Here is a 136164-nt window from a genome sequence, read left to right on the forward strand (position 1 = left end):
TGGCTTATGCTTCCACATCACAGTTCATCACTGAAAGAAGTCAGGACAGGAACTCAAGCAGGGAGGAAGTTGGAGGAAGGAGCTGATGCAGGGGCCATGGAGGGGTGCTGCTTATTAGCTTGCTCCTCAAAGCTTACTCAGCCTTGGTTCTTAAAGAAACCAGGGCCACCAGCCCAGAGATGGCACGACCCACAATGGACTGGGTCCTCCCCCATCAATCACTAATTAAGAAACTGCCCTACAGGCTTGCCTACAGCCTGATTTTATGGAGACATTTTCTCAGTTGAGGCTCTTTCTCTTAGATGACATTAGCTTGTGTCAAGTTGACATCAAACTAGTGAGCACAAGACCCAGATTTTTATTATGTTAGTTGTTTCCCCTGGTGATATACATAAACATTTCTATTAAAAATGATATAGAAATGAATTTTCATTTATTTTCCCCTTTGTTGAAGTTGCCTCTTCTGGTTCCTGACATGAATGTTGCCATGGAAAATGCCTTTGTCTGTATCCAAGAAATTCCTGTTGATATATTATACATGTTTCCTTAAATATTCTTCATTCTTTGGGCCTCTTACCTTTAGCTATAGGTATCAGACCACGGCCAAGTGCCAACCAACTTCTCCAAAGGGTGGGCCATCCCATGTGTTATCATAACTCTCTAGAAAAAATGAAAGAAGAGAAGGCACAGCTCTTCCACTCAGCCCTGTTTCCTCTAAGAGTCGGGGAGAGTAGTCTCCACCTGTTCACTCTAAGGATGTATGTGAGCTCATGGAGGAGGGAGGAGGAGGTGGAGGAGGAGGAGGGAGGATGGAGGAGGGAGGAGGGAGGAGGGAGGAGGAGAATTCAGGCTGTCAGCCCCTCACATACAGCTCCAGCAATTTCTCTTCCCGTTAGTCCCCGATTATCCCAGGGGAGGACTCTGTGTTGTCTTTTAAAATGAGGGGGAAAAAAGGAAAAAGAGAAAGGATGGGTGAAGAGGAGAAAGGGAAGGAGGGAGAAAGAGATCACTAGTATGATGTCTTTCTTCCAAAGTATGGAATCACATTAATGGAAAAAACAAACAAACAAACAAACAAAAACACCTGAGCCAGGGCAAGGCTGATTTCAGCACCAGGGTGCACCAAGGGCTGTTTCTTGGAGAAACCTGTTCTCTAGACCTTGAAGCAGAGATGAGCTTTAACCTGGTAGGCTGCCAGGTGTTACCTGTGGTAGGAATACTGAAGTCTCCTCACTAAAACTGAAAACAAAGGTCAGTGAGATGCTTAGCAGATGGACAGCTTGTTGCGCCAGCCTGATGACTTCAGTCCAGTCCATGGAACGTCTGTAAGGTAGAAGGAGAGAACTTACTCCACCAAGTTTTCCTCTGACTTCTATACACACGCCACAGCATGCACACATCCCCACTCACATATCTCTCTCTCTCTCTCACACACACACACACACACACACACACTATAATAATAATAATCATAACAATAATATAAAAGTACTGAGCATATTTTAGATATATTTTCAATGTTTTGTAGGTATTTTTATGTAGATCTCAGGACAACGTTTCATAATACCACAGCACTCTCCATTTACCCAAGAAACAAGCTGGCCAAAGGGAATTTCAATAACCTCTTCTAGGTTATCAGCTTTGTGAAACTGGAGTGGGATTAGGGGGTCAGACTGCAAAACACAAGTGCTCACTATCCTGCAATTCAGCACAAATGTCCTTTCTGTTCCCTTTGATACTGACCACTCGATCAGTGTGCAACACAAGCATTAAGTTCAGGTTCCCCCAGGCTCCAGCAGAATGTCTCCTGGGAAAGATCCTTCTCCTAATCTCACTGTGCAGTGGTTCTCAACCTTCTTAATGCTGGGACCCTTTAACACAGTTCTCATGTTGTGGTGACACACACACACCCCTACCAACCATATGATTATTTTTGTTGATGTCTCGTGACTGTAGCTTTGCTACTGTTACGAGTCATAATGTCCATGTTTTTTCTGAGATAGAGGGTTGGTGAAGGGGGGTCTCGACCCACAGGTTGAGAACAACTGCCCTATGTGCTCCCAGGCTTCAATCAGGAGTGCTGCTACTTCAGCCCAGGGGTAGCAAGGTTTTCCAAAAGGAATTCACTGACAGACAGGCAAAGGCATTGGCTAACTCACATGGGGGTCAGGGAGTAGAGCATGTTTTCTCCAAGTGCAGTCTAGAATGTTGCTGCTCATTATTTATCCTGGCACAAAGGATGAACATTCTGCATTCTGTTTTGCATTCAGAAGCAAAAAAAAAAAAGAAAAAAAAAATCAAATCGACTGGCAGAGGCAACAGGAGGCAATGCATGTAAGTAAGAGCCTAGAATCCACACGTAGTTCCAAGAGCTCCTACTGTGAGTTCTAGAGCTCTTCAGGCCACAAGTGTCTGTATCTAAAATGGGCATGAGGATGGAAATCAGCGAGCCGTGAGCAACCACTTGCCAGCAGTACTGTGAAGTCCTCCTTGACACGTTCCACTAAGAGAAGGGAACAGCAGAAGTGCTGTGGCCTGGGAGAGAGGCTTCTGGCAAGGAGAGGTCGAGGAGGGGTCGCACTGAAATGGAATTGGAAGATACGGGTCAGCTGGTTTACTAGGAACTGTTTGCAAATTCCCTCCCTGTGAAACTGTACATTCATTCTCATTCCTTCCCAGGGCACAATTTCCTACTCGATGCCATGAGCCTGATTCCTAAGTTCTTCCTGGATCTGGCTTTCTATAATCATAGAGCTGTGTTTTTTCTTGACTTTGAATTCCCGAAATGCTTTGCGCAGTGTGAGAAGCTGAGTCATGTTTTCGACAGGAAATGCAAAGCGCACCAAAGACCACGTGACACCACGAATGCACAAGCCTTTGCTTAGCTCCATCTATGCATCATTTTCTCACACTTACCGACATGCATCATCCCCGATTTCCTCACCATGAGTACGCCCATTCCATTCAATGTGAGGAGAGCGACTATTGCACAAGCACACTGGAGCTAATTGGAGGGCAGTCTGGAAGAAAATCATCTTTCAGTCAAGAGACAGCAGAGCTCTTTTCCTCAGGGAGGGAAAGAATGCATTACAACCATGGGAGAGACCAGGCCCTCACTCTCCTGCCACCCTCACCAAGGGAGGTCAAAGTGTTATCGAGGCTGTGATGATGAGCAAAGAGTGTGGTATTGTACTGCAGGACAAGAAGTAATGAGGCGAAGGAGATGAAAGACAGAGAAGCCAGCCAGCCAAGCTGCTCTCTGATGAATAGGATATTATACTAGGGAAGAAGCTGGCACTCTCTGAGGAGACAGAACTTCCACTGATTGCTCAATGCTGTCTGAACATTAGACAGCCTTCGGACAGCATGGTACCTTCTGGTGAGCCTTGGGCAAGACCCGGCTTAGAAACAGCTCCTTGCCTTACATGTGACTCTTGAAGGTGTCATGGACCTGAGGGTGGGTGTTCATAAAGATGACGTGGCACGCAGCTATCTTCAAGATCAGTTTTGAGCCACGGTAACATGCAAATATGCTTTTGCTCAAGCCACCAAATCCACCGAAGGGCAACACCACTAAGCTAGGAACATCAGGTTTGAGGGAGAATGGAATATACCATGGATGTCTTCTGCAGAGACAAAGAGGGGCAGCAGGAAAATGGAGTGGTGCAAAGCACATTTCTCTAAACTTTTACAGACTCTGTGCTGTTTAGAAGTAAATTAGTTGGGGTGACAATACTTTTAGGGGTTTGAGGAAGGAGAGAGAGAGAGAGAGAGAGAGAGAGAGAGAGAGAGAGAGAGAGAGAAACATAGAGATGTCCTTATCCCAAAGGTGGTGAAGAGTAAATTGGTAAATTGTACACACTTAATCTTTTCTAATTTCTCTCATAGATATTTATAAAACACCAGCCTTTACTCTCTCTCAGCTACCAAATGTATTGGTGCCAGATGCCACCGGATTCCACGATTATGAACACAAACTTTCTGATTATTTCCAAAATGTTTTTGGCCGGAAGCTGCACAAAGTAAAACAGCAGAATTTTCTATTCATTTCACTGTACAGAATCTGACAATAGGTTGGTCCTTGGTGTTCTTTTTCTTTCATTCTTTTAAAATTCCCGCATCCAGCATTCTAAGCATCAACAGTGCTCTCCAGTGCTTTCTTTAGGTTTAATTATTAATAAGACACTGTAATATTAAGAAGGCAATGACAAGTTTGGGGGACCTTTAGATCAGTTGGTGGGAACTTGGTTAAAAAACGGAAGTGCACAATGATCAACTAATAGAAGGTAGCATTACATGTTTAGAAATATTGACGTAAATCCATCCCAATTTATCTGAAAGAAAAAGCGGTGCCATTCCCAAGCCAGAGAGCAAATCTCAGGTGAGTTATGTGCTTGCTGTGTTCTTTATTTCCTGTTATTCTGATTTCCACTCTCGACTTGAAAGCATTTCCCTGTTCCTTGTCTCTCTATATCTAACCTTTATTTGAATTACAAAATGTTGGTCCTCTGAGGTCCTAGGTTGAGAATTCTGATAAAAACCATGAAAGGGAAGTTATCCTGCCAGTACTTGCCACCCACTTGGCACAAACACAGGTTTGGACTTAGTGTGGGGAGTTACAAATCTCATAAATTTCAAAGACACACCCAACAGGACTCTGAAAACACTGCTCTAAACTGATGAACTCCGCACATCTGAACTATACCAATTTAACATCTACTTTCTCTGGAGAAAGAATGAGTTTTCCAGATGCTTAAAAATCTGTACTGAATTCAGATTACATTGTGCAACTCTGATTGGTCACAATAGTATGACTTTGTTTTTGCTGATTTTTTTTTTTCTGTCATCCTTTAGTTAACTTCCAAAAAGATATTACTGAAATAATGACAAGTTATGGGTTCAAGGCTTTTCACATCTTACAGATTTTAAGCATCTCATCTGAGTCACCAGTCTTCTTTAGGCCTATGTTCCTGCCACACTGCCACCGCATTTATCTATGCAAATCCACTAATTAGCATAACTTAATAACTCTTAAAAATTGAATAGAGTCAGTCCAGTTCCGAAAAATGATAATTGTTGCTACATCTTCTTCAGGTAGAGAGCAAGTGCTGGGAACACTGTACTTAGGAAGCACATGTCCTGTGTCTTAGAACACCTACTCAGAGGACTGCAGACATGAATGAGAAAAAGCATTTAAAAGGAGACTGAGCACTATGTGTGTTGGTTTGTGGCTGTTCAGCTCGAGAGTCTTGCTATATTCTCCAGGTCTGGTGTGTACCACTATTCTTGTGCGTCCTTTCTCACATAACCTTACCTTACTATCAAGAATTAGTTACCAACTAGGATCGCTGTATTATCATACTAGCTAAATCAACCACAGCACCTAAAAGCTAAAACGTAGCCTTGCATCTCAAAAATACTATGAAAAATTTAGATAGCTCAAGCAGATTTTGTCAAAATTGGGCTTTTGGTGCTCGAAACTATTAATGTTAATTAAGTCATAACAAGAGCTATCATCACTCATTATTTTCTGGCTTTAACTATTTCTAGTTTTCACATTTTAGTACTTTTTTAAAAAGTTAAATTATAATTATATCATTTCCTTCCTTCTCTTTCCCTCCTCCATCCCCTTCCATTTCTCCTTGCTCCTTTTCAAATTCATAGCCTCTTTTTGTGCTATTGTTACATATATCATGTATTATATATATCTACACACACACACACACACACACACACACACACACACACACAAGAGCATACATACAACCAGCTGAGTCCATTTAGAGTTACTTGAAACTGTATGATTCCAGGGCTGACCACTTGGTATTGGATAACCAATTAAGGGACTCACTTCTAAAGAAAACTGATTTTCTTGCTCTCAGCATTCCTTAGTTGGCTATAGTTCTTTGTCTTGTGGGATTTTCCTGATGCGCTTCTAACTATTCTTTATCAACAAAAAATCGAGAGTTAAATATCAAGGTAAGAACCTGAATGACCAGAGAGAGGAGGCAGAGGAGCCACCAGTGACTTCCTGTCTTCCATCCAGAAAGCTGAGATCTTCTCTCAGCCTTGCTTTACCGCATCCTGTCTTTCTATTGGTCCTCAGTTCTCTGAAACCTCTATGGTTAATTTTGGTCAGCTAGTAGCTAGCTCTGCCCTCTGATTCAAAGCAAACTTTATTGTCAGAATGCAATCTAAACATCCCACCACATTCTCCCCCTTCCTGTTAGCCTGTCTGCTGTTGAGGCCCCGTCTGTGTTGAGGGCTTTGTTGCACAGCCACGCTTGCTGAGGTATCCCAGGGGTGCTTCCCCATCATTTCTACGGGAAACGGTCTCTCAGCAGATTTCCTGCGTCTGCTGGCTATCACACATTTTAGTAATCTTATGAATGAAATAGGAAGACTAAAGAAATGGTAGAAAACAAACTCAAAAGAGATTTGGTCATTTATTTTTCTATTTTCTCGATCTTAATGAAATAAATTGCTTGTGAGCTGGCATGCAATGTGGAACATATTTGCCTTATAAATAGGAATTGCATATAATTTTGTGGGCATTCTTGGGTTTTGTTGCTTTTGACTGTATCTCTTATATTTGTATCATGAAAATCCAAAATACCAAAGACATTTTGGGAACAATTTATAGATCTAATTGTTTGGAAGAGGGGGTGTTCATGTCCTTTGCTTTCAAAATATTTTAAATTTTGGATTTACAAACACTAATTAGACTTTTCGTTTGAGTTAAATTTCATATCATTTGCTTATTTCCAATGACTTTTGGCAGATTCTTTTGTTAGCATTTGTGTACTTGTGAAGTATGTCATAATATTTGGTCTCCAGGAATCATTCGAGGCGAGAAAATACTATCACATGTGCCACAAAAGTGGGATGACCAGGCTTTTGTTGTAAAGATATTACATGGTAAAATTCTTCCTCTCAAATGACCCTCTGAATGAAGTTGTCATTTTGTTTTTCGAGACAGGGTTTCACGGTGTAGCCCTAGCTGTCCTGAAACTCACTCTGTAAACCAGGCTGGCCTTGAACTCAGAATCTGCCTGCCTTTGCCTCCTGAGTGCTGGGATTAAAGGCGTGTGCTGCTAATGCTCATTGAAGTTGTCATTTTTATCCAGATATATAAACTGTTTATCCACTGAACTTTGTGCTTGAGAAACTAAATTGAGGACATCAGGGGTGAAGACTCAGTCTGTAGACTAACTTATGTGAACAATTTCACCATCATGTTCTATTTAGGATATCAGGGGTGAAGACTCAGTCTGTAGACTAACTTATGTGAACAATTTCACCATCATGTTCTATTTAGGATATCAGGGGTGAAGACTCAGTCTGTAGACTAACTTATGTGAACAATTTCACCATCATGCTACATTTTTCTTCTAGTTTAACAAGCTTGAACTACCTTTTGACTATTTTAATCTTCGTATCATTTAGAACATAAAATTCTGACTGCAGAGATATTATACATTGTATTACTCTAAGCCTTCTTTAAAGGTGATATAATATTTATGGGTACCACTGTACAAAACTATGCAAGTATGTAATAGTATATTTATGTCATCTTCCTCCTGTGTTCTTACTGTGCCATTTGGTATGCTAGTTAATACAATAGTGCTACAATAAGTGTCATATTATTTTAAATGTGTGAAGGCATCTAAAAAGGAAACTTTTAAAATTAAAGAAATCTAACTCAAGATTATCTTTTCAACATGTAATTCTAAGATACTGTCTTCTCAACATGTAATCAACACAAAATGATGGAAAATTATTTTCATTCTAAATTGCTGGAAGTGCATGTATATTTTGCACTTATGATCTCAGTTTTGATGAGCTCCATTTAAAGGCTCAGTAGTCACACATAGTTAGCAGATACCACATTAAATGGAAGGCGCAATCTAGAATGGCTTCATTATTTTATTTTAAAAGACATGTTGGTGAGACTTACTGAAAATGGAGGCCATGAGTTTAGAAGAAAGCAAGGAGGGGGGTATATGGGAGGGTTTGAAGGAAGAAAAAGAAAGGGAGAAGTGATGTGATTATATTATAGTCTCAAAATAAAAGAAAGAAAAACATTATTAGCTTTTGGAGGGGGAGGTATTGAATTTATTGATAAGGATAAGACAGTTTCTAGAATGCCAAATCATAGAAAATTTCTCAAGATATGAAGAGAGATCATTAAAGTTCCAGAATCTACTTTAGATTTGTAAAGTGTTTAAGAGATCCTCTGACAACTGGAAGAAAACAAATTTGGTTCTCTTGTACATACTTGTAACTTTTCAACAAAGAAAGAAAGGCGTCCAATATTCTGTGGTGTACATCAAGCACAAATCATTTTCACAGTTGCATTCTCTCTTTCACATATGCAGGCTACCAAACCAATTTGTTTTAGAGCAACTATCACCAGTTTTCAGTAAATAATGTAAGATTCATCTTCCTTGACTATGTTTTCGAAATTACATTCATCCACATGACAGATGTTGTCCTTCACATATACACTGAATAGTCTGCACAGTTCTTGATATATTTGGGGTATTATTCTCATGGCACTCTAGCTCAGTCTACAAGAGAATAAAGTTTTCAATTTAATAAAGTTCATTAGACCATTTTGTTGGAGAGCGGTTGTTTTAATGGATAATCTATGTACCTAATGGAAAGGTATTGTCCGGTCTGTCCTCCTCCGAGGCCACCGTCTTCACTGTGTCTCCTCACACAACCAGGGTGACCTACCCAGCATTCCTTCAGTGTTGAGGAGGCTATTTAAGCATCATGGGACAGCCATTTTGTTAAAATTAGGACATAACTCTTACTCAGCTATCATCAGAGAAGTTTCCTACAGTAGATGGGAAAAACCAGAGACAATTGGACAATGTGCAGAGAGTGAGAGACCTTGGAACACCGAGTCCTAAATGGGATGCTCCATCAAGCTTCCTCCCTTAGAGCTCAGGGAAGAGAAGGTGGAGAGACTGGAAGGGCCAGTGGGATGGAAGACACCAAAGACACAAGACCTTCCAGACATCAGGACTGATGCACATAGGAACTTGCAGAGACTGTGGAAGCAGGTGCAGCGATTGCACAAGGTCCAAGCCAGATAGAGCCCCAGCTCTCAGGGTTGTCAGTGGGCATGATCTCCATCCCTAATCAAGATGCTGTCTCCAATTGGCAACCACTTTCCAAGGAAAAATTATGTTTCTTTAATGGAGTCTCACTCGGTATACAAACCCCACTCAGTGACAGACCCCATGCCTAGCTAGCAGTAGACTGCCAACGCCATACACACTCAATAGTATGGTAGTTAGGGAGATTTTGTTGTTTGTTTCATTAATGCTTTGTCTGGGCTTTTTTCTTTTTAACTTTATAAGTCTTTTGCTTATATGTTATAGTTTCAAATGTGTTTTTAGGGTTTTTTTTTTTGTGTGTGAGTTATGTGCATTTTTCCTGCCTGTTTTCTAAAGAGAGTGAGAGAGGAAAGAAGATGTAGAGTTGGGTAGGTGGGGAGGATCTGGAACAAGATTAAGGAAAGGAAATCATGATCAGAATATATTGTATGAAAGATAAAATCTATTTTCAATTTAAAAAAAGTCAAAAAGTAAAATAAAATTAGGACATGCTACAGTCTCATCCTCTCTTGGATAGCAAACTCTTTTTGACCTCAAGTGAAGTATTTCTTCCTCTTCTACAGTAAGAGAAATAAGGTCAGAGGTTGAAAGGATGGACACACACACACATACACACACAAAGAAAAAACCCAACATTTTCTTAATGTATTTTCAGATTTTATTGCATGTCCTGGCAAACAAAAGTGGCTTATAGATTTGCCTCGGGCTCACCATAGCCCGGAACACAAAATACCAACAGACAAGCAACTGAAGGTGTAAAAAAAGTATCACATCTATAAGAAAGTACATTTTGAAAAAAAAAATTAATAAAGTATATAAAACATTTGACATTTGCTTACTTTTGTACAATTATAAAAATAAAAAACCCACATATTTTTCATATTCAACATCCCACACATATATTTGGAGGGAAATCAAGCAAACAAAAGCTAAATGGATGAAGAAAGAGCACCTCACTTTCTCTCCTCTTCCCTTCATCCCCAAGCAAAGGAATCCCATTCTCCAGTGAGTCATGGAGCAGACATCTGTTCCCCATGCCTTGGACCGTAGCCTTGGCTGCTCACACACCGTAACACTGGTGTGAGGAGAGGAACTGTGCCTACCTATGGCTAATGGCTAATGCCAAAATCATCGGATACAGTACAGAAATTTTAGAGTTCCTAGTGCCACCTAAATAGTGCTGAAATGCCTCAGAGTCCCCAGTGCCACCCCAACAGTGCTAAAACAGCCCAAATGCTCACAATACCCAGGAAGCCATTTGTCTTCCTGACCTGGCCAAGACATAACTTCATTCTCCACCTATTGAATTTGCAAAGCCGTGAGCTTGTTACAGAAATTAATAATGTTTATCATTATTTAAACACAACAAAAGGTTGAAATTAAGGACTCATTCTCTTTAGCATACAAAAATTTTAAAAAAAATTAAAAAACAACTTTCCCTTCCCCCCATCTTACAATTAAGGTATCATGTCTTATTTGACACTGTATTCTCACTAAATGGTATTCTTTTGCAAAAAAAAAAAAGAAAAAAAATAGAAAAACAGTAACAACAAAAAAGTTTCAGCTGTGGTTCTGAAAAACCCAACTATCCCAAAGAGAAAACCAAAACAAGCAAAAACAGCACAGTACGCAATTTCACACACGCACATATACAATATAAGATTTTCTCGCGAAATCCATACATTACATTTCAGAGGCATAATTGCCCATTTGCACTTTAAAATAAAAATGAGTTCTCATGCGCAATGAATGGCAGCCCTTTACCAAAATAGATGGGAGGATTGTAGAGCTCATTAGCATATACATAACACAAGTTTTAGATCGGGAAGAAACAGATTTGTCTCAAAATGTTTCCAAAGCATCCAGGAGGAAGACTGACTGTTGCATACTTTCACAAAGTGGAAAACAAGTCTTTGTTGATGTGCCTTAAACAGTTTTAGTGAAAAGCATTTTCCTTGATTTGTGGACATTTCTATGTCTACACATAACCTGGAAGGAGCTGGGTGGAAAACTGGATCTTCAAACCTGCTTTCCAAAGCAATGGAGCTTTGATAGTCCAGAAGAAAAGGATAGTAGTGCAGCTCAAGGCACATGAAAACTGCATGCCTAAGTTTGGATTTTCCAACCCACTACTCTTATTTTAGGCTTTGAAGAGAGGTAAACTAGTCTCTGCATGCAGTGTCTTATGGATAGGAAAGTCTTTAAAAGGTGTATTTCCTAAGCATCACTCCATGCTTCAAAAGGAATTTAAATTCATAGTTTGATGGGACAGCTTTCTTTTTTAGTGGAGAGTCAGTATTTTTGAGTCATGCTTGTTTAGCTTGAATATTCCTAATAGATACTACAACTTCCCATAAAAACTACTTAATTTCCACTCATTCTGACTAATTGGCCTAAATTCTTACAAAAGCAGGGAATGTGTATTTTACTTGATCAGCCTAGTAGGGAAATTTAGTTTTAAGGCTACTCTAATGGCAGCAAATATTTTCCTAATAAATACTAGAGTGTTGGGCCTTAAATTTCAAGGGGCCATTGCTATATTTGGCTAAATCCCATCTGATATTTGGAATGGCTGACTTGGACCATTTAAGAATTTCCAGAATAAACTGCATTCCTCATTCTCAAACAAAAGCAGGAGAGGTTGTCCTTTCCTATAACATGTGACAAAAGTGAATATGAAATTTTGTTTGTAATAGCCACAGAGTGAATCAGCCTAACTGGGATGGACACCAGTAACATAAAATATACTGACAGAGAAAACTGTGTACATATATACAGCTTTACCTCATAGTGAGCAATGGTAAACATGCTGGATGCATCCATAGGTTTGATGTGCTAAATGCTAAACACTAAACATCCAAAGAACCAAGAGGACCTGTACATCACTGTTACTCACATAGACCACTCAACTCTAGATATCTGTCACCATACATGATACCCCTGAGAAAGGGGGTACAGACCAGTCATCCAAAACAAATTTCAAAGAAGTTGATAAGTGCAACTCGATTTCCATTAAATTACATTTAAACAATACTCAATGCCCCCACCCAAAATATATATTGTATATTTATATATTTATATTTATATATATATAGTCTTAGACTATAAGGCTGAAAATGCTTTATAAAAGTCAATGAGAGTTCTCCACTGCTTAAAGAGACCCGCTGCTTCTTTGCTAACTTCTATCTAGCAATGACAACGCATCCTACAAGACAACGCAAGAGTTTGGAAGGCTTAAAGCCAGAATCAGAATCAAGTAACAGGTCAGACTTTAGGCAACAGGCTGCCTCTTACTTCTCCGTCCCTTTAGAAACCAGACTGAGAAGGAAAAATCAAAAGAGCTAGCAAGAATGCTTTGAAGATCAAGCAGATGTGCCCTGTTGGGGCTGGGAGGTGGAAGCAGACACGAAGAGCCCAGCAATGGCCGCTCATTCCCCTTCCTCTTTGATGCGCTGCTGTTTGTTGCGACGGGAATCCATGTCAAAGTTGAAGTCATTCCACTCGTCGCGGGGTGGGAAAGAGATGGTCTGGCGGAGGGTAAAGCGCACGGCATCAATCACGCGTTCACCACGGGTCTCACTGGATCCCACACTGACTGTAGAGGCACCGCTTGGGGTCCTCAGGAGATGCGGGGGTGAGGAGAAGTCGTGCAGCTGCCTGTGGTCCAGGATGCCCTTCCAGATGGCGTGTCGGAACTGCTCAGGGATCTTCAGACTTGCCAAATCCTGTGCAACAGGAAGGAGACCCGGCGTTAGAAGGCAGACACCTAGACTTTTATCACGTGCTGTTTTCCATTCCTTGGTATTTTGGCTTAAATGATCTGAATTTATTATCACTAATTTGGCAAATAAAATTAGCTTTCTGACAGTCTTCCATATATTATGTTACTGAGAACACAGGTAGGACCCTGCTGTGTTACATGTGGTGTGGACAATTCACTTGTTCTTCATTGACCTCAACTTCTCCATGTGTAAAATAGTGTAGACAGTAGTTAAATAAGAGAGCAAAAATCTCAAGAAGAAATGTAAGATTCTCCATGATTCCAATCTACAGGGCTTTAGCCACCAGAAGAAGGTAATAATGGAGTGTCACTAACAGTGGGGGAAGAAGGAAAAGATTTCTAATAGGGACTGAGAGTTTCCTATGTACCAAGCACCAAAGTGTTTAGTTTATATTCATAATCCTATTGAATCCTGCAATTAGTGCTGTCTATTATTTTAGCTATTTTATGGATAGATAAAATGGAAGATTAGGTTAACAAGCCTTGAAGTTATATAACAAGGTAAATAAATTGTGAAATTAGGAAGAGTTTTTGAGCCTCAAATTATCCTATGGACCGAAAAGTCTTATGGTGTGTAGATAAAATACGTCAAAATGCACAGTGGTTGTATCCATGCACTATGGGAGGGACCAGAGGTCTTTCCAATAGAGTTAATCTTAAGTAGGTGTGGTCCATGTCTTGCATTTATTGGCCCTAGTTTGTTTAATATATTTCAGTTCAACGAAGCAGCAAGGTGGGCAGGAAGCAGCTTGGCAGATGGACCCTGATCTTAGTTGTCGTACTTGGATGCATTGGGTACAATTGCTTCTTTGCATTTTAGATACTATGGGCTCATGGGCAAGTGTGGGTATGAGGTTATATAAATTCTAAAACATGCACTATAATGTCTATCATTTATACTATGAACTCAGCTTTGCCTCTGAAGATCTCACTGTATTCAAATTCTCTACCACAAAGGGACACTAAAATAACAGACTACTTCAAAGACACAAGAGGTGTCTGTTTCCAGAAATGAGCACAGAGATGCTGAGGGGAAGATGAGAAAACTGAATAGCTTTACAAAATTTTCCAACTCAGAAACTTGCCTCATTATATGGGTTTCAGACCATCACAGCTACTCTAACTTCTTCTGTAGTAGAAGAAAACATTGTAAAGAAGACAATCCACAAATAGATTAAGTTAGCATGCTCTATTACTTCTTTTACTACTTTATACCTCTGAAACTCTGAATGAGCCCAAGATCCTTTGTAATCTCAGCACCACTACAAGGCGACACCAACATAGAGAGATTTGTGGGAAGTACCTGTGAACATTAATGGCTGCAGGAGAATCCTGGAACTCCCCCCAGGGGCCAAGTCTACAACTAAATATTATGTAAAGACCCAGGGAAGCATCAGACTTCCTGTCCCACCACATAGGACTCCACTACAGGTGTTTCTCAAATACAGGCCTGCTCTGTTTTCATACATGGAGAAATGTGGTTTTAAGGCAATCCAAGTCCAGTTAGAATTTACTCAAAGTGTTCTCTATAAGTTTTTACTGGGGGTGACTTTGGAGTTGGGAGGGATGGGCATAAGGCAGCATGGTACACGCTGCTCTATAGGGCTGGGGCATTCTCATGCCACAGGGGCATCTCTAGCATCGGTGCTCAAGGAGGGAAGGAGTCCCTACCACAGAAGCAGCAGCAGAGGCAGAGACTATCTCTTCCCATCAGTCCAAAGTGCCATCTGGAAGCTAGAACAGAGGATAGCAAATGCCAAAGAGAGCAGCAGAAGGCAGCCAGCTGAGGAGGGAGGAGGAGGATCAGGTTGCTGAAAATGCAAGCAAAGTAGCTCCCACGTCAGAGAAGCCCAGGAAATGGGGTGGAAAGCATGAGAAAGTTCCATCACATACAGCTTGTTTTAAAGACTATCCAAACTGGAGGGGAGCAACTTCTAACTCAGTTGGGTTAACTGAGGCCCAAAGAGGCAAAGTGACAGCCTTGAGTGTCATTACTACTAAAATCCATGCCCAGGACTCAAACTTAATGGCCAGTAATCATTCCTGATGATAGGGGCAAGGAGTTGGGCTGACAGATTTACAAATGAATGCAGGATCATACAGTACTGAAAGGCACAGTTGACTCATCCTTAGAGCCCTACTTTAAGGAGAGGTGGGAAAGGCCAGTGAAGAGGGTGACAGGCTAGAGACTTATAGCCAGGCTTATCTTTATGACTCCACCATCAACTCACCATGGCCAATGACAATTTTGTCATTTCTCTGTATGTGTAAATGAGAATCACACAATCTCCTTGGTGATTGAAATTAACTAATGAGAACATTTTAACCAGTCTCTGATCAAGCCTCACTTGCCCAAGCAGGTTGCAAACTTCTGAGGTGAGGTAATCCTCCTGCTTCAGCCTCCCAGTTACTTGGTTTCAGCCACCTGTCTTAAGACTAAAATGTCTTGATTACATAAATTCAATATTTTCTTTCCCGTTTGTATACACTTGGGTGCAATAAGCTACAGCTTAACAATCAGGCTTAGTGATTGCTGAGCTTCTAACCTAGAGAATATTTCTAACGGGGTTATAGTTTCATCAGAATTGAGGATTAGAAGCATGACCAAAACAAAGTTTAAAACGAGCGTGGATGGAACTACAAGGCATATGTCCCGGAGGCAGAAAAAAATGAAGAAATTTTACTGTAGAGAAAAGTCTAACAGTTACTTACATCCATGGAGTAATGCTCAATCTGATAGATGGTGGTCAGCCCCTGGGTCGTGAAATAGTCCAGACATGATGAACAGCCCAACCTTGCTAAGAAACTGCAGAGGGAGGAGGGAAGAGGAAGGAGGAAACAGAAAAAGAGAGTTCACCCCAACTGCATTGGCGAGGTAAAGGAAAACCCAACATTTTGCCCTTGGATGCCCTGCATAAGAGACTGGGGGCCAAGGAAGTATGTGGGAGCCTTGGATTTGAGGTTTGAGGACTGTTAGAAACTCGAAATTTAGGTAAACTGACGACAAAAATCAAGTGTCAGCATTCTAGAAGGCGGTCATTTTTCAGTTGGTGATCTGAGGTAGCCCAAGGTTTTGTACAAATGCAGCAGGAGCCATCGCAGGGGGTACAGGTGCAGGGTCCAGTGGTCAGGTCCCCAGACCCCTTGCCTCCTGGATCATCGCATCAAATTGGGAATCTCTATATTGATATACTTGGTGTTTGGGGGCTTCTTAGAATGCTTTAAGCAGTTAAAACATGGCAGGCTAGTACTCTAGAATATCAATACTTCTTGACGTATGTCCTGGAAACATAGATATTCCTCTTTGTGGTGCTAGCCTAAGACTGGAGATGTCACTATCGTCCCAGGGTCAATGTCTGCTGAGCTAAGCCATGTAGCACACCATCTCTGTGGCTAAAATTGCACATGGACAAAACCTACTCTACCAGCAGCCAAAGGATCAATGTATGCGTCCCTGGAAGCAGAGGACATGCCCTAAGCATGGAACGTGAAGCTGCATGTGCCTCTGTGAGAAACACCTTTTACGTTTTGTTAGCGTCTGTCCACAGAAAACCCTCTTCTCTATAGTGTCCCATTTCCCAGCAGAGTGGCAGAGGTTCTTCAAATTACAGATTTTTGCTAATGTTAAAACTTTTTTTATAGACATCCAACTCCAAAATTATGGTCCCGTGGTGCATAAGAGCTACGAGGCCTAGAGAGCAGGAAAGGGAGCAGGACAGCCGTTTATGTCCCTCTGGGGAAACCCAGCCCTGAGCACCAATTTATGGGCCACAACTGACCTATAAAAACAGGAGGCAGGAGAAGGGAATAAACGAAGACCGTGAAACGGGTCTGAAACCTGTGTGCGCACATACACACGTTTTCACTTTCCCCACACCGGTTGTAGGCATTCTCGATAGAGCTATGCTCGGCACCCTGTGGCTCAAACTCCACTTCCTGAAGTCACAAGACAGCAGCATCCTTTCTTCTCAACCATTTTACCAGCTTCGCCAGTGTCTCCCCGCCACCCACAGATGCCCAGGACTGACCCCAGGAGCCCAGGCTGTGCACTCACCTGACAATGCTGCAATCGGTGGGGTACGGAGGTGGGGGGGTGCAGTGGGAGGTGGATGGCATGGAGAGTGGGGGAGGGAGGGCTTGGGTGGGGCTGAGTCCATTCATGTCTCCAGCCATTGGCATGTGAGTGCCCATCATAGGAACTGAACAGAAGCAGGAGGAATAGAAAGGGTTACTAGGTTATCATTTCCCAGCATCCCAGGGGTCTAGCTTGCCTTGTTGAGTATTACCAGAAAGCTGTCGGGTTTTTTTTCTTTTGTCTTATTTTTGTTTGTTTGTTTTTGTGGGGAGGGGTGGCCTAATTTCTCTCTATCCCGTCACACACTCTATGCCTAGTCCAGCAGAATAGAATCCGAACTCCAAACTAATGACAGCTTTCTGGACTTTTGTTCTCTTCGGACTCTCTTCTCACCTTTTTTTTTTTCTTCTAATTGTTCTTTTCTCCTAAGTTGATGCTTTTCTCCTTCTACTGGCCAGCATGGCTGTATTTCACTTTCTCTTACTGCACTCATCTCCTGTAGCACACAGATTAGCTGTTATCACTGTTTCTGACCCCGCAGACATAGCACACTCCCTGGCACAGTGAGATGCCCAAAATCTTATACTGAGAGAAATGTTACCAATGTGTGTCCATAAGGTGTGTTTGGAAACAGGAGGACTAACTATGGTATTCGTTTGGGAACTTTATGCCTAGTGAAAAAAAAAAACACAATTCTAGATTCTACCTCTGCTACATAATCCACTTGAATTCACCAACACTTTGGGCATTTTTCAAAACCATGAGCTTCAAGCATTCACTGACACCTCCCCCCCAAAAAAAAAAAGCTTAGTACTAACAAAATTTAGGAAACAAATTTTGCTTTCTGGTCAAAAACTAGGGCAACAATTTATCTAGAACATAAGGATATAATTTGTGTCTGCTTTAGTAACCAGAAGAGTGGCTCAGGGAAAGACCCCTGCTGTGATGCAGTCACCTGCAAAGCACTATCCTGAGCTTCTTCATCTGCTTCCCCTCAGACTTCTCTGAGTGCCTCAGAGAACTGTGTACTAGAAATAAAATGTAAGTGATTGAAAGTTGTGTAAATGTAAAATGCTGTTGTTGCTACCACTATCTTGTCCCTTGAACAAGCAGGGACATTTTAATTGTGTTACAAGAAAGAAAACCGCATTGGATGGCTTCTCTTTGCGCTGTCAGGTTTGGGACCTCCGGGTGGATTATCATGAGAGGGCAGTCTGTTGTAAAGTCCCTCTTGCAGCGCTATCTCATGCTGAAAAATCAACAGGCTCCCTCAGCTTCTTTCAGATAGGCTGGGCTTTCCAGAGAAAAAGAAGCCGAAAGGTTTGGTCCCAATCATTCGGGATTTGGAAGGACTAGATGGTAGGTCCTTGTTTTTTCACTGAGTGGGAATTTTAGCAACTATGCATTCTCTCTGTTCCTGATGATATTATTTATCCTTCTACATTTTTTTTTACTATTCTTTATTTCATTCAAGTGTCTGCGTCCCGTTTGCTAGACTTACTTATAACAAAGTAAATCTGGTGATAGCAAAGCTATGTGCCAATTATCATCTATTTTGCACTGCCTTTTATATCTACGCCTAGATACTCTGAGGAATTTGTGTGTGTACAGAAGTAAAGGGGAAACCGTTATGGATTGCTTGCCTGCTTACAGCATATGGAGTCAAGTAAAATGCTAAATGTGTGGGGTGATCATTTTAGAGACAGAGAGCAGCAGAGCAAAGAACTAACTTGTATGCAGTTGCACAGCTAATTCTGCACGAGTCCAGAGGAGGATCAGTTTTGTTACCCTGCTGCTTTCCGTCTAGCCCAGCACCCTCCTCCCACCACCTCAGCTGCACTTCTTTTAGACTGTGTTAGAGGTGCTCGGTGGCGAGCCTCCATCCAGGCTGGCAGGAAGTGAACTGTTCTCGCCGTAGAGATCCATATCCCTCCTGAGGGAAGATCCTCACCCCACGTCTATCTCTACTAGGGTGTTTGGTGACGAAACCCATACTCAACCCTCAAGAATGAGAAGTTAACTGTGAAAGCCGAGTCAGCCAACTGTGGTCCCCTCTGGCTCTATGGCACTTAGCTTAGGGAAGAACATTTTTGGCCACCCTAAAGCATCTTCTCCTGTACTAGCCCTGTTCATCCTCTGGCAGCTCAAGAGAGAGATGCTTACTGTTGGCTCCCATGCCCTCCGGCATGGTGGTAGGGGTGAGGGCGTTGCGCTGCTGTGGGTTGATAAGCTGGCTCACGGAAGGCAGCTTGTTCATGCTGTTCATTTTGTTCAGAGGTGGGGAGCTGTTACCATATGAAGACTGAGACTGCATCGAGGTCCTAGGAACACAAACATGGGAATGATGGTCAACGCGGGACACCGAGAAGCAGGACCAGTCATTTCCAACAGGTCTGGGATGAAAACCTGGCCTAGAACTGTGTATGTATCAGATACTCCTCATGGTTAATGACCTAGAGTCCTAACCAGGGAGGGACTGCAAAGCCATCACAAAAATCAATGTTTTCTGGACGATACACAGTAGAGTGTTTACCATCTCAGTTGTGAGAGGGAATATATATACACTTCTTTTCTTCTATTGTTTCCTCCATCTTCTTTCTCTCTCTTGTTTTTCAACTTAAATAAGTCTTAATAACCAGGAAAAAGAGGAAAGAACTGAGCGAGGCACACAGGCTGATGAAGACCAGAAAGACACTAAACTCAATTTGCAAATGAAGCCTTCCATTTACAACATTCCAAGCCATTTGGGGTGCACAGAAAATACCAGAAAGAGTCAATCATTGGAGGCATTTGACAGCACACCCTAATGTCCCACAGATATCCCCAAGATATAAATACACTTCCTCAGCTGAGATGAGCTGTGAGAACACCCAGTGCATGCCAAGAGCGGTTCTATGTGGGAGAACCGCAGAATCCAAGTCTCTGTGGTGTTGACTTTCTACAAGTCTTGTGTGTGTATGCGTGTGTGTTTGTACAAATCTAGTAGTTATATAAAAGCTCTAGCCATGTAATCAATGGATACAGCCATGTACCCTTGCTGTCTGAGCTACACTGTTAGTAGGAAGAAATCTAAACCGTAATGTTTTTCCTCTTTTAGAGGCTCACGGAGCAGTGGCTCTAACAGGGATAACAGTCCCTCACTCATTGTAGGGCTGAGATAAAAACTGGAGAGGAGGTAATAACGACCAACTGTAGAGACTGTACAGTGAGGAATTGCTATGGCTGTAGAGTTCTGCTTATGGTTCTGTACAGAGTTCTCCTTTACAATTCTTCAAACAATCAATTTTGCTTTGTTCTGATTTGCCTCCTTTCTACCATACCCATATTCTCATAGATATATTAAAAGACAAATTTAAATTTTTTATGTGTTTTATTTTCATATGTGTTTGTGAGGAGTATCAATATTGAATACTTTGTAAAATTTAAAAAAATTACACAATGGCCTTAAATATTTGTACTTCAGGCAATTTTTGAAGATGCACTGAATTCCTCATAGTTACTAAAAGCAGGAAGCCTGTTTTCTATATTAGTGCAGAGCACTATCCAGGGTAAAGCAAACAATATACTCTACAGTTATTTATGTAAACTATAAAGATTGGACCATTACTTTAATTTTTGTTTTCTTTAGCCATTTTCAAGTGGTATGAACAGGCATCATGTAATAAATTTCTCCTCCTCCCCCAGTTATGAAATACCTCAGGTTACCTGGTTGACTTCCACCCATGTTTGAATGATTGCCACGTCTATGGAGCATGTCATGCCATAGTATGGAAGCACATGGTGAACAGATAATTATTATTAATGTTTGAAGAATGAGTGAATATGAAACTCTAAGAAACAAAATGCCCAAATGCCCAGTTCTCGCTACTAGATGAATGGGTTGAGGATAGAAATGAGTCTCCTGGTACTTAGCCCTTGAATACTTTTTCTTTTCTGGGAACATGCCCCCAGAAATAAAATGATGGTGGGTAACAAGTTTGCAGGATCAAGAAATTGTTGAAATACTAAGATAAATGTAAAAGGCCCAAGTAGGCAAGGAGCAATGCTGCGTAAAGGGAATCTACCAGCTACCAAGCAATTCTGAGTCCACACAGCTGCTGTGTTCCAGGAACCTGATGGGTAGTCGGCATATTCAGAAAGTCTCCACTGGTTTTGGGCAGCCATAATGTAGCTAAGAGTTAGTCACCCAGGTTCCAGACAGATGGGACAGTTAACTTGAAAAGACTCCATATTCTTCTCCATCTCCCCAAGTAGGTGAACACATAGCCAAAACTAACAATAAAATAGTTTTAACCATTAATAACCACAAACAGGAAGATAAAAGTACATTGACAAACTTTACATTTGTCCCTGGACATTCAGTAACAATTTATTGCTATTTTCTATATCCTGTTAAAATGTATGGTCATTACTTTTTTACTACCTTATTAGCTAATTGATTATGTTTCACTATAATCAACTTAATTTTAGGAAGATACACTGAAAACATCAGATGAACAGAGAAGGAATCTGAATTTTGGAACCAACCAAAATGTTTGTTTCCTTCTAGATATGAGATGGATATATGAAGTGACCAGATTTGATCTGAGTCTCTCCTGAGCCTCATTTTCCTAGGGCAGTCCTTAGGCTTTCTCTGAAAGTAAAAGTGAGTGCCTATGACATCTGAATGAGTTCATGTGAGAGTTCTGGACATTGTCCAGTGTCTTACAGACACCCAAGATCTTCATCCTTTCTTCTTTCATATAGCCCAAAATGGTCAGTTTATATCCTTGTATTTTGTCAAGGGGTTGTAAGGTACCAACTTATGAATTTATAGGAAGAAGTGGACAGAACTGACATAAGATTCTTAATTGAGTAAATTTGGAAAATGATTTTGGATAACCTCAAACAGATCATAAATCTTGAATGTACCCACTAGAACATGAAAGTGAGTTTTATAGACACACAGATGAAGGTCACAGCACAGTAATCATTACTCACTTCACAATGTCCGAAATCAACAGCCATGACACACTTGGAAAAAGTGTGATCCTGGATTAAGTCAGAGCCAATACAAAGGTCCTAAAAAACAGCCAACTGCTTGGCCATTACAAGTGCAATACCATGGTCCTTCAGTAAACAATCCCCCACACATTGGGGGCAATTGAAAAGAAAACAGAAGTCATGCTGCATTGATGGACTTTCTTACTTGTCCCTGTCCTTGTCACCTACCTCGACCAAAGGTCAAGCAACCCAAACGTGCTGACAACAGCTCTTGGCAGGAAAACATAGTGTGGTTTCTCTGAGGCCATTTCTGTGGAGATTTAAGAGTTTTCTGGGAACTGAGTATTATAGAGATACAGACAGCTAAATCTCCTGTAGTTGTAGTCTAAATCCAAGTCACAGTTTTTTTGTTTTTTCTTTCATTTCTTTTCAGTGGTGGCAACTGAACCTAGGTCCTTAAACATGTTATCAAATTCTCTACCACGGATCTCCTTCGTCCACAGATCCCAGTTCTTTGTCTTTAACTCTAAAACTATAAACTTCCATGTGCCTTGCTAAGAATAAAATTTAGAATTCCAGGGCTAGATGTGCCTTTAAATCAGTGGTTCTCAATGTGTGGGTCACAACTCCCTTGAGGGACACATTTGTCATCAGATATCCTGCATATCATATTTCTACATTACAGTTCATAGCAGTAGCAAAATGACAGTTATGAAGTAGCAATGAAAATAATTTTATGGCTGGGAGGCCACCACAACATGAGGAACTGTGTTAAAAGGTCACAGCATTGGGAAGGTTGAGAAACACTATTTTAAATGATCTGGGATTAAAAATCAGATGTTCCGTTTCCGCCTCTCATGACTATGTGTGAAAGACAAACTTCATGATAAGTTCCAAGCTATATCCACGGCCTTCTGAACCCTCCCTTGCTCCTTTCTCTTGATTTAAATCCCTTTATTATACTAACTAAACCTTTCAACGCAAATGTGGAGACACATCAACAAAATGTACTTGGCCAAGCCATTCCTAGAATGCTGATTATAGAAAGGGGAGAAGAATAGTGCAGGGAAGGTGCTCTGAAGATGAGGAAGGTAGGAAAACAGGAAGAAGTAGAAAGATGATTATAGCTGTCCTAAGTATTTCCCAAGAGCGCCTCTCTCTGGGGCCTGCACTCTGGGTAATCTTTGGTCTCACCTCCAAAGACCAAGGGCAGCAAGAGTTCTTTAGAAGGCCAACAATAATACAGAAATATATTCCATCATTTTAAAAATACACATGAGTATAAATGTTACTGAAAATACATCAAAATGTACATAAAAATAGGCTAAAAGAGAAAAATATTGCTGAAAGAAATGCCCAAAATCTAAGCACATTCTCCAATTCTTTAAGTTTTCATGATTCAAAGTTAGGAACTGAAATATGACAAGGACATCAGAACTTACTAATATGCTTTAATCTCTTGTTAAGATGTTTTTGTCTTATGTTTTTTTCTGCCACTTGCTTTGGTACATTTATAAAAACTTCCTTTGAAATAGTAACTACAATAACATAAAGCCCCAAATACACAGAAATTTAACCCCCCAAATTTAGGATGTTGGCACCACTCTAGATTCCTGGCCAAATATTTGATAAAGCCTGTGGCATCTAAAATTAATTATCTAATATGTTTGGACATAGTTTAAATTTAATTAGTAAATTTGGTGATTTTAAATAAAGCTCAAAACTTGCTCAGATGTCTTCAGGCACTCTAGGATGTAAGTATGCACAGGGCTAAAATATGCTCATTTAGGCCAGTGTTTCTTCACCTGTGGGTTGTGACACTTTTGGGGGTGACGTATCAGATATCCTAAATATCAGCTATTTATATTATAATTCACAACAGTAGCAAAATTATAGTTATGATGTAGCAAAGAAAAATTTTATGGTTGGGGGTCACCACAACGTGAGAAATTTGTATGAGGGGGCTGTAGCTTTAGGAAGGTTGAGAACCACTGACATTAGGCATTGTAACTAATTTCTCAGAGTGATGCTTGGATAGATCTTAAATAAAATAACACACACAAAAAATAGAGACAGGACCACAGTCCTGTCACTCTGACTACTTAGATCCACATATAGCATTTACAGCACTTAAGATAGGAGAATATACTGTACTAGGGGGAGTGAGAGAGACAGAAACAATAACTACAAGATAAACCAAGGTGCAAAAGTTTATTGAAAATTAAAACCACACATCCACAAAGCAACAGCCTCTATCACAAGAAATTGTTGTCATGGTGACATAGAATAAAGCGCTGGTGACTTGGTCAGGGTGGGAGGGGGGGCAGGGATATTGAGGAAAGAAACAGGGATTCTGCCAGTCCTTTGGAGTTGGGAAAATACTTTAAAAGGAAAGAGAACTTGATTAGCTCTCTGAAATTTCTAGGCTAGAGCTACTGATCTTAATATCTGTATGTTTAGATATCATTCAGTCAGAGAGGGTAAGTTTTCCAGATAAATGCACACGAACAGAAGTGTGAAAGCTGGCTGGTTCTATGATAGACAGAGCTGAGGGCTAGCAGGTCTAATTAAACAAATTATTGTAGATTTGGTGAGAAGACTTTGAACTCTATGGGCATTGAACAATGGTAAGCAAGTACCTGGGCAATATTCTGGGGACAGTTTCATCTATTAACACCATAAAAGTAGCTTACCTGCCATGGCATCTAAACAACCGTTTTGAGGAGTGTGTCTCTGTGTACAGAAGACTATCCTAGCAGATGCTAATATATGATGGCAGAGATCAGACATGGCAAAGCCTCAGCGAACTTTCTCCTTACATAGAAAGAGAATACACAAAGAATGCAACCTCTCAACAAGAATCCCAACCCCAGTACACTTAACACCTTAGTCTGTTACTATTTGCAGTATTACTCCATGTCCAGCATTCAAAGGGCCTGAGATTCTCAATCGACACAATTTCCTTAGGCACAAACAATAACAGATTTCTTTTCTGGTTTTCTTAAAAATACATCTTAAGTTTGAGACCTGCTCAAAAGCTTTATTATGAGTTTTAGAAACACAACAGAAGGTAACAGAAAAGGATTTCAATAAACATTGTAATGCCTCTACCCAACCGATCCCCTCCCTCCTGGGAAAACAATAGAAAGCTCACAGACAAGCACATTTGGAGTTGCTGCCCAACCCAGGCAGGATCTAAAGATACAAAATCTGCAGTAAGCATCTTTCCTTTTGTAAAATTTTGAGTCCCTTCAAACATTCTCTCACTAGTGGCTGTGTGCCTTTGAGTAGCTGGGTCTCTGAGTCAAAGTGTCTTCAAGTCCTGTTTGGGAGGGCTGGATACATGTACACACGCGCACACAGAAACAAACACACATGCTCCAACACAGACTGGGATCTACGGGTACACTGAGCGGTGTGGGGGGTTGGAATGTCTAAAGAAGACGTCAGACTGTGTCGGAGCGTCTCTCCGGGGCTCCACAAGCTCATTCCTGAAGCAGGCTGAAAGGAGACTGCAGAGAGGAACCAGAGAAAGAGAAGGAAGGCTTAGGACTCATGGATCCACATCAAATGAGCACAGAGATACACCCTTCTACCTTCATGATCATAGCAGGCGGAACAGACCATGTCAAAAGCCATTTCTCTCACTTCCTTGAAAGCCATCCAGAACATTCTACCTCTCAAGAGTTATGCAAAGGAAAAACAAGGCAAGACAGGGGCAGCTAATCAGCAGTATACATCAGAATCTTCTTTTTTAAAATACATTTTCCCAGGTCCTCTCTAAGACCTAGTTGGGGCCCAGTCATGCCCATTTCTTAACATAAGTGACTCATTTGAGGATTATGGTGACAGGCAAGTCCAGTGTTTAGTATACTGCTTGGCATGGGTCTACTGGACTCAATTAATTGACAAAGAGAATACAGAAACAAGAATAAACTTTGATCCTCTGTAAAAATGTCACATACCCAATTATTATACCTCATTACTGTTCTGTCTAGCCAAACTCTGAAGTCTGAAGAAACATGATCTTATCAGTGTGGGGGCTGCGTCATTGTGCATCTGGAAAGAACTATTAATGAGCATTTTGTATGTGCCCAGATTGAGGTGGGTAAATACCTTAATCCTCTCAGTCACAAACTTGGCCTATAAATGCATATATCAAACTCATGAAAGCAACTTTTGCATAATTAAGAAATCAATTATGCCATAGGATGCCAAGAATAAGCCCTTTTATTTGGTTAAAGGTTGTGCAACTTGGTGAACTGTTGGGAACTGTTTCCCAGACTGGATTTTCGAATCCTATTTGTTCAGTGCTTTCAAAGGAACAAAGCCATCCCCCCCACCTCAATTCACAATGTAGTATACCAGTGAGATTTGGTATCTTCATGACAAAATATTCCAGAACACACATCATGGGGAAAGCAACTCATTACTAAGAGCTTCAGCGTTGAGTTTTCTGTGTTTGGAAGATGAAGTCTGGAGTCTCTGGTAGAAAAGCCTAGTACAGACAGCATGTACTGATCTTATTCCAGAGAAGGCAAGATTATATACACCCCATGGATTCAAACTTCCAGACCTAGATGCAAGGCCAGTTCTACATGGAAATACACACATTTGGAGAAGGGATTTCACTGAATTTAATCAACCTTTGAGATTTTTCTCCATTAGTAATTCAGAGCTAATAAACCTGTCTTGAAAAAAAATGTCATCATTTAGCCACGAAGTTCAATAGCAGCCCTACATCAACTATAAAAATTCAGATTTTTATTATGGTTGTCAGGCTGAAAAACATGAAATTACTATTGTTGCTGTTATTTTCAAGTCTATAGAGCTAGCAATTTCCAGCAAATATTCTGAAAATGGGTAGCCTTATAACCTAACTTCAAAGTGTAGTTTTAATGATTGGTAACAGTTTAGATACCTGTGTCCTTTACTCTCTCCTAAATTCATTAGTAATCTTGAAGACACTGTCTGCTTCTTACATGCATGAAGCTGGGAGAGAGGCATTCTTGATTAAAAAAAAAAAAGATAGCTTTAAACTAAAAGAGCAAGACTAAAGACCAAGAGGCTAGTAACCACGGCATCATGGGCATACAGTGCTCTGGATGCTACAATATTCTCGCTGCTGCCTCCTTAATGATGGAGCTGACTGAGACTGGCTGTGATTCTGAAGGGATTCTAGCCTAAGCTGTTTTGTGGGCTTGCTTGGTCTTCCCGGCCTTGGTGGGAGGGACTGGACCCAGTCTTGAAGATCTTGCTCAGAAGCAGCATCCTCTGGCTTCTGTTTACTATGGAGCCATGATTAAGACATTATAAAAAAGCATCTTAGAGTGGTACAGGGTGTATTATAAGTTAATGGACTCTACTACATGGAAAACAAAGTGCAGTTTTCCAGAGGGAACCGACAGGTAGGCAAAGGTGTAAGAAGTCTTACTGGCCTGAGAACAGCAGAGGCAAGGAGGTTGAATCACAGGGAAAAACGAACAAACAAACAAACGAACAAAAAGAAAACAAATCACATGGGCCTTTATTCTAAAAGTTAAGGCTTGCTAACACAGATGTCAAATAACTTAAGCCTAGCATTAAGAATCAGTGCCCATGGAATAGCAAGGGAGTGGAATTCGGCAAAAATATTGGGTCCAATCTGTCCTCCCATTAGATTTGAGCTTTAGTAAACATAACTGTCTATATTTGCACCACTGTGGGCATGCTAATGGAAATAGAATTTCTTCTTAAACAGTGAAAAGCCCACATATGTCTGTAACAACTTGAATCATAGCAACTTGGTTCAAAAATCTATCTTCCATAGAGCCTATGATCATGAAGGTAATGATGAAGGGTTAAAAAAGAAATACATAATAAACCCATGCACAAGTGAAAAGCAAGCAGAGAGAGAACATAGAATGGGAGACTAAGGAAGCAATTATATTGAAAATATTTTACTGCCACCTTGTAGGAAGTATATCACATTCCCACCGATTTTTGTTCTATTCTCCTCTCCCCCCAAAATTGATTCCTTACCAGCATAAAATTGCTACTATGATTTAGAAAGGAAATCACAGGCTATTATAGGCACTTTCTAAGTTGATTTATTCTTTTCAAATGATTGTCAGGAAATTAGATTTCCAGTTTTTCTTTGTCTACTTATTCCTGTCTTCTGTTCTTGGAGATTTGCATGAAAATAAAAGATCTGAGAAAAAACAATCTCAGCTGAAGACTATGGCAACCAGAGAACTTACATGGATTTGTGTCAATCATCAGAGAGACATGGATATGTAATGGTATAAACATGTAATTGGACCAAACATCTGTATTTTGCAAAGATCTCATTTTGCAGTCTGTTAGCTCTTCATGCACAAGCTATCACAGCTGTGAGACACCAACTCCAAACCATGCACATGACTGTTTCAAATGAACACCCTGGGAGCTATCCACCTAATTCCTTACTATTCATCTTTAGCTACTCCTGGAAGAGAGTGGAAAATAAGTCCTGAAAACCTTTTAGACCATTTTTTGCCAGCACAGCTTTAGCATGCATTTTCTTCTCAGATGAAATAGATTGCTCTATCAAAAATAGATAATAAAAATTCCCTTGGGAGCAATGCAAGTCAATCCATCAGCTACCTTGGAAAAATCCTCACACAGAGATACAAGGTCAGTATTTTCATCTACACAAGGCAAACATAGATAGCATGAGCCCCTGACCAGAATCAAACCACTTCATTCATAAAGCCTAGAAAACAAAGAGAGTAGGTTCTTTTCTTTCTCATCTCATCTATGGAACCTTCCTTAATTTATCCCATTAATTTATACAACCCTGATAACTGCAAAGCTTTCTCAATATTACAAAGGTATTTTGGTTAGGAATTCACCACTTGGTGCAAACTACAGGAAGGCAGAAGCCCTATCTTTCTCAACTCTATTTTGAAGTCACATATTATAGTGTGCTTTAATAAAGGGATTATATCAATATGAGCATTTGATATCTAAGGAGAAATGCTTCATTTGTCATAGGACAAAAGGATCTATGTTTGAAGGCTGCTGTCTGATGCCAACTTTAGGATGTTTTATTCTCTCTCTTTTTTTTCCAAGACAGGGTTTCTCTGTGTAGTTTTGGTGCCTGTCCTAGATCTTGCTCTGTAGACCAGGCTGGCCTCAAACTCACAGAGATCTGCCTGGCTCTGCCTCCCAAGTGCTGGGATTAAAGGTGTATGCCACCAACGCCTGGCATGTTTTATACCCTTGTTTTAACTCTCTAGAATACACACATTAGCCTTCTGACATCAAACAGAAATTCCACTTCAATGAACACAAGACGATGAGCAATCTATTTATCATCAAGAGTGGTTGGAAAGCTCTAGAGTGTGGCTCATGAGCTTCCAATGGTCTTTACACTGTTAGACATGGAGGAGGTAGCAATCATGACGTGAAAAAATGGTATGAAATACAAGTTTCAGACTCTGTTATAAGATACCATGTGACAGCCACCTTCATTCATTTACAGTATCTATTGCTGTTCTTCACATATCACATAGAAGTGGTCAGGTACAAGACAGCATCTGCACCAAGATACCTAACTCTCATGCTTTAGAAGAAAATGAAAATGCTCACCAGTCCCTGTGCTAGACAGTTCTTTTTCCATTAACTAGAAAGTCAGTATCCAGAACTGATGTCTTAGAACTAGTTCAACACAACATATTAATATGTAGTGGAATTCTAAACTTACTGGTGTTGTGTTGGCTGAGGTAAAGTTTTAAGAATGAACTGGAAGTAATTATTACCAACTTCTCTGAGGAAGAAACTCTTCCTAATCCCTTTGCAATCTACTATGTTTCAGCTGTGTATTCCTTTGATCCCTTTTTTTTATGTTTTGAAACAAACTAAATTGGTACCATTCTTGAATATCTTGACATACATTGATGTCAGATATACAAAAGAATCCATATGGTTGCCAGTGAGAATTCTGTGTGTTCTGATTTTCCTTTATAGTGCTCTGTATCTCTAAGAAACCACTTGATTGAATTTTATGGTTGGCCTTCAGAACAAATGATAGTTACAAATTGTACAACTTTGATGTGAGATGTGATAGGTTTTTTTCTAGTCAAAAAGGGTCTTAAATGCTCAACAGCTTCGAGTTGAAAAGGGGGCATGTTCATTTCTGAATCTTCTACTGCTCACCACTCAGAAGTTGCCTATGATTATTAGAGACGTAGTCTACACTCCTTAGCAATCACTTGCATTTCTAATTTAAAGATCATCTTTGGTCAAACCTTATGATTATTGTAATTTATTCTAATAATATAAATAGAGTAAATTACCACTGTAATTAAAAACAAAACAAAACTCTTTTCTCAGTCAGGTAGTTTTTGATACCATTTCTTTTTGTCCTAAAAGGTTGAGTGCTTGAAAATTCTCACGTAGATTGAAAATGTAGTAAAGACATTTACCTACTGAGACTCTCTGGCAACACCTGTACTAATACACAATGTATTAAACTCACAAGTGATTGTACTTGAGTACCCAAAAGTAAGTATAAACAGAGCTCTGATTGGCCAATCTACCATCCTTTCAGAAGAGCTCTTCTCTTGTTAGTCATAAAACAATTAACACCATCAAAGCTCTAAGTGGAAAAGTAAAAACTTAACATATGAATAGATTGTATGCATATGCTAATAAGGTTGCAAAATCTTTCCCATTTATTTGAAAATGTATTGCTGGAAGACAGTCTAGAGCTAAGATACTAAAACATAGAAACTTTCTATGACTCTGTCCTGCATTGGGACATCCTTCAAGGAACAGGGCTAGGTCTCAGAATCCTTGTAAACCCAGCAGGCAAACAAGCCATCTCCTTGTAGGAAAACCTCCTTGGTATTCTTGATCTACAGCAGTCCCCCAAAAGGGATTGTACATATTCTAGGCGATCCACAAGCCAATCCTCTGTGACAAGTGAAGGATTTTGACATGGACTTCGTGGTTAGAATAGAGCATTAGTAAGTGTTAGTGTGAGTTTGGGGCTCATAATAGAACACAAGCGAAACTCCGGCCAGAAGAAAGGTTACAAGACACATAGAAGGTAAAAACTGAAAAAGTAGGCCAAACCAGCTCATCTAAACTCTTATGGATTACAGTCTCACGATCTCAGCTTCTGCCATTAGCCTACCGCTCATGAAAACAGCCAACAGTCACACTTGCTCATGCCTTCTGAAAGGACAGCGACACACTCACTGTTTCTGAAGTAAGTGCTGGTGCTGCTGCTGCTGCTGCTGCCTGTAAGTTTCGATCGTGTGCTGAGGAAGGTACTGCATTAGCTCCAGGGACTCCTTGATCTTCAGCAACATTTCGTAAGTCTCACGACCTCTCACCTGTGTAAAAGCCAGAACATGGGGAAGATGAAGAGCCGCAGAGCAGGCAAAAGTCAGCCAGTTCTCGTTATTTGTAGATGATGTATTGGTAAATGCACCTACTCCCTGATATGTGTTTGTGACATGAATATCAATAGAGCTGGCCCTTTTCAGGCAGTTCGAGGCACACACTGGGACAGAAGAGTTGAGTCATCTGTGTGTGTTCGCAGCTGAAGGTGAACAAGGAGCGGCTACACTTCTGTATCAGCTTCTGTGCTGTGAGCTAGCATTCTTTTCCCAGTCTACTTATGGCCACAGAGTTCGCAGTTTTGTGTTTTCTGTTGATGACTTGGTTATTTAAAATGGGCTCCAAACTAAAATGCTGCTCACTATTCTTAATTGCAAAGAGGCCATACGGAGAATATGCTTATGTTTGAAAAACCTTGTCCAGGTGCGAGTTACCATGCTGTTGACTGCGAGTTCAGTGTGGATGAGCCAACAACATATATTAAATGGGACACCTTTAAACAGAAACATGTATAAAAGAAGGCTATCAACTGATCTATTGAAATGCTGGAGCCAGAGATTCATAGGAAGCCAGTACTACCAGCCATTTCCCCAAAGACCAATGATCCAGTTTCAGCTACAGTTTTATGAAACATGATGACCATGAAAAATAAGCCATCTTTGGAGTGACAAAATTTTTCAGGAGGAATAAAGCATGCTTCCCTTTTTAAGATAGCTTCCTCAAGGCTTTAAAAATAAAGAGAAGGATGGGCTAAAATAAAGCCAGCAGCCCACCTGGCGTGTGGTGTGCTGGGATGAGTGTCCAAGGCATTCTAGACCTCAGGCGCTTATCTGCCTCATCCAGTCAATGGCCTGGGCACAAGCGACAGATGTGCCCAGTTTCTCATCGGTGTTATTAGTCTGCTCTCATATCTCTTCTCCAAGAAGCCCACCCTGACTTTAGGACCCTTCTTCTCCATGTTTGCTCCTTCACTTGTGTCTCCTCAGCCTTGCTCTACTAAGTACTCCATTACCTTGTCAGTGCTATGGGCCCAGGGGAAGGTAAATGTTCTGAAGATAAGAATTCATACTTCCTTCCAATTGCTTGGGATCCAGCCTATTGGTCACTTAACATGAATTAATCCCATTGTTTGTTTGCTTTTTTCATGCCATAAACTTGATTTTGTTTAACTTTTCATTGCTTTTAGATACAATTCATCACAGTAGCTCCTTCGTGAGTACACACCGGGATTTCCATGGACAATTAGTATAGTATATAGCAGGTGTTATGTTTTACCTAGAGTTAAAGCATTCACTTTCTGTATGTAGCTTTAGAAGCAAGACTGGGAACCTCAGCTGATTGCCTGTCAGATTTCCCCGAGAGCCAGTGCTGGGAAGGCTCAGAAGGAGGCATGCACACCCGAACCTGTTGAGCGACTTAAGCTCCCATCCCAGGGCAGAAGATCAGTCGTTGCTCCTGGCACTGACCCCTGTGTCAGCTTGGATGGCATCAGGGTTGAACTGGTCACCAGGATTTTACAAAGTTTAAGAAGAACAGTAATAGCCACTGTTGATGGCAAAGACGTAGGGTAGTAAGGACTCAATGAATGCTAACCACAACCTAACTAAGTGACCTCATTAGTGACCCTGTAGAAGTGATGGAGAGTCTTACTTAAGAATTGGGTCAAGCCTTCTGGCTCTTCATATGTAACTATGGCTTCTGCCTTGTTTGGCTTTGTTTATAACACCCCCTAAAAGAATACAAATGTTCCCTGCACATAGAAATGATAAATGTTTAGAGACACGGATATGCTGATTGTTGTGAGCTGATGGTTCCATATGATAGACATGTATCAAATAACCCTAGTGCACCCCGAAAGATGAACAACTAAAGGCTGAATTAGCAACTTTGTGAACTATTCATGACAAAAATTCAGGAATGGCAATGCTATGTTAAAAAACTTTATTACTCACAAATAATGACATGTGAATTAACTTTAACTATTTGATTGACAATGTCCTATTATGAGGGTAGCTTTGATAGAATGGGAGAGTAAGTAGAGGAGCTCAGAAAATGAATATATTCTAAGGGAAAGGATGGCTTCATGGTTTATAAAGAAAAAATACTTTTGCTTTATTTTATACCTCCTTCTGCCACTGTGATTGAATGTGTTTTCCTTCTCTACATTGCCTATGTTTAACTCCTAAATTCCAAAGTGCTGCTATCAGGAGAGGGGGCCCTTGGCACGCTATCTAGGTTGTGAAGGTAGAGACTTGGTAGATGTGATTAGCGTCTCTGTAAATGATTGCTCTGAGAGCTATCTAGCTTTCTATCCTGTGAAAGAGAATATGTAGAAGATGGAGGCATCTCAGAAGAGGGCCCTCGCTCCCCAGAACCTGACCAAGGGCAAGTTGACCTCAGACATTCAACCAGCACTAGGAGAAATCCATGGCTGTTGTTCACAAGCTACATCATCTAAGTCACTTCACTGTTCTAGCTCCAGCTGAGTGAGAGTTCTTTCCCATTGCTCGGAGTAAATGGGTAAGGACCATCTAATAACTGCACATTCAAGGAAGCTTAGATGAAGCAACCATGAAAAGTCAAGGGTGACTCACTGGTAAGTATAGCAGTTCATCATCTGGGGATCTTCGTTTCTTGATGGAAGTCATCTGGATGCCATGCGTATTCTGACGAAAAGCTGGAGGAAGAAATATACAAGTTTCATCCAGAGAAGTTACTGAAGTGGTGATGCACTGAATATGATATTTAAGAATACATACAAAGTAGAAACCACCTAGCAACCTGGGAGATGAGGGACATTTGTCCGAAGTACCCATCTAGTTGATGCTAGTTGCTTTTCCGTCAAGTAAGAAGGTGGGTAAAAGACAGAAAAGGCAAACCCAGGACGCTGAGGGGCATTCAGAATATGTGCTGCCTACATGTGTCTCTGAAAGGCTGTTAAGAAAAAGGAAAAGTGGGTTTCATTTTTTTTTTGCTTTTTAAAATTTTTATGTTTCAGATCATATATCTCCTAAAGAGTTAAGTACATGGTACAGGAACTGTGTTGGTCATAGTAAAACGGGGGGAATTAGCAAGTGATAAATCACTAAGGTTTTAAAATTAGAATCTCTAATCAATTAGGATCCAGGGTGTGAAAATGATCTTTCCGCCAAAATTCAGATATTTTGTTCTTCCTAGAAACCACCAAATTGTTGGTAATTAGAGCACCTGAGATAGGCTGGACTACTGCTCTATGCTTGCTGCAGGCACAAGAGTGAAGTTAGAATAGGGAGATATAGTACATTTGAGTTATTTGAGGAATTATCAGGGAGACAGAATCTAGCAGAAAAAGCTATCACATCCAACACTTGGAAGTCAGTGGTGATAGATTCTCCTATAAGGAATAATTCAACTTTTAATTCATCTGAATACTAATAGATAGTAAGAGTAAACCCTTCTCATAAAAGAAGGTACTGTGATATACTTCAAAATACCTGTTGAAGAGTAGGCATGGCCATTTATGCCTGGAATTCCAGAACACAGACTACTGGAGAGGGATAGTTGATGTGAGCCAGCCTGGTATACATTGAGATTTCCAGGTGTAGGTGGGGCACAGAGTAGAATCTTTTCTTCAAAAAAACCCCAAATAACTTGTTGAGCTGCCATTGGGCTTGTGTTTATGCCACATGCTTTCTAGAATAATATTTCTCTCTAAGTCAGAAGCACATGGAGAACAAGTTTGCAGACGTCGGCTGGCCTTCAGGACTCTGTGGTGGTGACTGAAGTAGAGGCGTACACCACAGGTCACATGAACCCCTTCCAATGGGAGCATTTCTGCTTTCAAAAATTTGTTCTACAGGTTTCATACATATCCCAGTTTTTTTTTAAAAGATAGAATTAATTAAAGTTTAATAACAAATGATAAGGTAGCTGAGGCCTCATTTGGTCAACACATGAAGTCCAGGCTCGGTGCGACCTCATCTGCACATCCCTGGACTGTGCCTAAGGAAATATATTCTCAAATGGCGCTGTTCCTTAGAGCCCCGAGGGGAACAGGTACCACTTTAGCCCCATGCTTAAGAGCTGAGAGATAAATAGACACCTGCAGCTTTAGGTCACATTCGATCCAGGTGGAGGGCTTAAAAAAAAAACACAGATTGCTGGGACATCAGAAACAGCAAGTGCAGAGCCTGAGAATATGCCCAGTTTCCAGGTGTTGTTGATGCTATGGGCGTGGAAATCAGATTCTGAGTAATCCCATACTAAGATCTCCTACCAATGACTGTAACTCAAGCAAGCAGCAGTGTGCCCCGGGGCCCAGCGTACTTCCTCCACTTGTACTAGCCATACTGCTACGTTCTCTGAGTCCTCAGCTCACACTCACCGCTAAACCTCACCGTTTTCCTCCACAGCCTTCCCAACATTATCTGCAGAGCCCTACATCTGGAGAAGCCTGGGCCCCGCCCCATCTGGCCACTACATCTACTTACGGCGCTTCGTACCATCACCGTTCTTTGCGCTGTCCGACACCTGCTGCTTTCTGATACTGTCTTCGTCGGCCTTCCTGTCTCTTCCGGGGCAAGCACAGATCCGGGCCTCAAAGCACCGTCGGCCCAGGACTTGCCCACTAGAAATCAGAGAAGGAAAAAAAAAAAAACAAAAAACAGGTTAAAGTGGCAGGTGACCACGCCCCCTGGAGTTCTCCCACTATCTTTCTCCTGATGCTGGCCATCATACGGGTCCCCTCGCCACCCTTCAGCATGCCTGCTCAAAGCAAGCCCCCAGAAACACCTGGCAGAACACAGAGCTGCGTGCGCGCCACAAGCCACGTGAATGAAGAACATTCCATTTGTTCCACAAAGAATGGCTCGAGGAGCCATTAGCTGAACAGCTGCATTTAGCTTCATATTTTGAAGGAAACTTGAGTTAAGCCAGGGGATGTCCCTGGATAAAATCCCCTGAGGCAACTCAGACTTCTCAAGGAAACTGGTAAATGCCTTGGGGGTCACAGGAAAACAAATACTGTCTATCAGAAACCATTCCGGTCAAATGTCAAGAATTCAGGTCTGAAGCGACTTGCATGCCCCCTTGGCTCCTTTCCTCCCTTCCCTGACCCACCCTCCTCTGCCCCCACTTTCTCAGATCTTTTGGGGGTTCACAGTGGGTTTACAGCACAAAGTGCCAGATCTGGGGCTCCTCTCCACTGTGCACGCAAATGGAATGTGGAAGAACACAGGATTCTGCTTCATCGTCCGCCTATGCCTGCTTAGGAGCCTGCCGCTCCACACATGCCACTCACTCTCTGGTTTCCAAAGTAACAATGATTAAAATCGGACGGCGGTTCATTCCTCCGACACAGCTGCTGTTGCACATGAAATTGTACAGGACGGTTGTGAATTCAGTGCCAACCTGAGCAGGAGAAAAAGAGACAGAGGTGTCCACATGTGATGCAACCTGTGCCGAGGAGGGTGTGAGCTGACGCTTTGGCCTCTCGGCTCGGCCCTCTTGAGAAAGAACTCTGCTTCTCGTGGCATCTTTCCTTCCAGGAAAGGGCATCGTACCACCCACTGGAGAGCCCCACTTTGTCTTGCTTCCAAGAGACCTTCACACTCATGTGCCCAACATTGGAACAACATGGCCAAGACGGACCTTACTCTTTTGGAAGCTGATTCAAATCACTCACTTCAGTCTGTACTACAGCAATGATCCAAAGGGTATTTTCCTTTCGAAGTCAACTCAATATTACATAGGTTTGAATGTACATCTTCATGAAGAATATCCTAGAGCTAAAACACCCTCAGAATTAAGTCATCTAAATCGTTCAACTATGCATAAGGCAAGGCAAGCCCACAGAGTCACGTAGCATGGGCGTTACATGCCCAAGAGCTCAGAGCTTGCTAGTCAACCTCAGCAGACTGGCTTTGTTAGTCCTGTGGTCTTCTGACTACTGTGTACTTCCCACCACTCAATGCTGCTTCATAGAACACATTTGTAAATGTACCATCTGTTCAGGGGAACTTCAGCTAAACCATGTGTTGTAGCTTCACCCATTTACAATCTACTATAAAATAAAATACATCTAGCATTTGTTTACACCCACTATCAATTCCCTGCCATCTAGTTAAGACTGGGCTTCGTATAAAACTAACTAACCTCCAAGCTGTGAGGTGAGCAGCATGGGCAGAGCCCCGTTACCGAGGAAATCCAGTGCACACTCACGATTTTAAAGAGATTGATTCTTTTTTTTATTTTATGCATTTTGCCTGCATGATGTATGTGCCCCGTGTGTGTCTGGTGCCCCCAGCAGCCAGAGAAGACATTCGATCCTCTGGAACCAGAGTTACAGGCAGATGTGAGGAACTATGTGCGTGTTTGACAGGGAACCAGCCAGGGTCCTTTGCAAAAGCAGCGAGTCCTCTTCATGGCTGAGCCATCTCTCCAGCCACATGTTTAGGATTTTTAAAGGGGTGACATGGGAACAAGAGACATCAAAAGAATGTTCTGGAAGTATTTGGTAGCAAAGGTGAACACAGTGATAAACATTAGATGCCCATGTTGCCAAATGTGTGTGATTCCTTTTGGCCTGCTGGCCCAGCTGCAGGTCTGCCCGCCTCGTTTGCTTGTTTACCTGGGGTGGCTCGTAAGGGACCAGCACACTCTGCCTTCCTGTGATGGGATCTTCTACGTACTGGGCGTGGCTGTTCCCTTCTACTCGAATCAAATGACTAGGAGGGGCAATCTGTCCTGTAAGTGAGAAAAAGACGAAACAGTTAGTTTACATACCCTGATAATAAAGACGATGAAATGGAGCAGCATGGAAAGTACGATGGTGGTGGCCAAGGACACCCTCTGTGTCAAAACACACATAAAGGAAACTCAGGAAAAGGGCAGACCTCGTGGCCAGCTGTCTAACATGGATGACACCTAACACTTCACACCAACACAATGAGCTTTATGATGATCGATGTCTAGGGGATGGTTTCATGTTCCACAACTTAAGGTTAACTGTCTGAGCTTTCCTAGGACTCTATGCCACATCTCTGACTTCCTCCAATCGCGTAGAATGTTCCTAGTTTCCTTGGGAAATGGAAAACAAACAAAACAAACGAGAAAGTACAGCCTAAGACTTTGATAGGCAAAAAATACTAAATGAGAAGTAGAAGAAATGAGCTGAGGATATAACTCAGTGAAGGAACACATGCCTATCATATGCAAGGCCCTGGGTTCGAGCCCCACTGCTGGAAACAAGAACACTAGAAGATGGTGAGCACTGTCGATCTTTATTTTTTTTTTCTCCTAACCATCTTTAGACCTGGCTTTACTTATAAAGATAAGAAACTTTCTGGCTTTACTGTGTTGAAAGAGGCCCAGGTTGGAGACAAGGGAGCAGGTTTTACAAAGAGCCCAACTAACGTTATAAAACTGTGATGTTTGGCAATGTTTCAAAAGACAGTGTTCTGAGACTTAGGGACCATAAAACCATCTTTACCCTTGGGGTATGAAGTTCCAGTCTGTGAAAACTATTCAATAAAAGAAAAAAGCTAAGAATATCAACATATTCTTTGCAGCACTGGTTATTTTCATTAAAACAAAATTATGTTAAAATGATGGAAAGCTCTAAAATAGTGTCATTTTGATGGAACACAGACATTTGGGCAAACTGAGGATGAAACCTGCATGTGCAGGATATCTTTTATAGTATATTGTTAAGCATAAAGCAAGACACAAAGAGATGCATAATGCAGTCATGTAGACAAAACTAGAAATTATTGTATAAAAATCAGTCAGGGATATGGCTGTATTTTCTCCTTCTAAATCTTTACCCAGCCTCTTTCTTCTTCCATAAACACAATCTCTTCTGTGCCCTATATTCATACATGCCAACTACCTCCTCACATTTACACTCGCAGTGTTTTCTGTGAAACCCATCCTGTACCTCCTGAGGATTCCTTTCTGGTTCTTTGCTTTCCTTCCCCTCCACAGAACTACAATGTCAGAGCTGTGTGACCCCTTGGGAGCACTCACCTCTCCTATAACATGGCTGTTGGATTTCGGGCTCAGAAGATGGGTATAGATTACACATGGGCACAGAACTTAAAGGGGGTCCCTAAGATCCTTCCTGGATACCTGTCTTTCTTCCCACTATCCATTTGTTCTGTATCTTTTATTTATTCCTCTTACCCATTGTTCTCCTCCTCAGTTTTTATTCCTCTCTCTCCCTCTGCTTTTTCATTTGCTCATTAGATCAGTTCTTTTGTGCTCCTTCTTCTAGTTTCCCCTGCCTTCGACTTCTCTAAACTTGAATATCACTCTGGGAAAGGCACCCAAGTCAAAGGATACCAGAGCCACAACTACCACCATGCTATTCTGTCCACGTGTTCTCATTTGGAAAAAAATAAATTAATAAGTAGTTCAGTTACTGGGAAAGTCACAAATGTCTTTATCAGTATTCTGAGTCTGGAATCAGAACCAGCATCTTTAGCATCAAGGAGCTGGGTTGCACAGCAGCAGGACCCCAGAAGCCCAGAACCCCACTGTTCTTACCCTCATTGAACTCGCGGCTCAGCTCATGGTTCGGGCACCGCTTCACGACCTCAGTGACGTGCTCGGCTTTCTTGTAGACAGGCATGGCACGAATGACAGCACCCTGTGGGGGCGGGGTCATCACCTTGATCTGGATGGGGCACGTCTTTGCGATTTGGCAGTACAGCTTCTTCAGTTCCGTGGAATACTGCTTAGAGAGAAGAGGGGCCCACAGGCAGGAGGCAGAGAGAACCAGTGTGAGATGTTACTCCAGATCAGAAGACGCAAACCACGGCCACGCGCGAAAGCCTTTCTAGGCGTGTGCTAAGCTCTGCCTACTGCAAGTGTGGCATGTGGCAACTCTGTAACAGGAAGCTATATTTGATCAATATCAATAATTAAACTGATCATTTTTGCTACTGTAAATAAAATTTTGTTTCCATGTATTTATACTATTATTTCCTTAGCTAGGTCTCTCTCTCTCTGTCTGCCCCCCTCCGGGTGTTTTTTCTCCCTTTCTTTAAACAAGGTCTCATTATATAGCACTGGCTGGTTATCTTGGAACTCACAGAGATCTTCCTGTCTCTGCCTCCAAAGGGCTGGCAATAAAGGCTTGTACCACAAGCCTGACCTCCCCCGCCCCATCTTTGGGTTGAGGAAATTGAAGTTCACGGGGGTTTATAAATATGACTTTTTCAAAAGGCCCGAGGTATTGGCAACTGATAGCTTCTGGGAGGGGGAGAGTCAGCTTTCTTTAAGGGTGTGGCCTCTGGTAGGTGGGCCAAACTCCAGAGTAGGCTCTGCACTTCATAGTATTTGGGCTGTTCACACTGGACTCCATGCGTTAGAAATGGAGGGAGAAGGACTTTAGGAAGTTGGGTAGGTAGGGAGGAGAGGGTAGATCTGGAATTGGGGATGGGCGACTATGGTTAAAACATTCTAATGAAATCTAAGATAAAAATAATATTAAACATAATAACACCATGAACCAAATTCATAGGCTACCTGAAATAAACAGGAAAGAATGTTTCAAGCTTTATGGTTGGCAGACTATAATTTGTCCTTATAAGAGATTCATAGGAATTAGTTTATGGAATTTGTTTTTAAGATGGGGTGTCTGGCAATATTGAAAGAGATTTTGTCTGAGATCCATAGCTAAAGCACTGCTATACAAGAGCTCCCCCTGAGTTCTGTCCTTATTGTCTCGTTCCACAGTGAGGGAGACCACACAGAGAAACCAGCATTTGGTCCTCTCACCCAATGGCCACCCTAATAGGAAGCAGCTTTGTCACAGCTCCGGAGGGAGCTGATGGCAGCCATGCAGATTTATCCAGTAATGAGTGAGTAAATGTTTCCTTCCTACTCAGTTTTCTTCAGTACATTTCCTGGTGCTGAGCTGGCTCAGAACTGGAAAATGTGGTTAAAAATGCCGAAGACATAAGGGGACAAAGTCCATCCTGCATTGCCTCCTCTTGCTACCTCTGAATCAGGGTTAACGTTAAACCTTGTCACCCCAGCTCCCAGGGTCAGGGCCTCATCGTGGCATGCCTACTCACTCCAATGCTGAGGTAAAACCACCCAAGCACTAGAATTCCCAGCCAAGAGTGGGCACCTAGTAACACAGATCCAAACAGAGGGTAAACACCCAAGGTGGCAGGCCTGTGCTGGCAGCATCCTCCTCCCAGGGAGAAAGGACAGAACAGGAGCCAGGATGGCAAAGACACCCATTTTTTGATATGACCCACCACAAATATGACTAAAGGATAACACCTACCAAAAACAGAAAAAAAAAAAAATCACATTTAAACTGACTTTATCACTGCCTTTTGAAATAGGATATTTATTTAAGTAATACTTCATTTTCTTCCAACTAGTTCAGTGTATGAAACCTTCAGTTAAAGCTTCCTAGTGCTTAGCAGGGTATTGCAAAATCAGCCCTCCGAGTCCAGAGGCCAAGGATTAAACACAGTCAAAAGGTTTTCTATAGCCTGAAGAAAAGGAAGCAGGCCCAAAATCAAGCGCAGAAATAAGTTTCTTTTTAGAAAATACTGAATGAAATGTAGATGAATATTTTTTGCCCTTGTATTCTTAAACGTATTTACTGTTATTTCATGTGCATTGGTGTTTGCCTACATGTATGTCTGTGTAAGGGTGTTGAAGTCCCTGGAAACTCAAGTTACAGACAATTGTGAGCTGGGAATTGAACTTGGGTTCTCTGGAAGAAATCTTAACCATTGAGCTCTCTCTCCAGCTCCTGCTTTTGTGGTCTTAAATGATGACTTTAGAGAAACATCATTTTAGGGCATATTAAGAACTCACTTCCAGCCGGCGTGTGCGCACACTTAATCCAGCACTCGGAGGCAGAGGCAGGCGATCTCTGTGATTCGAGCAGCTGGCTGCAAGTGATTCAGAAAGCGAAAGTAACAGAGAAACTGTTCGAAAAACAAAAAAAAAAAAAAAAAAGAACTCACTTCCATGGAAAACTCCAAAGGAATCAGCATATCTATTTGTGTTTTAGTTGCAAAAAATATTTTACATAATCCTTCTATGAAATTCAGAAAACAAACGGAGCCTTAGGACACATGACTAAAAGATCAGTCTGTTGGCTAACAGCTGAAGGTAACCAAGAAGTGAAGGATTGTAAGAAAAAAGAATAAATGTTCAGAACAGGACAGGTCCCTAAGGGTGACAATCCACTATAGTAATTAGTATATTAGAAACAGAGCTGCAAAGACTAAAATGACAAAAAAAAGGTACTAAGAAAAAGTTTAGGGGGTAGGAGACATGCCAGCTGACACAGTGTTTGCCTGGTTTAATACCCTAGCACCACAGAAACTGGATGTCATCCTTGACGACACAGTGAGTTGGAGGGCCGCCTGGGATGTAGGAAACAATTGTTTCCCAAAATGAAAGGAAGAAGTGGAGACTTCATCCAGCACAGATGCGTATTCATCCTCAGGGCGGTGGGTGGGCAATCCAGCCTCTGACTTTAAATAATGAGCGCTGTCATTAGAAAGTGAACCTTCTCTCACAACTATGAGGAAGGGATTACAGGTGCCCTGTCCCTTATCGGAACCCCTGGGGCCAGAGGATTCAGTATCCGGAATTGTTTAGGAACTACAGAGGGAAGAAAGTTCATGAAGCGTTTATCTTGAACACCGGCCACAAGGAAGGAGGCCTGCACACTCTGACCAGTGTCAGCACTTCTGCAGAGCCCATCAATGTTCACGCTGCCCAGGGAACAACGGCTTCCAAGCTCCTAGTTTGGGTTGGATTTAACCAACAGATGACTGTGCCCCGGACTTAGAAAATCAAAAGGAAAGAGAACAAAGCTTGGTTTTTAGAGCTCTTTGAATTCAGAATTGCAGATAACAGATAATGGACCTCTGTTATTATCATCATCATCATCATCTCATCATCTATTTTAGAGATAAGACAATGAAGGCTCAGTGAGGCCTTGCCTGAGGATACACAGCCTTGCATAGCTCCATGTCCTCGCTTTTAACAGCAGATCCCTGTCCTTCTACTCTCTAGTGAAGGGAAAAATTTGTACTTTTACATGTCCCTAATTTCCAGCACCAGGGCTTTTCTGAATGAACTTCAAATGTATACAATCTTCAGTGGCATTGACATAAAGCTCCAAAGGGCCCTGTTAAACATGCAGAATCAGTCTTTAGTTTTCACTGATTGTTTAACTTATACAAAGACAGCAAGTTCCACTTTTGAAGAAACCCGGGCCTAGGAGAAAGGGGCTCCCTTGGCTTTCTGTCAGCACTGTTGGCCAGTATGGCTCTGTGGAATGTAGCTGCTTTCTACCACAGCTTGAAAGACTCTATATGGATCTTTGAGCTCTGGCTTACCTACCTCTCACCCTTCCAAAGCCTACCTCTTCTCCACTGCACTTTTCTCAGCCTGTGTTCTACCAATACGAACTTGTCTCCTCATTTATTTATTTATTTCCATGGGTATGAGTGTGTTTTGCCTGTACCATATTCCCACCTGGTGCCTGAAGAAATCAGAGAGGCCCTTGGTTGGAGTCCCCTGAAATGAGTTACAGGTGGTTGTGAGCTGCCATGCCAGTTCTGAGAACCAAAATCCAGGTCTTCTGCAAGAGCAACATGTCCCCTTAACCACCATTCCACCAAGCCAGCTGTCCAGCCTCTGATATGAACTTTTCAGTGCAAATTCTTTGAAGACATCATCCATCTATCCCCACAATTCAAGCATGTTGTCCCCCATCTTGTACACTCTGGGTTTTCCTTAATTCTCTACATCATGTCAGGGCGCTTTGAGATTCCCAGAGAGTCCTCCATCCGGGATGGTACCTTTCCCTCTTCTCCAGTGCTGGCGATGTTTCCTACTTGACTAGATCAAAATATCTGACCAGGGCCACGCTGCATTCTGTTGTTGCTTCTGGGTTAACGGCCAGGTCTGCAACACAGAGACTAGAGGAAGGAAGAGGCTGGGAGGATCCTCCTTTGCCAAGTCAAGTCTCCATCGCTCGGCTTCCTTCACTGTAGACAGATCAGTTCGATGATGACACTATGATTTTCACACGGCTTTCCGGTTTTCACTGCAGTCTCTCTGGCCTATCACCTGTTAATAACTTCTCAGACTTGGCCACATCTTTTACCCCTTACCGAGTAGCCTTGTCAGCTTTTCTAGCTATCCGGGTTTATACAAGATAGCAAAAAGTGGGAAGTGGATTTACGTCAATATTTTCATAATCCCTGGTGATCCACACCAGCCGAGACTGCAGTTTGAACACCTACAGTGATTTCAATGTGATTCTTTGTTTCTGAGACCTTCAAAATTCATCTCTAATGTGTTCCTCAACTCTGGCTTGAGGTTTTGGAACTCTAGAGCCTAGATTATGCTTTAAAATTTTTTTTGCATGTGGGTCTCTTTTGTTTCAATCAATGTTGTCTGATTTTCTGTAAACTACAGCAGTTTTGAAGTGTTTTAATTTGGTGACTTTGGAAAAAGTTAGAGTTGCGTAATCACAGGCACATTCCAGATAGAGAATGGTTTCAATCTCTTCCTGAGGAGTCTCTGCCTCTGTTATTAACTCCTCTCCAACTCCTGGCCCCAAGCAATGACCTGCTTGCTTTGTGCTCACTTCAGTTTCACCTTTGTGGAACTTCCTGTAAATGGGCAGATACACTACATGATGTCCTGGGATGGGACTTGGGAAAAGTGCATGGCGTCACGGATGTCAGCATCCTGTTTTATCTAGGAGTAGGGTTCTGCCACTTACCATTTCACTATTGCCAGTTTTCTCTACTGTGGATAAATGACTATGTATATAACTTACTGTGAATACATGAAATGTATGCTTTTCTTAACTGATTTTTCTATGTTGACCACGTACTGTGGGACCTGACTAACTTTACTTACTAGTTCTACTAGCTTAGAATTTTCCACACAGACAAGCACATCAACTGCAAATATAGTCTTACTTCTACTGAAGCATAGTTCTCTAGTTTAGAGAGAACTGCCATTAACCTTTGGGATGTTTTTTTTTTTTTTTTTTTTTTTTTCCTGTACACATACATTCAAATAAACTGGAACCATAAAAAATTAATCATTGATTTAATATATCATGCATGTTTTAACTAAAAAAAAAATGAAGATGAGTTTTGTTTTTCTTCACCACATCTTATTAACATCTACTGTTCCATTTTTTTTTTTATCTGAACCTCATTTTCTACCTCAAGATATGAGGGCATCTTTTCCTTTGGTTTGTATTGAGAGAGCCTCTTTGTTTTGTTCTCTACTGTGTGTAAGGTTTTCCACAGTAAGTTCTGTGGGATTATATTTCAGATACTGACATGATTTCTGCATTTCAAATGTCATTCCTTATGCTCTTTATATCCATTTTTGCAGCCACCTCTCATCTTACCCTGCTGGTCTCACTTTATTATTTTTTTTCTCCAACTTTATGGTGCCTACATTTTACTGATTTGTAGTGAAGCTACCTTCTAAAGACTTGTTTAAAGTTCCTAAGGTATTTTCTTCAACTCTTTAAATTGGTTCTCTCTGGTTAGCTTTCATTTTACTCTAGGGCCCCAGAATCTGCTTTGACTGTTATCCAACACTATACCAGGATCCAGTCAGAGCCAGTGTCTGCCACTTTTGTTTTTCTGTTTGTGAAACACCCCGCGACTGCACAGAGACGCGGGGGATAAACTCAAGAGGCCAGACTTAACTCTGGTCTTTTGACTTCTAATCCAGTAATTGTTGCCCATAATTGTTTGTCAGACAAGAGTCTGTTTCCTGGCTTTGGAACTGGATCCTTTTCTCCTTCACAACAAAACGGCTTTGTTAACTCCACTGTTACCTTATGTTATTTTATTTTCTTCAACTAGAATTCGATTTTTAAAAAAGATTTCCATACCCCCCCCTTTTTTTCCCCTATGTGTTGCTGACCCCACTAACTGAGCAAGGTCTCCATGGACTACTGAACATCTGGGACCCTGTGTTAAAGGCGGCTCATGTGTTCAGCTTGATTTTAGAAAAGGGAGAAATAAGTAACTGGCATTGTTTTTGTAAGCATCTTTTGTTCTAAGTAATAACATTTCCTGATGATCAATGCGTATCTTTTCTGATGAAAACAAGAAGACTAGACTTTGTCAAGTCCAAACATTTTCTCCTACCTGTCCACCTTTTCAGTTCTTTCCCTGCCCTAATTTTGGTTCTTGATACTTCCTCCCTGAATAGCTTAAGTTGGGAGCCAACTTATTAATTATTCTTTAAGATTACTCCTGCTGGGAAGCTTTTCTACTCTCACTGATTTTTCTCTCTGTCTCTGTCTCTCTGTGTCTCTGTCTCTCTCTCTTACACACACACACACACACACACACACACACACACACACACACACACACACACACACAGAGTCAACCCATCAGCAAGCACATCAGCAAAGCTGGTTAAAATACACCTGGAAACCCAATCCTATCCCCCACATCCACCACTTATTCAAGCAACTCCATCTATGGTCCTACCTAAAAACCTAGTTCATTCAGTTCACAGTCAAAAGGAGGGAGGAGGATGAGATGATATAAAAGAGGGGGACATTTTCACTTATCTGTGATATTTTATGTAAGGAAAATTGTGAAGCAACATAAAATACTAAAATGATGGTAACTGCTTGGGCATCCTAACTCACTTGCTTTTTCTGTTTTTTATCTCTGAGTAATTCCTGCCTAGCTAAGTAATACACAACTATATCCCTGACTCTTAGCAGGGAGAAACAGGTGGACAGCAAGGCTAAGCCAGACAGGGACACACAAGGACTCTGTCCAAAAACAAGCAAACAAGAATACTTCTGAATTATGATGCTTAATTTAACTTGTTAATTAGATTAAGAAATACCTAGAGCTGGGTGGTGGTGGCACACACCTTTAATCCCAACACTCAGGAGGCAGAGGCATGTGGATCTCTTGTGAGTTTGAGGCTAGCCTGGTCTATAGAGCTAGTTCCAGGATAGCCAGGGCTACACAGAGAAACCCTGTCTTGAAAAACCAAAGATAGATAGATAGATAGATAGATAGATAGATAGATAGATAGATAAACAGACAGACAGAGAAATAGAAATAACTTTGATTAGTAAATCACACCTCAGCTGCTCATAAGGACATTGCTAAGCATCCTTAGAACAAAGAGGCTCTGGCCTAAAGAAGGCTTAATGCACTGATGAATTTGAAATCTGAGTAGACCATTGGGACATGGGCCACTGTGGAAGGTAGGATGTGTTGGAAGAACTAGGTCACTGGGGAAGTAACCTTGGGGGCTGTATCTTACCCTGGCCATTTCCTTTAATTGATCTGCTATTTCCTGCCCACCATAGAGAGAGAGGTTCCACTCTGTTCTACCTTCCACCTCTGAAACCATGAACTAATCTTCCCTTCTTTCAACTGTTTCCGTCAGATATTTGGTCACAGTAACAATTAGAATGACTAACGTACGATAAGTTTTTTTGTGCTGAGGATAAAACTCTCTTGTGCTTTTCACTGAGCTAAGTCTCTAGCCCCCTAATTTATGTTTTCCTTCTGTAAAGGTAGGATGAGCATCAGGAACCTGTAAAACTGTAACATCTGTGATTTCAGAAGCCACAGAATATGCCAGGACCCAGAGGAAATATTATCCAAACCTCCATTTCCCTTTAATTTTCGCATGTAAAATAGCCATAAAGGGATAAAGCGTATTCATGAAGTCAGCAAACACGTATTAAGCACGTTCTTTGCACTGGGCTGTCTTGCAGCAGTACTCTTTTCCATCAATGTGTCGACATAAAGGAAACATGCGTATTAAATTAGTTCTGCAACTTGAATATAAGGTCTGAAGAGAGAGCAGAGGGACCGAGGGGAATGAAGGGCCATTCAACATGGAGGACATGAAGGCATTCTGAAGCTGATCTGGGCAGCCAGGAAGCGGACTCAGACGTCCCCGCTTTTGTAAGGGACGACTTTCATAACATAGCATAGTCTAGTTACAGAGTTTCCATAGCAAAACCAGTCTGGTATCCATCCTTCAGCCACCCTACCTCAAGGCGTTTGGAGCTTCAGATCACTTTGCTAAGGTGTTCTTAGAAAGTCAACTCAAGGAGTTTTGAGCTATACTAACTTTCCAGATAAGAATCCGAAGCTCCAGAGAGGAGATTGGCAGGCAGACTTTGGCATGAAGACCAATGAGACCTTGAGCATGACCAGCTTTAGAGAAGAGGCCCAGGGTCGAACTGCTCTGTTTGATAACTGTGAGTTTGAATAAACACTCAGTTACAAAAGCACAAGACTACAGAAACTAGTAGTCTGCGCAGAGGCCATTTTTCTAAAACATCATCTTTCAGCAGGGCTGCAAGGACACTGTCATTGGCTTTGGTTGTCAGATATCCATTTTTCATTCTGCACTTTTATTCCTTAAATGTAAGTCTATTTTCAGACTGGAGTCAAAAGTAACTGTAATATAAAAATGTCTACTGTTTGCCGAATAACCTACTTCCCGAGGTCTTGGGAAGACTCAGTCACTGTCTACTGATCTTGCTGCATTTTAGGTAAGGCGGAGAGTGCAGGTGTGGCTCTCTAGGAGAGTTCTGTTGTTGTTTTGTTTTTTGTTTTGTTTTGTTTTGTTTTTTGAGACAGGGTTTCTCCATAACAGCTTTAGCTGTCCCAGAACTCACTTTGTAGACCAGGCTGGCCTCAAACTCAGAGATCTATCTGTTTCTGCCTCCTCAGTGCTGAGATCAAAGGTGTGCACCACCAACACCCAGCAAGAGTCTTAATGTGAAATTATACAACCAAGTGCTGTGATAGAGGAAATGGAGGAGGGGAAAGGGGGATAAAGGAAGCACATTTGAAATCATTTGGTTCCAAAGATAAAAGTAATTGACTCTCCAAAGAAATCACAAACATATGATACCCTGAGTAGCTGCAGACAACTCACATGATGCCCTGAGTCCTTGAGTTAATCATCCAGATGGAAAAATGAGGGTATTCATTGAGATGATCTTGCAGGCATGTCCATCTTCTTCTTCCTCTTCCTCTCCTTCTTTTCTTCTTTTTCTTCATCATCATCATAATCATCATCATTATTGTGTGATATTATATATGTGTGTATATGTACACACATATATATATGGACTTGACTCAGATGTGCGACAGTATGCATACACAAGTCAGAGGACAGACAACCTTAGGGGATCAGTTTCTCCTTACTCCTTGGCATGGATTTAAGGGATTGAACTTGGGTCACCAAGTTTGAGATGGTGGTGTCTTTATCCACTGAGCTATCCTACACAACAACTTTTTGACATTGGGACAATAGATTCTCATGTACAAAGCCCATGCTTGAGACCTGTGCGAGTGATTACAAAAGTTTCTTATAATAACAACATAGCATTTTAAGGTTGTGTATGATTTTTGTTAGCCCGCATGTAGGCTGTGGTTTGGACAGGCCTGCCAGGGGCTGTTCTACTTTGAATATGTTATAATAGGTGATAAATCTCCTAGAAACACTGTTCTCAGGTTTGCACTGCTCAAGTGACTTTTTAAAAATGAGATAAACTGTTGGCACAGTCCTTCTTTGGAAACATATAAAAGAGTAGAAACCAGCATGCATCTGGATACACATGTAGGCATATTTAATTCTAATTCCTGTCCATGCTAAGGAAGCACCAGCTCTTGGTCAAGAATGGGGAGCCTAATTTCATGTAAGGTCTCAGCCAAGTTCCCCATAGACAATCATTAGAGTTGAAACATCAACATGAACAAATCCTTTCTTCAGTGGCCTGGAACGGCAGTGCTGGATAGCCGTGGCTGAGCTTAGCTCTCCCTTGCTACACAATATCCCTGACCAAAGGGGAAAGGAAGCTTTACTGAAGTTTTGTTTTGTTTTGGGAATGAGGGGGCAGCTTTGGCATATTGAGAGGAGAGCTGCTTGAAGCCAAATATCGTATGTTCAAATAAAATTATTCCAAGGGATTTGGTGAAACAAGGGCAGATTCGGCTCCTTGGCTAATAATATGTTGCAAATAGAAAGGAGGGCCAGGAGAGCATTCCAGTGGTGAGGACCCCACTGCCACCACCTGCCTCAGTGACATACAATATTACACACTCTTGGCTGCTAGACTGGTAATTTGGTATCACAGTGCATAGAAATGCCAGCTAATATCAGGACACACCTGCCTATGTTTGTAGCAGCTCCCTTTCCTGAAGGCACAGCTAAGACCTTCCCCCCACTATATCAAAACAACACAGAGCAAACCTAAGTTAACTCCTTCATTCTTTTCCAGGAAAAAATATACAGTGTGTTAAATTCAATATGGGTGGAATGAACTTCTGTGCAAGGATTAATCAGTACGTATGTAAGCCTTCTTAAGGGCAGCAGCTACCCAGGCAATGTCAAAGCCATCCTGATTCCTTAATGCCAGGTCAACCTACATCTGCCATGCTATTTACGACAAGGAAATAGTCTACCATTCTCTTTGAATGTAATACCACGCACACCATCACCCATAGAGGGGCAATCTATGGCACGACAAGTGAATTCTTCCTTTATTAACATTTGGAGCAAATCACCTACCCAGAGAACAAAGCTGGGTCTGAAGAGGAGCAGAAATCTACCACATACTTAAATACATCCACAAATATATTAGTCTTATTTTATTCCATCTATTATTAATAGATTCAGGTTTATTTAAAATTAGGAAAGAAAATTGTCAGAATTTACAAATAGTCAAAAAGATAACTCCCCTTCACTAAGAGAAAATGTAAGGTGGACTTCTGATTTATGATTCCCCCTTAAAGAGAGCTCAAAAGAATGCAAGAGGTCGGATGTGTCCTGTAGTGCCTGGATAACCCCAAGAACCTGACAAAAAATAGTCAGTGTCAAAAGCAGCCACATCCATGCACCCCAAATGAGCCGTTAATATTACAAGTTCAAAGTCAGTCTTTGGGTGTTTTAGTGCCATCTTAAGGCATCCAGTGACCATTTTTCCCCTTTCTAAACTGTATTCTTGAAAATGACCACATTTATCCAACCTTCACAAAGGTAAGGATGTGTGTGATGAAGTCACAGTTGGAGCTGACAGAAGAGGAAGTCACACAGCCCATGCAGTGTTGAGACAGGATACAAAGAGGTGCTGGCACGTGGTGTGTAAAGTAGAGATTAATCTGCAGCAGAATCAGATACAGGGAAGGCAGACATCCATGGCCAGCTCTCAGTTTTCCTCGGGGGTTTGGGAAAATTAATCCCAACATCAGTTTACTGACAATACTTATACTAACATCTGAGCTGTACTCAGAGAGCCAAACAGACTTGATCTGAGAAAAAATATACTGAATAACAGTCACAGAGTTTTAGGAGCCGACCTAGATTCAAGTATGAATTGTGCTCTCTAAAACTCAGCAGAGAAACACTAAAACATTCACATCCAAAAATAGTGTCTTTAATTTTTAAAAAACTAATCTCAAAGCTAATTTTGCCTATTCAAACAAAAGTCCAGGCAGTGAGCGTTCTATGGCGGGTAGTTTACCAAAGCACCCCCAAAAGAAAAGGGGGCAGTGAGTATGGGATTTGGGGAGTGTGGCAGAGGGAATATTCAGAAGTTTGGTTAAAAGCCAAAATATAAATGAAGAAGCCACTACTGTGGTGATCTGAGCCATACTTTTCTCTCTCCCTTTCTGGAATTAGGTGCAGGAATTCGAGAGCAGAGTCCCCTTTCTTCCTAACGACTTCCCTAACCTTGTGGGCAAGATCACTTTGGACCCCAACTTCTTGGTTAATACAGGGTTGTTTTACCTTAACACTCCACCTAGAGCGAAGAAGGACTTTGTGGTTGAGCTCCCGGGCAGACCTCAGGCCACCATAGTCTACGGGAGCAGATCCCCACCTTGGCCCCACAGCCACCTGGCAAATATTCACTTCTCCCCACCCCTCTTCCTGCCACAGCCGTCTAGCTGCCAGACATGTACGAATCGTGCTCTTGAGAGTTAAAGGGGGAAAAAAAAATCCTTCCTCCCAGCGCTTTTCCTGACGGCCCCAGCCAAAGGGCCGCCTGTTGCCACCTGTCAGTTGTGAGGATTAATTACCTGAGCCGAGGCTGGGAGCGGCGCATTCTTCCCGGGGCCCACCCGCAGATGCTGACATCCAGCAGGTGGGCTGTCTGCTCACTACCTACTGTGAAGACCAACCAGTGGGTCCACCCGGCCTGGCAGGTGGGGGGGGGGGCAGGGGATACTGGATACTCATCCTGCAGTAGCAGTTCCCGGAGAGAGGAGCATGCCCTGGGACTTGCCAGGAGGTCAAAGCCAAATCTGTGGCAGCCTGGGGCACCTACCAATGGGGAGACAGCTCTGCCTTCCTGACTAGAGAGAAGCATATTGGCACCATCCTCGGGCAGGGGCTGGGGTGAAGCCTGCCAGCCTCCTACTTGCCTCAGGATATGAGTTTGGAAAGCCAGTTAAGGAAGATTTGACACACTAGATTGGTAATTTTGCAACCCTATCCCCTGGGCAGAGTGAAAGGGCCTCCATTCAGTCTCAACTGTCAAAGTCACCCACGTTAACAGAACCTAGCCAAGAATACAGGCACCTCCTCAAAGCTGACCCTGAGAGGCCTTCGCCTTCAGGTGCTCAACACAGAGTAGTTTGTTTCCACATCTTTCCCAAAAGCCACACTCACCGGGGGTGGAAGGCTAGAGAGAAGTGAACGCTGTGTGTGCTCGGTGTGGTGGGAGTTAAAGGTTTACACACTTAGTAACTTGTAGAGCTGAGAGGAAACCTCAGGTAGACTGTCTCCTCAGTTCTGGTCAAACATTTGCGAACCGCTTCCCTCAGGAAAACATTCCCCAGAATGAGAGGAGACACGGGTATCATCTACAGAGTCAGGTTCTTCCCCTCTGGGGTAGGGAGGAGTAGAGACAGCACTCCTCACCTCCACTGGGCACATTCAGCTTAATTCCCTGAAGACTGAGAGGCCCAGAGAAAACCCCACACAAGGAATAAGTTAGAATTTAGAACCCAAGACTTCTCATTTGCAACCCTATAATCATTTCAAACGAAACACACCTGTAACTCTCCCAGAGACGTTACCTGGCCCTCCAGGGTTGAGGGGCAGATAAGAAAGCTTTATGGAAATGAAAACATATAGGCCCTTCTCTCTCTCTCTCTCTCTCTCTCTCTCTCTCTCTCTCTCTCTCTCTCTCTCTCTCCTCCCTCTCTCTCTCTCTCTCTCTCCATCTCCCAACCTCTCCCTCTATCCCCCCATCTCTCTCAATTACACTATTTCTCTTCCACACATAAACAGCCATCCACCCAGGATAACAGTTCTGAACCTATAGGTCACAACACCTTTGAGGAGCACAGTATCAGAGAGACTGCATATCAGATACTACAACTTATAACATAGCAAAATTACAGTTATGAAGTAGCAATGAAATAATCTTATGGTTGGGAGTCACCACAACATGAGGCACTGTATTAAAGGGTCCCAGCATTAGGAAGGTTGAGAACCAGTACTCCAGGAGATTGCTCTGTCCTTATCCATTATTTGCCCTTAGGTGGAGAAAGTCCTTCCTCTCCCTCAGAGTGACTCAAGGTTCCCAGTAGTGTCTAACGCCCGAGCTACCTCAAATAACACCCAAACCTTTTGCCCCTTCTCTTGCCTCAGCCTGACCTTCGTTTATCAGGGAAGCCACCTTTCCTCATTAAGTTCTTCCTGGGACTCAGAGCATTCACTGCCACAGGGCTCTGTCTTTTCCCTACTCCATGACAAAGCCTCACGTTTGAAGCTGGGGCCGTCCTTCCCTGTCCTCCTATGATGCTATAGTGGAACTCACTGCCCATGCTTATACAGGCACACTCACTCTTTTCTAAAAGTGCCTCATGGTAAACTGTTCCTCAATCTCCAGTTCCTAATGAGAGCAATCTCCTTCTGAATGAGCACATGTTGAAAAGCCATCTGGTGTTGGAGGATCTATAGCTGTCTTCCTGTGGAACGGCCCAGGCACTTCTGACAAAATGCCACCACACTCGACAGCACCTTTTTTTTTTTTCCTTGCAAAAATGACACTTTTTTGGCATTCCATCCATAAACCTACTCTAAAAAGAACCCGGTAGCGGCCATTCGCGGGTGTCTGTGGGGTGGTCTTTTTTTATTAGAAAGCTAAATAAATCTGTTAGGTAAGATTCAATAGATTATTACCAGGAATCTGGAAGTTAATGGCATGTAACTGATGTCCACAGAAGGTGCCATCACTCATCACGGTATGTTAACAGTTTATAGATCATTTCAACATCTTGTTTATTTTTCTCTCTGCAGTAGAGGTTTAAATAGATACTTTGCTTACAGTAACATAAAGGTAGAAATCCAGATTTGAATCCAGATTGTATACTGCATAAGCACATTACACAATGCCTCCATGTTCATTTATAGAGACCTCGCTGTGTTCAAGTTACTGTGCCCCCAGCTATTGTGAGAATTCATGGAGATCAATTCTCTCCCCTCCATTTGGGAAAAAAAAAATCAACATGTATTTGCTTATTTCTGACATACAGCAGAAATAAAACATAAACATAATTTAGGACTAGACACAATACAGTAGAATTCTAATCCCACAGTGGTGTCATGATTCACAATCCAAGAAGGCTATTGAGAAAATCTAAGAAGCTGTTAACATTCCTCGTGGATGTAGCTCTGTGAAACTGCAACAAATACCTCTGAACCCCAAGTGTGTGAGCTCATCCTTCCACCCTCACCCTCATTGTCTCTTCCTAGCCCTCAGCTGTTTTTAGTAAATCCATAATATTCTTTGCCTATTCAGGGGAAAATTGGATTAACTCCTACAAGAGTTTAGTTGTTGCTAATTTCAGGTTTTCATTCATATACTGATTTTGGAATAGACATCTATGTTTGAGGATTGCTTCACGAACGTTAAAAAAAATTAAGATCCATACCTTTCAATGAACGGCAACAGTTATCTCTCTCACCTAGGGTCACAAGACAGATTGGACAACTGGAGACACGTTTGGTGTGCAGAAAACCCACAGCTAACACTTACTGACCAATGGTGCAGTTTTGAGAAGCATTCATAGTTTAAGGAGCTCCAGCTACCTCTGACATACGTGGGCTTCCTCTCATTTGCCCATGAGGTGAACGACTCCGAACTTCAAAGAAATTGTCCAGACTTTCAAAAACTAAGTTCCAGCTGCAAGGACCTGATGCTGGGCTACCCAAGACACAGTATAGGATGTCACCCTGTGTAACTTCAGCCAGGTGATATCATGCAGAGTGGAATGTGAGTCTTCTCTCAGATAGAGATAACAAACACTGTCACTTACAGTCACCTGTGAGTGTGACAGGAGAATGATCCTTGCCATCCTGACCACACAGTGCTTGGCTTAGGATAAGCCCTAAGAGGAAGCACTGTTAATGCCAGGCAGTCCCCTGACGTCGTTGTCTGCCACCTCAGAAAACAGCACAATTATGTGACACTAAACATTTTTAAACCCAATTCCTAGAGATTCATTTTGACTTAGGTCTACTCAGTATCCTGATTAGGGTGATAAGTTCATTGGATAAGTCAGAACATAAAAAACGTAGAGAAAGAAAGGAAAAAACAGTAGTCCAGGTAAAAGAGCCTAGCTAGCTCAATCTCATGTTATGTACAAGGCACTGTGTTTCGGTTTTTTTTTTTTTTTTTTTTTTTTTAAGGCTGAGCTAAGAAGATCCTCGACTTAATGCTTCTGTGTGGATACATGCAGTGAATCCTCCCACACTGTCCTTCTGACAGAAAGCCAGACTACCAAAGAGTTTTAAATACCCCCATGAAAGCATCCCGGCAGTAGTTGTGGAGAATTACCATTAATCGGAGATTTTTGTCCTTCATTCTTTCCCTCAAAGAAACAGACACCAGGGTGTAAATAACCAGGGTTTAAAGAGGCTGGTGAGAGCCGCAATTGGATTACAAGACGTAAACAGAGACCAGGCCTGTTGATCTTCAATTTGCCTTCAAGTGCTGAGTGTAGGAAACAAACCATAAAGTCCCTTTGACTACGGATGTCCCCAGGTTTCTGACTGAGCAGTGGAAATAGACACTTCTGTGGACATTACACTATCAAACAGGCAAAATGCTGAGTTCCTTTATTTCCATAAGGACAGGAAGCTAGCATGCTCAACTACCAAGACCCTATGGTTACTGCTGCCAAAGAGAGAAAGTGTAACCTACTAAATTAGATCAGGCTGGCTGGCCAATTGCTTGAAGCCAGCTCTAGAGCTTTCACTCTTTTTAAACAAAGTCCCAGGAACTAAGATGATGTTGAGGCATCTACTTCCATGGCTGCTAATTAGCACTAGGTGAACCTGTATTATGTAAGCATCTGAGGGGTGGGGGTTGGGGGAGGCAGGGGAAGACTTTCACAAACACTGGCCTTTGCCTGCAACACCTCTTACCAGCTTATCATAACATTACTTCCTATTCCTTTCCAGTTCACCTAAGATGGAGACAAGCTTCATCTTGCCCACTTTGCCTGCATTCTTTATAAACAGCCTATTCCAGTTAGCTCCAGCAGGGAAAAGCCCAGCGCCGCTGTCTCGACTGTACCATGGAGTTAAAGTATATTTACTGAAATACTACAGAAAGACTGAGAAAAGCAATAAAGTAAGCCGGGAAACAGCAGCTACCCCATGCCGAGAAACTCAGGGACATCGAGTGGGACATGATCATATGTGGTTGTCATCCTAGCTCTCTGAGAGTCTACGGCTGGAGGATTGCTTATGATCCACTTGGGGGACATAGCAGGGTCCTGATTTGGAAGGGAATATGGAAAGAAAGGAGAAAAGGGAAAAGACATAAAGGAGAGGAGGAAAGAAAGGGAAGAAGAAGGAAACATAAGAAGCTTGTAGATAACCAAGAAGAGGAAGAGGAAGGAAGGAGCCATGGAGGCCTAGGAGGCTGTGAGGAAGGAGCGCATCACTCAGCTTGAGTTCAAGTCCCATGCTCACTTGTGTTGATCTGAAGATGGGAAGAGAGAGGACAAATGGCCTTCTACTTAGAGTTGTTAACTGAGATGGGAGTATACACTGCATGCCTTATACGAATGTTATTTATGTGCAATCTGTAGTTGGCTTGACTTTTGAAATTTTATTTGTCTCGTCTAGCAAACACTAGCTTGTACAGAGAGAAATTATCTTATATTCTTATTACCTGTATTGAAAATTGAAATGTATGGAACTCCATAAACCCATCATTTGTATTCAACACTTAATAATACCTTACCAATATTATTACCTTAGAAAGGGAGAGAGGCGGGGAGATGTGTAGGGCAGAGGGGCCATCAAGGGATCAAAAGACTCCAGTGTAAGGCAAGAAAGCAAACCCAGCTCATCCTGTGACCACAGTGAAATGCTTCCTCTGGCTACAGGGCGCAGTGTTCAAGCAGAAGCCCAGTGCACAGTGAAGGACCCAGTGCTCATGTGGGTGGAGCTCCTGGCCCTGTTCCGATGCCAAGGTTACATAACTCTTTATTTAAGAAATGAGGGAAATGGCGGAGTGTTATAAGGATTCAACGTGGCCATCTTCAGGTGTGTTTTGAAAACTCTAAGGCATTTTATAAACAGAATGGGACTGTCATCAGTAACCTAGGATTGAGCCGGAAAGGAACACCGGCCAGAGGGTGACAAGTTTAGGGGTCAGTGTGTAGCCACCAGCAATGGGCCGCCCACCAGCTGGGATCAGAGGTAAGTTAGACAGGTCTTTCTGCCTGACAAGAAGAGGGACAGTTAGGAGAAAATGTCTAGGAGCACTGGGGACTATTTTCAACAGCTGGACAAGTGGCAGCCCCATGGAGGGCTTGCTGGGAAACAGGTACCCTGAGAACAGGTGACAAAATGGCAGGAGAAAGAGCCTGAAGACTAAGTGTCTAGAACCTGGGACGAGAGCTGGAGCCCAGGGCTAACAGTGTCAACATTTCCAAGCACTACAAGGAAAATAAACTTTCCCACTGCTGGAAGGGTTCTACCTTTTAAACAGGAATTTTGTGTAGCACTCTCAGGTGCCCACCAACCAACCTCACTTGTCTTCCATAAACATTGCCATTAAGTAATGTTGATGATTCTCACATTCCTCCAACATTGTGGGTATTCACCAATGGATAGAAAAAAAAAAAAACTTTTACTCTGAAAACTGGTGTTCCGTGACTTTCTGGGTTATACATATATAGTTGATCCACTGCCTTAAATCTTAAGTAAAAATAATATCTTCTCTCAAAATTGACATTTACTGAGTGTGGAAAATGGGCAGACCAAGATTGGAATTTCCTGAGAGTTGCAAAGAGCTGTGGGAACAGACAACTCACTACTCAATCAAAAGGACAGACATTCTGAGTGGCTTCAAATACAGACCCAGTGACGGGACCAGGGATCTCAGCCTTTCTTAACCCACATGTACAGAACATCTCATCAGGGTCTGAATCCAGTTTTGTGCTCGTGTGGGCAAGAAACCCTGGTAAGTCAGAGACTGGGCACATGGGAAGACAGACTGGCATGCTATTGTTACACTAATGATGTCCAGGGCACCAGAGCTGGGAATACACATACCACAAGCATTTCTTCCACTCAAGTTATCTTACTGGCCATCAGATTCCTTTCCAATAAGGATGCCAGAAAAAAAAAAAAAAAAAAAAAGGTCTAGGTATTCCTTAAACAGGGGACTGGGGGAGGGCGCTAGCTATGGCTACCTGTTTCAAATACCTTCAAAACGGATCATTTACTCTCTTCTCGTTTCGTTATTTTAGCATTTGTGGGTTTTTGTTTTTGTTTTGTTTTGTTTTAACAAATCTAATGAGCAGTCCGTCCCTTCAAATGTGCAATGTACAAGTTGATGGTCTTAGTGAGCACCTGGAAAAAACGTGACCCACTGCCCACTGGCTAGGAAGGGTCTGTTCTGGAGAAACAGCACTGTGGAGACACAAATGGCGTGTGCATAAGCACACACACGGTAGAAGTGTTCATTTGTTTTCATCGAAATTCCTCATGGGAAATTCCAGAGTGATTCTTCATTAGAGCAAGAGATAAACTCATAAGTGTAAATGTTATAAAGGACTAGCAGAGGGAAGGCATAAAACTTTGTTTTCTCAGCAGTGCCTTAATGATTGCCCTCCAAGTCTCTCATCTCAAAACTAAAAAGAAACAAGAAAAAGAAAAAAAAAAAAATCCGCAAGACTGTCGAAGCTCTGCCAGAGCCAGTAAAGCACATCGCGGCAGTGAGTAATTTTCCTGTTTACTTCAAACACTTTTTTTCCCAAACTCCAACCTGGGCAAGTCTGATCAGGTGAGGCTTTGGAACAGGTAAAAGCATCCCCAATTTCTACATAAACGCTGCAGGCCATGGGGCAGAGACAAGTCTCAACTGAGCACTCCACGGTAGTCAAGCTTCCCGGCGCCTCTGGTCTTGTCTCGCTCATACCTGACAAGTAGCGTCATGTCTCCCTGCCTTCAGACTCGGCTTTATCTGCAACACACACACACACGCACACATGCACACACAAAATCTTCTTGGTTGTATTTGTGTATGAATAGCTAGGTACATTGTAACAACCCTGCTTTATAACCATTGTATTTCTTGAGTTTCTTTCAAAACAAAAATTTCTCCTCTGACCTCATTCTTCATGTGAAGCCATGGCTGGATGAAAAAGCATGGCTGTTCCTTGCCGGTAAATGCTTCTACTTTCAAAATTCAGTGGTGGAGAGGTCTGACTTTGTGTTTTTACAGAAATAATGATTAGCGACAATGGCAACACATTTTAAGATCTACCTTTATGCAAATACATCTCCTACATAATATGTGTTTTCCTTCTAAGTCAGAGAGAGAGTTGGAGGGGAGGGAGAATTGCTACTCATGTCGTCTACCTCTAAGGAGGGAGGAAATAGGAGTTAGAGTTTAGTCTCGGATCTATTTTGTCAACAGGGGCAGATTGCTGGGTCTTCTGGAGTTTATTTCTCAATTCATAAGCAGGGCATTATGGAACCCGTCTCTGTTAGCAACTGTGAGTTCTGCTGTCCACACTGCTTTGTGCCTCTCAGGTAGGAGGTGTCAACCGGCCATTAGGGTGCTTCCTTACATAACACTCACAAATTTGGAAGGCACTTTTCAAATCAAGGAAACAGTGGTTTTATTTTCACACCAGAGACGAGCTGGCACAGATCTGGAACATGGATTTGCTGCTACCCTGTCACTGCTTTTTCTTCCTGATATGATCACTGTCCTATTCTCCTCTACCATACATACCTTTAGGTGGAACATTTAAACTGAAGAGAAACTAAGTCAGTCGTGGTGCAGGCTTCGATGATATGGATGCTTGCATCATTTCCTAACTCCAGGATTGTGAGGCAAAGTGAAGGGACCAGGTAAGAGGTGCACCCTGAGAAGATCTAGGATACACTCTGCTCTTGACCTCTCATGATAAGCACTTACATTGCAGAGGCACACATGGGAACTCCACAGTGGCTGACAGAGGTCCAATAGTGGGAGGCAGAATGCTAGCAGAAGGGTGGAGCTTTCAAGGCCCATTCACCCTTGGACTTCAGCATAGCTCTGCATTTAGTCAGTGACTTTATGTCAAAGGAGGAAGTGCACCTGCTTACTGGAGACACCGCTTCCTGATCCTAGAGAATTTGGGCATGGGTCAGTCACAGCAATGTGAAGTACATTATGGACTCCTTCGCTCAATGATTGCAAGCACTGATTACAATTGTGTCTGTCTCATCCAAGTTTCAAAGTCACCCATAAGCTGTATACCCCTGACTATATGAACATACATAGCGGAGTAACCACAGTTGTCTGCTAGAGATCAAAAGTATGCCGTATGTGTCTTATCAGAAAGAGGAGTAGGGAAGAGTCTTACTTGTTTAGCTTTTCTTGCTATGTTGCTATTGAAATATTTGGGAGAGCCGATGAGTTATGTCCAGCTGCAGCTGTTGTACCCAAGCTTGTCCTGAACTTGGGTGTTACTGCACACTGAGCTGGTCCCTGAGCTACTTTCTTGGACTTAGGATTTTGACTCCAAGGACTACCCATCTTCCAGTGTCTGGGGTGGGCTGACTACAGCTGAGCCCTAAGCAGAAAGGTCTCAGATAACCTTCATATATCTGTTAGCCAGGCACCATGAAAATCCAATGGAGCAAAAGGAATTAGAATATTCCCATCATGATAGCTCTCACAACACATCAAGTTCCAAGGCCAAAAAGTTATAATGCCAACCCAATATTTTGCAAATGGAAGCACATCTCTTATCAGTCAAATGTTGTTTCTTTTATTACAGCACTCCTCCTACCTTTAGAGAAATAAGATTGGCAGTGTGGGCTGTGGGGCTCAGACAGTACTGGCTGGAAAGAGAATCCCTCCTCACTGCAAGGTACATGCCTGGCAAGCAAAGGATGATCCTGGCAAGCAAAGGATGATCCTGTAGCCTACGGAATGAGGTTGACACTCCATATTCTCAACACGACAGTAACAATAGCAACACCAGAGTGTTTGAAGTTCAGATGATAGTGTGGAATTGAAAATGAACTAACAGTGAGAGTTACAGCCTGTATGACATGGATCTGAGCAAGCTCAAGTTAGACAAAACCCGGCATGGAGGAGGGAAGAGTAGACCCAAAGTCGCACCACTAACTGAGGAGCTATTGGCCTCTGGGAGATGCTTAGAAAAGGCAAATTAGACTTCTGATAGATTAACTATTCTCCAGGGCAGGCCTGGCATCCAACTGTAGTTAGGACATACATACATACATACATACATACATACATATATATATGTGTGTGTGTATATATATACATATATTTTAAGAAAACTAGAAGTTGAATGGGTAGGGAAGTAGGGGTGCATCAGCAAGGAGTTGGGGGCATTGCAGATGATTGAAATAATTATACAAAACTCTCAAATAATTAACAAAAAACACCATTATAAAAATACAAATAAAACCATTACTTAAAAGCAATGTGATAAAGGAGAATCTGTGGAGCTTTCTGCTTATTTAATATCTGTACCTATATTTGCACCAATCGGTTGCAGAGAAGATGATCAACTCAATTGGAAATATTTAAGAGGTGCAGAAAGCTCTCAGGACCGAAGAAGTCTTGAGCAGCAGCAGATCTAAACAACCGTCCTCCACCTCTACATCACAAGGGTTTGCGTTGCTGCAGTGGTGCTCCAGCTGTGCTCCAGCGGTGCTCCATGGCAGGGGAACTGGCATCTGGGAACCTCAGAACACCAGAAGCATGAGCTACCTAAGAGCTGCTGGTCCATTACTTAAGAAAAGACCAGGGACAGAACTTGTAGTTTTTTGTTTTGTTTTTTTATTTCTGCTATATTACACATTTTTAAACCTTGCAGAATTCTACATGGTTATTTTATGTTTTAGTTACTCTCAACTTTATGTCTTTTTCACTTTTCATTCTTTTTTCCCAAAGATTATTTGTGGAACATCTATTATCTCCCACCCACCTTTAAAGTCCTAAAAGAAGTTACCATTTTCTTCTATTACACCTCTATGCTTTCATTGGTTTTCTGTGACAAAACACTGAATTCCTACATAGATATCTTACTTCATTCACCTTTTACTCATGTGATGGGAACAATTAAACAATAGCAGAAGCCAGACTCCTCGCATGTGCCTGGGCATGGTGGTACACACTTACCACTTCTATGGAGACCCAGGCAAGAGGAGCTAACTTCGAGGCAAGACTCAGTTCCGTGCTAAGATCCTATCTCAGAAAGCAAAAGCAGAAACAACAAAAACCCATGTATGTTATTCTCTCTCCCTCTCTCTGTGGATGGGTCTTTTACACACTTTACTAAACTGAAAGTTTTTCACACTAATAATACACATACTGATAACCGACTTCCAATGTTAAATTTTGCACAGCAATGCCTGCTCTTAACCTTTGGCATGAAAAATCAAGTTGAAGGATACATCAAATTGTGTTGCGTTCCAAATCCAAATGCTGTATATCGCAAACTGTAAGAGACTATCACAAAGCTAGCTCTTGACTACAATTTTGAAAGGCCTAGCATTATTCAAAGCCAGGTCCTTCTAGTCACTCTAAAAGCCAAACTCTAGCTCTGCCTCCACTGTCCTTCTGTAACAGTAGTGTAAGAATGCCTAATAACCCTTCTTCTTCTGCGATGACATTCCCACTTCCAACTGTCCCCCTGGGAAATGGCCACTGACCTCTCCCAGAGCCTAAACAAAGTGGACAGAGGGGCTAACCTTTCACAACTCCTTATGCAAAGCACATGTTATCACGTGGTAGATGGGTGATCTCTGTGAGTTCAGGTCACTCATACTCCAGAAAATACTATGTCCTAGAAACTAGAGGTTTCAATATGCCAGAAACTAAGGTTACAATTTGAATTGAAAATTTAAGAAATAAAGATGCAAATATTTCAAGAAAACTAAGAACAATGTAGGGTCTTTGTCATTGAATTTAGTTAGAAGTGAAAGGAGGCAATTTTCAAAGACTCTTTCCCAAATTGTTTAGGTTTAACTTTAAAGTGTCTTCTAGATCTCTCATACTGTCTCTCCTAACCCCTAACGGGGGAACTGACAGGTAGAGTCTAGATTGTTTCTATAGTCTGGAATACTGAGTGCGCACTCACAATCCTGACGACACTGTAGTTCTATTAATTGCAATGGTCTGCGGTGGTCTCCGCCACAAACATTCCAAAACAGCGTGTTCTGGGCTCTAAAGCAGGATGAAACCTTTGCTTGATTTCCTGAATCTTCTTTTCTGGTTCTTGGTTCCCTATCTTCAAAGGCTCTCTGGGTCCAGCTCCATAACCCAGCTCAGTAACACTGTACCTGACAAGAATTCTGAATCCTTTTTGGAGTAGAAGTAACAACCAACGTAATAAATGTTCTTTGTAAGATAGGCGTGGTTTCCATTTTCCATCACAAAGGAAAGGAGCGTTTATAATTCAGTTAACTGAACCGCTATAGAGAACGGTGGGCCAGAGAGGGAATGCATTTCCTGTTGCTGACTTTGAAAATGGCATGGATATGTGATAGCATGTGCTTTGTTTTCATGATGCCTTAAACTCAGAAAAAGTTGCTCCCATCTTTTTTAAAAATGGAGTTAAAGACAATCGTTTCATGAAAAGTGTTCATTCCTACTAGAGTGAAAACCAGAAAGAATGATGAAAGATTTAGTCCAGTGGATTCCTTTCAGAGCTCATAAAACTGAAGATCTGGCTGGCGCAATGGGCCTGGCTATCTTCATGAACTTCTTCCTCCTTTCAACACTACTTCCTGGCAAATGATTCCAGTGGCTGCAGTCCGGCCGCATATACACAGTGTGCCTTTATTCAATCAACCACATAGACTTGTGGGCCCTCTACACACAAACCAATAGCATAAATAGCCATGCAAATCCTAACTGAAGAAATATCAAACATTTGAAGAATCATTTTTTGCTTGTTTGCTAATATGAGTGTGGCAAGAAATAATCCTAAATTATGTCAAAGAAACACTACACTGATAAAAGTCAAAACAACCCCATTGTGAAAGTGTGTCTCTCTCTGAAATATAAATTGCAGCTCTCTCCTCACCTACACTCAGCACTTCTTTCTCTTGTCATGGTCTGAGTTCTTGGAACACCTCCCCAGTTCGTCTCCTTGCCCTCAGCCTTCCAACCTCACAGCAGCTACCCTTAGTCATTTCCCTCCACCAGGATATGATGTCTTCACAAATTAGTGTTTTCTCTGGGCTTGTTAAGATGGAACTTATTTCTTTGGGATGGTATTCCAAGATTGCAATTCCTTCTCATTCTAGCTCTGAGGACTTCTCTCCAGATTTACATTTGCTCTCCAAACAACTTGGAGTCCTGTTCTTGGGTATACAGGATGCATCCATGTCTCCATGACTTTAGTCACCTCTAAATGGAATGCCTTTTCTCTTTTTACTTACTACAATGTCCTGCTTATCACTTCGAAATATAATACTAAATATTGGATTCTCTGAGAAACTCGATAAATTAGTATTTTCTGTTCTGCATCGTAGTTTGTTCATACAAGAAAGAGAAAACAAAGATATATTGAGACTTGTTGAGTGCACCAGCATCAAGATATGATGACCAGACAGAGCTACTCCTTCAGACATTCTGAGTATGCATGTTGGGGATGGAATGGGAAGCCTTCGTCTATAGTTAATACTTCTAGTGAGTTTAAATGGATAAGCAGGAGTCTGCCTGGGAGACAAAGGTGGTAGTAGAGAGAAGGACATTCCAGAGAGATTAGAGCCCCTGTCACACTGAATTATAGCCAGCTTTATCAGTTTGCAAAGGTTGACTTTGAGCCCTTTGAAGATGGAAGGGCTAACTCATCTATTAATATGATTACCCTACAGCATCTGGCCCTCATATTAACTAACTGATTTGTCAGGGACATGCTCAGTGGGCAGGCTCTGCATTATGGGCTTCATACAGTGAACTCCCAACAGCCTTCATGAGAGATCACTTCTGCCTGACAGAAATGGAAACTGAATTGTAGAATGGTCTGGTCACTTACGTGGCATTCTATCTGTGTGGTTTTTCTTTTTCAGGTATACCTTCTTGCTCTTAAGAAATGTTCTTGAAAACTAAGAGTGCTATTCCATGAGTAATGTCAACTAGGAACTGGAAATATGGGATAGCCAACTTCACTCATATGCTCATGTCACAGAGCATAGCTTGATGAATCTTGGGAGGACCACTCAGATGTCATCTTGGGCATACCAGTCTGGGGGGCTAGCAATTTTGAAGTTTCTAAGAAAATACACCAAAACTTTTAAAGGTCTTTCCATATCATTATAGAGTTTTGTATATAACATTATTTTTTTTGAAATTGCTGAAAAATAATGCTTTTTTTTTTTTTTGTCTTTCTATTAGGAGACTTTCCTTTTATCTGGACTTCACTAGAGTTCTGTCCATACCGCATTTTATTCATTTACTTCAATAAAAACTGCATATATTTTGTAATGCCAAGAAAAGCAGGAAATGAAAAATATGCACAGGGTTCCTTCCTAGAGTGACCCTTTGTTAACATTTTGGTATTCATAGAATCATCTTTAAAGTGGATCTGAGAAAAAGATAAATTCAATTTCTGGGTACACTCTTTGCTAAGGTGCAAGCAAATATAATAAGCTCAGATTCATTTAAGTGATGCAATACTTCCAATGGTCTCCGAGTCAGAAAACGAAATTGGCCGTTGGTGTTTTTAACATCTGCAGTTGACTCAGACAGTACTGAAAGACTGGGGTTTACCAGCTGGGAAAGTATTAAATATGCCAACTTGCCAAGAAGAAGTTTGAATGAGTCGTTTCGGGACTACTGAAGTTTAAGCTTCCTTAGTATTTTCTTTCCCACTTCCTTTTTTTCCTTCCTTTCTTCCTTCCCTCTCTCTTCTTGTCAATTTATTTCCATTTTGACAGGAAGGAGTGAGAAGCAGTCTGGAGCTGAGGCGGGAGGGCAGAGCAAAGGGGCGGCAGAAGCAATGGAGAAAGGCATGCTTTCCTTTCTCAGGGACTTTGGGCATCTACTATAAGGCATGCTGACAACCTCCCCCCTAGGTTGTATGTTGAGAAATGCAGCACTCTCATACCCCTAAAAAGATACATGACATGTCCATTTAACAAGCTAAGAAGACTCCCCGTGACATTCCCATAAGATATTTCCTGTCCTGGAGGAAACCAAGAAAGACACTGGTGGTTGAAACAATTAAAATTCCCTCTGCTTGATTGATTTGTCTATGACTTAAGCATACCCTCTCACTGTTTTCTGTCTTCCACCCTGATATATAGTTTTTAAATCAAGCTTTTCGCAATACTTCGGTGTATTTGAGAGCAAAGGTCCAGGTAGTTTTTTTCTTTCTACAAAACCTCTCTCCTGAATATTTTAAAACTAGGAAATGCTGACTTAAAATATATATGTGACACAACTTTGCATCCTGGTGACTAATATAGTTATGAACTAGGCATCCATTTCATATTGATAATTCATAATTTCATATTGATACTATCAGTTCGGTGGAATGCCTCCCTAATATTTAATAGTCAGTCTGGTTCTAAACACTTTAATTCTATTTCACGTGGAAAACCACTGTTGCCATTTTTTAAACGAAGCTTCCAGTACAGATGCCAGTTACATAAGGAAATAGTATGTGAAGGGGAATCTCCTAAAACCTTATAAATCATTTTAAGATTAGACCTGTTCCAACAGGCGCGAAGGCATAAACACGTCTTGGCCCCATCCCATGCAGAATGGGTCGGCTCCAGATGTTCTCCTGCAAGCTATGTCTTGCCTGGTACAAGAACATTCATCTCCCAAACACATCATTTCAACTCCTTTGCCTGGAGACAGACAGACAGACAGACAGACAGACAGACACAGACACACACACACACACACACACACACACACACACACACACACACACACCAAATCGCCGGGTTTATTATTACTATTATTATCAGCTCCTGAAGAAACTCTACTATATATATAAACAGAGAACAGGAAATGAACATCCAGTCTTTAGAATGTCACTCTCTAGTGACAGGGAGGTTTCCTTCAGCCCTTCTCAAGCAAATGGCAATAGAGGTGTCTAGCCAATGTCCTTTGTGCTTTTCTTTTCTTTTTTTTTTTTTTCTTTTCTTTTCTTTTCTTTCCTTTTTCCTTTCTTTCCTTCTTTCTTTCTTTCCTTTCCTTTCCTTTCCTTTCCTTTCCTTTCTTTTCTTTTCTTTTTTATCTACAAAACCAATACCTGGACCAGCACTGACTCACAAAACCAGAGACATTAGCTCATGGCCATGAATCAGTCGTGAGAATTCTGCTGAGCCTCTCCTCTCTCTGGTCTTCTAGAGGGTAGTTAGTCCCTAGCAGATATGCCGTGTGACCTAGGAATGGTTGTTAATTTGTCCGTGATTAAATGCTATGAACAAATTGGCAAGGAGAAAAGCTGTCTATGTGGAGAATCCTACAGACTGAGGATATCCACAGGACATCCCAGTTAGACGAGTCCTACAGGAAGGCTCTTATCCCCCACAATCAGCCATTCCAATGATTCCAGGAGAGAAGAAAGAACTCTACCCTCTAGACTACTTGAGTCTTCCCTTAGGAAGAAAGAAAAGGCAGAGGGGGTCAACTTTGGGGTACCCAGATGGATTCTCTTTTTCCTAAAAGCAGGAGCAAACAGGATTCTTTTAGTAGGATTTAAAATAAGCGGGCTAAGAATCACCTCACTCAACCAGAGCCTCAAGCTCATGCCCGAGGAGGAAGCATGAGAGGTTCCAGCTCACAAGGTAGGAAATGGCAAGGTTAACTGGCAGCCTCTCTCTCAAGGCAGAGGCAACAGTTCACAGGGCAGCAACTTCCTGCTTTAGAAACCACTTATACCTCATTATCTCATGTGATCCTCGTGAAAACCAGGGGTAATTATCATTATCCCCATTTTAAAGATGAGGAAACCGAGGCACCAATAGGGCAAAGCAATTTGCCTAGGTCCCAGCTGGAGCACCGCAGCCCACCATTGCTAACAGCTATTCCACGGGGGTTAGCTATCACACTGGTACCTTCTCTGCTTCTCCACTGTTCTTCCCTCGCTTTCTGCCTAGCCCTAGAAACAGTGACTTGGTCAGCTTGCTCCTGCCTTCTCTCGCCTCTCCCCACTTTACAGAGTGAGCTATGCCACAAGTGAGATTTCTGCCTCACCACTATGTGTTTGCACAACTATCACCCTTCATCATCTGTCCCATTCAACAACAGCCACACAGGACTGAATTAATCTGCCGTACATATGATCTGAGTATAATTATGCCTGTGCTTCAGAGGAATATGCCACCTGTGATATTCAGCACATTGCCTGTGGATGTATTTCAGGGGCTCTGACCTACATAGTTTGGCAGCATCTTATATTTACTTATTCCGTTTTCTGTACTTGAGCACGGGGCGGAATAGCAGTGTCTGGGGGAAGCACAGAGGCTTACATGTGGTTTTACTTAGGCTACTGGAAGGTCAACACTCTGTTTATAGAATAACCAATGGCTTGCTTATTCAGCCCTTCCACCACTGCCTAGTGGAAGGCTTTAGGACAGAAGCAAGAACTATTCCATGGAGTTCACGCCTTAATACAGAGCCCAACAATGGCTACAGGTGGGCAAGTTTAACCTAAATTCTAACCCTTTACCTATAATCCTTCCCAATAGAACCAAGCACTCCCCAGAAGGTGCAGCATGCACTGTATATTCACCCTATTAAAGTCTACTAATAATATCATCTTCACATTGGGGAAGACACAGCAAGTAGAGAGACAGGGTTCTGCAGAGGCCAAGTAGACAAAGGTGGAATGCAACCCTGGCTTTGCCTAACCAACAAACTGAATTCTGCCCCTTGACGTCTTTGTCCTCTTAGGAACAGAATTCAGTTTGTTGGTTAGGCAAAGTCAGGCTCGAATTCCACCTTTGCCCATTTGGCCTATCTGTGTTTTGCAAGACTGCAAATTTTAAATATTGTATCTGGTACACTTCTTCTTCTTTTTGAAAGCCAGGACTTTGGCATTTTCCTAAATTTGTAGTCTAGAAGACACAGATACACTGTAAGAACCTCTCATAGCTTTAAGCAGTGTGTTGTTTGCTTTATGTTGTCTTACTTTAATTTACCAGGGAGCATTTTTATTTTAAATCGAGAGTTTATGAAATGTACTTCACTCAAAGCATTCCATTTTCTGTTTCTGAAGTCTAAATTCCAATGTCAAATACATTATGAAAGCAACAAATTAGGACTGAGTCCATGCCCTCCAGCCATATGCTCAACTGACAACTTCAAAACAAATTCTTAAGCCATTTTTTTAAAGAAAATCTGTTAGCTTGGGAATGCTTCTAAGCAAGCTTTAGCAGGATATACACCCTCTGTCTGCTCATATTACAGTGTGGGTAGTACCCAGGGAAAATGTATTCGTTTTAATCCCCCTTTCCTAGTTGACTTTGTTCCCAAGCTTCTTTTGTGTGAGAGTGTCCCTAGTCCATCCAATACCAGTGACAAACAGATAACAATATAGCCCCGGCCATCTCTTCCTTGGGTGTACGCTCATTGACTCTCGAAGAAAGACACCTATAGTCACTGGACTCTCACAGGCCAGGACTAGAAATGCCAACATCACATCAAAATCCCATCAAATCAGGCTCTGTTCACAATTAGTGGGGAAATATCCTGATGTCAGAGTCAGAGAATTTCTGCGTGAGGTGCCAACCACCTATAAACTCACATAAGCAGGAGGCTGATGCAGGGGGAGTACTTGAGCAGAGGAGCCTGTGGCCAGCCGCCATAGCACATCGAAACACTGTCCTATCACAATTCATCCCAATGAATGGTAACATTGAACTAACGACCAAAGTTAAACCCTGAGATTTCTCATGAACAAAGAGTATTAAAAGTTGGATTGCTTGTCTCTTTCCACTAAACTCAAGCAGATGTTGACTGAGACCTTCTTGGAAATTTAAAGGCAAATTAGCAAAGCATGTAGTATTACGTATTTCTTCATTAATACCTGAAATATATTTTAAAAGAAATTTAGTTCTCAAAAGGAAACAGACTTGCTAGGGGGGAAAAAGTAGGATGTGTCCTTCTTTATTCCCTGTCTTTTTCTTTCCCAAAATAGCTCAATCAACTCTCCCAGGAAGAAAAGTGAAAGAAATAAGAAGCATGTCCTCGTATCTAAATGCAAAAACACATAATAGACTATCAAATGCAGTAATTAAAGATGGAAAGCAATTAGGTTGATTTTGCACATTCCGTTTGAATTCGTTTGGGTCTCTTCCCTAAATTAGAAGTGCATGTCATAAACATACTCCATTAGAGCTAGTACTGGGTCTTAGAAAACATCGGCTGACAAACACAATGTGGGGTGTTCAGACTTCTGTAAGTGGCTCTACTCCGGCTAACAAACACAATGCGGGGTGTTCAGACTTCTGTAAGTGGCTCTAATCCGAAGTCTCTAGGGAGCCGTCCCACTTCCCCTGTGGCAGCCATACTGCTAATCCCAGGGTGCCTGAGATAATAGCTACTCTTGGGTGGGCGTTGGGGGAGGAGAGGAATATTAAAACCTGGAAGACTGCTGCTAGTAAAACTTGTTTGTGTTAGCAAAGCCACATATTTACTACCCAAAGGGATGATACCAGTTAAACCAATGCTTTCAAACAGTTGAGTGTAAAATGTTTTTGATAAAGATCATTGAACACAGTAACAAAATCAAGACATAAGAAAGATCTGTGCAATGAACTAGGTGTGTTGGTTCTCACAGCTACTTTTCTGTCCCAAGTGGATGATAGAATTTTTATTCCCCCTTTCCCATATTTTTGTGCTTTCTGATCTCTCCCATTCTCACTGTTGAACACTGCAAATTCTGCAATTTTTCAGACAGTCTTTTTTTTTTTTTAAATGCTGCCACCTATAGTTGCTTCTTCTAGATCATGAGGCCTTCAGAGTATTATCAGATTGTGTGTGTGTGTGTGTGTGTGTGTGTGTGTGTGTGTGTGTATGTGTGTGAGAGAGAGAGAGAGATATTTGCCATGACAAGCAATGACACTGTGATTTAGCTACTACACCATTCTTCACAAATCCAGTTCTACTTGTCCTTACTTATGATTGACTACAGCCTGTAGTGTCCAGCAGGTACCATCTTCCTGCCAACTGTCAAGTGATAGTTATAATGAGTTGTGTCAAAGGAACCCAGTAAGGAAGAATAGGTTCTTCTATTCTAATTGCTAAAGATGAACATCTATGTTTCCCATACTTTTGTAGAAAGAAAAGCGTTATAGCTTAAAACGATGGTTGTTAGATAAGATACTCATCCTGGATTATTGGTACATTTTGGATGTGTACACTAATGGCTACCCATTTGCTTCTTGAGTAGAAATTACATGAGAAACCTACAATTCCTTCTGGATGTGGTGCTGAGTTGATTCCCTGTATCCAGACCTTGAGCTACCCATCTATAACATTGCCTGTAGAGCTTTAACAAAAAAGTAATGGGTGCGTGTTTTTAAAGTTATGTGATGATTCCCAGACAGACTATAAACCTTATGAAGTATCATTTTATTGAATCTACATATGATGTGTAGACTTTAGGCTTTGAAGATTGGTGAAAGTTAGGTGTAATCTGTTACTATGAAAGAGGAGATTAAGGATGGCCAACGTTATCTTGTGATAACTGTTAGAAGCTGGCAATCCTATTTTGAAAAGATTGACTTGGACAATATTAAAAACAGTTATTTATCAAGTATCTTCCTACATTCAGAGGGAATACAGTTATACTAAAGCACTTCAAAACAGCCCGTATTTATTTATACTTGTATAACGTCTACCCCATAGAGGTATGAGACTAGGCAATAGAGGAAGAAACTCCTTTTTGATGTGGACTGCCTTGAAAGAGATCATTTATCAGCACAACATGAATAACTTTTTGAAGCACTCCTTTCAACTGTGAAAATTCAGAACTGTTCCTGTTATTGAAAATACCTTATATTCTGTTGGTTAATCTGTGTTATCTAGTTGTAAACTGTTCCAGCATTTCTCAAAGGCTCCATCTGCTAGTTCCTCAGTTTCATACAGGAAGGCAGAAAGGGTAAATATAGGCTACAAACAGTGTGTAAAGTTGTCTTGAATCTAATACATTCCCCTTGCCTGTAACTTCATCCCCTGTCACCAAGGCAAAAGACTAGAAGTCTCCCTGTTAGGTATTCCAAGCCTTTCTCATATCTACTAACGTTGGCAGGTATCTTCGCAGACCACTCTAGTTTGGGGTGTAGGGCATCAAGCAGGGTAGTAGCAGTGCATACTAACATATTTTCAAATTCAATAAGAAACAAGGGTTTCCTAATATGTAAACCCGTAGTAATATGATCAGAAACAAATTCACTCCATATACTATGCAAAAATCTAAATTTGCCGAAGACAATTTTGAGAAAATCAGTGTTTTAAATGACTGTAATTGAGTGTATTAAAATTCCAGGACACCAAGATATTGATTAAAATATTTGTTATGAAAAAGCTAGCTTTAGGGAAGTCAAATTCATAAAAATAACATAATATTTTACAAGTAAATTTAACACATCGGTCAAAGCATATAAGACAGTTAAGCAAACTATAGGACTGTGAGAATCATTTCACTATTTTGTACAAATATAGATGTTTATAGCAGTAAGTACTTTGGTTTTTTGATATATGGTTAATCACATGTATGATTTATTTGATGATGATTACTTGGTCAGAGATGTAATCCATAATTATGACACTGTTTAAGTGAGAAAATGTGATTTTTTTTCCTCAAGAATACAAAATATGAAAATGGAGTAGAGGCAATTTACATAATTTGGGCTTTATATTCACAAATATAAAAGTCCCAAATTAATACACAAGATATAAAGGAAAGTACTAGAAGGGGAATCAAAGGACAAGATAAATTTGTATCTCAAGTTATCAAAGTGATTACAACATAAATTCCTCCTGCTGTTACTCAGGTTTGGATTCAGTTAAATATATTCTAAGGAGAAACTCTTTGAAATCATAAACTAGTATATATAGGGCTGGAGGGATGGCTCAGTGGCTAAGAGCACTGGCTGCTCTTCCAGAGGATCCAGGTTCAGTTCCCAGCACCCTCATGACAGCTCACAACTTTTAGTATTTCCCATTCCAGAGGAACCAGTATTCTCTTCCCACCTCCACAGGAACCAGGCATATGTATGACACACAGACATCATGTAGGAAAAACACATCAAAACACACCCCCCTTTAAAAGTATATATTTTTCATCTAATATTTATACCCAAGGACTTAAACATATAGAGTGTGTCATGTCATGTCTTTGTAATTAAGTTGGAAAAGTACCTGAATCGTAAACATGGGAATGATGTAGCCCAAGAAGGGGAATCTGAGCAACAAAAATCAAGGATGAGGTAATAACATGCTGTGTTTTGAGAACAGAATCTCCCAGGCTCCCAAAGCACTTCATAAACCTTAATTATACCTCAAAGCCACCTTGCCAAGGAAATATTATAATACCCATTTAACAGATGGGCAGAGACAAAACCACCTGCCCCAGTTCCTCTTGCTTATTAGTACCCCACAGTGGCCTTCTGAGTGCCATGCTCTCCTTAATGAGCCATGTTCTTTGGGAGCCTGGCAGATGATGTCACCAATCAAATGAGAGTCTTCAAGTAATCCTTGTTCTTATTTGCTACAAACTTGGAAGCTATTCAAAGAAAAATGCCAAGAGTCTTCTCAAATAGTCTCCTCAATGTATTCATTAAATTTTTTCCTAAGAGCATAAAAAGGCCCAATAACAACAACAACAAACAAAACCCCTAAACTTTAGAAGGTACCAAAGGAAGAAGATCCTGTCTGACGAGGGGACTTGAAATTTCAGGATTAAGTCTACAGACAACAGAGGGAAACTCAGCTCCTCCCGACACAACGGAATGGCAAATGGCAGGATTGTTCACATGAACCTTCAATATACACTCAAACCGAATGAGACGGTTCACTCTGCTTGTAAAGGAAGAATCCCTTCCTAGTTTATCACACAATGAACTAAATGTAGGTAGACCTGCAAGATGGCTCAGCAGGTAAAGGCACTTGCCACCGACTCTGAAGACCTGAGTTCAATCCCCAAGTGCTACATGGTAAAAGGAGAGAACCAATACTCACAAGTTGTCTCCTGACCTTGACAGGCACACACACAAAACATGTAAAAATAAATAAATGTTGCAGCTTAATCTTTCAAACAAAATTAAGCATAGGTTCTCTGACTACTTTAGATTTTATTTTGAGTTTCAGTTTGTTGATAGGGTTAAGAATATTATTAAAAACCATAGGAAGCCAGGCGGAGTTAGCACACGCCTTTAATCCCAGCACTCAGGAGGCAGAGCCAGGCAGATCTCTGTGAGTTTGAGGCCAGCCTGGGCTACCAAGTGAGTTTCAGGAAAGGCACAAAGCTACATAGAGAAACCCTGTCTCAAAAAACCAAAAACAAACAACAAAAAAAAACCATAAGAATGATACCAACAAAAATTACTCTCTTTGGGTGAGCCCATAGTATAAAAACCACTCCATGTCTAGGACACATCACAAGGCTGGAAGAATCTAAGAGTTACCATCCCATTCTACAAAAATTTCTCCTGTAATGTAGAAATAATGGAAGGTGCTGGATAGAAAGCTTATGTTATTTTAAGTTTCCATGTATCTACCACTCCAGAAAAGCAGAAAAGCAGGACACCCAGGGGCTGGTAACATTTACAAAACTCAGTTGGCCACCTCCAATGACATCATTAAATGAAAGAAAAAGGCAAAGAACAAAGAAAGGATGAAAAACTTGGAAGCAATCTAAGTAAAGAGATTGATTGTTCTTGACATACATTCATGAGGTTTTATTCAAGTACAGTTGCTTTAATTCACCCAGTGACAGATGGTCAATGAATATCTTTCAGGAGAAATGTGCACATGCCCTTCATGAGATGGAGAGGGGACAGACTGTGTATTCAGTGGAAATGGTTCACCAAGAGGTGACAGGGACGGGAGTGTGCAATGCTCATATATGGGAAAGTACCAACAGCAAATATCCCACAGTAGAAGGCACATCCTTCAGGGTTGATTTTGAATACACATTCATTTTAAGGGATTTCTAGTGACCTTAATGATATATTATGTTTTTCTTGAGTCATTAAAAAATTCTTCTGGTATTATTCTCTGTTTATGCATCAATTTTCAGGTGATCTTTATTCCAGAACATGCTGTATGTGCCAATTAAAAATAAACTATCAGTTAGTAAGCTGAGAAAATTGATTTGAAGCCCGTTAAACCTCACTGCCCTCTTTTGATTATAGCTTTGGCTACTTTTACCATTAAGGTACAGAATTCCATAAATTCTCTAATGATAAGAGCAGAAACAAATAAAACACTTTATGCAAGTTCAGAGCACTGCATACCACCAGGGTTTTATAAGATAAAATTTTATAGACATGAGAAGGTAGGAAGCATAGATTCTATAAGAAAAAATAATAAAATATACACTGCCAATGTATTGTTTAGTTACATGTAAAAAGATTTCAATCTCTATTTCCTTTGAAAGGGACAGTGAATTATTACTTAATGAAATACAGCTGATAGTAACTGATGGTTCCTACCTTAGAGGCTTGTGGTTATTTTATGCAAACTTCAGATGACCTTCTCTTGTCTCTGTGAACACATTGCACAGGATGGAAATGTAGCCTGTCTACTGTTATGTTTGGCTAATAGTATTTTATAAGATGACATTACTGTCAGTTAAAGGTTTGGAGGTGTTCCATGCAAATCAGAGTCGCTAGTTTCTCTTTAATTGTTTAATGACAGGCCTCACTTCTCCTAAGACAGGAGGCTGGGACTGTAAGGTAGGGGACCTTGCAGACATCATGTGCCAAGCCATTTCCATGCAGGCTTTGCACTAGCCTTCCTGGTACCAATGTCTCTAAGCTCTCTACTCTGGAGGAGCCCATCATCGTTAGTCATGAACTCGGCTGAAGGTCAACTTTCAGGGGTCTGACTCCTGATCATGAAAACGCCCTTAGTGATGGCATCATCAAGATTTTCTCCACATTGGCCCAGCATTCCAGGAAAGCAGAGAAACAACACACAGAGGCTGGGGATCCCTCTAGAACTCTGTTGGCTACTACCCGTGATAACTTGGGAAGGAGGAGAGAGACAGGAAGAGGAGGCAGAGAGAAGGTGGGGAAGAAGGGATGAAGATCTAGGAACAGGAGGAAAAGAATGAATAAGAGGGAAAGAGAAAAACAAGGGAAATGATGGTTATTCTTTTTGTAGTAGTAAAAACAATAATTCAAAAAATTATTTCTGTTGGGTCAACGGTCCTTATTATACTCATATGCAGTAAATCAATATTAATTGTTTTAAAAGAAACTCCATGCTTCAGCCCACAAATCACTCAGAAGACAGTGGGGGAGTGATAAACATCGGATTAGGTGAACTTGGACTTGGCTGGCTGGCTAAGTAATTATGCTCTGGACTGAAGAACATCTCTTCCGTAGCATGCTTGACCAGGGATGTGTGTAAACCCAAACCCCAAAGGCAGTCACATTAACCATCACTGAGAGTCACTGAGAGCATGTTATTTGAGACATTCTTAGTACTCTGTGTTCTAAGAAATAGCTTGAGTCACTCATTAGTGTGTTTGATGTACAGAAAGACGCACTTACATGTATTTTGGATAATTTATAGAACTGCTATGCCAAGAACTAAAAATAAACTTGTTATGGGCTACCAATTTCTTACTTGTGCTTCAGCAATAAAATATAACTGTCACTTAACTGTGAGACTATGCTAAGGCAAAATTAAGGCTTAAACTTTGAAGGTGGGAGTGGTGGGGGTGGGCAAGAGAGAGAGAGAGAGAGAGAGAGAGAGAGAGAGAGAGAGAGAGAGAGAGCACAGAGAACTTTGAAGGTGGAGTGGTGGGGGTGGGCAAGAGAGAGAGAGAGAGAGAGAGAGAGAGAGACCACAGAGACCGACAGACACAGAGAGTTAAAGAGACAGACAGAAACAGAGACAGAGACAAGGAAAGAGCATGCTAGGCATTGAACCCAGAATCTTATGCATGCTAATCTTATATTCCATCCCTGAGCCAAGGCTCCAACCCAGAAGAATCTGCAAATCACAGGCAACATGGAGAAGTTTATCACCTGCTTTGATGAGCTAGCCATAGTCTGCATTCCAGAGGGCCATGCAACAGGCTGGCTTGCATTTGATTTCTACAGAGCTGGCAGCCTTTTTCTGAAAGTCTTACATTACAGGTAACCTGATGACAGGGAGTGGGCCACAGGCATGCACCACAGCCTGCCTGGCTCCCTCTGAGACTGAGACTCAATTGCTAGGATCAATGGAACTCTCCCGGGAACTAGCTGTTCCCTTTTCAAACTCCACCTCCCTAATCTCTCCCCCCTGGCTCCAGGCAGATTCTTCAAAGCTCGGAACATAACCGGAACCTGGTATGGTTAGGAAAAGCAAAGGAAGAAGGCCGTCCACAAGCCACAGGCCAAGGCAGAAGGTCCACATCCATGGTAAGGTTTGAGACTGGAGGAGATGGTTCAAAATTAACTACCAACAAGGTTTCCTTTTGTTTATGAAGGACCTACCACACATCCCACATTGTTCTGCATCTGGGTTAGGGTTTCTACCTAATAAGTCTTGGAAATCTATAAAAAGAGAAAGACACAAGAACCCAAATGATTCTTCATCCCAAGAGCAGTATCATCATCTCAGTCTGAACACAGTTAAGAAAAGCAAAAAATCGAGAGAACCTAACCTGAGGGTACTCACAGAGAACTCGATCTGCTATGTCATGGGCTGCTAAATAAATAAACAATGTCACAGCTTAAAAGGTGTGTGACAGAGGTCAATATTCAGAGCCAGCCTGGGTCTGGGGTTGGCAACTTCATTGCTGCAGATCGGTGGAAAGAAAACTCTCTGCCTTCGGATGCAGGCTTCCTTCCCCCTTATTGTTAGCACTCATGGGAAGCTTTCTTCTCTGTACCACCAGTGTTTAACAGCCACCTAGCATTCTTATCTGTACATGTGCCTCGCTACTGAACTAGTGCCCTGCTATGGCGTGTTTCAGAGATCGCCACTCATGTTTGACCGCAAGTCAATAGCAAAGTCTCCAATAAGTAACCTGCATTGTTTCTGTGACCATACAGGGAAGAAAGACATTATAATATATAAAGCAGAATTAAAGGTAATAAGTAAGTATGTTAAATCACTTAGTGGAAAGGGCCCATGCTCATCCTGGCAAGGCGACCCTGCATCAGCTTGGGCAGGCCTTCAGGAAAGGCCGATTCCATGCTTTGTCACCTCCTGCGTATTTGGATAGGGGACAATACTATTGTCCTTGGGATCTGATCTATGCATATTAATATCTACAAATCATTAAAAAAATTAATGGAGGCCTTCTTCTTTTTTAAAAAATCATTGCCTGTTATGTAACTGCATCCTCAGCAAAACTGCAATAAGCTTGCCACACAAAAAAGACTCCAATTCAACTTACAGATTCAAACTCAGCCAAATTAGACTTGATGAACACATGTATGTCTATGACTAGCTGAGCATGAATAGGTCCATATACTCATCTTGTACTCTTTACAACAAAGTATTGACATCCATGTGTGTAAGCAAAGAGAGTGAGGCTCCGCGAGGGTGAGTCTGTGGGCTAATCCACACGATAGCAGTGCGGTGCCGAGATGAAATCTGCGCTTACATTTCTTGGTGTCTTCCAAGTACCGCTGTTTCTCATGCCCTGTGGCTGATGAGACTCAGCATTATAAAATAACAGGCCTCTCTCTAGCTAGTGTCAATTTAATTGCGGAAAGAAGAAAGTGTGAAACAAAACCTTAACCTTATAGTTGAGAGGTGTGTGTGTAAAACAGAATAGAGGAACTTGTTATCACATTCTGCTTTGTTTCGTTGGAAGAATATATATATATATATAATACCTTTCTAGAATTAGACCCATCGTTCCTCCAGCTACTTAAAGCAGAGGTGCTGAAGGTGCATGTCCCCATGCTCCGAGCATCTTAGTTAGAGGCTGCCAGTATTTCTGAAAGAAAACCCAGGAGACTCTGGAGGAAGATCATGAAGAGATGACACAATGCAGAGGCTCAAACACCTTCTTATTAAAGAGTCACTGGAAGGACGAGGCTGCAAGTGTGGCCTCCCCTAATGACACCTGCTTCTGCTACTTCGGGTTTGTGGGCGATCCCAGCATCTTATTTAGAATAAATTGCTTTAAATGCATAGATTCCTAGGGAGTAAGTGGTGTGTAATACAGCCCAAAATACCCTCTGTCAGTTGGACATCAGGGTATTAGAGGCCAGCTCTACAGGACACAGGCCTACTCCTGTATTCCTCTTCCTTTTGCCAGTTAGAAAGAGTGATAATCTAGACAGCATAGGAAGGATACTGTCTGGAGTGAGGGCCTTGGGGCATGATTCATCTTGTGACTTGCTTATTGAGGCTTCCTATTTTAAAACTGGGGGTAAAAGACTTAGTCATGAGGCACAAATAAGACAAATACTTAAGTAATTCTTCTTGGGGGCTGGAGAGATGGCTCAGCAGTTAAGAGCACTGGCTGCTCATCCAGAGGACCTGGGTTCAATTCCCAGCACCCCACATGGCAGCTCACAACTGTAATTTAAGTGCTGGGGGATTCCAACACCCTCATATGGACATGCATGCTGGCAGAACAAACAATGAACATAAAATAAAAATAAGTGACTCTTCTTGAAAATGCAAAGACTGTATATGATGCAAGACTATGCAACTTGGCCCAATAATTAGATGCTGCTATGTATAAAGCATAGATATCCCTAACTAAGAGACACGGCCTTCATTGGTGGTCACCATAGGTACCTGGATAAGGACCCCAGTGACCTCGAGTATTGAAGAGATGCCAGTAACCTTGACATAAGGCTGCTTGAGAGCAAAAAAGTATAAATGTAATAGAACTCCAGCTAGTGTGCAATATGCTAGTGCAACCTTTATTCTATAAGATTGTAGACAACTGCAGAGGCAGCCAAGGAAGGTCAAAGTGTCTGGCAGGCTCTACTTCTGCATGGCAGGCAGTGTGCATGATGAGATCCTAGTCAGTGCTAGAGTTTTCCATCCTCGTTATTAGTACTGTCACCTCACCTCTGATAACACTACCTGTCACCATCTTCGTCCTCACCAAGGTACCGAGGAAACTCCAGACAGCTGAAGTGACTTGGCTAAGACCACACTGATAATCATACTGCCATCCAAGCTTTCTGGATCTCACCCAGATCTCAGAAACCTAAGTGCCCGTTTTTCCCCCTCAGGCTTCGGATATTGCTATCATATCAAGGATATTTTATCAGCATATATATTCAAATCATCTCCTTCCTCCCTAATCTATGCTTTAAGCACTGATCGCCAATGCTTTTGGTCAGACGATTTGTTTCTTTGAGAGAAGGTCCTTGAAGGTGGGTGGTTTGGGTTTGTGCTGAATGAACTAGTGGGTCTTGAGCTTTGGGGGAGAGGAGTGGTAAGGGGTAGGGGAGGGCAGGCTGGTTTATTGCATCTGCCCCAAGCTTCACTTCCATGACTTTAGAAGGGGAGCGATATTCTTTTGGTGGTCTCAGCATGCCCTTTATCCCCTCAGACAAGTGGACCCAGGACTTAGTAACCAATCAGGCAACAGTTGGTCCTGAGGCTCATGAATACCATGCTCATCCCACTCTAGACCCACAGGTTTTGTAAAATGACCTGGTGGATGGCAGAACATCACTGAGAAACTCCAGGGCACTGGGAAGCTTACTCAGCTGCAGCCCTCACTCCAGGATTGCTAAGTCCAAATGAGATGAAGGATTATGACAAGATTGACAAGCAGGACATGGGGCGGGGGGAATCAAGTGTTAAGCTGGTCCTGGCATTCCTGGGTGAAATATGAGCCATCACAGAGTACCTTCTCAGACCATGAAACAGGAACACTGAAGTAAGATAGATTTTTTTTTTTTTTTTTTTTTTTTTTTTTTTTTTTGACAATTTAGGGAATTCCTGCTTGGAAAGCCAGAAAAAGCCAAGACCTACTCCATGGAGGGAGGCAGAATTTAGAAACCACCCAAGCCCCATGAATTTAAAGAACTTTGCTTGGCTTAATCTGCATGTTCTCCCGCTCTCTTCATAGCAGAAGAGGTTACAAAACCATGTACGCATAAGAAGGAGAAAGACAAGGACCAGATGCAAGGTGATGCCAGACTGTAGTGAGTGGGATAAATGTAGTCTCCTTACACTCTATTTGCCTGGGTGAAAGCAGACATCACTGGGTACTACCTATTGGAGAAGGATGGAGGTACTTTCTAGAGAATCAGGCTCACTAAAGTGGCAAGAACCGACCAAGCTCTAAAACTACTTTTCAGTAAAATAATGACATTTAGAAGGATTTCCACAGACAGTGAGTTGCTTGATAAATATGCACACAGCTATGGTGGTTGTCATCCTTTGGTTAAACCAGTTAAAATCAGTTCTGTAGGATTCTTCCTTTTATATGACCATTATTCATGTTTTTTTTCTGTAGTATAATATAAACTGAGAAGTGAGTTAAACGATCTTCTATTTGCCCCCCAGGGACTCACATGACCAGTTTTTTAGCAGTGGGCTATACCTTCCGCTATCCATTTCCTTTGAGACCGAGTCTCATTTGGTTGCTCAGACAGGCCTCGTATACTCTCTGTAGCCCAAGAGAAGAGTTGATCTGTAACTCTCCTGCTTGAACTTCATGAGCAGCTGGGATTATAGGCCTGCCCCACCATTCCTGGGTCTTTTTATGTTTTAATTTGGAGACACAGATAGATGTACAAGTATTAGAAAAGTTGTAACCAGCACACATGGAGAGTTAGTTTCTTCAACTTTTGAAATCAGGATCCTTTTGCACTAACTCAGGGCCCTGAATAGTTGTAGGGGCTTTTTGATGAGGGGAAAAGCTTTGCAAACTAAGAAAATATACACATACTGACAAATGATGACCCTCACTATAGAGTCTACATGAACAAACATATTGGTCTTAGGAAATGATGTTCATTGTCTTAAATGGTTGCACTGTATTTTTGTTAATCACTTCTTAACACATTTCCATCTTTTGCAGTGAGAAGGTTGGTGAAAGCACAGAACACCCTGGAAACTGTCCATATTCTAGGACTGTCATATTTCTAGTTGTCACAACCCTTTCTATTTTCCTGAAACTGCATACAAAGTGCCTCCCGGGAGTGGGTAGCAGTCAAGAACACACAGGCTGATACCACTAGGCACTGGCCAAAACAGGCACTTTTGGTTGCCAGACTAGGCCAGGCTTTTGCATTGAATATCATCTACACTCTGGATAAGTGTTAAATATTCAAAGATGTTTTTTTTTTTTTCTTCATTGGATTAAGTAATACAAGAACTTAGCCGGGCGGTGGTGGCGCACGCCTTTAATCCTAGCACTCGGAGGCAGAGCCAGGCGGATCTCTGTGAGTTCGAGGCCAGCCTGGGCTACCAAGTGAGCTCCAGGAAAGGCGCAAAGCTACACAGAGAAACCCTGTCTCGGAAAACCAAAAAAAAGAAAAAAGAAAAAAAAAAAAAAAGTAATACAAGAACTTGGAAGAGGGAAAAATCCTGTGGAGGTGAAGGCGCTCTTACCGTCCAGGTGGCAGACTTGGCCGTACTTGATTGCTGGAAGGACACGTCGAAGCTGTGTGGGCCGGGGTAGTCTGTGTTGGAAGGGATGGCCGGGGACGGAGAGAGGGCATCAAAGGTGGAGCTGGGCTGCGCATAGGGCGAGGGCGCCGTCACGCTGTTCTGAGCATGGTCTGTGTTGTAGGGGCTGGTGGACGAGGAGCCGTTCTGAATCTGCTGGTCCATGCTGTTCAGGAGCCCCAGGTTCGTGTACTGTGGCTGCAAGGATACCCATACACCTCGACATTAGTCGTGGAAGTCACAGCTCATTGCTCAATAAAATAATTAAATAAATCAATCAAAGGCATCATTTTGGTGTGCTTTGTGAAAACCTGGACATGAGGTTCCAAAACACTTCATGTAACAAGTAAAGCCAGCCATCTGTGGTACAAGAAAACACCCAGTACAGCTGGGAGAGTGTTGGAAAATAGAATATATGCTTACTCAAAACAGGCACAGAGTGCCCAGAGCACAGTACTGCTTAGAATTATTTTAAATAAATGCTGTCTGTATTATTGCTTTCTTAAAAAAAAAAAAAAAGCCTCACACAATATTCACAAGGAAAGAGACCAACTGATAGATTTATAGAAGTTTAGCATCAAATTGTTGTACATATAGGGCAAAATTTCTTTTCAGCATTAAATCTAAATTATTTGGCAGTCCAGCACTCTGGTGAGCAGTTTGAAATGATTGGTGGGGCAGCCTGGGCAGCGTGGTCGCAGAGACCCCACCACACATTTTAGTGTTTGAGATGGAATTTTGTTGTGTTTCTCAGATTAGATTCAAACTCTCCACTTAAGCCACCCTCCTGCCTCATCCTCCTGAGTAGCTGGGACTCCCGGGCCTGAGCCACCATGATCAGCTTTACCACACGAATTGAAAAGTAGCCCGCTCGCGTGTGGTATTGTGGTCTAATTTTTAAGAATGTGTACATTCATCCTTTTGTAGCAATTCTGTCTTCTCTACAGCAGAGCATATGTAGTGAAAAGACACCACCTAGTTAGGGATAGAAGTCTGTGGTGGACATAATTCAAAAGTACTTGGGCTCATGCAGCTCTAACCGACGGATGCTGTTGTCTTCTGTATGAAAAGACCAAGGGCAGAGTTAGTTCTCAGTGAGATGTTTATGGGAGGAATCCAGATCTTCCCATTTACCTGCAAAACAACTTTCTCATGACCGGAGAGGGGAAGTGACTTACCCAAGCACTGCCCACCAGCCAGAGTAGAAATTCTGAAAGAGCCGTAAGCCAGCTGGCAGTGACAGCCTTCCCTTAACCCAAATTCCACTGAGCCTGTTTCTAGCGGGGGCACTGGCTTGTGGGGCTTGTGGAACAGTTTCTCTGGGGAGGGGGGACTTTTTGACCCCTGCAAGTCTTGGTTTCTCTTCCAGCTAATGAAGGGGAGGAGAGTCCCCCACTGGTGCATATTTTTAAAAGGAAGCAAGGAGGTTAGTTTCTCGATAGAAATATAACCCCAAGAGACCCAGGCTGTGGAAAATCAGGAAGAACCAAAATAATATTTTAAAAGATTTTTTTAAAAAAAAATAAAAAAGAAAAGGAAGAAAAAAAAAAGGAACGAGGGCTTGAAGTTAGCTTTCCGTTTCAAATGTTTATAACATAATAACATGATTTAATCCAACTTCAATCTGTCATAGGAGGAAATAAATGGACTTGGTCATTCCATTCAGTCCAGAAAGCATCTGCTGAAATGCCCCCAGCCGCACTCCCATTCCATTACATTCATGCATCCACATTCCACTGCCGAATGCCACCTCCCATTTGCTCTGTAAATAACTATTAATCTATTTACACTTATCCCCATGCTGACAAGAGCAGCTGTCTGTCTCGTCTTCTCTCCCTTCTGACTTTGACAGCTCCTACCCCTCTCCTACCCTCGATGATCCTCGACCTCCCTTCCAGACAGGTGTGGCTAACCTACAGGTAGACACCAAGGGGAGAAAAATAATAATAAAACCCAAGGAGGTACAGATATGGCTACATCTTGCTGAACTAAAGCATTTCGGCACCAAGCCGGAGGCCACAGTTCGGGAAGGGGATTGAAGAAACCATATTTGTGTTTAGTTAAGGGTCGGTATACAAAGCACTCTTGAAAGGGATCAGATAATGCCAGCAGGGGCACGTGCTTCCCTACAGCAGGACAATTAGGGAGGTAGTGGTCCCTGACAAAGAGGAAAAAGCAGCCAGCTGAACACTTTCTCGAAGGCAGTAAAATGACTGCCGGCCCACCCCTCCCTCCCCCTCAGGCTACACAGCAGTAACATCAACTAATTGTGGGCTTGGACAAGAACAAAGAAACACCGGCCCTTTGAATTCCCCACCCCCCACCCCCCACCCCCCAAATACATATAAAGAAAGAAGTTGGGGGCCCAGTTTTAAAAGCCAGTAGGCAAACACATCAATTCTCCAAGGACTTAAGAAAAAGTAAAATTCCATTTACAGAGGCAGTTCCAAAGCAAGCCCCGCCCTGACTGCAGGGCTGAACACCAAAGAAGAAACTTCCAAAGACGAGTCTTCTCAAACTCACCGGAACCGGTGGCTGCTAACAGATCTGCCCCTAATGCCATGTTAAGTTCTATGCAGTTGAGTAAAATCCTAGACTAGGACTAGAAATGACTAGGAACAGTATAGTTTTTTCTTATGAATGTGTATGTGTGTGTGTGTGTGTTTGTGTGTGTGTGTGTGTGTGTGTGTGTGTGTGTGAGTGTGTATTAACCCTAGAGTTCTCAGTATTGTGCAAACTCAATTTGTTATCCAGCAATAAAAAGCAGAAATCATTTCAATTTAAATTCTTCCCAAATTATGCTTTAAAAAGAAATCAGTCCAACAAGTGTACTCAATTGTCTCATTTTTTTTTTTAATTATAAATCCAGCACTTCTAATTGTGGGCTTAGATGAGAACAAAGCAACACATCTTTGACTGTTTTCTAATGTCTGTAAAGAGAAATGAGTAAACAAGGACCATAGTAAAAAACGCACATGTAGAGGTCATCCTTGGACACATTTCTTAGTTTGTTGGGAATCAGTAAGTCACAAGCCACAGGAACCAGATCAGTAGAAGCTAACTGAGCATTGGAACTACCCAGCATTTGAAAGAGTTCTCACTTGCTTACTTCTTTTATTGGAGGAATAACTGCATACATTGACTTAAGAAGGGCAAACCAACATTGCTCAGAATTATGAGTTCCCCAGACTGGACAGGAAAATAAATTCTAGTACTTAATGCAAGATGAGAACTCAGGGCCTCTTCTTACATTGTTAAGAATTTTAAAAGTCCGGTATCAGAAAGTTAAGTAACGCCCGATGGCATTCTAAAGATGCTCGCTGTGGGTCTCAAATGGAATGTTGTAAGGTAACTGTGTTTAATCCTAATATAAGCCATCATCCTTTGAAGCTGGGCAGATGGGAGAAGACTCATTTCCCAGTGAAGCAAAGCTGGTGGGCAGGAGGAAACAGTACTCTCCCCTTCTTTCCACTGGGCAATACCACGTGAACACGAGGGAAAATGAGTTACGCCGGAATGCTGATCGATTATTGATGATAACAAGGAAGAGGGTCAGACACTAGAATGTGACGTCTGTGCATCACACACAAACACCGCCCTGGGAAGAATTCCATGGCCATTGGTGCTTCTTATGTAACAAAGAGTGTCAGGGTATTTGAAATGAAATATAGCGGAGAGTCTCTTTCTAATGACAAAGTGTCATCATCTCAGGATATCAATAAGGTGACCTGCAGGTGCACACATACACAGGAAGAATGGATGCCCATGTTATGTGCCGTCCTGTCATATCTGAGAGAAAAGGCAGCTTTCTTTTCAGAAAATATGAACACAAAAATGGGTACAATTTGTCTATTACCTGCGATGCTCCTTATAAAACAATGGATTTCCCCTGACTTGAGCCAGCTAGTTAATCTTCTGGAAGTTACTTAGAAATACAAGACTCCCTGACTGGGCCCGAAGTATCAGCCATACTTATCCCTGGAGCATCTTCGCACTGAAAGGATGAGGCACATGGTGCTTGTGAGGATATGCTACACTCTTGGATCACGGAATGTTAGGAACACAGATATGGTTGTGACAAAAATAGGGATCCCCATGGCCGAAAATCTGTGTGCATTCATCAGGAGCAAAGAACACATACAGCTGTCGGTTCCCAAAGCAGAGGACGAGCATTTCCTCTGTCTTCTTCTTCCATGTAAGTCCTGCCTTCTACAGCTGACTGTGGACTCTGAGGCATGGCCTCCTAAACTTCAGGATTAAGACAGCATCAGAGAAGACTAGATGTTTTCTGTATGATCTTTCAAAATGTCTTAAGAATACCACCCTCGGAGCTTCATTTTATTTTTTCTTTCCTCTGTTACGAGCTTGTGACCACTTTAGATTGTGAACATGTCATGGACCTGAATTTTCTTCATAGGAGCTCAATAATGTTTTGATATGTTGCTGTAAATAAAGTCCTTCTTAAACCCTTGAGTTTACAGTCATTTGAAGCCCAAAATTTATCACCCTCCCGTACAAAATTAACACCAATAAAGTATCAAATCAAGTTATTTGAACACTGCTTTGCAAATGAGCCCTAAGTAAACCTTGTGTGTAAAAAGAAAAATCTCTCCCCACAAATTCACCTGTATAAGGCAAATACCCCAATCTCTCCTTCTTAAGATATTGCTGTCTACGTTAGGTATGTTGAGGTCATGTGGAAAAATAACTAACATTTCATCTGGAAAAATGTTTTTGGCTCTCGAAGGGCTGTTAGGTAAGGCTAGGGGATTAGACATCCTTAGCACTTCTCATATTTCTATTTGGATTTTAGAAGTGTAACAGAACTCTCAGACTGGTGGCATGGGATTAAGTCTTGACACTACCAGCAATGCGCTCTTCCCCCGGGGTGTTGAAGGTGAGTAAAGTTGACCCCAGCTTCCTATGGGCTAAGAATCTGCATAAAACCAGGAAGACAGCGGAAGGGCAGCAGTTCGCACATTCTAGCAGCCCTTCTGGGAAGCCATATTAAAATAATGCCATGATCCTTCTCTCACAACAGGTTCATAATGAAATCACCATTTTGTCTTTGTTGAGATTTGCCTGGTCAAACCTAAAAAAAAAATGGACTGTCTCAGTGGCATAGCTAGTTTCCTCAGTGGGTATAATCTTCTGCCTCAGGCTTAATGGAGGGGTCTTTGTTAGCCTTCTGCAGTTCCCCTGGGAAAAGAAAACAGTTTCTTCATGACCTTGGCTTTAGAAAGCATTCATTCCCTTACACGTTAGCACACAGCATTTTCATCCAGTAATATCAGCAGGACAGTGCTTTTCAACAAACACTGCCTAAGGGAGAAATGCTTGCCATTTTTAAGTCTTCCACCACCTGTCCCAGTTCAGAAAATGATGGTTTGCTTTATGCTAGAATTGAACATAACTAACTTAAAGCATTCTGTTTGAGGTCAGGAAAATATTTATAGAAGAATGTTGAATTAGATCAACATCTTTTTACCTTAAATGTGTAGGTACTATCATCTCTTCTGAAAATTGTATTTTATTAAACATAAGGTATTTTACTTCTTTTGTTTGCTACATAATCATAAAAAAGCGAATGCCTGGAAATAAAATGTGCTCATTCATATAATAAACAAAATAAAGTGTTTAAGCAAAACCAAATCTAGAGTAAAGGCAGAATACTTAACGAAAATATTTTATCATAAAGTCTTGAGAGTCTTGGAGGAGTCTATCACTTATGAGAGATGTCTTTAAAAACTCCATGAACAGTTGAGACAAACAGATTAAAGTTTGTTGATCAAGGAAACAGAGGCATCAACAAACAGTACACAGAGTTTTAAAAGGCAGAAAATGGGGACCACATTGAAGATAAACCCTGACCTAAACATTGCTAAAGAGAAGTGTATAAAGTTCAGTTAAGGAAGAGTGAAAATTTAACTCAAGGACTTTAGTAAGCACCCACCCTGGTAATTGGGACAGAGACGTACAAACCATGAGGAATCTCAATTCAAACATTATACACCAAGAAATGTAGGCGTGATGGAAAGTAGAAATATATACTTTTAATTAATGTTATAATTCTTGACACGTTAGAAAAAGACATTCAGAGTTTCAGTTTGTTCAACCTGGCAGCTTCTCATTAAAATAAAGGCCAAAGTATGTTTGTGGCCATTCTCTCCTATTTTACTCTCTACGGGCATCATCAGCCTAAAGCAATCAAATATTTCACTAGCTCTATTTACTCATGTGGCAACATTGGGAAGAGACAACACACACTAATGAAGATCTTTGGTGAGAGTTAGACCATCTACATGGAAAATGTGATCTACACTAATGAAGATCTTTGGTGAGAGTTAGGCCATCTACATGGGAAAGGCGATCTACACTAATGGAGTTCTTTGGGGAGAGTTAAGCCATCTACATAGAAAATGTGATCTGGTGTCTACAGAAGCTCATCAATAATTCTCAGGTCACTTGCTTATCAGCAGCCATGACAACATGATGCAGAAGACACTTATTTCAATATGATAATGACGAATGTCCAAAGTAAACCCTGAAAATGTGATATCTGTTTAGTATTCATATGCAAGGCTCTCTGTGGACAGTTGTTAGCTATTATTGATGTTAATACTCCCACTGAGTCTTCAGCTTGGCCTTTACAGTATTCAACTGCTTTGTACTTTTTGCCCCACACGTCCTCACAGATACTACATTCTATATATTATTTTTTTATAGATGAGGGAACTTAAGCTCATTAGATAATTTGCCCCAAGTAGAACCATGAGCCATAAAGTGATTTGAGTGAAGCGAATCATCTCAACCCTTTATTCTGAGCACCTGTGGTGAGGACCGAACTGTCTGTCTGCAATGTTCATCTGAAAGTTGCTTTGAAGGAAAGCCCTTCTTTCATATCGCTAAAGGCTTCCCCTGCCCAATAAACCACTACCTGTCCTCAGGATTCCTCTATTTAATCTAGAGTTCCAAAAAATGATGAGCCCCTTGAGAAGACCCATGTTGTCTTAGAAACAAAATGGCCTCACCTTGAAATTGACCTTGGAGGTAATGTCATTGAAACTTCCCTTTGGCAAACAGCCCTTCCTTCAGCCTTTCAAAAGTGAACTCCTGTTTCCTGATTCAACTTTCAGTTTCCATGTCCTCTACTCTCTCCTCCAGTCACTGTCCAGACATAGGATAATCCCAATACTTTCCATTTCTATAACCTTTCCCCTTGGTGGTGCATAATTAACACTGCAACTGTAGTCAGTAAATATTGTAAACATTAGTCTCTTCTGCCAGACAACACACCTATGTGAGATCATATGTGTTGTAGTCAGTGACAACTCCCTACTACTTGGAGATGGGTCTGTGGTACAGTAGATGTCAGGAATCTGTTCTTTCAGAAATAAGCATAAAATCCTTCCACTGCAATCACATTGAGAACGGCTTTCCTTTATTCTAACACAACAAAGCCGTGTGGCTTTATCCTGAAGCAGCTAGCTCTGCATGCAAACTGCATTCATCTCAGCACTCATCTGTCAGCTGAGCCTCAGAGGCCATCTCACCTAATCTCTATGACCTTTGCTTTGTGTTTTTCATGCTCCTGGTAGGTGGGAATTGTGCTCTGAGCTTCAGCATTGGTGGGAACCTGTAGCAGAATAGCCAGATTTGTCACTCACAATGCAATGAGTAATCGCTGGTGGCTCACACCTAGCTGGGGAGCTTAGTAAGGAGCCTCTACTTCCTTAAAATGAGCACACGCTCACTTTTGTGCCAAGGCAGAGATGTCTCACCTGATGATCTAGACTTCCTTTTCAATGCATTTAGGTCAGCAATAGGAGTCCCCATCTTGATAGTCCCATTTATTATTTACTCCTATTACAGACAACTATGGGCAAACATAGGTTCCTTTGGAAAGAAATCACTTTGAAACAAGCTTGAGTTTCTAATAGACAGGCCTCTGACTTGGCCTCGCCCCTGTCTGACTTCCACAATTTTCTGCCCGGTTAGTCAGAAATCTGTTTAGAACAATGACGGGATTGATGACTTACAAATGTACGTTTTGTGGAAGCAAGAATTATAAACTGTTTCTTGGGAATGGTCTAAATTCATGACCTTACTCCAGACTTTGTAACCTACACTCAGAGGCCTCCATCTTTGAAAGGTGTGCCCTGAAGCAGGAAGACGGGTATGTGCATGCTCCTGGAGTCTTACCACTTTCAAAAGGGTCCTCATTTTTTATTTTGTTTCCTTGTCTTTGCAGTTCCAGGGAGAGATTTGGGGTCTCTCACACACTAGGCAAACGTTCTCCTGCTGTGCTCTGCCCTAGCCCTCTAATTTACTTTTGCTTGTCAGCTGCCTGGCTGATTGCTACATCCTCCATTTCATCTGAGGTAAAGTTTTCGGCGCTTTACTACGCTTCGTAATGAGACGTTGTGACGTACCCACGACTGGGATAGTCTCTAAGCCAGCACTTCTAACTGCAAAACAAAACTGAGGTTAGCAGCTACGGCGAAGGTCTACCTTACTCTGATGGGCATGTTTTACCTCATCTCGCTCTAGTTACTTTAGTCAAGAAGCGGCACTCCATCAGCCAGCTCAACGGTGTCTTTGAGGGAAGAGACTTAGATGTCGTGTTTAAGCGAAGCGACTTCCGATTTCTCAGAGAATGGAAAATAATCAGAGGAGCGTGCTTGCTGCATCATCGGGCTCATTCACCCAGATTAAACGACCCACCTCTCTGGTGATGACCCATGGACACATAAGGGACAGACTGAATCAAGGAAACAGGCAATACGAGATAACGATCTAATCTCTTTGTTTTGTTTTTATCTCACACATTCCCTGCCCTCTCCTGGGTAATCAATTAAATGAAAGTAGCATTTACCCTGCCCCAGTTACCTGTTAGATGGCGTACAAGCCAGTTTTACCTTAGGAAACTGCTCCACTTCTTCAAAAATCTTTCTTGTTACTTGAAACTTAATACAAGTGAATAAAACTCATCCTACTGCAAGAAATCCAAAGCCAACCAAACAAATGACTTGCCAGACATCAAGGAAAACCATGTGTTTCTGTTACCTACTGAACATACCGAGGACAAGGCTTGCATACTTTTCTTATTCTGCATATTGTTTAAAAATAGCCTTTAAAAAAAATAAGTAGGTACCTGGAACCACAGTTCTATCTGAAGATACCATTTGATGCCAATGCAAAAGATGGCATTCCAAAACATTCAGAGAACACTACTTAGTAGCTCTGGAGAGGGCTCCTGAGTAAATATGCCATTCTCTATCCTTTGGGATCCATCAGGCTAGAGGGAGCGCAAAGGCACCTGGTGCCCGCAGGTCCAGAGGACAGAGATCTTGTTCTGAAAGTCGGCTCTAAGGGACGTCAGGGGGAGGGCTGTTAGCTTCCTCAGAGAGTCTTAATGACTGCAAGGGACTTCATCTGGAGATAAATAGATGGCCACATGGGTATTGGAGTACAGAAAGAAAGCTGGCAAAGGGGTCTCCTCCTCCATTTCCTCAGTCAGATTTTGAGCCCTTTAAGCACTTGGACACTGCTCACTGAAGGAATTTCCCATGCACTAGACTCAGAAGAGTTCCCTTTACCTCCCCTGGACTGCTGTCTCTCTGTGTGTAGGTGTCTGATGGGTCCCCCACCTTAGTCTGCTAAGAGCCTCCCATGGTCTACTTAAAAGTCGTGAAGCCATTCCCATGCATCTGATGTTGTCCTTTGTGAGGGGTAATGGTTTTTCCTTTTAATTCTGATTCCATCAGTAGAGTGACACTAATCCAGACTGATTTGAGTAAACAGAGTTTATTCCCCATTGTCTCTGTGATCTGAGAGAGAATCAACTTGAGAAAGATCACCGCCTGGATTGGAAAGGGCCCCTCTGGGGGTTTTGCCGCAAGCTTGAAAGGGGGAAAGAAAAAGGCCTGCGCAGAGTCCTGTCGAAAGCAAGCCCTCTTGAGGGTGTGTGTGTGTGGGGGGGGGTGATTCTCACAGGGGTATCATACTAACTGCACCTATTAGTGGCCTTTGCACCAATAAGAACGAACAACTGTTTCCTTTGTAGGGTTTCCAGAATAGCTGACCAGAGTGGTTCATGAGTTTCTTCCTCTGACAACACACTGCACACCACAGCTTTTAGAAATATTTTTATCTTTTTTTTTTTTTGTCTCTTAAGAAACAGAAAAAAAATGAAGTTTAGGTTACAAGTTTTAAATGAAATATCAATTCTTTCAAAAATATTTCATAGTTATACCTGTTTCTTTCTTTCTTTCTTTTTTTTTTGTTTTTTGTTTTTTTTTTTGTTTTTTTGTTTTGTTTTTTTTGTTTCTCTGTGTAGCTTTGCACCTTTCCTGGGACTCACTTGGTAGCCCAGGCTGACCTCGAACTCACAGAGATCCGCCTGGCTCTGCCTCCCGAGTGCTGGGATTAAAGGCGTGCAACACCACCGCCCGGCGTTATACCCGTTTCTATAATCAAAGTGTGATTCACCTTAACACCAGTTGCTCGATTTTAAATTGACAAATGGGTATTATCTGGGGAAGCCAGCTCAGCTCAAACCTACAGTTGTCCAGCCTCATTTTGTCTTCAAAGAAAAAACTTGAACTACTTCACTTAATACTTAGGGCATGTAAGCCAGTCACAGTGAAACATCAAAGAAGTTTAGAAATGAAAAGTCCCATGTCAGATGGGCATGGTGGCACACACCTTGGATCCCTGCACATGGGAGGCAGAGGCAGGCATCTCTCTGAACCAAGGCGAGCCTGGTCTACAGAGTGAGTTCCAGGACAGCCAGGGCTACACAACAAATTCTGTCTTGAAAAACAAACAAACAAGTCCCATGTCTTTTTTTTTTTTTTTTTACTAGAAAATGGGGAGGAACACAATTTTGAATAGAATACTACCAGATCTAGTAAGAAAATCAAATGTAAAGTATAAAGTGTTATTTTTGTGAGGACTTTATAGGTGTTTCATTCAGTTATTTCTTCAAGAGACTGGCTGGCATTTGCTCTGATGCATACAGAGGCAACAGTATGACAAGGCTGGACTCTTCCCAAATCTGCTTGGTTTTCTGGAATATTAAACTGGGGAGGAAGAGAAAGGGAATGGAAAGGCTTGGGTGCTCCTCCACTGATCACAGAGCTCACTCCTTTCCTGCCCACCTACTCCATTTGTCCTTATTTTCCTCTTTTACTTCATTTTTATTTATTTATTTATTTTTTTTTGAGACAGAGAGACCAGGGTAGCCTCAAACTTACAGCAATCCTCCTGCCTCTGTGTCCAGAGCATTGTGACTGCAGGTTTGTCCCACCACACCAGGTTTTTCTTTGTTTTTAAATCAAGCCACCCACCCCCCATCATCATCTGCCCAGCCGTGGCCTGTCCTACCACACTCAGTGTTCTCCAGTTCTGTTCTCTTTGGCATCCCTTCCTTGGAGAAACAGGTGAGAAGGGAGCGTGTGGAAGGAAAGGATGTGTCTCTTCCCACCAGATCTCTTCAGATGCTATTACCCTACGTTTTAAAACGTCATGGGTGAGATACTTTATGCGAGAAACCAAAGCCTAAATCCGTTATTTTTATTTTTCTTAATTTGGTGGTGGGGGTAGTGTTGATCTTAAATGTGCCATTTGTACATCTCTCTGTTCTATTACCTTCCAACTGGAATTCTCCTGTTGAACAGGTGGATCTGGTCCTCCACATTTAGCTCCAGAATTGCAACTTTCATTGAGAGCTGTGACCAGTTTAGTTTTTCTTATCCTGGACCTATGATGACTAGTAAATATAATTAATTCCTAACAAGGAGAATCATCTGAATTTTGTCCCCAATTCTGATGTCCATACAAACAAAATCTATGGAACTGACTAGGTAGCCCTCAATGTCTCCCCACTGAGGCAACCTTGTGGGCTAATTCTTTTCTCTCAGTGGAGTGTGGCACTTATCAACTGAGAGCATGTCAAAGCTCTGAATCTCAAATGTGTCAACACTGCTCACATTTCCAGAGCAGGCACGTCCTTCTTATTGTCTCTTAGTGTTTCTGGGAAAGCCCCCCATCTCAAGTGCATGGCAGTATACACATGAACACATTCTCTTTTCAAATCAGGATGCCTCCATCTGCTTCTGCTCTCTCCTGCATTTTATTAATTTTATATCTATATCATCTGCACATTATTCTTTCCTCCATTCCTTGCTGAGTTATGGGTGCTATAATCATGTGAAATGTTTCCCTCATCACAATTAATTTATATTCTCTCTGTGTGTCTCTGTCTCTTTTTCTGTCTGTCTGTCTGTCTGTCTGTCTCATCTCTCCCTGTCTGAGAACAGATCATGTCTCTAGCAAGCTTGTTTTGTGTTGGAGTCATTTATAAGCATATTCTGTCCTTCTTAGACTGGCAAAGTCTCAGCAGTCAGTGGCTACTGCTTATCCATTTCTGCCTTCCTTACGAGGACAGTCGGTGTGTTTAAACTTAGTTTCTAGGACATACTGAGTCAAATGGAAATGTTCCTTTGAATGGGAAAAATAATCTATATAGTTCGTGGCTGCTGTCTGGTTTACAGGCAAATATATATTACTTCTCATTTGGGGGTAGTTTATTTAGGAAAAAGAATGAAAAGAAGAATAGGGTCCATTTTTAGAGTAACTGAATAATTTGTGTACTTACTAGAACATTTTTGCAAATGAAAAGGGGTACTATTAATAATTTTGCTGGAATAGCAGATATAAACAGGCAAAACAAGACTAAATAGTCCCAATTTATCTCTGGCAGAAACCACAGCTATTGAAGAGAGTTATGGGTAGAGAGTATATTAGTTGAAAGAGACCTGAGAAACAATTCATTTCTACCATTCCAAGTGTTGCAGTGAAGGGGTGGATATTTTTGCAGAACTGGCAGCCGATGTATAGTGCAAGAAATGCCTTTTTCTACTTCCATGCAGTCCATGGCTACGCCATTTATCCTCCCCAAGAGTCCTCACATAGGGCTCCGATTACACACTCCTCTACTCAGAGCCTATCCCAGATTTGCTGTGGCCACTGTGTCAACACACTCCCCTCTCAGTAACATGGTCCTTGCTTACCCACTTTATCTAATATTTCTAACTTTATGCCCTAATGACGCCATACTTCCTATTCCACTGAACTGCACACATGACATTTCTGAGCATGCCAGCCAGCACCCAAGTCCTATGCTTTCTCTGTTTTATCACTTTGCCTAAAATCTTCATTCCCCCTTGTAAATCTAGGACTCAGAAAGTTTTATGCATCCATTCAAGCTCAGCTGCATGCTACATATACATCTGGGTTTTCCTGATCCTCTTATCAGGGGCTTTTATTCTCCTCTGACACTTTTCCTATTGCTCACACTTTCATCCTGCAGTAAAGACCTCTACCACCACTATCACTGTGCTTTTGAAATTATACTCTTAAGGGAATAGAAATAAGATGAACTTTGGATCAACTGCCTTTCTTTAACATTTCAAGTCATTGTGTTTTAAACCCAAATGCTCTGCCCTATTGCATGGATACTCTCTACAAGCACCATTAAAATTAGCACTGGGTGATAGATAACAGTGTAACCCATCACCCAGCCTTCTTCTCATAAGATATCAAAGGAGTAAGAGTGGTCCACTAGGTTTGGGAAACCTTGTCATCTGCAAAAATGTAAAGCTCTCGTGGCAATTATGAAAATATTAAAAAAAATCCCTGAGTTCTCTTTTGACATTGGTGCTATTTCTTCTTTACTTATTGATATAAAATAAAAAGTGAAAAATGCACAAAAACAAAGGGGAAAGTTTGATTTGATAGTCATAAGAGAAGATGTTTTTAACCTATATCCTTCTTTCCTAAACCACCAAACGCACATCAAAGAAAGCTAGAGTGCATTTGTGGCAACGTATTTCTTAACCCTTCCCCTCAAATCCCCTGTAAACAACGTCTCATGGCCACAGATGCATACTTCCTTAACAGGGCCGAATGCAGAATTTATTCTAACTCCTCTCCGTTCAAATATAAAAGCATTTGTAGCAAATTTATGTTCAAGAGTTGAATGTAGTCTGCTGAAAGAACAGCCAGTACAGTTTGGCGGCTGTGGATAACATCCATTCATACATCTACCCCACCACACACCCCGTTGAGGATCACTGCTCTTCTAAAAAACAACCAAACCAAACATGCTTCCCCTTATCTAGATAAAGGATAAGTGTTTCATTATCTGCCGATCTCTTTTCCAATAGTAGCGAGGAAGGTATGATCTATGGTCTGCCATCTAAGATCTCTTTCTCCCAGCCAGTCCCTTCTGGGCTTGAGGGCACCCAATTGGGAAACAGGTAGTGCGAGGTAATGCAGCAGGCGTGGAGAGTGAGTTCAGCGTGGCTGATGCCCGAATTCAATCCGCTGCTGAACCATAGAACCACCACTTGATTAATGAGGAAGAACATTCTCCCCCATCTAAAACACAGCCAGTAGAAAGAGGACAGAGATGGGAAATGTTTGCAGAGACCTTGCAGGCCCTGAGGTGAGCTGAGTGGGCAGTGACCTGGCCTGCCGGGACCCTCACTCCAGCCGCAGCACTTTCCCTAAAGCTGTGAGTCAGTGTTTCACGGAAACCTCTCGGGATAGCTACCATGAGTTACAATCGTTACGATCAATCGTCCTCTTCAGAGCGCATACAATTGTCCGGTGGAGTTCCAGATAAAAATTTTAGAAAATGGCACACAATCAGACACACCGGGCACTCTCAAATATAAAAAGGAAAAACATCAACTCTGGGTAGTAACCGGAAATTTTGAGTCTGGGATTCCGTTTAGTATCAAGCTACCAAAGCGTCCCTCTCCCTCACCAAAAGCTACACAAGGAATGTTTTAGCAAAGATCTCTTTCTAAAATGGAGCTTCTCTCTTCTCTCTCTCCCTTCCCCCCATATTACACAAATACTTTCCTCCCTCCCCCCCCCCTCTCTCACACACACACACACACACACACACATACACACACGCACACACGCACAGATACCCACACCAATGCAGTGCAGTGGGTGTGGTACCAGCCCGGTGTTTTTGTTTGTTGTTTTTGTTGTGTTGTTGTTTTAGAAAGCAGAGCTGACTCTGTGAAGAGATTCCTTTCTTGTGACAGTCTGTATCTGAGTCTGGGATGGCCTCAAGCTTGGCACTGGATCGCAGCGCTTGCTTGTTACTTCTCCATTGTCACACACGGGCAGATCTTTAAGCCCTGCCTGTCACATCTTGCCCATATCCTCCTCCCTTCTGGACCCTTTCCTGTTCTTTAGTTGCTTCCCCTAATCCAGCTTTATTGGAAGGAAATAACTGGAAAGTTTAAAAAAAAAAAAGTGTAGAGAAGGAATGCACTGCTCTTTTATTAATTTTTGAGTTATCAATTCAAACTGTCAGTAAGTTAAACTAAAACATTATTTTAGAGTTATTAAATAATTCTCACTAGATATTCCATTCCTTTTATTTCTCCAATTTGTCCAGTTTTAACAATTCTTGCTATTTCTACACTGAGGAGTACTGATAAACACGAATACCAAAGTGCCATATCTTTGGTATTAAATCTCCGTAATCGCAGAAGCATGTGGATCCAACTATTGCATATACTCATGTGGAACAGGGCACTTAGAGAGAGCGCCGGATGTTAAAGAGAAGCCCACACAAACAAGGCAGCCAGTCTTAACAGATCCCAGCCATGAAGTTACCACATAATGCACACACTGGTGGAAGGATATGGAAGCTCTGAAGGAAGCGTGAGAAATGACAGGAGAGAGAAGTTCAGCCATGTTCTTTGGTAGCTGCTTTTTCTGCAGCTCAGTGGCATTCCAGCAGCCGGCCGGCACAGGCACAGCCACCTCAGGAACCCTTACCATTCTTCTGCCTAGCGTTCCCAAACCCCCCAAGCCTGTGTAGAGGAATTTCCTTCATAATGAGGCTGCCATATTCTCACACTAAAAAATAAATGGCCATTTCTACAAAAGGCAGTCTTCCCACAGAGACATCATGGGATTTACAAAGTTGTCTTTTTTTTTCCTGACACTATATTTTCCTTAATACAATCATTTCCTTTAACTCGACACCAGGCTTCTACTTTCCTCACCCCCATATCTCAGAACTAACTTGGCTCTTTTCTTTTAAATTTACTCACAGCTCATTCTTGGACACTTCAGAAATACTGAGCAAGATAGCTTACAAATACAGGCGAAATTAGATTGACAGAGTGATCATTTCTTAATTATTAGAACTGAGCAACTTCAGAACCAGCGGAGGCAGCAAGAAACTCCCGTAGGTTACAGGCATTTCTTCAAACTGTTTGCTAACATTGTAAGCTACCTTTCGATGTTAGAGCAAAACGAGAAACTCAAGTTTCTCTAGCGAGGACAAGCAAGACTGCATGTCTGTTTTAAAGGAAAGCGGGCACTTCCTTTTCCTCCTTGAGATAACCTGATATTTCCCCTGTTATATTTGCACAGTTCAGGTGTCTAGACAACGGCGTGGTCAACAGCCGCGCTGGCCCTGCTTTCCTGCCCTTCGCTTCTCTTCCTCTTGCGGTCTGCACCGACTGCCGTGCGTTTTGTTTTGACTCTTACGGAGCTTGTCATCCACACCCCAGTCTCCTTTTTCCACGCGTTCACCTGCAAGCGTTCTCATCGGAAATCCTGAACTCTCTTTCCCAACAGCCGGCCCCTGGACATCACCCCCATCCCCAATCTGATTAGTGTCAACACAGCTGCCTCTTCCTAGGAATGTAAACTAATATTGTTGTTAGACCTCTCGACCCGAGGAAACTTCCTCAGAGCCTTCCAGTCTCCTCGGAGGTTTACTTCCCCTTCGTTTCTGCGCCTAGTGATTGAAATCTCTAAGTCAGACTTGCTAAGACGGGAGCAGAGAATCACCAACTCCTTAAAATCTGAACTGTTTGGACGCTCTCTTTCACACACACACACACACACACACACACACACACACACACACACATGCACAAATGGTTAACAGCGCACTGTTCTGAAGTAACTTATCTGTCTGTCCACAGGAAACTTCTAAGTCAGTCACCACACAATTCGGACAGTACTCAAGGATACTCAAATTTAAATGAGCTTCCTGACTGATACAACTAAAAGTGATAGCTTTAAACAAACCTACTTCATTACTTTAAACACATTCATTTGCTTTGAATATGAAGCCAGGAGAACTGAGCTAAACAGTTAATATACAATCAATTAATTTGTCTCCTGGTACATTAGCTCCCATCAATATATCTAGCAGAATGTGCTCTACTTCTGTCCGCTCTTATAAAAAAGGTGATTTTTAGATAATCCTGAATATTGTGTTTCTTCAGATACATAATGTCACCCAGGAATTTTGGTTTTCCCCTTTTGCTCCTACTGTTTCATCTGATACTCAAAGAAAATAAAAGACAACCTTACAGCCACTACAGAAAACATTCATAAAGAAAAGAAGATTCCTACAGATGACTTGCAGACACATAACATTGGGTCACTAGAACCACAACTATGTAAGTTTTTTATCTAAAGAATGAGAAGAGAAGAAAGCCATCTCTCTGCAGAGTGCTAAAATCTAAACGCCTTACCTCACTAAATTGAGTCTGGGCATTGTTTTCCAGGTACAACATGTTAGCAGTTAGACTGGTCAAGGCTGCTCTTCTTTCTTCTGTTTCCAGGGTTTGGCCAGCCCCCCCCCCAACCCCCTCTGAGAGCCTTTCACTACGAATCTTCTGGGAAGATAACAGAACTCAGGTGCCTCTCTCTTTCTCTCTCTCTCTGTACATACTTTAAGGTTCCCTAATATATACCCAACTATAGGCATGAGGGGCGGGACTCTTCACTTTACCTGTCCAATCCATCAACTTCCACCTGGGCTCCTCCACTCCAATGGAGTGAAGCCTCTCCCATCTCATTAAGTAGTTAGAATTCCTTATCACCAATCTTTAAAAGAAAAGAGGGGGGAAAAAAAAGAGGCAGGAGACAGACAGGTAAAAACTTTCCCCTGTCTCTTTCATAAGAAAGTGCACTCTGTCCCAAAAACAAAACAAAACCCTCCCTCAAACAAGCCTACCTCCCCCACCACCCCCACCAGGACACGCAGAAGGCAAGGCGGTGCACGAAGTTGTTACTACACTTTGCAGTTGAGAAGTAGAAGTTTTGGGAACGTTTTGGAAGGCTTGTTCTTCTTTTTTTTTTTCTTCTAAACTGCATTTGGGATTTTTAAGAATCCCAAGACTATACAAAGTGAGAAAGTAGGGAAAATTGCGTGTATATTTTCTTAGTATAAAACTCAAAGGTACTGCCTTCTAGCCCAAGTGTTCAGTATATTTTCATCATACATATACCAGGGAATTCATATCAAACAATGTCAGCATAAGCCACTTGATTTTCCAGAACGTATTTCAGTAAGCAATTAAAACCCCCAGTCACGCTAAACTTGTAAAAACAAACATCCATGTTAGATACAGTAAGTAGAAGCCCTGGCAAGTATATCCATGCTCTCAAAACCTGCCTCTATTCATGCATTTCTTTATTATATTCAGTTTTTATTAGGGCTTATTATTATTCAGAGATAGTGTTTCCTTAAGTGTGTAATAGAATTCATATTGACTATTTTCTGTGCCGTTTCTATGTAAATGACTAAAAGAGTGTATCTTTGATCATAATTAAATGGAATGGCATAAATGCATAAGAATATTATTAGAGGCTCTGACTCCGGTTACCAGACGTAGTGAAGATGGAATGCCCCCAAGTTCTGAGGTGATTGCGAACATGCTCTGTCATTATTACCCGGGGCTTTCACTCCAGCTAGCCTTATATCGGAATACTCACCTCCCCTGATTCAGAACCAGTTCTCTCTACTGAATGTAAAACTGGGGAAGAGTACTAAGAGCAAATATTAGATTTCTTCCTAAATTTGGGGGGATTTAAAAAAAATCAGAACAAAAAAAATCTAGAAATCATAATAGATTATTATGAAAATATCAGAATTCAAGTTTATAATGTGCTCAGGAATTTAGATTTTCCTTCTGTTTATTTCTAGTTTGCATTCCCAGGCTTCGTTTAGGGAAAGCATGAGGTGGTCACAGAAAGCGGGTGGGAGGGCTTGGAAATGGGGTAGATTCATTGTGTTCCTCTGCATCTTTCCACTTTACTTCCCCCGACAGTTAAGAGACACTGTAAAACCTGGAGGATCCCAGGTATGCTTTTCAAAGCAGGTGTCGGACCCAGCCCCAGCTGGAATGGGATCCTCCAAGAACTGCCAGCCCAACAAAGGGATTTTACTCAACCTCATTCAATCCTGAATGAATTTTGCTTGAGAATCACTGTTTTAAAGTACATCTGTTACTATATTAATTTTTATACTAATTTGATAGGGCAGCCATTTGAATCCCGTAACTGAGCTTTTAATTACATATAATCAAAGGGTAAACAAACTTCTTTAGCCAAGTTTAAAGATTCTCAGAAGGATTTGGGGAGGCAATGTTTTATTCTTTCTATATGTCAATCACACACAACCATGTCTGTCTGTGGCCTCACTCAGACATGAATCAAGAAATCGAAGAGCCTCGTGGCATGGCTGTTTGAGAACGTTGGGAAGTTGAGGAAAGGAGCCTGGACAAGGGATTTGGAGACGAGAGTTGGATTCCCAGTTCTGGCTTTAGCAACCTCCATGCCCTAGGGGCAAGTTACTCAACTCTTCTAGACTCAGATTCCTGGTTTGGGAAATGACAGAGTGCCGGAGCACAGGATTCCTCAAGACCTTTACAAAGAGGGCAGTCTGTGTCATTGTCCAGGATCAAGAGAAGTGCTATAGAGATTTCTCCCATTTTATTTTCACGGCTATAGCTAGCTGTCCCTCAGTGTAGTTAAGCCACACAGGTACTTAAATGCTTAAAGGGCACAGGGAAAAGGAAGCAATGTATTGGGAACCCAAACGAATGTTGTTTATTTATTTATTTTTTTTGCTTTAGGACATTCCCATGAAGAAAAATTAGCTAATTGCCCATATCAATTTGAAGTTAACACAAACATATTCATAAGGGTGCTAATTAAAGTATATCTGATAATGTTTGGTTTCAGAATTAGCATCCTGCATGTAAGAACCGTGCACTTAATCAGGCTGGAGGTTATGGAGAAGTAACAGTTCCTTGCACTCTGCTTTCCCGGGGACCTCAGTGGTTCTGGAAGACTTCCACCCAGCCCACATAGGCTTGAGTAGGGGACAGCATGGCACATAAAGACCTCTAGCAAATGAGACATAGAAGCGTCCTTTGTGTATATCGGGAAGTCCATCCTTTGGGTGGGAGTTAACACAACAGAAGGGCAAAGCATAGGCTCTGTGGAGTTTAGTCATGCGCACGACGCAGGTCCCCATCAAGAAACTCATTTTCTTGACTTGAAAGAGAAGGGAGGTTAGAAGCCAAGATTATGAGTGCTTGGGATTATTTATTTACCAAAGGAAAGCAAAAATTGGTGACTCGTTTTTATGACAATAATGAAGACTCTTAAGAAAGAATGTGGATCTAGTTCTACGTTTAGTAATCTTTCTGTGTCTTAACCATAAGGTAGCTACCTGGGTGAGGCAACAAAAGGGAAGAATGCAGTCTTATCTCTTCTGGCTCCTGGAGTTATTAACTTTTTTTCTCTTTGCCTTTCCTAGAGGGGATGTTGGGGCACTCACAGGGTGTCCCAATGACAACTATTAAGAAAGAGGTTCCAACCCATCAAAATTCGGATCCCAGCTTCATCCTGCCCACACTCCACTGTGCCTATTGCATGAGGCCTTATGTATGTGGCCACCGACCGCTGTTCTCCTCTTCCATGTGCTTCTTCATCTGGTACCCCGCATCTCTTTACCCCGTTAACCTGTGTTCTGTGTTCGCCTGAGACAAATGTTTGTTTTGATATTCTTTTACCACTAGCTCCAGGGGACTTCTCCAATTTCCTAGTTGAAGTAGAATCTTTTATTTTATTTTTTTCAAGATAGGGTTTCTCTGTGTAACGATTCTGGATGTCCTGGAACATACTTTGTAGACGGGGCTAGCCTTGAACTCACAAAGATCCTCCTGCCTCTGCCTCCTGAGTGCTGGGTTTAAAGGCGTGTGCCACCACCCTTTGGCAAAGTAGAATCTTACATTATATGATGTCAATTAAAGCAGGTGAAATTCTACCTTTCAATAAAAGTAGTGTATACTCCTCCATTAGACAATACATTTTTTAATGTTTTTTTACTCCTATTACAGTTAGTGTCTAAAAATAGTGTTGCAAACAATTTCATTCTATAAGAAAGGACAAGAGAGGTGAACAGCGAGTCTTTCCCAAAGCTTATTATGAAACAAACATTTATTTCATGGAATACCTTCCCCATAAGAATCAAAGCACAGTACTTCATCAAAATAGAGAGGAAAAATAATGACTCCAATCTAAGCTTAACATCTCAAATCCTTAATAATCATTTGTGGAAAGGGAAACTTGCCAGCTTGATAAACCTGTAATAGTCCAAAAGAGGTTGGGGTTTCTAGAGCATGGGGGAAGCTAAGAGCTGTGGGGACTTTCCAAGCTGCTGCAAACAAAATCAGGTACATCTTTAAATGTCAGCTACCATCCAAATTAAAGGGTAGCCAGCAGAGCACACAGAGTAACTTCTCAAACTCTGGTTTTCTCTCAGCTAAGTGATTTCCTTCCCCGGTATCCCACACAGGTGACAAGAATGAACATTCATAGAAGCTGCCAAAGTCACCAGACCAACGTTCTCTTTAGTCTAAAGCTGCATTCAAAATCAAGATATAAGGTCCTGTCTGTTTTAGGGTTACCGGTTAGGCTCTCACAGATGGGGGTGCCTTCTAAACACTGAAGGTGAAGGGGATTCTGACCAAACCTGATAGTTGTATTCAAGATAGAAGATTATATATACATGTTATTGTGAAAGGTAAAATACTAGACAACATTGTCTTTCTCTCTCTTTCTGAATCTTTCTCTCTCACTGTCTATCTGTCTTTGAACCTTTCATGGGTCAAGTACTCTTCAAAGAATTTTACATACATAAAACATTTAATTCCCATAATATGACTTAGAATTACATTAGTGCTATTTCACAAATGAAGACTTTGAGGCACGAGACAAGATAAAAGGGAGAATCTGTACATTTGACCCCAGTTCTAACCAAAGCTCTGATGTATGATTAGGCTGCAGCCTCGTAATTCCTCCCATCCTCTGTTTAACCAACATCCAATGCCATGTACACAGCAGCCTGCAGCTCATTCAGTCAACAGCCCACTCTGTGATTATAATAATAGCAGGAGCTTTGCCACATCACATCCCTTTTAGATAATGCTTGGCTTCTGAAGGTCTCAAAGCGATTCACCTCAACAGATGTAGAAATGTAGAGATACAATCATTTTTCATATAATTTTTCATCATGATGGAAAATTAGATTAAAGAGTAATCTCCTAAGTAGAAGCAAAAACTGAACACTCCATGGCTGGAGAGATGGCTCAGTGGTTAAGAGCACTGGCTGCTTTTCCAGAGGTCTTGAGTTCAAACCTGAGCTCACCCTACATGGTGGCTCACAACCATCTATAACTAGCCCCATTGGATATGATGCCCTCTTCTGCTGTGCAGACATACATGCCGAGAAAACAACTATATACATAAAATAAATAAATCTTAGAAAGAAAAACTGAAAACTCCAAATTTTAAAAGCCAACTCATCACTCATTGTTAAAAGTTACATTCTTCCATGTTTATATATAGTGACAAAATTAACATAATACTCAATATTACTTTTGTAAATTATCATCATAGTATTATGACCACTCTCTTGGTAAATAGTAACATGGCTAGAAGTACTGGACCAAATGTTAGGGCCTAAGTCACTAGATGGGTATGGTATCACCCTATTTTCCAAGAACATAGCACCAAAACATTTTCAGACTCTAACGATCACAGCACTGTGAAACATCCCTTCTAACTTTAGCAATGGAAAGGGAAATTCTAATTTTACTATGGATCATTTGCTTGCTGCTGAGACTGTGTTTCAACACTCTCTAGTCCTTTGCATCTCATTGTTTATTTATCTATTTCAAGTGAGGATTGAGGTCAGTCAGGGTTATGTGCATACTCGGCCTTGAACTTGTAACAGTTCTTCCCTTGCCTTCTGAATAGCTGAGATTATAGGCCCGAGCCACCAATCCCAGCAAGATTTCTCCTTCAGATGGTCTGTGAATATCCTACGCTTGCCCAGTAACTTCTGTCCTATCAGATTTGTAAGTCCTCATTATTTGCAATGATATTAACACTAACAACTTGATCAAATATTTCTAAGTTAGTTCTCTTTATAAGCTATAGGCACAGGAATTTTGATCACTTTATAAATAAAATTACTTCTTTGGGCTTTAACACTTGTGTTGTTTGTCTATTTTATTGTTTTAAAATATATGAAATAGAGTTCACAGAATAAAACGTAATCATGTAACCTAGAGGCACCTCTTGTTAAAATTTTGATACAAACTCAGCCAAAGGAACACATTCTATATAAGTATATATGATTCATGAACTATACATGTAATATTAAATATTAAAGATATATTTTAATGCAATGGCCATGAATCAGGGTAATATGCTATTAAGTAAAATACAGCAACTTAATTTCAATAATTCAATGAACAGATAATACTGCATAGGCAGAAGCATAGCTCAGCAGGTAAACTGCTTGGTGTGGGAGCAGAAGAACCCGAAGGCCAAGTGCACTAGCACATGTCTGTAATCAGTTTCCTTACAGTGACACAGGAGCCAAAGACCAGGGCATTCTCGAAAGTTCTTCTGATTCAGCTATCCTGATACACACAGCAGTGAAGAGCAAAGGGCCCTTTCTCAAACATGTTGGAAAGTGAGGACTGATAGCCAAGGTTATCCTTCTGACTTCCCTATACTTGTTGTGGTATATGCACACCTGCACGCGCGCGCGCGCGCACACACACACACACACACACACACACACACACTTCCAAAAGCTGATAGCTGCCACCCATTATTCCCTTGTTCCCTAGACATTGTAGCCTCTATTTAGACCATCCTGTGGATTGGATCTCACGTGATTCCCTACAGCTCATGTGTTAGAAGTTGATTCTCCAGCTCATGGGGCCTGAAGTTTTAGCAGCAAGCTCTGGGTGGAAGAAATGAGTGTTGAACGGTGGAGTGAGACTCAGACATTTCCTCTGACACTTGCTCAAGCTATGATGGTTTGTCTCAACACAGGACAAAAAGAAATAGGGCCGATTGACCATGTACTGAAACCCCTGACGCCATGATCCCAAGTACACATTTTGCTTTTTTTTTAAGTTGTTCATCTTGAGAATTTTACAGAAATCTAATGCAGTCCCACAATACAAAAGCTACACCATTAGTACTAGTATCTAGTATTATTTTAAAGACTTCTTCATATTTTAGTATACAGCTTCATTATATAAGTAAGTAACTTCCTCATTTGGGTACCTGGCATTACTCATCAAAATAGAAAGGCTCATCTCCACACCCATTGGTTTGATTTACAAACAGGTCTTCAAATCAAACCAGTTCACATTGAATGCTGGTTATATTTACTTATAATTTTTGAACACTTTCATCTTAAAACTCAACATTTTATTCTATATTATGTTTAACTTTCCTAACTAGCCCACAGCAGTAGTTTACATGATAGATTCTACAAAAAAAATAACTAACATTTTTATTTATTCATGTGCACAGTTCCATTCTTGGCTACGAAATGCCATCCACAAATTCTTATTTCCCAAAGATTACAATGTCTGAAGCTTCAATAGTCTGATTAATAACGATATCTTTCCTTGGCCCTTCCTATTTGCTGCCACAGTGCATAGGCCTGCTACCACACTATGCCCTAGGCAATAAAGTTGTCAACAGGCAGGAAGGGAAAGTACTCTACTTTCACTGGTGCATATAAATGTGCTTGATAAACCTACTCTCGAGTAGGAGAATCAGAAACATGGGTCTGGGTCCTACAATGGCTTTAGGTTGGTCCCTTTAAATGATGGTGATGAACAAATATTCATGCAAAACAATTACTTGACATACCATATTGCTTTCTATACTCTACTGAATTATATCACAATGCAAGACCATATCTTAATACTCTCCTCTTTCTAAAACCATAGAAAAGGTGACCTCTCTTGCATGTAATGACTATGCACAAAAGGGCTCTGTCCCCAGAACCATGAATATAGGCTAGGATTCTGGCTTTTATGGCTACACCAAGTACAAGCCTTCCCTTCTAAACCTCAGTCTTCCAATCTGGTCTTTAGACTCTGTTGTCATGGTTTGGCCCTTGATGTGACTGTGATCCCAGGGTTTTGGGAACTTACATCTGTCTATTTGATTGCAGTATAAACTTTATTATTGATGAAAACACACAACTTCTCTATGAAACACTTGCCCCTTCTGGAATTCCTCTCTGAAGGACGGCTAGGCCAGTGGGTTTCTATCCAGCTTCAGGCCTGGTGACTTCACACTCCACTTTTATCTCCTCAGATTGTCTCTCCTTAGCTTCAGGTAGAAGAAGTGACAGCTTTATGCCTTTGAGGTAACTTGAAAAATCCTACCTGATTTTTGCATGCAGATGGCAGGGCATTTTTGACTCATAGCTCCCTGCCCCTTGCCTCCACCTCTGCCCTGCTATGGCTGCCCAGGGCTGCACCCCCTCAAGATGCTAAGCTTTAAACACATTTAAATAAATGTGCTTGATAAACCTACTCTCTCGGTGATTTTCCACCTGACTTTGGTATTGCCTGTCTGCTCCCTGAAGCTCTCCAAGTGAAGTCAGTGAATGGCTAAGTCCTGAGGCATTTGTGCAGTCATATATACATATATTCTATGTATACTCCTGACGGCTTTATTTCCTTAGTATTTATTTATTTATTTATTTATTTATTTATTTGGTTTTTCGAGACAAGGCTTCTCTGTGTTGCTTTGTGCCTTTCCTGGATCTCGCTCTGTAGACCAAGCTGGCCTTGAACTCACAGAGATCTGCCTGCCTCTGCCTCCCGAGTGCTGGGATTAAAGGCGTGCACCACCACCGCCCAGCCACTATTTCCTTAGTATTTAAGTGTATAGTCACGGATGTTGCAATCCCAATGAGCCTTTCACTAAAAAATGCACACAAAAATCAAGGTCAACTTCATAGTAAAGAGCAGAGAGTTGAAATACTCAGAGAAACAGCAACCAAAGGCCTAGTTGAATGTATAATAACTGTTGCCTCTCCCATCACTAACAGGGCACTGAGGTAGACCATGGTGCTTTTCAGAACTGAAGACCAGCATGTGGTGGATACCCTTCCAGATACAAATGGCACCAGGCTTCCTCATCTCCCATTTATGATGGCAGAGCATGGGAGGAAAAGTTATGGTCTAATATTAAATAAATACTAAGTGTCTTCATAACATAGTGTTGTCTTTCACAGATACGGAACACATTGGAGCATTTGTTACATCCACTAAAGACCAGCAGGGTTCATAACATCAGATTTGGAACCAGCTCCTGGAATCATTTTCACAAAAGAAGACCAAATTTTCACACTTGAAGAGGTTTTGATGATAATCTTGCAATAATTCTAGCACTAGGATAGTCTCAACTGAGCACCTATGAGAAGGCCACTTTAAATGACAAAGAGGGACATATAGCTTAGGGATATGTAATGATTGTCTTCAGATTTTATTTTACATTGTGCCTCGTATATAAAACACACATATAGTATGTTCCAGCATCTTTCAGCTAGTTCCACAATTTTCTCCAAGAGGAAAACTCAAATAAGCCAGCACCCCCAAAGCATGTTGCCTCCACTGCGCTCCACACTTCCTCCCTGCTGCATACTGGTGTGTTTTCTTACTTACTCCTGTTTCCTTATTCCTCTGAGGAGCCCATTGCTAATTTCTCACTAAATTCTTGTTATTGCATATCCCATCTTACAGCCTTATACTAACATCTTTATGAACCCGAGAATGCAGAGGCACTTGAGAGCAGTGGCCATGCATGCCTCCTGCAGCCCGAGGAGTGTGCAGTCAGCAAAAGCTCTGCTAAGGATAGGTCTGCTCTGGGAAGCAAGCTTGCCCTCCTTAGCTTTGGTTCTCAAATAAGGAAATACGCTTACAGAGGAATTAAATGTATAATGAAGTTCACACATAAATTACGCTTATAGCTGAGCTCAGAACTCAGATTTTCTGGCTCCATCCCCATGTACTCGCTCTGTGTGGCACCAAGCGCTCATTACAGAAGAGATTAGTGTCTTGCACATGTGCCAACAATGTGCAGGAATGCAGCCTCGGAAAAAAGTAACTTTTCCTTTGCATGGTCCGCAAGGGAAAACAAGAGGTCCTATGGACACAATGGACTTCAGTAGACTGTCGGTGCCTTTCAGCAATGTGTCCCCTGCTAAACATTGCTCTTCTGGGCTTTCTACTGTTACAAACACAATACATTGACTGATTTCCAGCTTCCCCATCCTGATTCACAGCTCGATTAAAAAGTGGTGCAACCAAGTAGGTGTGCCTCTGAGTCGGGGTTGCTGAGCCAGATCTTCCAGGCTATGGAGGACGCTGCCTTGATTTTGTAAGAAAACATTATCTGTATCCATCATTAGCTGGGAAATTCTGTCAGAAAGAATTTTGAAAGTCACCGGAGGAGTGATGCATCTGAGAAGCATACGCAATTTCGAGCAAAGACTGAAATTTCTTTCAGACCGATTCTTATGAGACAGGAAGAGGAAAGCAGTTTGATAGTACAGTGCAGGCTTAGCACCTGTGAGGCCCCGGGTTCGATCCCCAGCACGGCAGATCCAACCAACAAACTAACCGACCAACCAAACAGAAATCCACCTAAGCTGAAATATAAATAAATGAACTTGAGACTAGAGAGTAATAATAAGAATGATGAAATAATTTCTTTAAATGGAGTCTAGTCCAAGTTGTTCAGATCACAGAAGGAAAGTAGAAGCAGCAAGCCAGGCTTCAACGTGTGTAACAAAAACCCATATGGGTGTTGCATGTGTGTTTGTCCACCTAGATACATGCATATACATGCATGTACATGCACACACAATTACATCACATGCACACACACACAGTGGAACAGTGGATCTAACAAAATGAAAAATAAAACAACACTAGGGTCTGTGATATGAGGTGCAAGACCTTGCCTGTTATTCTTAGCACCACAAAGAGATAGAGAGCGATGGACAAGACAGGGAAGGGCAGGTGTGTGTGTGTGTGTGTGTGTGTGTGTGTGTGTGTGTGTGTGTGTGTGTATGCATGCATGTGTGTGCATGTGTGTGTGCATGTGTGTGTGTATATGTGCATGTGTATGAGAAGGGAGAGGAGGCACAGAGACAGAGACGGAGAGATAAAGATTGCAATTGGCTATGACTTGTAATTTAGTTGCTAAGTGGATACAGTGGCAGAACTACTCACATTCTAATCTGCCGCTTATGGTTTTTAATCACTGCATTTTACTCATGATTTTTATTCAGAAAGATTCTACGTAGAGCAGGGAGCTTAAGCTATCATGTCCCAGGGTAGACTTAACAGTGTGGATGCTACAGCCTGGACTTAGAGCATTATGACAAAATCGGGTCACTGACACTTGAGTCTGAGCATTCTTAGAAGACACATTCAGCCTCCTCTCTCCTACCTTAGTTATAACTTTTTTATTTAGCAACTACAGTATGTTGTTAGTCAGGGCCAATAGCTTAGCACTCATGTAAGCGAACTGGCACTGAGGAATGATCCTCAGCCACCACACAAGCCACGCCCCCTGCTGATCTCCACTCTTGCTCCAGAATGGAACAAGTCAAAATGCATGGGTTCTTCTAATGTAGAAAACTGCCAACTGCAACCTTTTACTTCTTTTCCCTTGTTAATAGGAAAGATGGACAAAAAAAAAAAAAAAAAAAAAAGACAGTCAAGGTTTAAAGTTAGTTGATTTAATTAGATCTTTACATCAAACCATACATCCATGGAAGATGTTAAGTCTCGAAGGAGTATTACAGAGTATCAATTAGAGATCGTGTTATTTCTTCTCAAACATACATTTGCACACAAGCACATTGCCTTTCAGACGATGCCTGCATATTTTATTGCATATGATATAGGAAAAGATCAAAGCAACAATGTGATGCAGTGTTGGTCCTAAAACTTCCCCATTTGGTAGAGATCTCTACACAAACACATAAAGAGAGGGTCAGGATGGTAACCATTCCAAATGATAGCTAACATAAATGTTATCACTAAGTTATAAGCCATAGTGCCAGGAAACTCTGAGGAGGGGTGATTGATTCTCTGGAGAGGGAGATAAAGAGGTAGACAGTTAAGACTGAGAAGAGCTTGGGAAGAAGAGGAAGACGACGTCTGTGAAGCAAAGCATCAGCACAGATCAAAGAAAACTATAAAATGTATTCAAACAAGAAGGTGGAGTTGTTCAGGCTCATGGACAGAGGTGATCCAGAAGGCAGTACCAGAGTCAGACTGTGGTGGGCTTGAATGGTTCACATATTACAAGGTAACGTTATGCTCACAGAGACTCTGTGATTTATAATCCCTGCAAGAAAACATGGGCTAGAGATCACCTTTTACTGCCCACGACTGCTTTCCTAGGTCCTCATTTAACACAGAAATCTTCATGTGAATTGAAGATCTACTGAAAAGACCACATCATCTGAGAGCTCGTCTTCTGTTCCTGCATCACCAAGATCAATAGCAACTCATCTCCTTCTCACCCTCCACAAAGAGGTGGGCCAAGTCCACCCGACTGTCACAACAGCATTTACCCTCTGACCCTCAGCAAACAAGTGTGCAGGATGCCTTTCTGCACTGCTGATGCTATGCCTTGTTAAGACTGACCTGTGTGGCCAATTACAGAGTACAACTTCATCCCCCTAGGACGAATAGATACACTTAGACCAGCCCCTGACAGATCTGTGACCGTGGAAGAGTCTAACACCATAGAGAGTCGAGGATACTTTATTTTCAGGGTAAGTTTTAAAACCTAAACAAGGATCCATTTCTTCATTGATACTCACCTGAAGTCAGGAGCAATGTGCAGTTAATGGTCCCTCAAATGTCCACTCCCCAATGCTGTCTTTCAATATTCTCTGGGACTCTACGGGGATATACTCACAATGATGGCTCAGTGCCCATGATTTCTTCTTCTTTTTTTTTTTTTTCTCCAAGAAGCATGGCAAGCCTACAAATGACTGTGACATTGTTTCTCCAAAGAAATGTGAAATTCCAAAGACAAAAGTTGAGGGGAAGGGTGAAAAGAAATGGTTGATTTGATGATTTCAGTGACCCCACATTTTGGTGAGGCAGCGGAAGATGTCACAGTAGTGAGGACTGTAGCCATCACGGCCAATCCACTGCATTTACAAGTGAACAGTCCACAGTCGAAGGTGGAAAAGGACAGTCTTGATGCTTTGCAACTGCTGTGTTAATGTCACATGGTGTATTTGCGTGCCATATCCCATATTTGACGAAGCCCATTACCCATGACATTACCTATAAGAAATATAAGCATTTCCATGACTGGTAGTCTATATATTTTCAATGCTATCTACGACAGTTCCTTCTCACACATCCAACTCACCTGCTTTGGATTATGCTGTAAAATTAGTTAAGATTTAATGCTCAGGACAGAATTCTACTAAATTTACTAACGTACATGATACCTTTGTTTGGCTTTGGTGAAACATTTTTATGTTCTAAGCATGGAGCTTATAAAAGATATAAGAAAAAATATGGTATTTAAGAGATGGAGAATTAGATAGCAGTAAAAAAGGATGACAAGAGTCTTCAAAGTGTCAAAGAAGTGCAATCGTGTCCAAGCATTTTGAAAGTCATTTATTAAAAAAAGAGAGAGAGAGAGAGAGAGAGGAAAAAGCCATGAAGTCAGGAGAGGAATGTGGGGAAGACTTGGGAAGTGACGTTGAGTCCGGATCTAATCTAAATACATTGAATTAAGGTGTAAAGGTGTCAGAGAGTAAACTTCTTTTCAAAAAATTGAAATGGAGAAAGAAAACCAAACCTAGAATCAAAGCGCACTATGAATTCAACGACAGAAAACAAGCAGAGGAACGGGGTGACGCATTAGGACTAAGGGTAGCCAACTCTATTTGAAACACATCTCTCATGGGAAAGAGTTTTGCTGAAATCTGGGTTCTGAAATTGACTAGGTCTGTGACGATAGGAAGTCTCCTTTACCTACTGAGAGGGTACCACCAGCTAAATCACCTCACTTGAAATATAAATGTGAGCGTTGGCAATGGAGATTATTTTACCACTTCTGAAGTGGAAAGAAAAATCTAAAAGAGTAGAATTAGCAATCGTATATTGAAGTTTCCTAAACAGCAATGCAAAAACTTTATGGCATCCTTATTGCATGCTTGTCTTCAATACGAACCGGCCACAATTTCTTCCAAATTTTCTTTGATCTCACTTGTGGACAATCACCTCATAAAAGAGTCTGGGGGCTGAAGATGTAGCTCAAATGGCAGAGTGCCTGCCTTGTATGCAAGAGATCCTGAGTTCGGTACCCAGCACTGCATAAACCAGATATGGTGGGGTATGCTGGAATCCCAGTGGATAGGAGGTGAAGCAGGAGGGTCAGAAATTCAAGGTCACCCTTAGCTACTCTGTTTGAGATGAACCTGGGGACACTGTTTCAAAAGGAAAAACAGAAAGAATATGGTATAATGAACGATGATGTGCAGAGGTATGACCTATGATCTAATATCTATAAGTATTAAATATTCTGGCAAGCATGAAATCATGTGCTCTGTTTTTTTTTTTTTTTAATTTTCAATTGTAGGAGTGGGCTTAGTGGTTCATATATGCAAAGGAAACTCTCCACCCAAACCACAGCCTTGCCTCTGAAGTTTAGGCTTTTGGGAAAATACTTATTAAAAGTCAACAGTTTGCCTTAAAACAAAACTCGAGTGCCTATCCACATACGAGATGGTTTTTTTTTTATTGTGTTATTTGTTTATTGATCTATACCTAGTGATAGATTTTCTTTCTCTCTCTCTCTCTCTCTCTCTCTCTCTCTCTCTCTCTCTCTCTCTCTGTGTGTGTGTGTGTGTGTGTGTGTATGCATGTTCATGTATGGTGAATGTAATACATGTGCATATGTGTGCACATGCATGAGGGCATTAGAGGACAGCCTGTGCAGTCATTCATTCTTAGGCACCACATACTTTTTTGCTTAGAAAGGGTCTGTCACTGCCCTGGGACTCCCCAGTTAGGTTACACTGGCTGTCTGATAAGAGGCAGGGATCCTCCTGTCTTCGGTTTCCCAGCACTGATTACAAGCACACACCACCATCCTAGGTGTTTCAGGTGGGTTCTGGGGTTCAAACTCAGGTCTTTACACTTGCAGGACCAACACTCTGTTGACTAAACCATCTCCCCAGCCCATCATATATTCTATGATCAGAGGATGAACTAGATGACATTTTTCCCCCACTTCCCGCTAAGAGAATTAGAAGGTAGAAGCTTCCAAATTGTAATTATGGAGTTAAAGGCCAGACTGCTGGGGAGGTTGAATCTGGTGACCTTTGTGATCTTCCCTAACCCAAAGATTTCTATAATTATACAGACACACATGCACTCACGCACGTACACACTCAGGCACTCACTTATCAGAGTTAAAGAAGCAGAAAAGTGTCATAAATGGACACAATTACTAAACAGTATTTTTTTTAATACCAGCACCACTTAGTGTTTAAGTTCAGTGTCTTAACCTCCAGGAAATCATTCTCCCTGTTAAATAATGAGGAAACTTACCAAATTCCCTAACAGCATGCAGGCCTGGCATGGTTCTCTAATTCTCCCGGGAGCTGACTTCTGGTTTGTGAGTCCTGGTCTACTGTAAGGAAATAATTGTTGGTTTGGCAATGTCCCCAGATTATCTGAATTTCCAAGATGTGTACAAAGTTAATGAAGGCAGACTCTGCATCTTTAACAGGGTCCGTCGAGCCTGCTAATACGGCTTCACTTAGCATGGCTTCCTGCAGCCACAGGAGCTTGAAGCTGTCTGACAGATTTACTGTCTGGGCTGACCGAAAATAAGGTTTACAAGGGAAAATTTTGAGAAGTGAAAAATGATTCTGACATAACCAGGAGGGATTGGATACAACACAGGATGCTTCGTAGCACTCAGGTTTTGAGGTTTTGGTTTGAGTTGGGTTTTTGTGTGGTGTTTGTTTGTTTCCAGAGTCAAACATTGTGGAGAAAAGTACACACAGAAAACACTGCATCGAGATCGAGATAACTTTCAGGGGTATTGCTTCATAGTCTAATGAGTTAGCTTCCCAGAGAAAGAAAAAAAGGTTACCACTGGTAGTTTTTGGAACATTTTGTACTCATTTATCAAGCAGGGAAAACAGCCCCAGAGGATAAACACAGACTGAACCCCCCACCCCTTACAGGAGGGGCCTTGGTATTTGATGGTACAGCAACCTTCAGCTGCTCAGATAAAAGACGCTGAGTGCAAACCGAAGTATTATCTACTTATTACCCACTTATCTGCTTATTCTCCCCTTGAAGTCCACTTCTGTCTGCAGTATCAATCACTTCCCTGGCAGCTTGTCTTACTACAAAGGGAGGATTTGATGCCTTGCTTAGTCTTCTAGAAGAAGCAGACTCCTGCAAAACTAATTCGTTTTACCACCAAGGCTGTGGGATGAGGTTGTCTGGGGGCTGGGTCTAGGAACAGTCTATTACAGCCCAATTCTTGAAAAGGAAACAGAAATCCAATCTACGTTTCCATGAAACACAACAGTCCAGGCCCTTGGCACTGGGTAAGCACTGAATACTTGAGAAGAAATGTCTTACAAAGGACAGTATGAGAGCAACTATCCAGTATTATCATCAGAACATAGGCAGTGTGACACTGGTATCATTGCTGAGACAGAGTGAGCATCAAGAAATAACACATAGACACATAATGTTAAAAGATAGACACATCCTACAGTCAGGAACCTGGGCTTCTGGCTGGCTCTTTCGTTAACAGGCTGTGTGACTTTGGGCGGGGCCCGTCTTTTGCTGTGCGTCTGTTTCTTTAGTAAAAAGGCTTCAGCTGCCAGGTGACCCTTACCATCCATCCTGGTGCTGATGACCTGAGTGAGAGTGTTAGCTTATGTGACATGACTTTCCAGTAAATTCAAAATAGGTGCTCTGCTCGGGAAGAGAAAAGTTCAGGCCAGGGACAAGAAGCAAATTAGCTGAACGTCCCCATGAACTCCTAGACTCATTATCGTAGTTTGTTTACTTAACTGTCTTCATTAGCTGCTCTTACTTCATCAAAGGAATGCTTCCAGACCCTTACAATTAGACATGTAAACAAAAGCACCATCTATCACTGCCATACTCAGACAAACGGGGTTTCTGATACACTCTTAATCCTACCAAGGATGATAGCCCCATTAAAACTATTAGGCCGGCATGCAAATATTAAGTAGGGAATTATCTGTAGGAAGAAATGAATGAATTCACCAACTTCCTGAATGTCAATGGGAGCTCACCTACTTTCCAAAATGGACAAGGAAAAACCTGAATCTTACAGAGAAGTGAGCCATCAGCCAAGCAAAGCCTTATGCCATTTTTATTGTTCTAGGACTACCAAATATACCCAGTTCTCCCACCAAGGAGTCTCACATAAATATGTAATATTATTAAAGAAATAGCAGTCAGATCAGTAATTACAGAGGTGAACGCTTCACGAACCAACCCACTGATCAATATCCAAAGCCTCTAGCCCTTTTTTTTTTCTTTCTCTGTTTCAATATTAATGTTATCAGTATGTATTATAGTATGGCATAATATAAAAACATTGAATTTTTGAAATTTTAATCTTTTAAGTTGGGGGCTCCAGGAAAACACTCCTATTTACTCTAATAGCACAGGTCTGAAATACTATGGATGCTTTTTGTTTAGTCATAAGTACTAAAATATACATTTAATGAAGTTCAGCGGCTTTTAGCAACATTTTAATTAAACAAAAACCTTAAGATAGTCCTGACTTGGTGGCACATGAGTGCAGTACCTACAAGGGAAGAAATGAAAGAGACAGGAACCAAATCAGAGCTGTCTGGGCAATTTATCCAGATTCAACCTCAAAATAAAACGTAAAAAAAAAAAAAAAAAAAATGGCTGTGGCTATGACTCAGGAGTACACTCATTATCTAGCATGCTTTAGGCCCCAAATTTGATGCTCAGGATTGGGGAGGGGGTGGGAACAGAGGAAAATAGTTACTATGCACTTAAACTGTACATTATATCAACGATAACAAATATAAGATTTTAAAATAGAGTTATGCAAAGTATTTGCTTTTTTATGAATACATATCATTTAAAATCCATATTGCAATTAACTTGGCTTCATTCAAATAATAACTGCTGATACCTTACATAATTTGTACAGTGGAAATGACTCACTAATCTCAAGAAAAAAAAAACTTGCAACCTTAAACATTTCATCTTGCCTAACAATCTGTGGCAATGATGACTTGGACTGGACTCTTTAAATTTGCATCAATTAGAGAAAAAAAAATGTTCTCCAAAAAGAAAAAAAGAACAGCCTTCCAGGCACAATGCATTTTGATAAGCTCCCAAATGTCCAGCCTTCTGCTGCTTAGCTACATTACAAAGGGCTTAATAGCTGTCCAAGAAGCGTTTTAAACAAGTATCTACACATCCTGACTGCATAGAAAAACAGTAACTAGCATATGTGAATGGCACAACACCCACCAAGGTGGGCAAAACCATCAGAGGAGTCACATTTGCTCATTCAAACTCACATGGGGAGAACCTGGGGTAGTCACAATACAGTTCAGTAGAATGACACATGCTGTCAGAAGTGTGGAGCCCAGGGTTCAGGCCTCAATAGTAAAAAGCAGAAAACAAAACAGTAGAATAATCCCCAAACAGGGGAGACACCAGGAAGACTTGAGTTGTTTCACTTTACTGAAAGAGCTAACCAACTTTGCTAAACATGAGCCCGCTAACCCTAACCGTTCACCAGACGTTTGCTGAACATTGCTAGGTGCCAGGCTTTGTAATGTTTCTGCGTTCCTGGAGCTTTGAGCAATCTGTTGCAAATCATGAGTCAATCTGTGATTCATCACTGGAATACCATCAATGGTGACAATTTTTCATCCTTTAAACAAATGCTTTCCACCAAACTGACTAATCAAACTGGTAAGATTATCAGAAGAAAAGTAACATTAAAATAAGGACAGTTCATGTTTCTAATAGGTTCGTACTGAATGCAAGTTCCAAAGAGACTTTGAAGCAATGTAATTGCCCAAGTTAGCTCATCAGAGACCCCTCTGAAGTTCTAAATGTGTACAATCATTTAAGAGTTGTATTCTTTCAATGATTCTTCTTCAATGTATAGAAACTATCTATACATGCATATTTATTACAACTACATTATTAATCAAAGACATTATTAGTATTATCTATTGGACTATTTATGAAAAAAGAGTAATTTTTTGAAGTAACTTTCAACCAAAAGTAAGAAAAACAAGAACAGAAAAGCCGAGCCGGGCGGTGGTGGCACACGCCTTTAATCCCAGCACTCTGGAGGCAGAGCCAGGTGGATCTCTGTGAGTTCGAGGCCAGCCTGGTCTACAGAGAGAGATCCAGGAAAGGCACAAAGCTACACAGAGAAACTCTGTCTCAAAAAACCAAAAAAAAAAAAAAAAAAAAAACAAAAAAAAAAAAAAACCCAAAAAACCAGAGAAGCCCTTATATTCACAGGGCCCCATGATCTCTCATCAAAACATATGGCAGGGCTCTGTCTTATCACGAATAAATCACAACAGATGTGTTTAAACAACTTCTAAAATGTCATTTTATTGTCCAATAGTCTCAAGTAGACTAATTAGTAATAAGCTGAATGAAAAACATTTTACTTTCCTTAGCCAAAAATAACTTTCTACACTGCTATTCAACGTGACCATTACATAGAGTCAAGGATTTGGAAGATAATAGAACTTATTAAAGTATGAACATCAAATACTTTTAAAAATGCATTATTTGTAAAGCTGGGAAGATAGCTCAGTGGGAAAGGGCACTTGGACCTGAGTTCCAATCCCTAGCATCCACGGCTGCACATGCCTGCCATCCCAACATTGAGAAGTGGGGACAGGTGGATCCTAATAGCTCAGTGGTAAACCTGCCTAAGCAATAAAGTGCATAATGATAAAATATACTCTGTGTCTTCCCCTGAACTCTTCATTCAGGCCCTCAGGCACACAAAACTCATATGCACACAATATAAACACATATGTGATACACACCTACAAGGATATATTTGCATCAACAGTCACAGGATGGAAATAGCGAACATTTGTTTGACACTTAAGTCACAATTCTTAGGACCTTTATATACATGTTCTGATTTAACGTATCAGCCCAAGAAGGAGTGCTATTATGATCCTCACTTTACATATGAGAAAGGTGTGCAGGTCAATAATGTAATTTGTCTGATGTCATATGACTAGTAAGCAAAAGACCAGGACTAGACACCTCTCCTGCAGCCACATTAACTAGCTTCTGTGCTTGACCTTACAATGGAATCCCTCTGTCTATCTCTGTGAACATACCTGTACTTCTGAGTCCAATTCCATAATCCCACATGGTGGAAGGAAAGGAAGGACCTCTGCAATTTGTCATGTGACTTCCACATGTGCTGTTGGCAAGTGCACACCCACACATGCACACATACACAAACTAAATACTTATAAAGATCTTAAGACGAAAAGTAAAATCCTGAGGCTCAAAATTAGTAACTATTATACTCGGAATGTTTCAACACAAAACCCAAACTACTTAATCTTTAAAATAAATATCTAATATTAAAATGTCATATAATTCACTTAATGTATCAACATACTATGTTTAATCTGACATTGCCATGCAATTCTTTAGAGAACCTCTCATCTAGATCTGAATATTGATTCTTAAGCGATAAAAGTCAGAGTAGGTTTAGTGACATGTTAGTTCATGGGGCTCACAGTTCACACAGTTAAATACTAGAGATTGTATAATCATAATGAAGAGATTTGATCACCAGAACGAAGTTTCTGCAGCTTGTAGAGCTTGCTCCATGCACAATAATCTGCCTCCAAGAATGCTTAAATCTGAGCATGCCTTGCAGCTCAGCCCAGAGAAGGAAGTTTGTTTCCATGGGCCCTCGGACCGTGCGACAACTTTCAATGCGACATAACTAATATGTCTGTTTGCCAACCATGAGCTACTCCATCAGCTGACTTCTTGGTGGGTACAACTGGCATCATGATTCTGTGCCAAGAGAGATGCTGGAACCAACGCCGAACTTTTTCAAAAGATCAACTCAAGTAATTCAACTCTGAAGATGGTATGTGGAAAAGCAAAATTCGGCAAAGAAAATGTCTTTTGTTCTTTCATGTTCAGATTTTAATAAGAGAAATCAATAAATTCAGCTTATATAAGACTGAACTACCATTTCCACTGCACCAACCAAGACATGGACATATCTTCCCCTCTTTGGGAGGCGAGATTCATTTTATCTTATGTGTAGAAGTGTTTTGCTTAGATGTATGCATAGGTACCATGCATGTTGGGACTCGTGGAGCTAGAAGGGGACACTGGATTCCTTGGAACTAGTGTCACAGATAGTGATGAACCACCACATGGGTACTAGGAACTGAAGCTGGGTCCCCTACAAGAAGAGCATTAAGGGATAGCAATGGTCTCTCTCTCCAGTCTCCTTCCGCCCTTACATTGAATATAAAACACAAACTGTCTCTAGTTAGAAAGCACATATAATCAGACCAAGAAAATTATCTGAGCCAGCATTACTCAAGATTTTTCTTTTCTTTTCTTACTTTATTTTTGAGCTCCTTTTGTAGGACTAAATAAAGAACTGGATCAGAGTATATTTAGGAGAGAAAAACACACCAATTCCTTCAGCTATGGCTTCAGACTGTCATTGCTCCTGAAGGTGAGTATAGAAGTATGGAGCTCACGGGTACTAAACTTATCAGCATAAAACGTTTTCATATACTTTTCCATGGCTTGGTGCTCGATGGTTGTAATTTAGATATTTTTGCTTCACGTTGCATAATTTGCTGATCCAAATGCACCAGCAAAGAACACACACACACACACACACACACACACACACACACACAGACACACACACACACACACACACACACACACACACACACACACACACACTATCTTCATAAAGGCACCCGTAGGCTGCAGGGAGAAGTACAGAAAGAGGCGTGCAATAGAAGGAAAGATTACATCAAGAGAGCTTTATCCTTGTCACCCAGAGAACGAATGCAACCTGGGGGGGGGGGAGCTGTCTCTAAAAGGAAGAAGGCAGTACAGAGCTTCAATCACTTTTCCTTTTGTTGATTCAAAGTGGTAGATAGGTCTGTGCACTCAAAAGGAAAACAATAGCGACAGATTTTTTTTTTTTTCTGTGCAACATTTACTACTTAAAACAGCAACATGATTTATGCTTTTCGAGTGTTTCAATTTCAGAAGAAATCTGAATGAGGAGATAGTCTGTGGAAAGACATTCCGATGAACTGGTTCGGCAGGTCCCTGTTTGGAAGGAACACTGCCTGGGGCTTGCCGGGGAGATAGAGGCAGCTTTACTGGAGGGAGTGGAGAGCCACAGAAGGGGCCTGCTTTTGCTTTCACCGCTCCACACAGGACTCGCATTTATGACTAATCGCTATTAGGGCGATCTGTTGCCACCAACCGTACCGTAGACTGGGAACCAGGCGACTTTTGCATGAGGGTTTTGCAATATTATCACCCCTCCCCGACCACACACACACACACACACACCTCTAAAAACAGTAAGGAGAGAGACGTTATTCCCAAAACTCTGGATGTTTAGACCACGTGGGTTTTATTTAGAAGAGGTTTTGCTTTAACAAAGGTTCATCCAGGACGTGTGGCCCCTGCACCACCTCACTAGAGGAGCCCCAGCAGATGGACTCAGGGTTCTTTCTTATCCCCTAGAGAAGCTAAGTCAAGGGGGAGACGAGATGGGTATCAGTCAACAGCACCATTAGTGACAGTGCGTGGAGACCAGTACCCAAGACTCTCGACTCCCAGGCCAGAGTTTCTTACCCGAATTTGACTACTCCAGAAGTTTGTGTGCCTTTAAACATGCTTTATATTTTATACAGCCTCGAACTGTAAGCCTCAAACTTCTCATGGTAAGCAACCACAGAAGAACTCAGTCCTGCATATGATGTGTCCTTTATTTAATTATGAGGAAACAGAGATGGCATATTGGGATGCTTGTTTCCTTTCTCAATTATTCGCCAAACAGATTGCTGTCCTCCTCCAAACCCTCCTTAGCTTTTTCTATTAGGTCGATTTCACACACTCCAATAGTCTCTTTTACTAAAGAGGCTATTTTTATTGTGAAGAAGCAAATAAAATGCACAGTCCAATAAGGAGCTGCCTTTAATGCAGCGGCTGGGAGGCTTTGCTCTCGTTCCTTTCATCTAGAGCAGCCAGCATCACCCCAATAAAGCTCCATCTAACCCCAAATAATCAGATACCCCACCCAGACATCTAAAGGAGAGGCCACTTTACAAAGCCACACTTTACAAGACCGTCCAGCTCCAATTGGAAGAGTAGCGAGCGGCAGGGTTCAAGAGGACAAATCATGATTTGATTTCTGATATGGTTTCTGTTTCCTTATCCTGTGCCACAGAGGTACAAGAGTCCCTCATGAAAATCCCTGCTGGAGGGGGGTGGGGCTTGGACTTGCCTCTACTGGATGTGCCTTCCCATGGGAGGCCTTGCCTTCTTCTGGGGGGAGAGTGGGGAGTGGGTTGAGAGGGGGAGGCTGGGGGGAGTGGGAGGAGGGAAGAGGGGGATCTTTGGTGTGTAAAATGAATGAAAGAATTTTCTTAATGAAAAAAGAAAAGAAAAGAAAATCCCTGCTCACTTTTCACTGCTTTAAGAAGGTGTGGCAAGAAATGACTTAAGTACTATCCATTAAGACTCCCCAGCTTCTTGGCAAGATGGTAAGTAAGTGCAAAGGAGCCGGACCTGTTCCTTGTTGTTATTGTTGCTGTTTTGTTTTGAAATACAGAAGAGAACCGCACGTCTCTTCTAAACACAGTAAGTTCAATAGACAGAGAGGCAACAGTTCAACTCCGGGAGTGGCAGGTAGGACACTTCCAGTGGACCCCAGGAGCCCTCAAATAAGGGGGAGAGTCAAGGAAAAGAAGGGCTCTAGACTAGTTCCCAAGGAGGCAGGTCCACTGCACACAGAAGGTGTGAATGTCATGCACACCTACTGTTTTTCTTTTGCCCTGGAGAGGTCCCTGTGACCCTTCCAACCAGTAATAACACACACAGCTGCTGGTGGTGCTTGCTGATTAGCTTTGTTTTATGCCCCATCCTCAGCATGCCATCAATGTGGTTCTTGTATTCTAGTTGGTTGGACACGTAATTGTTCCTCTTATAATAGCGAAACTAAGAGAATGCTGATTTTCATCTCTGCTGCTACCTGTGAACTAGCAGTCAAGTCTCAATAAATATGGGCAAGATGAACAGGGACTATTTGAAAGGCAGACAGGATCATGAGGCCCCCAAACCTGATTTTTTTTCCACAATAAGCCACAGAATGTGAGACCATAGACATGTACAGACTCCTTAAGTCTTCCCCAGTTACTTCTAGTTACTGATGTCCAGCTGAGCAAGGCCATGGCTAACTGGTACAACTCTTGCTTGCTTGCCTGCCTGCCTACCTTCCCTTCCTTGGTCTTTCAAGACAGGGTCTCTCTACATAGCCCTGACTTTCCTGGAACTCACTTTGTAGCCCAGGCTGGCCTCCAACTCAAAGAGCCACATGCCTCTGCCTAAGTGCTGGGATTAAAGGTATGCCAGAACTCATCTTTTTTTTTTTTTCATATATATGTGTGTGTATGTGATATGTCGTAATTTTTTGGGCACTTCACATCATGTACCCCAATCTCACTCACCTCCCAGTCCCTTCATATCCACCCCCCCCCTGCAGCATCACTCCCTAAAAGAAAACTCTTTTCTTATACTGATTCCATCTCAACTATTTGCCATTCTCAAACTCCTTTCCTTGCTTGTGGATTTTCAGGTGAATTTACCACATTTCTTAAATTTACTTAAGATGAGCTCCAAATTGATGGTCCTCAGACACGTTTTGTGTTTCCAGGAAACTGCTTTTAGTGTCGTTTTGACCTTGTTTTTGTTGTTGTGTTTTTTAAACTTGTTTTTGAGACAGGGTCTCAAGGATTCTAGAATTGCCTCAAACTGGCTATGCAGCTGAGGGTGGTTCCGATGCCTCTGATTCCACCTCCAGAGTCCTGACATTATAGGGATACATCGCCATACCTGCTCATGAAGTTCTGGGGCTTGACCCCGGGACTGGGCATTCTCTGCAAGGGTCCTACCGATTGAGCTACATGCCTGCCCTTCCAGGAAAGGTTCCAAACTGTCGTTTGAGTCACTAGGTGATTCATGTGTCTTTCCGTTCTTTGTAAGCAGCACCATTCATTACCTAACATTCAGTGTTTCATGTATTTCAGCTAAATCCTTTCTTTCAGTCACTCCCTGTCTCCAAGAACATGCTTTGTCTCTTTTCTTTTAAACAACCTTATTATTTCCTCAGCTTTCCAATGGCAATGAGCTCATCAGAATTTCTGCTGCTGTCACATGTACAGTCCCCCGCTGCGTGGAGCCCTTTCCCTCAAGAAGGTTGGTTTGTACAAGGTCCTGTCTGTCAGGACCTAGGAGGTCCTTGGGAGAGACTTTTTTTCATTTATTTCCTTATTTTGCAGACTAAGTATGTGTAGTAAGCTGTGGGTGCCAACTGGACACAGGGCCACGCAAATGCTCACTGCCAGGAGGCACTGTTAACTTGTAGTTCCATGTGAAGATTGTCCCTGAAGCCACAGCAGTCAGCGGCCATGACTGAACTCTGGGCTAGTAGTCTAGGATAAGTGCCTATTTTTCATCTTTTCTATTCATCTTTCAATATTCAATCAGCAAACATTGTTCCTTGAATACCCCTGACTTTGGAGAGTATCACTCCATGCTTGTTCAATTAAGAACATGAAGTCTTTTCCAGAGAGGACATTTGAGTGAGCCATCTCTATGATTAAGAAAATACAGGCTGGGGGAAGGAAGAGAGAATATGATCAAAATACATTTATGAAAGCCTCAAAGATTTAATAAAAAATTAAAATGAAAGGGGAGGTAATGGGGTATATTTACTTCTTTCTGACAAAACATACATTGTCAAACATTCAGGGAATGTATTTTATCTATAGTATTACACTTAGCGCTTGATTTGATTTGATTTGTTTTGATACAGGATCTTCTTATGGTGCTCAGGCTAGTCTCAAATTCATGAGTTCAAATTTATGAGTGATTCTCCTGTTTTTTCCTCTCACCTTGCTAGTACCACACACGTGCTTCCCAAACACCATACTCAGATTTATCTTATTTTCTAAAAGCTGTAATGTAGTAAATCCTTGCACATGTTTTAATATGAACCCTAGTCAGAAATACCTATTTTAGAGAAAACACTGATTTAGAAGTTTCTTCTCTGTCTTTAGAGTTTTATATCCTTACCCAGTCACCGGCCGCTCCCCTGAATTAGTTTTATCCCAATTAAAAAATGTATGAAATGTTTGCCCCTGTAGTTCTGCCCATCAGAGACACCTGGAAGGTGTGTAGAAGGGTAGACACTGCTGTCCTTTTCCCCATCAGGTTCTGACTCTAGATCTGGAGTGGAACCCAAGAGTTCCCAGACCTTAACAAATTTCTAAGTATTCTTAACACTGTTGGTCCTCAGACCACGTTTTGAGAATTAAACCATGACTTGGGTCTATATAGATCTGACTTCACTGCTATGTTAAGGGTTAAACCCAGGTGGATCTGTGTGTTGAACACCAAAGTTCATGTTCCCAATCACTCCACTGGAAGAGAATAGTGCAAAACCACTCATTGACAACTGAGTAACATATAACTTATTAAGTAAAATAAATATGTTTTCTTTTCTTTTCTTTTCTTTTTTTGTTTTTTGTTTTATTCAGACTGTGTTTCTCTGTGTAGCTTTGCGCCTTTCCTGGGACTCGTTTTGGAGACCAGGCTGGCCTTGAACTCACAGAGATCTGCCTGCCTCTGCCTCCCGAGTGCTGGGATTAAAGGCGTGTACCACCACTGCCTGGCTAATAAGTATGTTTTCTAATGAGTTCTGTGAGACCTGAACATAAGAAATATTACATTGGTTTTCAAAAGAAGTCTTCAAACTTCAGCAATAGTTAAAAAAAAGGAAGAAAGAAAAAAAGAAAAAGAAAGAAAAAGAAAAACCTCACCCTGTCTACTTTTAAGTAGGAATGGCCAAGTTCCATTTCACAGCATGCTAACATGTCATGGAATAACACTTGATTTTAAAAGGATGAGTATATAGAAATTTCATATTTTTTCTTTCTTCATTGGTAATTGCCACACTTGGAATTAAAAATTTATAGTTTTGAAAGAGATCACATTTTAACCATACTTAAATTACCATTGAGAACCAGGCCCATGAAAAGTATAGCTCCAACCCCTTCATGCACAAAATTTACATCTCAAAAATTGTTTGTCTACTGTAAGTAGTCAGTACCAGCAGCTTGCTCCTGCAGCCTGGGAAACAGAGGCTCAGATACATTCTGTACTTTTTCTAAGTGGACCAAAATAGTGAATGACAGAGCCGGATTGACTTCAGACAGCTGGCTCTTTGCCTCCAGAGGCTGAACCCTTTAGACCTCTTCTCCCAGCAGCCAGCAGAGCAGATCTAGAGGCTCAGAAAGCCAGGCCTACCCCCAGCTCATGCTTATCACAAATGTCCCAAGGGTCACTTGAATCTTAGCCATCTCATCAATTAAGAAAATGTGTGACAGTCACTAGAGCATTTCCAAAGTTCCCATAATTCTCTAAAAGTTTTCCAAGTTTTTCCGGTTGAAACTCTGTCTCCCGGCTGAAGGAAAGGCTGTAGTCCTTCTTTTCAAGTCAGCTTGCTGGGATGTCAATGTGCTAAGGTTCTGAGACGAAGCAAGGTCACCACCAGCTCCCCTGTGTCTGCTGAAATCCCTGTCTGTTTATCTGTCCTTTTCAACTGCTCCATTGTGGATGCACACACACAGAGCACAGTGTCTTAAGTAACTTTGCTGAGGTTACACCAGAGACAGGTGTTAAGGAAACTATTCCCCTGGGGCTATCGTTTCTAACTCTCCCTCTGCAGAACGGGAGGGAGGGACAGAAGGGAAAGGGTTTCTTTTCAGATTAAACACAGGGACTGCAAACACCTTCCCCCAGGCAATACATTCTCTGCCAGTGTGGGCTGCAGTTTACCCAAACACCAAAGCAAAAAGCAAACAGCCTCTTTTGTAAGGGAAGAGCTGTCAGCTGTCAAGTGATATTTGTGAATTTCTAGAGAAGAAAGAAAGAAAAGAAAACCCTTGCCCTTATTTTATTAAGCAGCCTGTTTGTTCAAGGTTGAAATGCATATGTGTGTTTAAGGTAAAGTCTCCCAGTTGGCACTCTTGAACAAAGTGATGTCTTCCTATTGGCTAGGCCACACAAAGAAGAAAATAGAAAAACAGTCTGCTGTCGGGGACATCTAAACTCAGTCTAAACTAAGTGTAGAGTGAGCTTCTCCGTGAGCAGACTAGGTGATTACACGCGGATTCCACAGGACTCACTAGAGCATTTAGTGTTTAGTGGAATGTTTCCTTGCTCCCATGTTTTAATTGTATTCAGAGAATGAACACACATAGCTCACCAGCCGAGGAGATTGCCAGGGCTTCTACAGGAAAGGTTAAGAAGTGCTAAAGGAAAAGGAGAAAATGATGTAGCCATTCTCATGTCCAGGACAAATTCTAGACACTATGCACACTGTTTTTCCACCAGGTCTTTTCCACACCATCCCTATCACAGCCTGCCCATGAATCAACTAGCTGCTCCAGTCTCCAAGAGGACTTACTTCTCTTCACCCAAAATGCCTAGCCTTATGCATCCTTCGGATAACTTGACTAAAATGAAAGGTGCCACTTATGGAGGCATTTCAGCATGGTGTGCAATCAATGGACACGTCTGCCTCCTACATATGTTTGCATTTTTTCACAGAAGATACTGGATCACCAAAGTTACCTCCAGTTTGTAACCCTTCGTCACAACTAATGGATATGTAAACACACAGCAATAATAATAAAAGAAAGAATTCATGGAAACAAGCCCATTGTGAACACAATTTTATCCCATAATTATGCATTTATGTATCTATAAGAGAACATCCATATCTAAATATTTTTCTAAAAATTACTATCAGTAGAAAAGTTAAAATATGGTGAATCTGAACAATCTATATTATAACAATGAAGGGTGGTTTTTCTTGTGAATATTAGCAAATAAGCTCTATAATAGAAATATTAAAAAAAAAATTATAAAACTGATTTTTGACATTCCAGCCAGGGAAGCAGGAATACACTTTGTCTGGAGCCCCCAGTGACCACACCTATCATAATCCCAGAAGAATTTCCAACCAGGCAATACATAGCCACCACACTCTAAGAACCAGAGAGTAAACAGAAACCAAGGAAGAAAACACCCACCCAACAAAGACAAGACCAGATATCACCAAGAATTACAATCTTCCCAAACCCAGATGCCAAATTGCCAGCGTACAATCAATAACAGCCAGGACAATACATCTCCACTAGAGCCGGTCAACACCAACAAAGTAGGCCCTAAGAACTGCAACATAGCTGAAGCACAAGAGAAAGACCTTGAAATAGCCTTTATGAATATGATAAAGGTCTTAAAGATTAAATAAACTCCTTAAAGAAATCAATGAAAACACAAACAGTGGAAGGAATTGAGGAAAACTTATCAAGACCTGAAAGTGAAAAATAGAATCGATAAGGAAAACTCAAACTGAGGAAAATCTGGAAATGAACTTCAAGGAACATGAACAGGCACTTCATAGGCAAGCCTTACCAACAGAATATAAGAGATGGAAGAGGGAATCTTAGGCATTGAAAACATGATAGAATAGATGGATACTTTGATCAAAGAAAATGTTAAGTGTAAAAAAATTCTGAATTCTGGCACAAAACATCCAGGAAATCTGGGATATTATGAAAAAAATCTAAGAATAATAGGAATAGAAGAAGTAACAAAGGTCAAAGGCACAGAAAATATTTTTGAAAAAAATCATAGAAGAAAATTTCTCTAACCTAAAGAAGGAGATGTCTATCAAGTTATGAGAGGCATATAGAACACCAAATAGACTGGACAGGAAAATAAATTCCCTTTGTCATATAATATTCAAAACACTAAAATACAAAACAAAGAAAGAATTTAAAAAATCAACAAATTTAAGATCCTAAAGGGGAAAAGACCAATTAACACATAACATATAAAGGCAGAACAATAACCCCTGAATTCTCAGTGGAGATGCTAAAAGCCTGAAGGGTCTGGACAGATGTTCTACAGACTCTCAGATGTCATCCCAGACAACTAGACTCAACAACACTTTCAATCACAATAGATAGAGAAAATAAGACATTCCATGATAAAGCCAAAATTAAGCAATATCTATCTACAAATCCAGCCCTCCAGAAGGTACTAGAAGGAAAGTTCAATATTAGGAGATTAAGTACACCCAAGAAAACACAAGAAATAAATAATCTCAGACCAGCAATTAAAAGAGGGAACACACACACACACACACACACACACACACACACACACACACACACACAAACACACAAACACACAAACAACAAAGTAACAGTAATCAACAAACCCTGCTCATGGAAAACTCTCAACATCAATGGTCTCAATTACCCAATAAAAAGACACAGGCTAACAGAATGGATGTGCAAACAGGGCCCATACTTCTGCTGCATACAAGAAACACACCTTAGCCAGGCGGTGGTGGTTCACACCTTTAATCCCAGCACTCAAGAGGCAGAGCCAGGTGGATCTCTGTGAGTTCAAGACCAGCCTGGGCTACCAAGTGAGTTCCAGGAAAGGCGCAAAGCTACACAGAGAAACCCTGTCTCGAAAAAAAAAGAAAAAAAAAAAAAAAAAAAAAAAGAAACACACCTTAGCATCAAGGATAAACATCATCACCTTAGATAAAAGTATAGAAAGAGGTGCTTCCAGTGAATGGACCTAAGAACCAAGCTGATGTAGCCATTTTAATATCTGGCAAAACAGATTTCAAACCAAAACAATTCAGAGAGATAGGGAAGGACACTAAATAATCAAAGGAAAATCTACCATGGGGATTATGAATTCTTAACATCTATGCACCAAACACAAGGGGACCCAAGTTCATAAAAGAAACACTAGTCCAGTTTAAATCACACATTGATCCTCACACACTAACATATTGTGGGAGACTTCAATATATTCTCTTCTATGCTATTTCTTGGTAGATGACAGAGGAAAAACACCGAGATTCTTGGAGTCACCCCTAAAATATGCAAATAAACTAAAGACAAAGTAGATAAATTAAAATAATGCAGTCGAAAAAGAGATCAAGTAACCACAATGACAGAATAAATGGAAACATCAACAATGGAATGAAGAAGCAGAAAACAATCATAGTCCTAAAGCACACTAATTCCATTATATCTAAACGGTGTGTACGGCACAAAGGACACAAGTTGTCAGAATGCATGGAAGTAATCCAATTACATATTATTGAGAAAAATTCATTTCAAAACAATGATTTCTCATCATACTCATCATGCAAACAGCAAAGAACTGGAAATTTCAGATTGCTCAAGTATTATTCGAGACAAAATAGGCTAACATGGAAGCACACTGGCAGAGATTAACTGAAGGAGTACACAAGGGCCAATTTGCCATGAATGTTAATAATCTTAGATATCATGCACCCAACACACATGTAAAAAAAATGTAAACACTTGAAAAGGCAAACAGATCCATAATTATTGCTTGGAAACTTCAACAGTCAGTAGTCAATATACCAGGAGACAGAAAAACAGAAAAGATGTAGAACTATACAGTTCCAAATCCAACTGGATCCAGTTATTTATAGAACTTCCCACACAACAAAAGCAGAGTGTGTGGTCTTGTACTTCAGTGGTAGTCTTTCCAACACTAATAGGTCAAAGTTGAAGTTCCAAAAAAGTATAAATATATTTAAAACTAAACAGAACCTGAAAAACACATTAATAACATCAGTATTTATTGGATGAGGCTATGGCAATGTCTAGTGGGAAATTTATTATAGTCAATGCTAAAATCTGCAGGAGAAAAAGAAAATAATCAACTCACCAATATAAATGAGGAGGCTTAGACATTAGAGCATTGATAAAATGATGACTGCAAGAAAAGAAAGAAGAAGCAGGGGAGGAGGAGGAAGAGAAAAAGCAGGAGAATGAAATGATGAGGAAATGAGAAAAACAAGGAGGAAGATGAGAAAGAGGAAGAAGAGGAAGAAGTGAAATGGTAGGGAGGAGAAAAGAAATTTCAGGAAAAAAAATAAGGGAGAGGTGCAAAATAAAATAAAAGGCGCAGAAGTCAGGAAAGCAAACCAGAAAAAAAAATAATAAGGTTGGATAGATAAATCTATTAGGAAAAAAGGTAAAGTAAAATTTGAGGTGTTTTGTTGAAAGGTAATCAATATTGGTAAGTCTCTGGTACTGAAAGTTTCCAGCATAGTACATGAAAATATAATTATCTATCTTTCCAGTATTAGCAGATTATAAAGGAAATATTCCAAACAATTCTATATGCATGGACTTAGTAACTATAATTCAATTTATCATTTCTCAAAAACTACATCTTGTTAAGACTCGCCCAAGATAAAAGAATAGCAGCAGTCCTATAAAGGAATTCGGTTCCTAGCTCCTGGAAAAGACATACCAGACCTTAATGGTTTCATTGGGTAAATTCTATCAAGTATGCAAAAGAGAATTATCATTCTATAGAACCTTTCAATTTCAACAACTTTTGTGCTGGGAATAGAATCCTGGTCCTCTAGAAGAGCACCCCAGGCTTTTAATGGCTGAGTCACCTCTGCAGCTCTAAACATTGTAATTTTTAATGCTCAGATTTTTCTTACATAGACATTCTTTAGTTGAATTTTTCAACCTGACTTCTTCAAATTTCTTAGTTCCTCCGATGCTTTGATGGTAACAGTTTCACAAATGTGGACTCACCCCACCCTGTCATAATCAGTTTTGCTCATGTTCCAAAGCATAATTACAAATCACCCTTTCTGTAACCTATTGCTGGTCTTTCTCAGTCTTAATATATCATAACACTGTCATGTTTCTGTAAGAATATCCATACTTCTGAGTAGATTTCATGGATAATTTTATACCCATTTTCTATTTTATAACCTTTAATGCTATTTCATGGTCTTCTCAAGGGAAGAAACAATGATTTCCTCATCTACAGCTAGATGTACATAACTACCTACATGCCATAGGTAGTTACTAAATAATAAGTGTGTTTGGACTTGTACACATGATGGGAATTTTATATAAATAAATTTTATATAAATCTGGGTCATAGAAGTAGGCTGATATGTGCTGGAACAGGTACTATGGCCAAACACATATACATACATACACACACACACACACACACACACACACAAAGATTGCAGTCTATTGAGATGTAAAATTGAAGGTTTCTCACGTATATCTGGGATGAATCAGTAAGGTTATAAATACAGAGCATTTTAGGTAATTACCACTCAGTTTCCTTTAAGTAAAATCTGATTTAACGTGAAGTATAAAGAGTAAATAAGTACAAAATAGTTATTTGGCCAGCATCCATCACTGAGGAGAATGTTTAACTGTTAATATTTAATCCACAATTTGAATGTATTAGAGGCATGCTTACACAGATCCAAAGTAATACAAATCTGAGAAATATAGTAACATATAAAACAATAGAATCAAGGATCATTATGGCACTTGATAAAACATATAAAATATGAATTTCTTTTGAGATATTTCACTCAGCCTCATTCACTAACCCAATAGAACTAATTTTCAGCAGCATAAAACACATTTTAATAAAAAAAAATATACACAGGATCTACAATCTAATTTAACATCTACACTTCAATTTCCTTTGCTAATAATCAGACCAAAACATGATTCCATTTCTTGCCCATACAAAAAATCAGGGGGAAAAAAAATAGGATGAATTTCTCAATTTCTGTCCTTAGTAATCTGACATGTCTCCTCACGTCCATCATGGAGTTGCATTTCTCAGACAGTGAGAAAAGAATTGGCCGAGTTCCCAGCTTATTAAAATACTGTATTGATGGGGGAAGTAATTTATGTGTAGACTTTACAAAGTATTTAGCAATTACCCGATAGTGGAACTGAAGAAACGAGCCCCACACAGTCTCACAGCAGTCGAGAAGGACAAGGCATCTGAGAGTCTCCCTGCTTTCTAACTTACAGAGCAGAGCACTATCACAGCGTCCTGTGCAAACTCCCTATTTTGCCATGCCTGCTGCTGAGGCCTGTGGTGATCTGGCCCGGACTGTGTAACTGTCATTCATATAGAACTATGTGTGTGCAGAGATGAAGAGAAGACAGCATCAGAATAGTGCTAATATAGAAGTTGAAAACTCATATGCAATTAGAATTTATGACAATTGTAAGTTCTTTTGAGTTAAAAACGGGGTATCTACAGAAAGGTAAGCTTGATTATTTAATGAGATTCAGTCTTTCTCTCCTTCTATGTACACGTCAAAACAGCTGCCTCGAGTGCTTTATTATTATTTCTTCCTCTCTGGCAAAGCCCTACTGCCTTCTTTCTGAACCCCAACTATGTGCTCTCGAGCACACCAATGACAAAAATGTGGTGGCCTCTGATTCCTGAAGAGACGGAGAAATAAACAAGTGTAGCATTGCGTAACACAGAACATACCAAAAGTTATCATCACCCGTTGCTTCAGAGGGATGGTATTTAATTCCAGAGGGTGGAAACGGTGACATAGAAAGAATTCCAAGAGAGAGCAGGGCAGAGAGGGCAGTGAGGGACAGATAAGAACTGGATAGGGGGAAGAAAAACGTGGCAATGATATTTTGGAAGAGAATGTTTTCAACAACAAAATGAAACAACAGAAGAGTCTGGAACATTAGGACACCAAGTGTGTTGGTATATAAATTACAATGTTGGGAACTGGAATTTAAAAGCTTGTGATTTTGAATTTCATAACTTTAGCTATTCCTATGTAGCCAAGAGTTAGAATTGAAAATCTTTTCAGTATAAGCACATATAACGCTTTAAGGCAGGTGCACCTTTGCTTGGAAACACCTGAGTTTTTTTTTGTTTGTTTGTTTTTGTTTTTTTTAGTACAGGATCTGTATCAAAATTAACAGTAA

The 136164-nt window shown here is 41.3% G+C and overlaps 1 protein-coding gene across 5 annotated transcripts; it reads right to left on the reverse strand.

Annotated features, from left to right (window-relative positions):
• Nucleotides 1–9763: 9763 nt before the first annotated feature.
• Nucleotides 9764–101447, reverse strand: Tp63 (tumor protein p63). 5 transcript variants are annotated; one of them, XM_037209811.1, is made up of 12 exons: nt 101246–101446; nt 83595–83849; nt 39860–40046; nt 37944–38059; nt 36615–36724; nt 35818–35942; nt 33931–34013; nt 31193–31329; nt 19148–19305; nt 16964–17108; nt 15622–15715; nt 9764–12853 (listed from the first exon to the last, which is right to left on the reverse strand). In XM_037209811.1, the coding sequence occupies exons 1-12, from the start codon at nt 101285–101287 to the stop codon at nt 12557–12559; spliced, it is 1749 nt and encodes a 582-aa protein (XP_037065706.1). In that variant the 5' UTR covers nt 101288–101446; the 3' UTR covers nt 9764–12556. The 5 variants fall into 5 exon arrangements, with proteins under 5 accessions (XP_037065706.1, XP_037065705.1, XP_037065707.1 ...); XM_037209810.1 differs by having other exon boundaries at nt 35806–35942; XM_037209812.1 differs by lacking the exon at nt 15622–15715 and having other exon boundaries at nt 12749–12853; nt 35806–35942; nt 101246–101447.
• Between the last annotated feature and the right edge of the window lie 34717 nt (nt 101448–136164).

The sequence above is a fragment of the Peromyscus leucopus genome, chromosome 12 (assembly GCF_004664715.2).
Source record: "Peromyscus leucopus breed LL Stock chromosome 12, UCI_PerLeu_2.1, whole genome shotgun sequence".
NCBI classification, from domain to species: Eukaryota; Metazoa; Chordata; class Mammalia; order Rodentia; family Cricetidae; genus Peromyscus; species Peromyscus leucopus.

Excerpts from the sequence above, each read along its gene's own strand:
- Tp63 (XM_037209810.1), bottom strand. The coding sequence starts at position 101,287 with ATGTTGTACCTGGAAAACAATGCCCAGACTCAATTTAGTGAG. Across the intron at positions 19,306-31,192 it reads CAGCACTTACTTCAGAAACA|GACCTCGATGCAGTCTCAGT; the intron begins GTGAGTGTGTCG and ends TTGTGTTCCTAG. Across the intron at positions 12,854-15,621 it reads TTGAGCATTACTCCATGGAT|GATTTGGCAAGTCTGAAGAT; the intron begins GTAAGTAACTGT and ends CCTGTTGCACAG.